We start from the raw sequence: 144,179 nt of genomic DNA on the forward strand, positions 1-144,179 counted from the left end.
GTTCAACTATGTTCAAATCATAATCGCTCAGGTTACTGAGAGATTCTAAATTTCTCCTTAGGAGTGGTAGAACTTGGAGTAAGTTGACGGGGATGTTGGGATAATAAAAAAGTGGGGTGAATGTAAGATTGATGCAATTCAATGGTTGATGTATTTGGTGGGCTGTGTTATTATTGTATTATATTACTATTAGTATTATTATTCAATGATACTTAGAGAAAAGAAGACTTCATCAGAGGCTATATGGAAACAAGACAAAACTGGAGTTCATCATGGGCAGGACTTGTTGTTCAGTTTACTTGAGAAATGCTTTTGTAACTAACAATTTTTTTTAATATTTACTATTTCCGTCATCTGCACTTACATTGCTGGTCTTTCCATTCCCAGATATAGAGTTACATAGGATATATGACATGGAAAGGAGACAATCAGTCCAACTAGTCCATGCCAATGTGTTCGATGTGAGCCTCTTCCCACCTTTCAAATTTCAAAAATTCAATAAAACTCTATATTCCAAGCTCATATATGTTACCAAATACAACCCTGGGATTTGTTTTCTTGTGGGCATACACAATAAATCTATGAAACGTAATAGAATGAATGGAAGACTGCACCCAACAGGACAGACAAAATAACCACTGTGCAAAAGCCCAAAAAAAACAGTGCAAATATAAAAGAGAAAATGAAATAATACTAATAATAAATAAATAAATAAATAAATAAATAGGTAAATAAATAAATAAATAAATAAATGGATGAATAGATAAATAGATAGACAGACAGATAGATAGATAGATAGATAGATAGATAGATAGATAAATAAATAGATGAATGAATGAATAAATAAGCAAGCAAGCAATAAATAGCACGAACATCAGATGAAGAGTCATTGAAAGTGAGACCATAGGTTGTGGGAATAGTTCAGTGATGGGGTAAGTGAAATTGAGTGATGTTCAAAAGCCTGATGGTTGAGGGGTAATAACTGTCCCTGAACCTGGCTGTGTGGGTCCTGAGGCTCCTGTACTTGCTTTCTGATGGCAGCAGCAAGAAGAGATCATGGCCTGGATCCTGGGGGTCCTTGATGATGGATGCTCTTTTCCTGTGACAGTGCTCCATGTAGACATACTCAATGGTGGGGAGGAATTTACCAGTGATGCACTGGGCTGTATCCTCTACTTTCTGTAGGACATTTCTCTTTTCAATCTATTGGTCTAATCTTCTATTTCCTTCTCTTTAAAAGAGTCTCCACAAATCACTTCAACAACCTCTGTGGTAGCATATTCCATATTTCCACCTCTGGCTAAAAATGCTTCTGTTGAATTTCTCAGTGTTATTTATGACGGCTTAGTTAAGTTCTTTCCAGCTGGTGAGAGCATCCCCCTGTCATCTATTGTCAAGATCCTTTATAACTAAAAAAAATAAAGACTCAATGTGTTCATCCTTTCCCAACATATAACTCCTTGCATTTCCGGTGTCACCTTGTAAATATTTGCCACAGTTACTCATTTCCATTTCCATGATAATGACCACAACTATACACAGTATCTTAAATGTGACCTAATGAAGATTTGATTATGGCTAACAAAATCTTACCCCTTTTTGATAATATCCCTGTAGAAATATACTTCAATATTTGGTTAATTTTATCTTAAGACCACACAGACTTAGAACAGAAGCTTTAGAAATTTTATACTAAGATCCCTTTGTTACACCATCACGTCCAAGTAATGTCATATCTACCTTTATTCTTTCTGCTGAATTGTGCTACTTCACATTTATCTGTGTTGAATTTCATTTGTCAATTATGTGCTCATTTAGTGGGCTTATCAATATCCTCCTCTAACTTATTGCTAACTTGTTCAGTACTGACTCAAACAACACACACAAAAATGCTGGTGGAACACAGCAGGCCAGTCAGCATCTATAAGGAGAAGCACTGTCAACGTTTCGGGCTGAGACCCTTCGTCAGGATTAACTGAAAGGAAAGATAGTAAGAGATTTGAAAGTTCTCTTCGACGGGAGTTCAGTGAAACCATCTCTCACTGCTCCCCATCTATAATTCCTTTGGCCCTTCAACTATTCGATCATATTTGCCCCCACTACTTTCAAACACAGCTGCTTGGCCTGCTGTGTTCCACCAGCATTTTGTGTGTGTTGTTTGAATTTCCAGCATCTGCAGATTTCCTCGTGTTTGCAGTATTGACTCAGCCAGTTTTGTACTAACTACAAATTTAGTAACTGTCTTATTGATTACAGAATATAAATCATTAGATTCAAGATTCAAAGTACGTTTATTATCAAAGAATGTATGTAGTATACAATCCTAAGATTCAACTTCCCACAGACAGTCACAAAACACAGTAAGAGAACTACAGAACCCATTCAAAGAAAAACATCAAACCCCAAAGCACAAAAAAAAGAACAAATTGTGCAAATAGCAAAAATAAAATGAGCAGAAAATATAAAACACCGAGCCAGAGATCATCAAACTAATCCAGGTATATTCAGTTCAACCTAGCTGTGTGACATTCATTAACTGCAGGTCACAGAGCCAGTCCGCCCTGATCAAAATTGCAACAAGAAAAGGATCAACTAGAAAGCAGGAACACATCATAACATGAACTAATTAATGTAACTTTGAAGAGCAGAGGCCCCCTGCCTTAAACCTAGTGCAGCTACTTCCTTCTAAATAGAATCCTATCCATTTCACAGCTCTAGGATTGCAACAGTTTGTACTCTATCATACCCTTACTTTTGTATTCTCTTGCACTGAACATCCCAAATTATGATGCATCTTTTCACCTAAACTGCCGAGGAAGAATCAGTATGATTAATATAGACTGCGTTCGTCCAATATTACTTTCACTAAAATCAGATGAGCAAAATGATGCCTTAACAAATTTTGTTACCAACTCATTTTGGTAGATGTCATTCAAAGTCATTTGATCCTGTCCCTTTCCTTTACACCTTAAAATTCCACTCATGCTTCAAGAATGGTAAACCTGTCATGACTAACAGATACAACTCATGTGAATTCCATTCATCAACAGCTTGAAGCTGCTTGTATCTTGACTGTTTTTCCTCAGTCTGTTTCTGGAAACCTCTGCTATTCTCCACTCTTCAAAGAGCTGCGCCTACAATTCTAACAGCACTTTTATAGAAACAGAATACTGGGAACACTCAGGACTCAAGCAGCATCTGTGAGAGGGCAAGGGAAGCAGTGTTTCAGTTTGATCACCAGTCCTGATTAAAGGTCACCAATTGCAGCGCGAGGTCATTGACCTGAAACGTTAAAACTGAATCTATCTTCACCGACACTGCCTGACAAATTCAATGCTTAAAGCATTTTTGCTTTTCATTCACAGTTCCAGAATCTTCAGTATGGCACTCTAGAGTTCCCACTGGCAATGTTTTCCTAAAGCAACCAATCTGCCATTTACAGAAAACAGAATATTCCCCAGTAATTACTTTTAGACACAATGTGATCTAAAGGAGGACTTATGTTGACATGAACATGAAAACTCACCATGTCATCCTTCGTGTTCCTATCAATGAAAAGATTTAGGGAGGTTAAGTTCAATCAAACTCACAACCTCACCATAAGGATCCTCTCAAAGGATGCATGTTGTGGCTGAAGCACCACTGACTGTCACATTTGAAACAAATCTGACTGGAAAATAGTGAGGAGAAACATGACATGAAAGAGAAATGGCTCTGGGGTTCTGGATGGAGGAGGTAGAAAAGAGAACAGAAACCCTGATAGTATTTTACATCTGGGGTCACAGAAGCTACAGAAGCATACAACATAGAACACACAAACAGAACCTCTGGCCCATAATGTTCTGCCAAACTAATTAAGCTAATGGTGCCTAATTACACCAACTTTTCTTCTTGCTCATGGTCTATATAACTTCATATTGAGGAGCCTTTATTGTATCAAGCTCCGCCACCACCCTGTGGCAGAGCGATCGAAGCACAAAACACTGTGTATTCACTACTTTTGGAAGAGGAGAGGGAAATATCTGAGCAAATGTCATGCAACGTACCATGCACCTGCTGTTGAACACCTGTCAGCATCTGCATGCTGTATAATGTGGGCTTTACAGCAATGCTAAGTTGGTGCATGTATGTATGTATGTAGGCCTCTGTTAGTCTTGATAGACCATAGATTTGCACCTTGGAAAGTTTCCTTGGACAAGATTTTTTTTTATGGAAGACCGGCAGTTGCCCAAGCTGCAAGTCTCTCCTCTCCACCAATGTTGTCCAAGTGAAGGGCACTGGTGTCGTCACAGAGCAATGTGTGGTTAAGTGCCTTGTTCAAGGACATACCACACATGCAGCCTCAGCCAAGGCTCGAACTAGCGTCCTTCAGATAACTAGATGGACGCCTTAACCACTTGGCCATGCACCAACACAGTTGGTACATGGCATTCTTAATGTCAAGAATGAGTTCCATTTGCTGATGGGTGAATGATAAACACAAAAGATTCTGCAAATGCTGGAAATCCAGAGTAACACACCCAAAATGCATCTCGGGAAAGGAATAGACAGTCGATGTTTTAGGGCAAATCCCTTCATCAGTCTTCTCCATAGCTTCTCTCTGATCTGTAGAGTTCTTCCAGCATTTGGTGGGTAGAGCTTAGGAGGACAATAGAACCTAACGGGGACTCCTTTGCTTGCATCTTTGGAAACAGCTCTATTTCTATCTTTAGTATCTCTATTTTCCCTTTCAGGGTTCTTTTGAAGACCCTGACCTGGAGTTACACACTGACTTTGGTTCTTTGCAGGAATGCGACCCACTGTCAGGGTCTCACGACTGGCCCCTATTCAATATACTAAAGCCATGGCCTAGAAGACTAGCATGTCTTCAGTGTTCCAGGATCTTGTGGCTCTTGATGCGGGTGGACTCGAGGTCAGTGCCTCTGCTGGAAATTAGTGTGTCATGGGAGAACACAAAAGATCAAAAGCAGCAAGTTGGTTGCTGGCTGTGTGCCTAGAAACCCGAGTTTGTTAGAATTACATACTGACTTCATTTCTTTGCACATCATAAATCAGCGAGTTATTTAGTATGTCTCCCCTCTCGCTGTGATACGTGGACACCTCTTTTTCCCTTATTAAGGAGAGAGCCTGTGGTATGTCAAATTACCAGGTGAATGAGTAGTCTTTGGGGTACTGCAAGTCTGTCTTTATTGATGCTTTGCTGCACACTTGAGTGCTCGGTGGAGGGTGCTGATGCTTTTTCCTGCTGGTGGGGGGGGGCGGGTCGTCACTTTGCTGCTGCTTATGTGTGCGGGGGGGGAGCTTGGGGGGACTTTAGGATTCTGAACTGTCATTCATTCTTTGGGGCACTCCTCCATTTTCATGGTTGCGAAGGAAAAGAATTTCAGGATGTACATTGAAAACATTTCTCTGACATTAAATGTGCCTTTTGGAACCTTTGAAACTTTGAAAGATGTTAGTCTACAGAACCGCCTCCCTCCGAGAGAATATCAAACCTTCAAAGAACCAGGGCACAGTCAGAAGAGACAAGAAGCAAGAAGCCACGAAATGTGGGCCTTGCAGCTGAACTGTAAGTAATAGTGATGCTTTTAAGTGGAGCTGTCATTGAGCTGGAAAGGGAACAGCAATGGCTAGGAGGAACTTAAGGAACTGCAACAATTTCTGCTGTGCACTACAAGAGGGTTTTATCTGGGAAACCTAAAGGAGTATCTAACAAAGTGGCACTGAGTGCCTATGAAAGATCATTTGGGAGACCATTGGAATAAATGATGATGGATCGTCTGGCTGCTGCAGGACAGTAGGCATCTTCTGCCAGGTTACAATGGGATACTTCCATGAGCCTTCCATCTTACCCCAAAGCTACAACATTTGGGGATTGGGTTGACACAAGCAGAGATAAGAGCACTGAAGAGACTCACTCGCTCACCCGAGTCAGTGAGGCCTGCAGTGGCCACTCTTACTTCATGTACTGCTGACCCTTCACAGCTGTTTCTGTGATCCTCTCCCACACAGTATTTTTGTTCATTTCTGCTTTACGAATTATTCTCAAGAATGGAACCTTGTCATAACCTGGAGAATGCCAATTTACATATTTATGTTATTAACAATTTGTTAGTAATTGTGTATCCCGTGACTAACTCAAAATGATCTATTAAACATTATAAATAAATCTGTCAAAATATGGCAACAGCTATCAAAGATGTTAACTTTCCTCAATTAAGTATTGGTAGGTTAGCTGAATGTGATTATAGCATCAATTTAATGTGATACGTGAGATATGCTTTATGGGATGATAGCAGAAGTAAGTGTTGATAAAAAACACTGAAGGTTTGGATAAGCAGAGAACACTATAATACAGAGCAGGTGAGTTTCTGCTTAAATCCTAGTGGGAGATCAAGGTAATGACTTGGCTATAGAACAGATCAATCTACCTCTACCCTGAGAGCTCTGTTCGTTCATTCCAGGCGCATGTGGGACAAGTGAACAAAGACCTTGGAATCAGAACTCTGCTGGGAAAACATGCCAATCTTCAACAGAAAGTACATAGGCAAGACCCCAAAGGTGAGAAGAAATAAAAGTGGTTGTAAAAGATGCATTTGTGCACTAAGGCTTCAAAAGCTGATTAGTGTTAGATCTTTCAGTTAGCTTACAGATGGTTGCACTCATAGTAAAGTAAATGACTACTGGTCTAATGAGCTCTCTTCCACGGATTCTGCAAATTTCAATAGTTTCAACACTGAAGGGCATTTTTGGGAGAGATTCGTGTGTAACTGATGGGATTGCTGTCTGTGGATTTTCATAATTCCCTAAAATTTCCAGTGCAGTTAGGTAAAGCTATAAATCAACAACAATTTCAGTTTTAATTGTAGCAGGCAGAGTAAAAGAAAAAGAGCTAATGATAAATTTACATACAGCAAGTTAGAAAAATTGTCAGTGCCCATTATAAGATGGAAATTAAGGCCATAGAGACTTCCAGCATAAATTTTGCTAGACATAACAAACTTTGCACTGCAAGCCTATGAGCTTAGCCCCCTGCTCTACTTGCCTTATACTTATGACTGTGAGGCTTAGTACAGTTCCAATGCCATATTCAAGTTTGCCAACTGCACCACTATTGTGAGCCAAACCAAAGGGGGTGACAAATCAGCACATAGGAGGGAGATTGATAACCTCATGGAATGGTGCCACAACAACAACCTCTTACTCAATTTCAGCAAGCCCAAAGATTGTATTATTGACTACAGGAGGAGGAAACCAGAGATCCATGAGTTGGGGGATCAGTGGTGTAGAACGCCATCAACTTTAAATCCCTTGGCGTTATCATTTCTGAGGATGTGTCCTGTGTCATATGCGTAACTACCATTATAAAGAAGGTACGGCAATCTCTCTACTTTCTTAGAAGTCAGTGCAGGTTTAACACATCAAACTTCTATAGATGCATGGTGAAGAGTGTACTGATTGATTGCATCATGGTCTGGTATAGAAACACCAATGCCTTTGAACTGAAAAACCTACAAAAAGTTGTGGATGCAGCCCAGTCCATTACAGGTAAAGCCTCCCCTACCCATGAGCACACTTACAAGGAGTGATGTCGCAGGAAAGCACCATTCATCATTAGGGTCCCTCCCATCCATGCCATGCTCTCTTCTCACTTCTGCCATCAAGAAGGAGGTACAGGAGCCTCAAATCCCACACCTCTACTTTCAGGAAGAAATGTTAGGCATAAACCACTGGGCTCTTGAACCACTCACTCTGATTCCACAACCTGTGGACTCACTTTTAAGGATTCTGCAACTTGAATTCTTGATATTCATTGCTTCTTTATTTATTATTTTCTTTACATTTTGCATGTACACAGTTTGTCTTTTGCACATCAGTTGTTCATCCATCTGTCATGTGTGTATTTTTCTTTGATTCTATTGTGTTTCTTAATACTTACTGTGAATGTCCTGAGATTCATTTACTGTGAAAATGAATCTCAGTCTAGTATATGATGTCACCTATGAACTTTGATAATAAATTTAACTCTGCTCATGGTGAGAAACTTGATTTACTGTGGATTTTGTTTTTAAAAATTGGGTTATAAGTTTTATTTATGATGGCCAACTACATTGAACAAGCTATTTACTAATCCTAATGCAAGCTCCAATATTTTGTTTACTCAGTTTTATTATAAATTGCCTCTTTTCTGATCCAGGGCATCGGAAATGTTCTCCATTTTCTGAAACAGAATCAGGTTGATGTGAAATTTGTGTTTCACAGCAGCAACACCCAACAAATGTATAAAAATCTACAAATCTATAAATTACATTAATATACATAAGTGCCAAAGAACATGATAATGCTAATGGGTTCATGTGGCATTAAAAATCTGACAGAAAAGGGAAGGAAGCTGTTCCTAAATCACTGAGTGTGGGTCTTCAGGCTCCTGTAATTTCTCGATGGTAATAATGAGAAGAGAGGGTCATTTATAATGAAGGCCACCTCCTTGAGGCACTGCCTCGTGAAGATTGCAAGGGATATGCCTGTCATCCAGCTGGCTGAGTCTCCAACCCTCTACAATCCTGTGTGCTGGATGCTCCATACCATACCACTTATAATGCTTTCCACCTTAAAGCTATGGAGATCTGTAATCACCTGATACCATACCAAATCTCATCTACTAAGGAACTAGAGCTACTGGTATCACTTCTTCATGAGTGCATCAATAATTAAGGCTCAGGATAGATTCTCTGAGATGTTAACACACAGGAGCTTCAAAGCTGCTCTCCTTTTTCACTAGCACCTCTGACTAATATGTGTTCTTCCCCTTTCTGATGTCCACAGTTAATTCCATGGCTTTGGTGATTTCGCATGTAAGGTTGTTGCTTACCACTCAAGTAGCTGATATACCTCACTTCAGTAAGCTTCCTCTTCGCCATCTGAGATTATATCAACAACAGTGGCATCACTGGTGAATTTATAAATGTTCAAGAAACATGCCTTCCACTCTACCATGAATCACTTACATTTCCCCCCTTTTCCAGATGCCTGCTCTTAATATTCCACCAGACAGAACAAAGATAGAGTTCCTTTGGTCTTTACCTTTGATTTCACAAGGCTTCTCATCCAACATATCACCCTTTGCAATTTCTGCCAGCTGCCACCCAACCTACCCCTAGTCACATTTTTACTCTCCCTCCCTTTCCGCTCTCACCATGACTCCCAGATCTGCTCACCCCCCAATGTTTTCCCTTGCAAACGCAGAAGGTGCAATCCTAACACCTCCTCCTTCACCATCACCCATGAGTCTAAACAGACCTTCAAAGTGAACCAGAGGATCATATGCATCTCCTCTAAACTTTTCAATTCCAAAAATTCAAAGTCTCAATGAATCAAAGTACATTTATTATCAAAGTATGTATGCAGTATACAAACCTGAGATTCATCATCCCACAGGCAGCCAAAAAAACAAAGTAACACCATGGAACCTGTTCAAAACAAACATCAAACACTCAATGCACAAAAAAAGAACAAATCAGGCAAACGACAAAATATAAGCAAATGACACACAGAACATTAAACATCAAATTGTAGTGTCTTTGAACCAGATTAGGAATATTCAGTGCAGTTCAGTTCAGTTCAGTTTTGTTCAGCTCATTAATTGCAGGCCACAGAGCCACTCCACGTCAAAGTGTCCTGATCAAAGTGGCACAGAATAGCAATAGAAAGGTGCAACCAGAAACACACCGTAACATGAACTACATAGTACTTTAAAAACTAACTAATCTTGCCCAAGACCCAGAACCCCTGCACCTTACCCCAGCAGCAGCAGCAAGCACCAGGGAGAAGGAGACTGGTCACATGCAGACAGGCGGCGCTGAAAACCCACTCGACTTCGGGTCTGGTCCTTGTTAATTTCAGTCTTGCTCTACACATTAATCAGGGAGATTGGTGAGCAATGGAGCCGATCATAGGATCACGCTCCAAAAGTAGGCTGCAAACCCCGTACTCAGCCTTGCCCTCAGCCACAATGAATTCCCTTAGTGACAGCAAAAGTGCTAGGTAGCTCAGTTGGCCCAAAGACACATTCTCAAAGTGTACATTATGGGCTCCAATCACACAGATTAGTAATAGAAGTATATTTAAATGAAGAAAGAGATTCCATTCTGGTGTCCTGTATATCAGTGTGACTAAACATAGAGTACGTAACTATTTTACGGAGCCACTGTGCTCAGTCCAGAATGGCCCCCTTGAGCTTTAGGTTGTATGTCATTTCCATCCTCTTTCCCATTCCCACAGCATTCTCTGTATCCTCAGACTTCCATAGTGAGAGCAAATGAAAATTAAAAGAACATTTCATATACTATCTGGGTGGTCTTCAACCAAAAAATATGAATATTGAATTTTCTCGTTTCAGGTAAAGCAATATTCATTTCCCACTTCAGCAGTCCACCTGGGCTCTCATTCCTTTTTGTTCAACTTTTCCATTCCCACTCCTGCCTTTATCTAGATTTAACCTCCCTCAAGTGGTTCCAACACCCGCGCACCTATGCACCTGGATATTTTCTCACTTGATTACTTTCTCTCCACTATCCTCCCCTATCTGGTTCAAGAAAAGAAAAGAAGAGCTTATGAAAGGTTCAAAAAGCTAGGAAATGATAGAGATCTGGAAGATTTAGCAGAAAGGAAAAATGAAATTAGGAGAGCCAGAAGGCACCCTGAGATGGCCTTGGCAGACAGGATTGAGGAAAACCCCAAGGCATTCTACAAGTATGTGAAGAGCAAGAGGGTAAGACATGAGAGAATAGACCAATCAAGTGTAACAGTGGAGAAGTGTGTATGGAACCAGAGGAGATAACAGAGGTACTTAATAAATACTTTGCTTCTGTATTCATTATGGGAAAGGATCTTAGCGATTGCAAAGATGACTTACAGCAGACTGAAAAGCTTGAGCATATAGATATTAAGGAGGAGGATGTGCCAGAGATTTTGGAAAGCATCAAGGTGGATAAGTCACTGGACCCTGATGAGATGTACCCCAGGCTACTCTGGGAGTCGAGGAAGGAGATTGTTGAGCCTCTGGCGATGATCTTTGCATCACCAATGGGAGCAGGAGAGGTTCTGGAGGATTGGGGGGATGCAGATGTCGTTCCCTTATTCAATAAAGGGAGTAGAGATAGCCCAGGAGATTATAGACCAGTGAATTTAGTGGTTGGAAGTTGATGGAGAAGATCCTGAGAAGCAGGATTTATGAACATTTGGAGAGGCATAATATGATTAGGAATATTCAGCATGGTTTTGTCAAAGGCAGGTTGTGCCTTATGACCCTGATTGAATTTGTTGAGGATGTAACTAAACACATTGATGAAGGTAGAGTAGTAGATGTAGTGTATGTGGATTTCAGCAAGGCATTTTATAAGGTACCCCATGCAAGGCTTATTGAGAAAGTAAGGAGGCATGGGATCCAAGGGGTATTGCTTTGTGGATCCAGAACTGGTTTGCCCACAGAAGGCAAAGAGTGGTTGTAGACAGGTCATATTCTGCATGGAGGTCATTCACCAGTGGTGTGCCTCAGGGATCTGTTCTGAGACCCCTACTCTTCATAATTTTTATAAATGACCTGGATGAGGAAGTGGAGGGATGTGTTACTAAATTTGCTAATGACACAAAGGTTGGGGGTGTTGTGGATAGTGTAGAGGGCTGTCAGAGGTTACAATGGGACAGTGATAGGATGCAAAACTGGACTGAGAAGTGGCAGATGAAGTTCAACCCAGATAAGTGTGAGGTGGTTCATTTTGGTAGGTCAAATATGATGGTAGAGTATAATATTAATGGTAAGACTCTTGGTAGTGTGGAGGATCGGAGGTAACTTGGGGTCCAAGTCCATAGGACACTCAAACCTGCCATGTAGGTTGACTCTGTGGTTAAGAAGGTATATGGTGCATTGGCCTTCATTAATCGTGGGATTGCGTTTAAAATCCAAGAGTTAATTTTACAGCTCTATAGGACCCTGGTCAGACCCCACTTGGAGTACTGTACTCAGTTCTGGTCGCCTCACTACAGAAAGGATGTGAAAACCATAGAAAAGGTGCAGAGAAGATTTACAATGATGCTGCCTGGATTGGGGAGCATGCCTTGTGAGAATAGGTTGAGCGAACTCGGCCTTTTCCCCTTGGAGTGACAGTGGATGAGAGGTGTCCTGATAGAGGTGTATAAGATGATGAGAGGCATTCATCGTGTGGATAGTCAGAGCTGAAATGGCTAGCACAAGAGGGCACAGGTTTAAGATGCTAGGGAATAGGTACAGAGGAGATGCCAGGGGTAAGTTTTTTATGCAGAAAGTGGTGAGTGTGTGGAATGGGCTGTCAGCGACAGTAGTGGAGGCAGATATGATAGGGTCTTTTAAGAGACTCCTGGATAGGTACAAGGAACTTAGAAAAATAGAGGGCTATGGGTAACCCTAAGCAATTTCTAAGGTAAGGACATGTTTGGCATGGCTTTGTGGGCTGAAGGGCCTGTATTGTGCTGTAGGTTTTCTATGCTTCTACTCGCCCAACAACCCTCCCTTATTTAATTCCACTTATCATCTACTAACCTTTGTCTGTATGTTCCCCTCTCTTCTCCGCACCTGGCTCCATCTGACTAATTCTGTCCCATCGTATTTTCCTAGTCTCTAAAAGTATTGTTTCACAGAGACACTAAAGATGCAAAATAAAAATAAGACTTACCTGAGTCGATCTCAGTCAACTATTGTACCACAAAACACACATTTGTCCAATTATATGGGTTTTGTTAAATCAAGAAGTGGTCTGCTATGACCATGCTCTACATAAAAGATATTGTATTGATATAATTGTATAATTTCATGTCTGTCTGGTGGAAAAGTGCATCAAGAATTCAAGGATAACTCACACTAGAAAGTGCCTAGTTAATATCTGGAAGGATGCAAAGTGTCCCAGCGATCATTATTATCACATTTCTAGGTTTAGATTTATTAAGCACAACTTCCCATTCTGAAACCTGTGGTAATTTCATTTAATTACTTTCTCTTCATCTGAATATTAAATAATTTCAACTTTAATTAAAGGTTCCAAAATGCCTGCTATCAGAGATGTTGAAATAATTGCTATGTTATTACCTAAGTTAGTTCTATTTCTGTTTTCTTTTGTATTGGGCATTCCACACTGTTGTGTAATACAGTATATTAACTTTCAATGGAATCAGCAGACTTTTTCATGCTGTTGTTTTTTTTTTGCAAATATCCACGGGACCTTTGGCTATTATTGCATTTCCGTACTTTCTCGTTTTAGAAGGAGAAGCTAAATTCCCATTAGTAAACTGAACAATGATGGTGCAGAAAATTAATTTGCTCCGGTTCTTAACCAGAATGCAGAAGAAGAAACACTAAAGATAATAAACAAACAACAGAAAATGCCAGAGCAACGCACATAAAGTGTTGGGGAATTCAGCAAGATGGTCAACGTTTTAAGGACATAAACTGTTGGCAGTTTGGACCAAGACCCTTTGTCAGGACAGGAAAGAAAAAGGCAGAGACCAGAATAGAAGGTGGGGTGAGGGGAATGATTACAAGATATCAAGTGATAGTTGCTACCAGATGAGGGAGAAGGCCCTTAGGTGGAGAAGGGGGATGAAATAAGAAGCTGGAAGAGGATAGGTGGAAGTTGAAAAGATCTGAAGAAGATATCTAATAGGAGAGCAGAGTGGACCATGGAAGAAAGAAAAGGAGGATGGGGATTAGACAGATGTGATGGCCAGGCAAAGAGAAGTGAAGAGAGGTAATGATAACAGGGAATGGAAAATGAGAGAAAGAGGGAGGGGAAGAAATTACCAGTAGTTAGTGAAATCAACATTCATGCCATCAGGTTGGTAGCTACCCAGACAGAATATGAAATGTTGCTCCTCTAACTGAGTTTGGCCTTATTATTGCAGTAGAGGAGGCCATGAACACTCATGTCAGGATGGGAATAGAGGTTAAATTAAAATGGGTGGCCACTAGGAGATCCTGCTTCTTGTGGTGAATGAAGTGAAAGTGCACAATAAAAGCAGTCCCCCAGTCTGCACTGAGTCTTACTGATGTAGAAGGCACACCAGGAGCACCAGATATAATACATCCCATCTGACTTATATTAGACGACTCCAAATGACTAATGAATTCTTTCCTGTTCTGTTGAAGGATCTCAACCCAAAACATCAACTGTTTATTCCCCTCCATTGATGCTGCCTGACTTACTGAGTTCATCCAGAAATTTTGTGTAAGTTGCTTAAGATTTCCAGCATCTGCATAATCTCTTGTGTTCAGAAAATACAAGAAATACTTGTCTTGTCTGTCAGCATCAGAAGAGATAGAGTCAACTTAATCATGCCAGGTCAACAACTTTACACTTTTCCCCTTTTCTTATCATCAACCTCTTATTCTGGCACTGTGATCTCTTTGGTTATGAAATAGGACCTGACTTTTCTCCCATCATAGAATTGCATCCACTGCATCAATTCATCTCTCTCTAACTTATTCCTATTTAAAGATAAATAAATGTCAACTCTGCTTCTTCCTCCAGATACTCGCTGATATGCTAAGTACTTCCACTATATTTGTGGCCTTTTTCACCCAGACTGTTTTTAGAGAATGGAATTATTTGGCCCTAGAAATTTTGTAGCCTAGGCTACTAAAGTCTAATGTGAGAAATCTGACCAACATAATTAGCTGAGAAAATTACTAGGTCATTGGAAAGGATGGTTCAATTGGATCAATTCTCTTTCCTCAACAGTGCCTTACTTTTTGGGTATGACTGGTATTCTTTTTTTAGGAAGGTTTTCAGCAGCAACTCTGATCTGAATTTCACAGCTTTATATGTCCCTTTCTCATTTTTTTTCTTTAGCCCCCTCTGTTAATCTGATTCTGATGCTGATAATCTATTACAAATAGATCTATATACTGAGCACGCTTAACCTCACTGAATTTTCAGGTCATGGTTCCTCCTTTCCCAATTCTAATGACAGAACTTTGACAGGGTTAGTAAAGCATCAAGTTAAGGCACTTCTAATCCCAAGGAGCAAATCTGGCCCCAGGGAATCAATAGAGCCAAGAACTATGTTCTACGCAGATCACAAGGAAACTGATACAAGCATAAGGTACGTACTTTGGAAAAGAGCACAAATACATGATGGTTGATGAATGGAAATACAAGGTCAGGGCAGACACTGTTCAATAACATCTTTAGCTATTGAGTAAGGAATAGTCTGTTGCTGTTCAAATAATACTAAAGGCTTTTCACTCATGTCTCCATCTTACTTTATTGATCATCTGAACTAATGGTGAATTATTCTTTTATCACATATCAATTGACAATTAATTGAGTGAAAGCTCTGCATGAACTCTCAAGACCATATATGCCAGCTGTAAATGCCTTTTTGCAGCTGAAGGGAATTGGAATTAGTTTATTATTGTCACCTGTACTGAGAAACAATGTCTTGTTTACTGTTCATACAGATCAAATCATTACACAATGTACTGAGGTAGAACAAGTAAAACAATAACAATGCAGAATGACATGACAGCCACAGAGAAGGTGCAGTGCAGATAAACAATGAGGTGCAAATCATAATGAGTTAGACTGTGAGGTCAGCAGTCCATCTTATCATACTACAACCAAAACTTAATGACAATTTTATATGCTACCCAGTACAGAACATATTTCCTTTTGTAAAGAAATAAAATGTTCTTACTGTGAAAACAGTCCTAACTTTCCTGGAATCATGAAGTGTGAATTGTCTGGTGTTGCAGATGCCATTTGAGGAGGCTTTGTTTGTTCTGTTACAAAGAATATTTAGTACTTTACAACTTCCATTTCTTGGAACAGGACCATCAATAATCCAGATGTTCTGCAGCACAATAAGTAGCAGATCTTTTCTACCTTTGAAATGAGAGTTGAAACTAAAAGGTCACCATATCCAAATGTAGAGGTTGGTGAGACAACATTGTCAAAGCAGTCACTGCTCTGTTATATTTTCCTTCATAACTCCACTTAATCTTAACACTTGAATACATGATAAATTCCAAAAGTAAGCTTCCAATAGAAAATTATTCTGAAAAACCAAGTAATAATTAGGACAAAATCGGAATCAATTCAAAATCCAAAATCAGTAATCTGATTTCAGAATCAACCCATTGGCTTAATTCACCATTCTGTATCTCCCCATTTCAATAATGTTTACTGATTTTAATTTAAAATATTATCTTCAACTAGTTCAGTGGTAGTATTAGTAATAGTGCGATCACTCGAGTTGAGTATGATGCTCTCCTAAGGAGTTCTTTAATGGGTCTTCAGATAGCTGTTGGACAATCCAGGATCCACTTAACTGGGATGTCAGGATGGATTCCCATAAGGGAGAGTGAATATATGAAACTTTGTTTAACACAGGAAGACTGATGCATGGGGAGCCACCATGCAGTCAGTGATAGATCGGTGTCAGTGTCCTGTGGCATGGAATGCAAGCCACTGGGCACCCTTCACTGCTTCAGCTTTCTTCCATTTCACTGCCATTGTGATGTGTCATCATCTTCTGCCAGCTCCATCATTGAGGTCTTGGATGGATCACGCTTTGTCTGGAACCTCCCTCATGACCTTACCACCATGGGCGACATTACCAAGAGATAAGCACCAGATGGCATTGCTGTCAGGATCTCTGGAACTCACAAGCCTCTCCACCATGACAAAATGATGATTTCCGGAGAGGATTGCCAGATATTGTTTTAGAAGTTGAGATTTAACAACTGAAATATTGCATTTAACTGATTACCGCAAGATTTAATGAGAGACAGACTTAATGCACAGCAGCTTGTGAGGAATGGACTGGTTGAGATAGCGGAAATGATGTGCGGACAAGTGAATTCTGATAAGGAAAATAAATTAAACTAGGTATGCTAACGAAGAAGGCTGCATGACTATTCTTGAATATATTTTCCCATCTGTTAATGCTGGTTCTAGTAATACCAAGCACCATTAACTGCTTCATACTTTTTATCCCCTCCAAGGGGACAAATCTGTCATTTAGTTTGGAGTCTTGTGTGCCTCAATGACCCGCAGAGCTATGTTGCCTGGAGTCAGGGCCTTGTGCTTTGGCTCTCGGTAGGATCACTCATGCCAAACAGGTCAAAGGGTAGAGGCCAGACTAAGAGTGGTCCACCGGTCCTCCAGGTTCAGGGGTTCAGCTCAGGGCCAACAACCCTGACAGGTAAAACAAAACAGCAATGAAGAATACTTCTATACCTGTGTGTGATGGTAAGGACAGACAGAGATGGAGGACTTTCATTGCTGCCCTAAACACTGGTGGCACAAAGGTGCAGCAAGTAAGTACTTTTTTCACTCCAGCTGAGATTTGTCACATTTCACAATGCATCCTGCCCAAATGAAAATACCATACAGTCTTTGTGACTTCACTCATCACTAGTAATCTATTTATCTAATTTCACTATCCTTATGAGGGCCAATGATCTTGCTGTACATTCATTTGCCAGTCTTGCTGTACATGCAAGTGCAAAAATAATTGTATCTGATCCTGGTGAGAAAAGGATAGGGTCGCTGTAGGTTGTAGTTTGATGGAGCTTGTCAAACTTCTGTCCTATTAGAAACATCCAGACTGTAACAAAATCATTTGTAATTGCAGATAGTTAAGCAATGTACCCTGTTTTATCAGCCTCTCAAAATGCAAGTTTCAACAGCAGTGAACCCAAAGGTTTTTCTTTGATTTTATTTCTTCAGTATCATAAATTTGACTGACATGCCCATCTCTGCATAAATCAAAAATCCACCATGACTGAAGGAGATTCTGGTAACTTGCAAATGAAGCACACAGTCAGAAATAGAACAGGTTTATACCTTTATCCTGGCAGCAGCCTTCACCCTTCACCCTGCCAAGTCTCGACTTGGCAAGAAGTGTGAGGATAGAATTTGACTGTCAGGAGAGTGCTTGGTTAAACGTTAGCCCACAAACATCAGAGTCCATTTTGTCAGCATATTCAGTTTCCATTATGCATTCTGTGTAATTAAACTAATCTAGATAATAATCTGAATTAGTGGCCTATGACTAATTAGTCATATTACCACCATGGCCAACACAGGCTTTGTTATTTTGTTAATCTGTAATGCAATGGTATAGGTTGTAAAAGATTGGATCAACATAGACCTTTTGGAGGAGACTAAAGAAGGTTGATATATACCTTCTAGCTTGGTATGTTCTACGGAGTAGAACTTCGATATTAATACCTCTTTGTGTAAAATCAGTTTTAACAAAGAGCTGATCATGCAGACATCCAAGCTGCTACTCTATAAGCAAATCTGGCAGTGAAGGCTATCATTTTAAAGACATATTTTACATCTTCGCATGCTGTGAATTCTGCGATAAAATGATAATATAGATGCAGAGTGTCATTTTGCTTTACCTGCTGGGGGAAGGCAGACTATGCAAGCAAATATGCTATCTTGAGAAAACGAAACTGGGAGCAGAGAAATAAGCTTCATTATATGCTTAAAAATTCAAAAAAACAGTGCATGTGGAACAACATTAAAACCTTAACATAAAAAATCATTGTTAATAATCAATTTCTACATTTATTTACATTTATAAAGGATAATGTTTTAATCATTTTGCTTTGCAATGACTTTCACCAACTGGTGATGCAAATCAGAAGGGGGTGGTGTACAGAATTTCCAGTGGTCAACCTGCATTCCCTAGGATCTTAAACCAGTCAAGAGCCCAAAATCAAGGTTGCAGAATCAGAGTTCTGTTCTGGCAGGAGGCATGAGAGATGGTGACACCCTGGATAGGTGAATCAGTGAGACCAGAGTTTTTGAGGCCTAGTGTTTGGGGTCCCGCTCATCAGAGAGTCCAGAGTTTGAAACTTGGAGGTCAGTGTCCTCGTCCATGGTCTTCATTCATCGTATTGGAAAGTTCTGGGTTTGATACTGAAGACTGAAGCCCAACGGTCAAATCAGAGGTGCAAATAATGAGTCCTGATGGCCAGAGCCCACAGTCTAAGTCCACAGGGGGAGTCGAAGCCCAATGTCAGCAAATCCACAAGTCAACTGGAAGCTGGAAGCTGAAGATGGGTTGGAGGGGTGTGGGTGTATGTGCATGTGCGTGAACAGTTGAGAAGGAGGAATGTTGTTGCTTTGTTGCTTGCTGTGTTCTGTGCTGTTCTGCTGAGCATTGTGGGCATGCTATGCCTACGCTGGAATGTGTGCGAGACTTGCTGGCTTCCTCCAGCACATCCTTAGACTGTGTTGGTGTGGTGAACCACATATACCTGTCTGGACACACCCCCCCCCCCCCCCCACTGACTGCTCCTGTGGCTCCTCACACTAACCGTGGCTCCTCCCACGGACCCCGGTATAAAGGCAATTGGGGACTCCGCCCCAGCCTCAGTCTCCAATTGCTGCTTGTTCTTTCTTCCAGCCAATAAAAGCCTATATGTCTCCAAGAGTTATTGATGGTGCATCAATTTTATTGGCTGGAAGTTTTAAAACATGGAAAGCATTTTACATCTGGAAAAATTAGACCTTGGTCCTCAAAACTCAGAAACAGCTCTTGCCTTTGAACTCTGGCTTGCATGCTTCCAATCATACTTGGAGAAGGTTCGTGCAACTGAGCCCACTATTATGCACAGAATTCCCCTTTCGAGGGTCAGCCCCAAAGTTTACTCACTTATCAGGAACCTGCTGACCTACCAAGGGGCACTCGACGCCCTCAAAAGACAGTATCTGTGGCCAGTGAACACCATCTATGCAAGACATCGCTTAGCGATGCGGCGACAGTGACCCGATGAGTCGAGCGCCGAGTCTCTCCGAGCCCTACAGACACTCGTGTGAACTTGCGACTGCAAGGGACTGACGGCGGAACAACATGCGGAGCTGCTAGTAAGAGACGCCTTCATTACAGGGATCAGGTCAGTATATGTGCACCAACGGCTGCTGGCAAATGCCGATCTTACCTTACGCTCGGCGATCGAGATGGCCGACACGCTGGAGTCTGCTCTGCACCACGCTGACGCTGTCCAGCCAGGCGATCCCCCGCCAGTACCGTGGACACTGCAGACCCCGTCACCTGCAAGCGAATTCACCAATGCCGCTGCCAGTCATGAGTCCACAAACTCCCGGAAACCGACCACAGCTGCTGACAGTCGCAAGTCCGCGCAGTGTTACTTCTGCGGACTCGAAAAGCACTCCCGAAAACGCTGCCCAGCCCGAGAAGTGACCTGCTCCAGCTGCGGAAAGAACGGCCATTTCGCCAAGGTCTGTAAGTCTGAACCACAAGTGGGGTCAGGCAGTGCTGCTTGTGAGGCATGGGGGCCGCCATCTTGGTCGCCACCATCTTGCCTGCCTGCCTCATGCGAGACATGGGGGCGGCCATCTTTGTCGCCCTGCCCCCGACCCACCAGTGCTTACCGGGCACCAAGACAGTGGTTCAACTCTGGCCTCTGTAACCCTCGACCAAAGCGCCCCACACCAGCTTGCAAGGTCAATGATGGACATCCTGGTGGAGGGGCACAGGACTAACTGCCTGTTTGACACGGGCAGCACTGAGAGTTTTATTCACCCGGACATGGTGCAATGCTGTGGACTTGTGACACGGCCGGTAAGCCAGAGGGTCACCATGGCTTCTGGGTCGCATTCCACAGACATCCGGGTGGGTTGTGTAGCGACATTGGCGGTGCAGGGCGCAGAATATCGGAACTTTGCGCAACTGGTCATGCCTCAATGGTGTGCGCCTGTGCTATTGGGGCTGGACTTCCTGAGCCACCTCGAAAGTGTGACTATGGCATATGACGGGCCCCTCCCACCACTCACTGTCAGGAATCCTCAGTTTTGTGGGACTTCGTCATATACCCCGCTACTGTCCACACACACACACCGAACCACACATCCCACCAAGCACCATGCCGACAGCTGCGCTACTGACACCACGTGCAGCCTCTCCAACCTCAAGATCCCTCCCCCATCGCTGTTCGCCAACCTAACCCCCGACTGTAAACCTGTGGCAACTAAAAGCAGGAGGTACAGCGCGGGGGACAGGGCCTTCATTCAGTCAGAGGTACAGCGGCTGCTCAGGGAGGGGATCATTGAGCCAAGCACAAGCCCTTGGAGGGCCCAGGTGGTTGTTGTTCAGACTGGGCAGAAAAATAGGATGGTCGTGGACTATAGTCAGACCATCAATAGGTTCATGCAGCTTGACGCGTACCCCCTACCCCGCATCGCGGATATGGTCAACCAGATAGCTCAGTACAAGGTGTACTCGACAATAGATCTGAAATCCGCTTATCACCAGCTCCCCATCCGCCCAGAGGACTGCCCCTACACCACCTTTGAGGTGGCCGGCAAGCTCTATCACTTCCTGTGCGTCCCCTTCGGTGTCTCAAATGGTGTCGCTGTCTTCCAGAGGGAGATGGACCGGATGGTGGACCAGTGCTGACTGAAGGCCACATTTCCCTATCTGGATAACATCACCATCTGTGGTCACGACTGGCCGGATCACAACGCCAACCTCCAACGATTTTTCCAAGTTTCCAAAGCCCTGAACCTTACTTATAATAGGGACAAGTGTGTGTTTGGAACAACCCGGCTCGCTATTCTTGGGTATGTCATGGAGAACGGGGTCACTGGCCCTGATCCCGACCGTATGCGCCCCCTGTTAGAATTCCCTCTTCCCACCACCCTCAGTGCCCTCAGACGGTGCCTGGACTTCTGTTCCTATTACGCCCAATGGGTCCCCCATTACCAGACAAGGCCCGCCCCTGGTCAAGTCCACCGCATTTCCCCTCTCAGCCGAGGCCTGCGCGACCTTCAGCCGCATTGAAGGGGACATTGCCAATGCAACGATGCATGCGGTGGACGAGACCATTCCCTTCCAAGTAGAGAGTGACGCCTCCAATTTCACGCTGGCTGCTACCCTCAATCAATCAGGCAGGCCGGTAGCATTCTTTTCTCGTACCCTTCAAGGCCCTGAAATTCGGCACTCCGCGGTGGAGAAAGAAGCCCAGGCCATAGTGGAAGCGATTAGGCACTGGAGGCACTATCTCGCCGGCAAAAGGTTCACCTTGCTGACCAACCAGTGCTCAGTTGCGTTCATGTTCAGCAACCAACAGCAGGGCAAAATCAAAAATGATAAAATTTTTTGTTGGAGAATAGAACTCTCCACCTACAACTATGATATCCTGTACTGACCAGGAAGCCTCAATGAGCCCCCTGATGCCCCATCCCCGGGAGCATGTGCCAGCGGGCAGCTCAACCAGCTGTACGCTCTCCATGCACATCTTTGCCACCCAGGGGTCACCCGATTTTACCATTTCATGAAAGCCCGCCCCCTGCTCCCTTGAGGACATCAGGACGATGACCAGGGAGTGCCAAGTCTGTGCTGAGTGCAAACCGCACTTCTACCATCCTGAAAAGGCACAACTTATCAAGGCCACCTGCTCCTTTGAGCGACTAAGTGTTGACTTTAAGGGCCCCCTTCCCTCCACTGACCGCAACGTCTACTTTCTGAACATTATCGACGAGTACTCGCAGTTCCCCTTTGCAATCCCCTGCCCCGACACCACTGCCACGTCCGTCATAAAAGCCCTGCACAAGTTCTTCACTCTGTTTGGATATCCCTGCTATATCCACAGTGATAGAGGGTCCTCCTTTATGAATGACGAGCTGCGCCAATACCTGCTGGCTAGGGGCATTGCTACTAGTAGGACCACGAGATATAATCCCAGGGGAAATGGACAGGTGGAGAGGGAGAATGCCGCAGTTTGGAAGGCCACACTTTTAGCCCTTAAGTCAAAAGGGTTGCCAGTCTCTCACTGGCAGGAAGTCCTCCCTGAGGCACTCCACTCTATCCGCTCCCTGTTATGCACGTCCACCAATGCCACCCCTCTCGAACTCCTATTCTCTTTTCCCAGGAAGTCCGCCACTGGGACCACCCTACCAGTTTGGCTGACATCCCCAGAGCCAGTGCTGCTCCAGAAACATGTGAGGAGCAATAAATACTCCCTGCTGGTCGAGAGGGTTCACCTTCTACATGCGAACCCCCAGTATGCCTACGTGGTCTTACCTGATGGGCGGGAGGACATGGTCTCCGTCCGCGACCTGGCGCCCGCAGGAGCAGCAGGCCACTACCCCGAACACCACTCCACGGTAACTATGAACCCTGTACCCGAGGTGACACCATGCACATCGAGCCCTACACAGACTCCTCACGATACCCCTATACCGGGCGTCTCGCACGCGCATATACCAGGCGCCTCGCACACGCATGAGGGATCACTGACGCCTAGTGGGCTGACACCTCCAGTTAGGCCAGAACCTGCACAACCACCGTCTCCGGTGCAATCACCACCGGCACCTGTGCAATCACAGCCGGTGCTACGTAGATCGCAGCGACAGATTCGACCACCTGATAGACTTAACCTGTAAATATACTTGTAAGAAACTTTGCCCCATGGGGACTCTCTTTTAAAACAAAGGGGGGTGAATGTTGTGAACTACATATACCTGTCTGGACACGACCCCCCCCCCACCCCGCTGACTGCTCCTGTGGCTCCTCCCACGGACCCCGGTATAAAGGCGATTGGTTATTAATGCCAATGACGCTTTTCAATTTGCACGTAATAAACAGATGTATTTGAATCTGAAAATTCTACCTGATTGTGCTTTTCAGATAAATAAAGGTAATAATGCACCTTGGACCAAGGAAGTACTGACACAAAAAGAAGTTAAGGAGAACTGTGACTTTAGATTTGGTACCGTCAAGCCAGTCTGCCATGATATATTATAAAACAGAGTATACACCCTTCCAGACAGTATTATTAGCATCTTTCATTTTCACAAATGGGCCATTTTGAAGGATCTGCAAGGTAAGCGTTCATTCCCAGGCCCCACTTCTGTTCAGCTGGGTAGCAGGAATGAGAGGCCCCATTTAATTCTTCCAGGGTTTAGCACTTGCAAGAAGAAAACAAAGATGAAGTTACGTCAGCATTTAACATACTGCAGATTGCAGCTTGAAGGAACCCAAAGAATATACAATAATTCCATTAATATGAGGGGCTTGCAGTTTCTGAGAATCTCCAACTCTAATACCCTGAATGATTTTCTTTAGGAGTTGGCTTGCTGTCAGAGCACACTGATTACATTTTCCAGGTCATGGGAAAATACATCAGTCATTGGATAAATGCACCTGATGACCTGTGATACAGCACAGGTCCCCTGTGGCTGTTTGTAATGAGCAGTACCATAATGGTTAAGTACAGTCATGACTTCTGCTGGGATTAATGGAAAAGCATATTCTCACTAAATGTCTGGTATTACCAGTCTGCAGATGTACATTCTATTACTGAGCTGTTCCTCATCAGGGATCTATTTTAATTGTATATTCTTTCAAGAGGAATAATTTCTCATGCAGTGTGTCCTTTTTAAATGCTACACTTTTCCCCTTTCACCATCATCTCCTGCTTCTTTTCCTCCATGGTAATCACCCCCACGTATTTTTCCCTGTTAGGAATTCCTATGAAGCCCTTGCTGTACCTCAGTGATCAGTCTACAGGCAGTTCGGAATAAGATCAGCACTGTCAAAGCTCAAACCAAAGCCACCTGATGAAAGGCTGCATTTAGCAGTTTTCAGACTCCAAGCATTAATCTAATTATAAAACTCATTACTCCCATTGCGATCAGATGATCCTGGCAAATAGTTTTTGCCCATTCTATCCTGTTCTTATGCAGCCTCCAGAAATTAGGTGCTCCAGAGTTAATTGTACATAGGAATCATGTGCATGGTTATATGTATAGCTTTTGCATGGTAACATGGAGACCATGGCAACAGAAAAAAAAATTCCATCACTTTTTGCGAGATCAATTTACAAAACTCATCTTTTCCTTGTAATATTAAACTTGTATTATTGATTGATGTAAATTATTTTTTTGTTTTTGTAATCTTGATCACTATGCCAATGAAATGAATTCTGATTCAATGCCAGCTAAGGGAAATAGAACCTCACGTGCATCTTTTCTCTTGTTTTTATATCTGCTTGGTATCATGAAGTCCAAAACTATACATCATTCTTTTGAATAAGAACAATAGCATGTCAGGTAGCATCTGTGGAAAGAAACAGTTAACGGACCCTTCATCAGACTTGGAAAAGAGAGCAATAAGTTAGTCTCAATAAAAAGATAGTGAAGGCTGATGGGTGAAACAAAGACAGTTCCTCTGGTTGGTGAAATAAGAGTGTAGGGTAATGTAATTGGTGGAAATGTACAGAATTCACAACCAATGATATTGAGTTGGGCAACACGAGTGGATCTGCAGATGCTGGAAATAAATAAAAACACAAAATGCTGGCAGAACTCAGCAGGCCAGACAGCATCTATGGGAGGAGGTAGTGTTTCATCCTGATGAAGGGTTTCGGCCAGAAATGTCACCACTACCTCCTCCCGTAGATATTGAGTTGGGCTTCACTTTAAGAGGCAGGTCTGTCATGATTACATAATTAAGTAAAATACTTTTACTGTGCTTTGTGTTCAGTTTTTTGGAATTCAATAAATAAGTTGCTGTGGCGTTTTCGTGAACATAAAACACCCCACATCATTTTATTGGCAAGAAGCTACATTGGAGACCCCAATGCTCTAAGACGATTCCAGGATTATTGAACATGTCAGCTAATGTAGTTATTTTGAAACTGCCAAGGTTTTGGTAGCAAATTACCATTGCTTGGTTTTTACCATTTGCACTGCAAGAAATCACCACTGACAACACCAAATTCTACTATGTGATAGAGTCACTTGGAAACTCTACAACTTTGAGAGTGGTGAGCCCCCTATATCACCCACCTAAACACGATAAATACTGATTGCTAAAAACTCACCTTTTACAAACTGTTGGACCATCAGAGTCTGAGCATGCTAGACGGTTGACCTTCTTGCCTGGCATCGGCAATGGTAAGCCTTCAGAACTAATGGACTACAAGTTGTCTCTCCTGGGAAATCACCATCCTTGTTTTATTTTTAAAGAATTCATGCCTGATCAAGCTCACATAGGTCTCACTAATGCACTCGCGAAGGACTATAGGGAGCTTACTAAAATGGCTGATAGTCTACACTCAGCCAGGCAGCGGTGCATCATTCCTCCACTTTTCCCTGCCTCAATAAGCTCGATCAGTGAGGCCTCCAACATAAGCACATGAACCAGGCTTCTAACGAATGCCGTGAAACAAAGTACCAGGTCTGTGTTTTTACCGTGCTCGCTTTGGTAAAAATGCTAGGAAGTGCCAAATGCTTTGCTACCTCAATAGTGTCAGCGAATTGGGACATCTGAGGTCTGTGAACACCTTGGCTTCTGGCTACCAGAGTCATCCACTGCTCATACAGAGCAATACTTCCTGTGTGACACAGACGCTCAAGTGAGTGTGCTGCCAGCATCGCCTCTTGATGAGAAGGTAAAGAGCGATGAAACCAGCAGCAGGATCCTGACTCACCGGTGATGCTCTGCTTCAGTGGGTGATATAACACATGGAACTTCATCTTGGCTAAAGTGCCTAGACCTCTGCTTGGTGCAGATATCCTGTGTGCACAAGGACTGTTAGTCAATCTTAAAACCTGCCAACTTGTGTATGTCAAAGATTTTGGGTCTCTACCCTGTTCCCTAAGTAGGTTCCCCACGCATGCATCACCGCAAGTGAGTTTACGCAACTGCTGAGTGAATTCCCAGACCTCACTGAGCCCACACTCTCCACTACAGTCACAACACGTGGGGTTGATCGCCATATTCCCACAACTGGCCCGCCAGACCATGCCCGCACATTTAGACTGGACCCAGAAAAGCTGCAACCACAAAGGTTGAGCTTGCCAGCATGGAAGGTCTTGGTATTGTACAATGATCGAATAGCCCCTAGGCTTTGCCACTCCGTATGGTCCCCAAATCCAACGTTGGTTGCTGCCAATGCAGTGATTACTGGTGCCTTAACAAGTCACCACCCCCCAGCCATTACCCGACCCCACACATCCAATACCTTTTGGCATGTTTAGCCAGATAGTTAATTTTTTCAAAGTTGATCTAGTTGATCTACCATCAACTGCCTGTGCATTCGGAGGACATTTCCAGAATGGCTGTGATAACCCCATTTTGCCTCTGAGTTTCTGCACATGCTGTTTGAGCTGAAACATTAAGCACAGACTTTCCAACGGCTGATGGGCTCTATATTAAAAGACATTCATTTTCTTTTTGTTTACCTTTTTGCCAGTGCATCCAAACCCGAACACGTATGTCATCTCTGCACACTGTTCCAGTGCTTAAGCCAACAATGGTTGATTATTAACCCTGCTAAATGAAAATACGGGTTGTCAATTATTGACTTTCTCAGCCATTGCATTTCCACAGAAGGTTCCAAACCCCTCCCATCAAAAGTAGATGCTATAATGGATTTCCCACTGTCTCACGCTATTAAAAAACTACAGGAGTTTCTTGGGGTGGTGAAATTTTATCACCACCTCATTCCATGAGCGGCTGAAATTATGCTTCCCCTCTATAGTGCACTTAAGGGCAATGTCCCTAATCAAGTACTTGACTGGTCAGTGGACATAACCAAAGCATTTGATGGTACCGAACGAGCTCTTTTTAATGTGTCCCTACTGGTGCACCCACTCCCCAAATCACCTAAAGCCATAACTGCTGATGCTTCAGACTACGCTGTGGGTGCTGTGCTCGAACAGTTGGTCAGAGGCATGTGGCAGCCACTCACCTTCTTCAGCTGGCAGCTATGTCCCTGGAAAGGAAGTACAGCACATTTGACTGTGAGCTTCATGGTCTCTGTCTGGCTGTATACCATTTTTGTCTGCTTCTAGAGGGTCGCCATTTCACAGTGTTCACTGACTACAAACCCCTTGTGCCAAATACCGGTTCTTTGGTCTGCACCTACATATCTGAGTTCACAACTGATGTACAACATGTCAAGGGGGAAAGTAATGCTGTGGCCAATTGCCTTTCATGGCCAGCCGTTGAAGCCATGTACATGGGGGTTAGCTATACTGGCATGGCAGCCAACCAGGCTTACTGAACAACAGTAACAGGGCTGTGGTTGGCTGACATTAAGTCAGGGGAGCTGGGGTTTCTCACCTGTGCAATATCTTAACCAGATGCCCTCATCCCATAGTGCCTGCAAGCTGAAGGCAGACTGCTTTCAACTCCATACATAGCCTCTCATGTCCGGGTTAGAAGGCCTCATGGAAACTGGGTGCACTGAAGTATGCATGGCATGGCCTTACGAAGGAGTGCAGCTGGTAACGAATGCCAGCAAGCAAAAATTAACCTTCATGTTCAGGCGCAACTGGCACCTTTTGAGGTCCCTGAGTGGCGGTTTGACCAGACAGTCAATGTGGACCTTGTTGGTCCTCATCACTCCTCCTGTGGTCTCACACCATGGTAGACCGTACCACCAGGAGGCCAGAGGTTATCCCTCTAGCATCAAAGAAAGCCACAGACATAACTCAGGCATTCATCAGCACCTGGAGTGCTAAGTTTGGCAACCAAGCTGATATTTCCTCTGACCTCGTTCCCCAATTCATAACAGATCTCTGAGATGTGATGGCTCAGAACCTTGGCATTAAGCTAAATTACGCCATGGCATATCACCCACAAGAGAAAATCTGCAGATGCTGGAAATCCAAGCAACACACACAGAATGCTGGATGAACTCAGCAGGCCAGGCAGCAGCTATGGAAAAGAGTGCAGTTGACATTTCAGGCAGAGACCCTTCATCAGGATTGGTGCAGCATTCTGTGTGTGTTGCTTAGCATATCACCTGCAGTCCAATAGCCTACATGAGCAGTTTCACCACTCCTTAAAGTCTGCTCTGAGGGCTTCCCTGACGGATGAGTGTTAGCATGATCATCTCCCGTAGGTCCCGCTGGGGCTCAGAACAGATCCAAAAAGGGACCTGCTGTTATCCACGGCTGAGCGGGTATACAGGCAGCTATTAGGAGAACCAGGTGACATTATTCCTGATGCCATGACTGCCTTCAATACGGTTCAACCCTCCTCTGTAAATTCCTCCGCACTTGTTCCTACCTCCCATCATGTCATTGGGTTCCTGTTGACATACGTTCCACCTCATTTGTTTTTGTCTGCCATGAAGCACACCAGTATCCCCTTAGCCCCCTTTACGATGGCTCGCTCCATAATCTGGAATGGAGGGAAAAGACTTTTATCATAGATAATAGGGGTAAATCTTATAGTTTTTCAGTAGATCTCCTTAAAACAGCCCGTCAAGTTATGAAGGATTCTGCTACCATGCCCCTGCCATTATAACACGACTATGAGCGTGTTAACACACCACTGGATTAGCCAAAGGCAACTGCTGTTTCTCCTTCCGTGGAACATAGGACCCAAGCGGTGTAGCTCGTCATGAGCTCCATACAGGCTCACAATGCCAGTTTCAGTAAGATTGGGGGGGGGGGGGAGGGGGCGGAGGCCTGTGTAGGATAATGTAATTGGTGGAAACGTACGTAATTCACAACCACCGACTAATAGGTGGGTTGGAGGTGATGACATAATTACATAATATACTTTTACTGGGCTTTGTGTTCAGTTTTTTTGGAGTTCAATAAGTGAGTTGTTATGTTTTTCTCTTAAACATAAAATGGCTCATGCTGTTTTATTTGCGAAAACCTACTGGAGAAAGTTGAAATCAGATTAAGCTTTTGACATGCCAACAAGATGGACTATCCAATAAAAGAAGAAAAAGAACATTGGCAAACAAAATTAACCATTTCTGATAGAAAGATGAATTTATCTAAAGTTAATTAATTGATGTTTGGTCTTACAGACTGCAAAATATCCACATGGAATATATGATGACTTTTTTATTCTTGAGTTAGTCTTGAGTTAAGAGACCAGGATGCCAAAGACAGAGAGGCCAAATGGGAGTGTGGTGGTGAATAAAAAGGTTGCACAACCTAGGCTCAGTTATGTTTGGGTAATCTACATCTGGGTTCTCCAAAACAGAGGAGGCCACAGTCCAGTCCATCAGTCTGGAAGCCACTGCTTCACCTGGAAAATAAAATCTCTGGATGCTGAGAAGGGAAGAGCTGAAAGAATTTGTGTTAAATATCCTGTAATTGCATGGGAAAGTGCCACAGAACAGAGATGGAAGAGCATTTCAGGAAATTACAAAAGGAATGATGAAGAGGGAAGAGGGGGCTGTATTTTCATGATCAGATCATAAATGGTTGCTATTAAACCCTTCTGATAAGGGTTTAATCCTATTTTTTTCCCTGATATCAGTTGGGTATGAGTTCAGAAAAATCTGTAACATATTATTCAAAAAATTTCTAATTTGTGAGTATCTAAAAATGGGATCTGGGTAAATTATATTTATCAGAGAACTATTCGAAAGACATGAAACAGTTATCCATGAATAAGTCATGGAGACATGCTATACTCTTCGTTTTCCATATCAAAAAGGCTTGATCCATAACAGAGGATTGGAAAACAAAGTTAGATATAATAGGGCTAGATAAAATAAACTATTTCAAACCAAAAAATTTACGAAATTGAAACCATATTTGTAATGTATATTTAATTATTGGATTAACCATTTGGTTATTCAATTTAGAAAGAACAAAGGGAATCGAAGTCCCTAAAATAAGAAACCAATGAGAAGCCTTGTACAGATTTTCTTATCTACGGACAAATAGGAGAAAATTTTTCATTTAGTTAACTCTTCCTCTATATGTGCTAAACACACGTTGATGCAATTTAAGGTGGTGCATAAGGCCCATATATCTAAGGAAAAACTTATTCGTTTTTACTCCCACGTTAATCTTATCTGTGATAGATGCCATTCCGAAGTAACCTCTTTGACTCACATGTTCTGATCTTGCCCTTTTTTGGAGAAATATTGGAAAGATATTTTTGGTATTATTTCAACAGTTTTGAATATTAATTTACATCCTCACCCTATAACTGCAATTTTTGGCTTACCAATGGTGGATAATAGTTATTTATCCCCATCAGCTTGTTGGATGATTACATTTGTTACATTAATGGCTAAAAGATCCATTCTATTGAGCTGGGAAGAGATTAATCCTCCAACTACATTTCAATTGTTTTCCCAAAGTATATCTTGTTTATATTTCGAGAAAATTAGAAGTGTTATTTTTGACCCTTCGATTAAATCTGAAGAAACCTGAAGACCATTTATTCAACACTCCCATATGAACTAAATCGACCTTTCCCGAACCTTTTTTAATACCCTTATATATTTGGATAGAGGAGCGGAGTTATTGACACTACTGTTTATATCCATTATAATATAATAGCCCAGTATTTTTTAGTTTAATTTGCAAGTTAGCTAGTTTTTTTTCAGATTAGGTTTTTTTTTCTACTATGCTAATACAGGACGAGTTTGGGAGGCTTAGCACATTTGTGTTATCAATAGTTTATACTTGTGTATACTGCTTTAGTAACTATGTATTCCCAATCTCTCTCTATTTCTATTGTAACTATGCTTTGTTTGAAAATCAATAAAAAGATTTAAAAAGAAAAAGAAAAGAAAAGGGAAGAGAAGGAAATACAACCTGGAGACTGGTTCTTTTTTGCAACAAAAATCTGAGCAAAGATTTGTCAAAAGTTTAACTTTATACCAACAATCTTGAGACTTTTGAAAAGGTCATGCAACTGTGCTAGAAAGCTGAGCTTAGCAATAAGCCGTCTCAGGCCCTAGAAAGTATGTTGCATGATTCAATTTCAATTAAAAAAAGAAAAAAAGTAATGGAAAAATGATGAATTAACATATGGCTTACAAAGGTTGCAATATCCCCATAGCATCCAGTGACCTTGTGATCTGTGTCTTGGACTCTGAAGTCAGAACATCCTTCACGACTGTGAACCCCTGCAAGACATCAGCAGTGTAGCAGGCAGAGTACTGAAAATCTGTGCAAACCAGCTGGCTGGATTATTCAATGGTATCTTCAGCTTCTCACTGCTGCAGTCTGAGGTTCCTACCTGTCAAAAGGACAACAATATTTCCAGTGCCCAAGAAGAGCAGAGTAACTGTCAACTTGACTATCATCACACAATACCACTCACATTTGTAATAATGAAGTGCTTCTAGAGGTTTGTTATGCCTAGAATTAACACCTGCCTGAGCAAGGACCTGACCCCTTCACAATTCACCTACCACTACAATAGTTCTACACAGATATTATTTCAGTCTCTCCACCCAGCTTTGGTGCATCTAGACAACAGAAAAACATAGGTCAGACTAATGTTTGTCAATTACAGTTTGGTGTTCACCACTAGCATTCCCTCAGTGCCAGTAACCAAGCTTCAAAACTTGGATATCCCTATCGTCCTCTGTAACAAGAGCCTTTATTTCTTTATTGGGAGACTGCAGTCAGTGAAGATAGTAACTAACTCTCCTCACTATCACAGGCACACTTCAATGAGCCATACTTAGCCTACTGTTCTACTCGCTCTTCACTTATGACTGTGCAGATATACACTGCTCGGACACCATCTATAAATACACTTATGTCGCCACTGTTGTTGGCAAAATCTTAGATGCCGATAAGGAGTCTTACAAGAGTGGGATAGGTCAACTGGTTGACCAGTGTCAACAGCCTCACAAGTAATTTCAGCAAATCCAAGGAACTGTCTGTGAACTTCAGGAAGGGCAAGTCAGGAGAACACAGACTAGTTTTCATTAAGCAATGGAAAGGGTGAGCAATTTTACGTTCCTAGGCATCAACATCTCCAAGTACTTAACATGGGCCCAACACACTGATGCAATCACGAAGAAGGCAGGTCGGTGACTATTTAGTTAGAAGTATGTGAAGATTTCGTATGTCACCAAAGACACTAGTAAATTTCTGTAGATGGTTCATGGAGACCCTTCCAACTAGATAAGTTACAGCCTGATGTGAGTCCTTCAATGCACAGGATTGAATAACCCTCCTCACCATCTTGGATATCTTCAGAAGGAAGTGCCTCAAAAAATGGCCTCCCTCATTAAGGTATCTCACCATCCAAGAACTACACTCTTATTGTTACTAACTGTAGGAGGGAGAAGGAGGAGGCTGAAGACCCACACTCAACGATTTAATAGTAGTTTCCTCCCCTCCACCATCTGATTTTTGAATGGTCCATGAACCTATGAACGTGACTTGTGATTCCTTTTTTGACTGGTGCCCAGTCATGTGCAGTGGAACCCAGCAGCATGCAATACATTCCACAATGTATTCCATAATTTTCATTAATACATATGTGAAACACATGATCCATGAGCCACACACATGGAAGCAAATGTTGGGAGGTGTGCTTTAGCATCACAACAGAGAACATGTCTGATCTGCTCATGGTCTGGCAGTGGAAATAACACCTTACTTATCCAGTCTTATTTAGGCCCTGCCTACCACCTGACCCATATCCATTTCACTCTCTATCACAGATGTTCAGACCTAGCCCTGGACTTTCCTGATTTCCCTTCCATGTAATGTGATGGATATTCACTTTCCAGGGCCTAAGAGGCTTATTACTAGCCACTATTTTCTAGCACAGCAGCAAGATCTTGCCAAAGGATCAGAGTTGTTTGTGACAAATGGAATGCCCTGGTCTGGTTCAAATGGTTCATATTTGTTTCTCTGGTATGCTGTTCTGTGTACACTGCTCGTTTGGGATACTGTTGAAGATAAAAGATAGGAGAGTTGTATCCCATCCTATTAGGGTGGCTAGATTTAGGGGAGTTTCTCCACTGAGGGACTCTAAGTTTAGGCTTGGGGCTTGGTTGGGGAAGAAGAGAGAAGACGCCAGAGAGAAGAGGTCATAGGAGTTGAGAGAAGAGGACCTGGATTGGGGCCATGATTCAACAAAGCTCAGGTGAACAAAGAAGGATCAGTGATGTGAAAACCGTGACCTCCAATTTGTGCACATTCGACTGTTTCATTAAACTGGGCCCTTTCCTTTTTTTTGTTTCTCCATTACTAACCCTTTAGTCAAATTAAGAGGTATAAAGCTAAATCTTTTAATTGTATGCAGTGTACTGTCTGTTATTTTGTGGTATTTATTTGTTACAGGATAACAAATCACTCAGCATTCACACAAACAGAGGGATTTAGAGGACTTGCACTTCAATCTCCCATGTTTGGCAGGGCAAGAGATACTTCCTAGACTTACTCAGATGACAGAACCATAGTGTTACACAAAGTTAAACTTATAACCAATAGTTATTGTTCAGTTTGTTGTAAACAAGAACCAGTCTTCAGTTCTTAATGTAACTTGTGAGTAATCATCAGTCTGAAGTTAAAAGAACAGCTTTGCAAACAACAGCATTGTCAACAGAGTACAGGCTGCTGGCCTACAACAGGGAACTGGCTGCTCAAGAGATATGGTTTACAAAGTGAAGTGACCATGAGATGCTCCCATCTGTATCAGCCAAGCATAAAACAATGGGGTTATGTTGATTAGCATGCATCAAACCCAGCAACTAAAGCCAAGTTATTTGCATCATTGTGATAGTGTCTTACGAGGGTGGGGGGGGGGGGGGCGCTGAAGGCGGACCCAAATGCAAGACACAGACCCTGAAGTACTGGGAACTGGACTGGACTAGAGTTAGGGATGGGACAGGACACAAACTAGGAGATGGGACAGGAACACAGACTTGGGCTAGGACTTTGGCTGGGAAAGTGGAACCAGGACAAGGAACTGGGAACTAGAAGCCTGAGCTTGGACTCCGAGCCAGAGACTGGACAAGGACCCAAAACCTCGGTCTTGACTCCAGCTCGGACCCCGAAACTAGGCAAAGGCATGACGTGATTACAGAATTGGATGAGGCTTGAGTTCTTCAAGGCTTGGGTATGGACTCTGAGCCAGAGACTGGACAAGGACCCAGAACCTGGGTCTTGACTCCAGCTCAGACCCCAGAACTGGGCAAAGACATGACATAGCTACAGGACTGGACAAGGCTCTCCTTCTTAGAGCTCAGGGCCAGGACCCTTCCTAGGATGCCAGGCTGAGATGACTGCTGTGGTAAACTGCCGAGGAAACTGTCAGGGATTCAAATGGAGAGGGGAAGATAACAGTCCTGCCTCAGGGTAACAGCAAAGATGGCCTGACTTGCCCACAGAGGCAAGGACAGGAAGGGAGCTCAATCCAGGGCGGCTCCAAGTCCTGGGGCAGCCAGCAACCTTGGATGGTTACAGAAACAGCCGAATCCATATCGAGCTCGGAGTGGCAGACGGCCACTCAGCTGGCTCCCGAAATGGCCAAATCCGTACCCCGATGACTGCTCCGACTAGAGACAACAGGGCTCCATGAAGCAGTGGTCCTCCCACCAGGCCCAGAGATTACAAATGGCTGCTCTAGCCTTCCATCAGCAGGCTGCTCCAAGGGGATACTGACAAGGCAAGCCAGCACCCACACTCGACCCCAGGGTCACATATATTCCCAGTTCCAAGACAAGAATCAGGTGCCTATGATTAAGCCCAACTGAAGACCTAGAATCTGGAGCCCACGGACCAGACCGTGAACCGGAATGGGGATTCACGGACTGGATCATGATAGATAGAGATCTAGGAAAGTTCCAGACAAGATTTATTTGTCATTTACCATGGTCACAGTAATGACAATCAATAGCTGGGAGAATTTTATGTACTCAGAAAGTCAGCCACAATGAATGTAACTTCGATAATCTGGGTGTTTGGTATCTCTATCCCCAGAAGCTTTTAGACCATCTATATGAATTCCTTTGTCCTAGCAAGGGCATCTGAAAAACATTACATGCAAATAATGTCAAATAGTAGCAACTGAAAACATTTGACATTGTTATCAAGTGACAGAAAGACAAGGTTACAGAAAGATGGGTGACAGAAGGTACTAGAATTCATTCCTCAATCTTCAGCTTCTACAATAGAAAACATGTTTGTCTGTAACTCATTGGTAAATTCTTTTAGTTTGTAAGAATTGTACCTGCATTACGAAATCCTTTGTAGTTTATAGATCTTTTGGAATACAGAAACCTTTTATAAATCAGTAATCCTCTATAAGTTTTAAATGTGTGTTAAGAACTATTTGCCTAAATGTAAATGTGTATCATTAAAAATAAAATAAACCACATATAAAGTACTTAATTAGCTGGAAGTATCTCTTCTTTGGTGGGTGGGGGGAGGCAGGGGAGACCAAGTACTCAAGCAGTGGGCATTGGCAGCTAGACTTCCCTATAGTGAGATACCTATGATCAGATAGGGCTTAAAATCCCAATTTACTAACTTTGAGACGTTTCCTGTATTATAAAAGAGAAAAAAATTCTTTTATCTGAGTTTCAATAAACTCAACAGATTCTGAGCTGTGAATATGTTGCAATTGTTATCTCTGATCACGCTCCCTTAAATCTAGTATTTGAACTGAAAGATGTTGCTTCTACAAGACCACCTTGGCGTTTTCCAGAACATTTGTTACAAAGGGCTTAAAATCTCCTTTTGAGTTTCAGGCTTTGCAGACAGGAAATCTATTACCATCACAGTAAATACAAGATGTTTTAGTGTGCAAGATCTACATGATTCAGTGCATGATACATTGAATTTTAAATATACCAAGTTTTCCAGTATCAAGCCCTTGAATAAATAATCTCTGATTTACTATGACCTAACTGCAGCACACCTTTACAGGCATTGACCAAATTATAGACCTTTTATGAAGTGGTGTTGATCTGTTTCAGGGGCCACTCAAAATAAAGTATCCCAGAGGTTGGTGTTATATCCATCTTTTCATACTGTGCATATGAATGATCTATTACAACCACTGATGATAAAGTTGTTGCATTTTTGGATGATATTGCCCTGCTAATTTATGTGGTTTATGGAAGATCATGACAGAACCAAACAGATTATAATTAGATCTGAATGGATTCAGAAAATGGGTGACAAATTGGGAAATATCCTTTAGGGTAGCGAAGTGGTTAAGCAGGAAGGTAACACAGAACTCAGATAAATAAATTTTCCTGGGTCTGCACTTATGTGCACTTGTCAACGCTGCGTTGGCGACACACTCTGAAGAGCAACTGCAGCGACTTATGGACAACCTCTCAAGAGCCTGCCAGGAATTCAGCCTAACCATTAGTCTGAAGAAGACGGACATGATGGGTCAAGGCGTTGAACAACCCCCCGTCATCAACATCAACAATTACGAGCTGGAGGTAGTCCACGAATTCACATACCTTGACTCCACCATCACGGACAGCCTCTCCCTGGACTCCGAGATCAACAGGTGGATCGGACGAGCAGCCACCACATTCGCCAGGCTGACCAAGAGAGTCTGGGAGAACAGAAAGCTAATTACGAGCAACAAAATTGCAGTCTACAGGGCATGTGTCCTCCGCACACTGCTCTACGGCAGCGAGACCTGGAGCATCTACTCCAGACAGGAGACATCTCAACGCCTTCCACCTTCACAGCCTGAGACGCATTCTGGGCATGAAATGGACCGACCGAGTCACCAACACCAAAGTCCTTACCCCGCCTCTTCACCCTTCTCGCTGGCTGGGACACGTACATCGCATGCCGGACTGGAGGATTCCAAAAGACCTACTGTACGGGGAACTGACCATTGGCAAGAAAGCACGAGGACGTCCTCAACGTCGTTTCAAAGACGTCTGCAAAAGGGACATGAAGTCAATGGACCTGGATGACAAATGATGGGAAGACATCGCAAACAATCGCTCACGCTGGAGACGAGAACAAAACAGAGGGCTGGAGCGAGGAGAGGAGAAACTGAGGCTTGCTGCTGAGGAAAAGCGCGCTCACCGAAAAGACAACAACACGGCAACATTGGAGGAGAGCGTCTTCAGATGCAATCGCTGCAACCGAGACTGTCACTCCCGTGTGGGCCTGTACAGCCACAACAGACGCTGCACCACCATCAGCAGCTGAATCAAAACTCTCCAGGTGCAGATCCATGGTCTCTTGAGACCGACAGATGCCACATGAAGTGTCATAAAAGCATGCTTGCTGATGTGCAGCCTGTAAAGGAAATGCTAAAGTTTCCTTTTATCAGTTCAAGTAGAAAAAAATTGGGACTGTTTCTTTACATAATGACCCATACATTTTCCAATTTTCACTGCTTCCAAGTGAAAATCTCACCCACTAGTGTAGCATAAATTGATGCAGATTAAAGGAGGCAGGGAGGGAGAGAAACCATTGATAACACTGGACAACAAAGATTTTACTTCCTGAATACCTTTGGGTGTATCTTACGGATTTTAGGCAGCTGATCATGAAAATCACCATGAAATTGATGTATCACACACCCATGTTTTAAATTTAAATTCATTATTCTAGTCAGAATAATTGATGCCAAGTTTAAGGAAGGCATTTTTGTTGGTCCACAAATCAAATAGGTCATTAATGACAGACAATTCAAAGAACTTCTAGTGGGACCGGAGAAAATTGCACGGAAGGCATTCAAGGATGTTGTTGAAATTTTATTTGTTATCTACAAATTACCAGACAGGAGGTTGACAACATGCTTCAAGCATGAAGTACAATATGTCACTAAAGATTCATTTTCTGCATTCCCATTTAGACTTCTTCCCTGCCAATTTTGTGACGAGCACAGTGAAAGGCATCACCAGGACATAGCAGTCATGGAGAAATGGTATCAGGGCAACTGGAAACCATTAATACTAGGTGATTATTGTAGTTCACTGAAATGAGAAGCCTTGGACATTGAGTGCAAATGAAAATCATCAACGGAACATTGTTAGCTTAGTTGTACTATGGCAATGCAGCAGCACCGTTATGCAATTTAAGTTAAAATATTCAATAAAAGTTACTTTTTTCTCCAAATTCTGAAATAATACAAGTAGTCTGAAATTCTATTTGTGATCACCTTCAAGGAGTCTACCATGAAGAAAAAAAAATTCTGAGGAAGCAACACTTTCAAAAGAAATTGTTGTCCAGTGTAATTGAATGATCCAAATGCATCAGGAAATTGCAGTTAAAACAAAGTGTTTATAGCTTTATCATTAAGACTTCTCATTCTAAGAAGGGTCCCAATAACAGGCACATAAACAGCTTTGTAAAGTTTACACACAATGTCAATCATCCCATCTTATTAAGAAGACTAAGCCAACAGGAGCTGTAAAGGAAAATAATGAAAATGATGCATTGTTGGAATGTATAATGGAGATAACTTGGTCCTTCATGCTTGGACATATTAATATAGATTATGGTGATAAAACAATGAATAAATATTTTTAAATGTGTTATTATACCATTCTTTTTCTGCTGTTGTACAGCCAGTTGTATTGTAGGTTTTCACAAATAAGATGGCGGAGGTGTTTTATGCTAAACATGCCAAGAAGTCTTACATGTGTGGTTCTGGGTAATAATTGGGGGTGGAGGCCTTATTAAGGCATTGGCAATCACCACATAGGTGGTAACCACCATTTAAGAACCACATGGAGGCTGAAGATCAGGGGCTATTCGACTGGCATACAATGCCAACTTTTTCCATGTTGGAAACTCAGCTTTTCCGGGTCCAGTCTACACACACGGACATGGACTGGTGAGCCAGATGGAGATATGCGGTGCTCATCCCCATATTCTGTGACTGTAGTAGAGACTGTGGGCTTAGTGAAGTTTGGGAATTCATTCAGCTGTTGAGTAAACTCACGTGGCAGTACGTGAACTTGTCAGTCACTGTGGGGAACTTACTGGGGGAGCAGGATAACGAGCCAAAGTCCTTGACATTCACAAGCTAGCAGTTGTTAAGATCAACCGATTGTCCTTGGGCTCACGGGAGATCTGCACCGAGCAGAGGTCTAGCCTCTTTAGTCAGGACAAAGTTGCATGCGCAATGTCGCCCAATGAAATAGAGCATTAACTGTCATGTCCCATAAGTCTGGATCCTGCTGCTGTAGGTGGTCGCCAGCGAGGGTTTGTCACCCTTTGCCTTCTCAATAGGCAATGCAGGCAGCACACTCACTTGAGCACTCGTGTCACAAAGGAAGCGCCACCCTGAAAGTGTACCCATAAAGAACAGTAGACGACTCAGGCAGCTGGAACCCAGAGTGTTCACAGACCTCTGGTGTCCTGATGCACTGGCACTGTCGAAGCTGCAATAGTCAGTACTTCCTGGCATTCGTATCAAAGTGAGTGTGGTAAAAACACAGGCTTGGCGTGGTCAAATTCATGACTGGGTTTTTGAGGTAGAGAAAGAGGGAGCAATGATGGCTGAGTGTCGACTATCAGCCATTTCAGCAAGCTCCTCATCGTCCTTCACAGGTGTATTGGCGAGGGCTATGAGAATTTGATCAGGGCATTTTCTGCATGAAGAGTTCTTTAAAAATGAAACAAGGATTGTGATTTCCCAGGAGAGACAGCACGTGGTCCATTAGCTCCGACGGCTGAGTAATGCCGAGGCCAGCAATGAGAGCAACTATTTGGCACGCTCAGACTCTAATAGTCGAAAAGTCTGCAAAGGTGAGTTTTCAGCTAATGATATTTATCACTTTCAGGCAGGTGTCCAACTAGACTCACCATTCTCACAGCCGTAGAGTTACTGGACAATGCTACAACATAGAAATATTTGGCATTGTCGACGGAGATATCTTAAAGTGCGAATTGGGTCTTGGCTTGTACAAACCAAGCGATGGCATTTTGCTCCAAAACTCCAGCAGTTTCAGAGCAACTGCACTGGCCAAGATGTTCAATGACTCTGTCTAGGATGATTCCATTGGGGTCACCAATGTCGATTTTCACAAATAAAATGGCGCAGGTTTTTTATGTTTAAGAAAATCCTTAACAACTCATTTATTGTTCTCCAAACACTGAACTCAAAGCACAGTAAAAGTACTTTATGTAATTAACTCATCACATCAGTCCAGCCTCTTAAAGCGAGACCCAACTCAATGTCAGTGGCTGTGAATTATGTATGTTTCCAACAACTACATTACCCTACAGTATTTCATTGAATGTTATTCAGTAATCTGTCTCTGAAATTAGTCAAAACCAGGTTAACTTAAGAATGCACTATACTGTTCCACCAAATACAACTACTTAACCAAGAACAATAAAATGTTTGCTATAAACTTAATGCATTTACACTATCCATACCACCCAATTCTCTAATAAACCTACAGGGAACTTCAAGTAATGAAACCATTGTATAGAATAGAAAGTTTTTAAAAAATCACCTCTGAGGAGTGGGTCAATAACTGTAGAATTACAGATTAGGATTCAAGATTAAAGAAGTATTTCTCTTCCATTGAGAAATACTGAGATCTGGGATGCTGTAGCTGAAAAGGTTCTGCAACATATTTATGCAAGTAGCTTTTAAAGGGGATTATGTAATAACCTTTGCTATAACAATAAAGAAACTGAGAGAGACATACACTGTTTATCTCTATTTTGGCTCCATTCAGTGGTGCCAAAGTCATACCAAAATTGTAACTGTGTCTCCAATAACCATCTAGACTCTTTTCCTTCGGTGCACATAGTGAGAGACAAAATGGTCAGTGACTTTTTTTTTGTCTTTGTATTTCATATGCTCATGTAACCAAACCATATTTCTAGTCCTATGCTACAGTAAATGGGCTTTAGTCAGTAATGGCCCTTTTTGGATAATAGTGTAGGAGAAGAAGAGTGAAAGCTAATTCACAAGCTCATGGACACAATGCAAGTTAATTATCAGCTCTGTGAATGGTCCAGCTCCTATGCCAACAGCAGCAAGCGGGGCACTAATAACTTCTATCTGCATGGATGGCCAAGAGCCTGAATGAAGTCAACAGTTACCCTTTGCAAGGAACCATGTCATTAAATGATCTCCAGGTACAGTGATGACACAGCTTGAAGTTTACTGGACAATTAATCCAGAGAAGTGGTTTTAAGTAATGACGGCCGTAAATTGTTGCTCTCTCTCTCTCTCTCTCTCTCTCTCTCTCTCTCTCTCTCTCTCTCTCTCTCTCTCTCTATATATATATATATATATATATATATATATACACACACACACACACACGCACAAGTTAGTTCATTATGCTCTTCAAGAGAGGAAACCTGCTATCTTTACTATGGAAAGGAATAAGTAAAAATTAGCAAGATTAATAGTCAGACACGAGGTTTAAGGGTAGAAACAAGCATATTTGCTATTTATCCTTGGGCATAGCTGCACCGTGGAGTATGTTGTGCTGGGAAGGAAAAGGAGGCTCTGTTAATTTAATCCAAAATGTCTCTGAAAACCATTGTAAAACATTTGATGTTGCATAGTAAAATTAATTTGACTAACATAAATCTTTTACCACCAAAGACAGGATGAGATGAGGACACTACCAATTGGTAGGATCATTGGTAGAAGAGCAGAGACATTGATTAACACTTCTGGTGTACAGACTTAGGAAAATTACCAAATAAACAAAAGATATCTGTTTTGCTTGCTCCTATACATTAAATGTATATAAATGGGGAAAACTGTACTTGGGCAGAACAGGCTTAGAGACATTTTAGGCTGTTCTCCTGATTAATCAGGACTGTACTATAAAACTTTACTCTACTACTGCAGATTTTATACTTTTATTTTGACTCTATACTTACTAAATCCAGATATCAGGTCATTTCAAATACAAACATAGAAACATAGGAACATAAAAAGCTGACAGCACAATACAGGCCTTGTGGCCCACAAAGCTGTGCCGAACATGTCCTTACCATAGAACTACCTAGGCTTTACCCATAGCCCTCTGTTTTCCTAAGCTCCATGTAGCCACCCAGGAGTATCTTAAAAGACCCTATTGTTTCTGCCTCCACCACTGCTGCTGGCAGCCCATTCCACACATTTACCACTCTCTGCAAAAAAAAACTTACACCTGACATCCCCTCAGTACCTACTTTCAAGCACCTTAAAACTATGCCCTCTCATACTAGCCATTTCAACCCTGGGAAAAAGCCTCTGACTATCCACACGGTCAATGCCTCTCATTATCTTGAACACCTATATCAGGTCACCTCTCATCCTCCGTCGCTCCAAGGAGAAAAGGCTGAGTTCACTCAACCTATTCTCAAAAAACATGCTCCCCATTCCAGGCAACATCCTTATAAATCTCCTCTGCACCCTTTCCATGGTTTCCACATCCTTCCTGTAGTGAGGTGACCAGAACTGAGCACAGTACTCTAAGTGGGGTGTGACCAGGGTCCTACATAGCTGCAACATTAACTCTTGGTTCTTAAACTCAATCCCATGATTGAGGAAGGCCAATAAACCGTATGCCTTCTTAACCACAGAGTCAACCTGTGTAGCAGCTTTGAGTGTCCTATGGACTTTGACCCCAAGATCCCTTTGATCCTCCACACTGCCAAGAGTCTTACCATTAATGCTATATTCTACCATCATATTTCACCTACCAAAATGAACCACCTCACACTTATCTGAGTTAAACTCCATCTGCCAATTCTCAGCCCAGTTTTACAACCTATCAGTATCTCACTGTAACCTCTGACAGCCCTCCACACTATCCATAACATCACAAACCTTTGTGTCATCAGCAAATTTACTAACCCATCCCTTCTCTTCCTCATCCAGGTCATTTATAAAAATCACAAAGTGAAGGGGTCCCAAAACAGATCCCTGAGGCACACCATTGGTCACTGGCCTCCATGCAGAATATGACCCGTCTACAACCACTCTTTGCCTTCTGTGGGCAAGCCAGTTCTGGATCCACAAAACAAAGTCCCCTTGGATCCCATGCTTTCTCAATAAGCCTTGCATGGCATATCTTATCAATTGCTTTGCTAAAATCCATATACACTACATCTACGGCTCTACCATCATCAATGTGTTTAGTCACATCCTCAAAAAATTCAATCAGGTTCATAAGGCATAACCTGCCTTTGACAAAGCCATGCTGACTATTCCTAATCATATTTTGTCTCTCCAAATGTTCATAAAGCCTGCCTATCAGGATCTTCTCCATCAGCTTACCAACCACTGAAGTAAGACTCACTGGTCTATAATTTCCTGGGCTACCCCTACTCCCTTTCTTGAATAATCCTCCAGAACCTTCTCCTGTCCCCATTGATAGTGCAAAGATCATTGCCAGAGGCTCAGCAATCTCCTCCCTCACTTCCCATAGTAGCCTGGGGTACATCCTGTCTGGTCCTGGTGACTTATCCAACTTGATGCTTTCCAAAAGCTCCAGCACATCCTCCTCCTTAATATCTACATGCTCAAGCTTTTGAGTCCACTGCAAGTCATCCCTATATTCACCAAGATCTTTTTCCATAGTGAATACTGAAGAAAAGTATTCATTAAGTACCTTCGCTATTTCCTCCAGTTCCGTACACACTTTTCCACTGTGACACTTGATTCGTCCTCTTATCCTCTTGCACTTCACATACTTGTAGGATGCCTTAGGGTTTACCTTAATCCTGTCCACCAAGACCTTCTCATGGCCCCTTCTGGCTCTCCTAATTTCATTCTTAAGCTTCTTCCTTCCAGCCTTATAATCTTCTAGATTCCTATCATTACCTAGTTTTTTGAACCATTCGTAAGCTCTTCTTTTCTTCTTGACTAGATTTACAACAGCCTTTGTACACCATGGATCTTGTACCTTACCATCTGTTCCATGTTTCATTGGAATGTACTTACTCAGAACCCCACACAGATATCCCCTGAACATTTGCCACATTTCTTCCATACGTTTCCCTGAGAATATCTGTTTCCAATTTATGCTTCCAAGTTCCTGCCTGATAGCCTCATATTTCCCCTTACTCCAATAAAACATTTCCCTAACTTGTCTGTTCCTATCCCTCTCCAATGCTACGGTAAAGGAGATAGAATTATAATCACTATCTCCAAAATGCTCTCCCACTGAGAGACCTGACACCAGGCCAGGTTCATTTCCCAATACCAGATCAAGTGCAGCCTCTCCTCTTGTAGGCTTATCTACATATTGTGTCAAGAAACCTTCCTGGACACACCTAACAAACTCTACCCCATCTACACCCCTCAATCAAGGGAGATGTCAATCAATATTTGGGAAATTAAAATCTCCCACCACCACAACCCTGTTATTATTACACCTTTCCAGAATCTGTCTCCCTATCTGCTCCTCGATGTCCCTGTTACTATTGAGTGGACTATAAAAAATACCCAGCAGAGTTATTGACCCCTTCCTATTCCTAACTTGCACCTACAGAGACTCCGTAGAAAATCCCTCCATGGCATCCTCCTTTTCTGCAGCCATGACAATATCTCTGATCAACAGTGCCACACCCAAGCTTCTTTTGCCTCCCTCCCTGTCCTTTCTGAAACATCTAAAGCCTGGCATTTCAAGTAGATATTCCTGCCCCTGCACTATCCAGTTCTCTGTAATGGCCACAACATCATAGTTCCAAGTGCTGATCCATGCTCTAAGCTCATCCGCTTTATTCATAATACTCCATGCATTAAAATAGACACATCTCAAACCATCGGTCTGAGCATGTCCTTTCTCTATCACCTGCCTATCCTCCCTCTCTTGTCTCCAAGCTTTCTCTGCTTTTGAGCCAACTCCCTTTCCTCCATCACTTCAGTTCAGTTCCCACCTCCCAGCAATTCTACTTTAAACTCTCTTCAATAACCTTAGCAAGCCTCCCTGCCAGGATATTGGTCCCCCTTGGATTCAAGTGCAACCCGTCCTTTTTGCACAGGTCACACCTGCCCCAAAAGAGGTCCCAATGATCCAGCAATCTGAATCCCTGCCTCTGCTCCAATCCCTCAGCCACGCATTTATCCTCCACCTCATTCTATTCCTATTCTCACTGTCGAGTGGCACAGGCAGTAATCCCGAGATTACTACCTCTGCGGTCTTGCTTCTCAACTTCTTTCTTAACTCCCTCTAGTCTGTTTTCAGTACCTCTTCCCTTTTCCTACCTATGTCATTGGTACCAATATGTCCCACCACCTCTGGTTGTTCTCCTTCCCACTTCAAAATACCATGGCCGTGATCAGAAACATCACGGACCCTGGCACCTGGGAGGCAAACTACCATCCGTGTTTCTTTCCTGCTTCTTCAGAACCACCTATCTGATCCCCTAACCAGAGTCCTCTAACATTACTGCCATCCTCTTCTTTCCCTACCCTTCTGAGCCACAGTGTTAGACTGTATGCCAGAGGCATGACCACTGTTACTTCCCCCAGGTAGGCCCCCCCCAACAGTACTCAAGCTGGATTACTTATTGTTAAGGGGGTCAGCCACTGGGGTACTCTCTAGTAACTGCTTCTTGCCCTTCTCTCTCCTGACTGTACCCACTTCTTAGTCTCCTGTGGTCCCAGGGAGACTACTTGCCTATAGCTCCTGTCTATCACCTCCTGACTCTCCGACCAGATGAAGGTCATCGAGCTGCAGCTGCAGTTCCCTAACACGGTCCCTAAGGAGCTGTAGCTCGACACTCCGGGTGTAGATGTGGTCGTCCTGGAGGCTGGGAGGCTCCAGGACCTCCCACATCTGACAACAAGCACACAAAACCAGCCTCGCACACATACTTTCTGTTGTTATTTTAAACAGATAACCTACCTGGCCTCGACCCTTTATCGTCGAAGCCTTGTTGAGCCAAAGCCTTCCTGCTCTGACTCCCTTTACTCTGTTGCCCACTCTTATGATGACCTCTCTGTAATCTGCCTTCTTTTTAAATTCTTCCCACTGTTCTCTCTGGCCAACATCCACGCACTTGCGCAGTCATGCCCCGTTCAAACCGCTGAAGAAATAATCTGCAACATTATTTATCAAGCCCTTCAATTCATGGACATTCAAGGTTTGGCCAATAAAATGCTGGTCTTCCCATTGCCAACAAGATACTGAAAAATTATTGGATGCAATCATCTGTGACCCTGCTTTTTGAATAAGTTTGCTTGAAAATACAAGAAAACTCACCTGAGAAATATTCATAAATTATTGGGTCTTTGGCTTCTTCCAGAGAGATTATTGGTAGTTACTGGCAGTGAATTAACCTTGTGGCCCTTAAAGTTTCAAATTTAAAGAAAATACACAGTATTTTCCCAAAGTTTTAAATACCCTTGAAGATTTTAATATACAGTAATACACTAAATACTAATAGACAAATCTGAATTCTACTTTCACAACTATGGAATTAATTTATTTTTGAGGATGAAATCAAGTTTGTAAGCAAATTGAGTTTAGTTCTGTCAGAGTTTGGGGAAGTCAACCACAGCCTACTTGTATAATTTCTCCAATGCCAACAGGCCCGGACGTCTCTCGACCATGACGCTTACTACCGACCTCAACTGCTGTAACAATCCAGAGCAGATTCAAAACCTAGACTCTGTCTCCATCAATCTGGATTCCAGCAACCTCAGACCCTTCTAGAGTGCCGATTGTGCAACCTGCAACTCCAGCTCCAGCTTTGACCCCCAGACCGGGTCTTCACTCGATCCAGCTGGACCCCTGTCTCCCCTTCCCCAACCACCATTCTGCAATCTCCTCTCTCTCAGGTCCCACAGCCAGCTCTTGGGTCCTCAGATATTCCAGCTTCCTCTCACCCCAAACTTCACTTCTTCTCAGACCCTACCAACCCCCTTCACCCCTCTGATCCCAGCTCTTACCCGTGCCAGGTTTTCACCATTCCTTCTGATCTTCCCCTCTCTGAGGCAGAACGTTCTGTCCTCAGTCAGGGCCTCATCTTTTTCCCGTGTGCCTATACCTCAGTGAGTGCCGCACCCGCCACAACGCTGAGCTCTTCTTCCGCCGCCTCTGTCTCCGGGCCTTTTTCTTTGGCAAAGGCTCTCCACCCTGTTCTGATGACCACTTCTCCTGTCTTCAACCATCCTCCTCTTCCTGGACACCTCACTCTGGTCTTCTGCCTGCTCTGGACCTTTTCATAGCCAACACCAGACAGGAATTAACCGTCTAGACTTATACACTCCTGTCTCCTATTCCAACCTCACTTCTTCCAAACGCTGTGCTCTCCACTCCCTCTGCACTAATCTTAACCTCACCATCAAACCCGCAGATAAGGGAGGTGCTCTAGTGTGGCGCACTGACCTCTACCACGCTGACGCTCAGCAACTACTCTCAGGCACACCTCATTTAACTTACCGCTGCAGCAGGATCCCACTAAGGAGCACCAGGCCGTTGTCTTCCACACCATCACTGACTTTATTGGCTGTGGGGATCTCCCATCCACCGCCACCAACCTCCTAGTTCTCCACCCCACTCCTCCCATCATTTCTACCTCCTACTCAAGATCCACAAACCCGCTTGTCCAGGCAGACTCATTGTTTCAGCATGTTCCTGCCCCACTGAACTCATATCTGCATACCTCAATTCTGTTTTATCTCCCCCCCCCCCAACCAAGTTCAGTCCCTTCCTACCTACATCCATGACGCTTCACACTCTCTGGATCTTTTCAATAATTTCTTGTTCCGGCCCCCCATCATCTTATTTTCACTATGGATATCCAGTCCCTATACACCTCCATCCCTCACCAGGAAGGACTCAAAGTTCTCCATTTATCTCTGGACTCCAGACCCATTCAGTTCCCCTCCACCACCTCTCTATGTCTAGCAGAACTTGTCTTAATTATTTCTTCTTTAGCTCCTCCCATTTCCTACAAGCAAAATGTGTAGCCATGGGCACTCACATGGGTCCCAGCTATGCCTGCCTTTTTATCGGCTACATGAAACAGTCCATGTTCCAAGCCTACACTATATCCGTCCTCCACTTTTCCTTCGCTACATCGACAACTGCGTTGGTGCTGCTTCCTGCACCCATGCTGAGCTCATCGACTTCATCAACTTTGCCCCCAACTTTCACCCTGCCCTTAAACTTACCTGCTCCATTTCCAGCACCTCCCTCCCTCTTCTCGATCTCACTGTGTCTGTCTCTGAAGACAGTTTAAACACTGATGCCTATAATAAACCCACAAACTCTTACAGCAGCCTGGACTATACCTCCTCCCACCCTGTTACTTGTAAAAACACCATCCCCTTCTCTCAATTTCTCATCTCCACTGCATCTGGTTTCAGGATGAAGCTTTTCATTCTAGACTAAAGAAGATAGCCTCCATTTTCAAAGAAAGGGGTTTCCCTTCCTCCACCATCAACATTGCCCTCAACCACATCTCTTCCATTTCATGCACATCTGCTCTTACCCTATCCTCCCACCACCCTACCAGGGATAAGGTTCCTCTTGTCCTCACTTACCAGCCCATCAGCCTCTGCATCCAGCATATAAATCTCTGGAACTTCCATCATCTCCAGTGGGATCCCAGCACCAAGCACATCTTCCTCCCTCCACCCCCACTTTCTGCTTTCTAAAGGGATTGCTCCCTACACAACTCCTTTGTTTGCCCTTCCCCACTGATCTCCCTCCAGACACTTGGACTTGCAAGTGGAGAAAATGCTACACCTCCTCCCTCAGTACCACTTAGGGCCCCAAACATTCTTTCCAGGTGAGGCTACATGCAACCTGTCATTCTGTTGGGGTCATGTACTGAGTCCGGTGTTCCCGATGTGGCCTCCTGTATGTCATTGAGACCCAACGTAGATTTGGGAGACTGTTCCACTGAGAACTTACTCTCCATCCGCCAGAAGAAGCAGGATCTCCCGGTGGTCACTCATTTTAATTCCACTTCCCATTCCCATTCCAACGTGTCAGTCCATGGCCTCTACTGTCACGACGAGGCCACACTCAAGTTGGGGGAACAACACCTTATATTCCGTCTGGGTAACATCAAACCTGATGGCCTAAACATCGATTTCTTGAGCTTCCCATAATGGTTCCCAGCCTCACATTCACCAGACCCCATTACCTTTTCCCTTTCTCATCTTTTCTCCCTGCTTGCTCATCACCTCCCTCTGGTGCTCCCCCACCACCCCAATTTTCTATTTTCCACAGTCTTCTATCCTCACCCATCAGACTCCCCCTTCTCCAGCCCCGTATCTCTTTCACCATCTTCCCAGCTCTTTACTTCATCCCTCCCCCTCCTAGTTTCACCTATCACCATGTGTTTCCCTCTTCCCTCCCTCACCTTTCGGCCCAAAACATCAACTCTACTTTTTTCCATAGATGCTGTCCCCCTGCTGAGTTTCTCCAGCATTTTGTGTGTGTGTTGCTCGGATTTCCAGCATCTGCAGATTTTCTCTTGCATGTAAAACTTCTTGTGGTATTTGTAAATCACATTGTCATAAAGACCACATCATGTTCAGATCGAATAAGGCTTTCAGATCAAAACCAGCCACTCTCTCTGCTGAGTCATAAAGAAGCTGCTGTTTCTGGAGACTGGTTTCTTCTTAGTCTTTCCTGCAAGTCACTGCATCATTATGACCATCGGATGTGCTGCCTATGCACAAAGATCAGGTGCTGCCTGGAGATCATGCTATTAGTTGGAATTATTAGGCTTTCGTAGATGGAAAACGTAGCTTTTCATCTGATTGATTATTCTATATGTACATGCATTTCTGGACATGTCTGGAAGAGCAATATTGTCTAGCACTGGTAACCATTGAAATTTGCAACCTTCTGTGAGAGCGAAGATACAATGAGGCATCGGGGCATTGGTGATCATAGTGATGAAGGAACAGCAGTTCTACTCTACTACACAGCATAATGCTTAGAATAAGATAAAAGGGATATGAAAATGATTGGAAATCTTGCAGTGCATAGTACAAATAGACCTGAAAAGCATGAAGGCAACAAAAAACGCAACAATCCTGGTCCTTGAAAAATTTAAGCCCCTTCATTCACTGCTCCTGATCAGCTTCTAGCTGCTGTAATGTGATCATTTTCAGATCTTTGAGTTATCTTACTATTGTACAAATAACTTGTTCAAAATCATTGGACTTGGTCATTTGCTTTCAGTATCAGTTTACCTTTATGGTAGCTACCTCTATTTAACAGTGAAGGATAATCTATACCCACTGAAGTTCTGAAGTATACTCTTGCCTCTTGTTCTGCTTCACCTGCCATTGTAAATATTTCAATCACACATCTTGTCCACTTAGGCCTCATGTAGAGCTGATGTCTGAATCTATCAACCATTGCAATATTCATTGATCCGAGGCACAAAATATTTGATTTGTGCCACAGAAAGTAGCCAACATTTGAAAGTTTCCATTGTTACATACCCCGTAACTGGGTCACTTACCAGCAAAGATAGGGAGGTCCATTGAAGACTGATGGTACTATTTTTAACAGTATTTATTGATAAAAATGCACAAAATAATATCAATGCAAACATACAGATAATATACGTCATCAATACTAAAACTAAAAGCGCGGGTATAATAATAATCAATAAGGAATAGCTCTATCGTTGTCTAGGGGATAATGTATTGTCCGGTGGAAATATAAAAGTCATTGTTAGTTCGTTCAAGCTGCAGCGTTTTTGGTTTGAGAGAAAGACGGGTTAAAACTTGCCCAGTCCTTTTATGATGTCAATCCTTCGAGAGTCGTTGGGAGTTGCTTTCCCCGTTGTTAGCTAAAAGCCGTTCTTCCATGGTAAAGGACACCGGTTCTGGGGCAAATGGAACCGAACGCACGTGGCCTCCCCCACCGGCTTCCGCTATTACAAGATTGCTAGTGTTTCTTCTGGTGCGTCTGAAGGGCTGTTCCCACAGACCTTCTTTTATTCTGACTCACAGGGTCTCAGATGTCAATCAGGTTGGGGGTGATGCAATCCCTCCCTCGACCAGCCCACTTTGCCTGAGGGCTTCCACGTAGCACAGTCTTGTAATACACAATTCCGTCTCCAAGAGACAATGGCCGTTTCCCATAGCTTTATATTGCCGGGGGGGGGGGGGGGTCAAGACATTCCAAACGTCTCTCTCTCTCATTTCCTGGGTCTCCTGACCCAAATCAATAGTAATCCTGTGATTCTCAAAAAGGAGGGGGCTGCAGGCGTAACACAATAGGTCTCAATAAGTACGTTGAACATCAGAGAAACGTATACAATGTACATCCTGAAATTCTTTTTCTTCACGAACATCTACAAAAATAGAGGAGTGAATGAATGAATGACAGTTAAATTTTAGAACCCAAAGCACCCCCCAGCTACCCTCCATGCATAAGCAGCAGCAAGCAGTGGCTCCCCCTTTCCCCACCAGCAAAAATGCATTGACATCCCCCACCGAACACTCAAGAGCATCAATAAAGACACAGACTTGTAGTACCCTAAAGACTACTCGTTCACCCGGTACTTGACATACCACAGGCTCTCTCTCACCACAATAAGGGAAAAAGAGGTGTCCCCGTTTTACAGTGAGAAGGGAGACATAACAGAACAACTCACCAACTTATCACAGTAAAAGTCTGTTGCATCACTTTTTTCGAGCTCTGTGCCCAAAGAGCTTGGGTACCGGGGCACACAGCCAGCTCGCTGCTTACGATCTTCCATCTCCCACGACACATCAGACAGTGGCACTGGCCTCAAGTCCACCCGCCTCCAGAGCCACGAAAATCTGGCACACTGAAGGCACACTAGTCTTCCAGGCCACATCGTAAGGCACCCAGAGCAGGTCCCGTTACCACAAAGAACCAAAGTCAGCATGTAACTCCAGGTCAGGGCCTTCAAAAGAACCTTGAAAAGGAAAAGGAGAGATATCAAAGATAGAAATAGAGCTGTTTCCGAAGATGCAAGTAAAGGAATCGCCATTAGGAACCATCATCCTAACCTCTGCCCATCTTGTTATTGCCATCTTTCATCATTCAATTGCTGCTGCAATTCCACTAACCATGCAGTATATTTAAAGTTATGAGAAAGCTCTATTATTGGTGCTTTGCTGTCAAGGTTTCTTTTGGATGTATTTCAAGACAAAGATGGCCCTACTAATAAACCAGAACAAAATACATTAGTGATAGGACTGAAATAAGGCAAAAATAAAGACTACAGGTGTTCTTCATTACTGTCGCTCTAAATGAATAATAATTTGAGTTACTTAAACACAAGATGTTCTGCTGGTGCTAGAATTCCAGAGCACCTGTGGAGGAGAAAAAGCAGTGGACATTTTGAACCAAGACATCGACTACTTATTCCCCTCCAATTACACTGCCTCGTTTGCTGAGTTCCTCCAGTATTTTCTCTGCTCCATTATCTTACTAAAAAAAAATTTCGTTCTCTGATGAATGCATGCAATCTTTTATACAGAACAACTATTTTATTTTACCTTCACTACACCATTCTGCACCCCCTTCAGTATGTGGCCTCTCCATATAAGGCACTACAAGGAAGCTGGGATTTCCAGGGAAAGCCAACTACAACTCAAAGCTGCAGAGTTGTATAACAGGCTGGTGTTCTCCTTCCTTGTCCATTATTGCTTGACTCTTGCTTCAGTTGATCATAATGAAAAAAGGATGTGTTGGAGTGGATTTTACCTCTGACTTTAATTTGCCCTGTTACACTTTGATTGCACAGTTTCAACTACTTAAGATCAAAAATACTCAGAAATTAATTTCTGAGGCCCCAGACAGTTCTTTCAGGTGAGGCACCACATCACCTGCGAGTCACCTGGGGTGATATACTGTATCCGGTGCTCCCGATGTGGCCATTTATACGTTGGGGAGACCCGCCGCAGACTGGGAGACAGTTTCGCCAAACACCGGCGCTCAGTCCTCCAGCAGTGGCGGGATCTCCCTGTGGCCACACACTTCAATTCCACAGACCACTCCCACTCCAACATGTCTGTCCATGGCCTCCTCTACCGTCAAGATGAAGCCACACGCAGGTCGATGGAGCACCTTATCTCCCGCCTAGGTAGCCTCCTACCTGCCGGCATGAACATTCAACTCACAGACCTCAGTTGATACCCCTGCCCCCATCCCTATCTATTATTTTAGTCTGGTTCTCTTTCTCTCTCTTTTCTCCCCCTCACTATAATCTCCCCGCAGCCCTACCTTTCTCTCTCTTTTATTTCCCATAATTCTCCACCTTCCCCCTAGCCCATTTCCCTCCAGCCTATCACTTCCTAGCTCTATCCCTCCCCTCACTTCTTACCCCCCTCGACCATCCCATGTTACTTCACTCCTGACGAAGGGTCTCGGCCCGAAACGTCGTCACTACCTCCTCCCATAGATGCTGCCTGGCCTGCTGAGTTCTGCCAGCACTTCGTGTTTTTATTTTTTTTTCAGAAATTAATTCCTACATTTTGCATTTTTCCCCTTCAGTTAGATAGAGGTTGGTGTCTTTTTTTTCTCTCCCCTGATGACCCTATTGTTCCAGCAGATGACCCACTAAAATCACAGGCAAATTTTGACCATTAATCATTAAGATTTTGGGAATAATGGAAGAGTTAGCAATGGTGAAAAGGACAAGAAGAAGGGTGTGAGGAAAGTGAATGATACGTAAGCCAGGTGTCCAACAGTTACTGTGAACATAAAAACTTAAATGAAAATGTATTAAATTGAAATGTATTAAGACTCTTCTCAATTGTACACACTTTAGATTCAAACAAATAAATTAACTCACATTAATACATAATTTGGACTGTGAAGAAGGGTGAGTTAGGATATTTTAATGTATATTTTGCTGATGTCTAAAATTAAAGCAAATGTTTAGAAAATGAAGTAATTTCTTTCAGTAACAATTTATGCTCAATTCTGCCCTTAAAACAATAACTAGTGTATGTCATTATTGAAAATGGATGCAATTAAAGGATCCCTCATTGTTTTATACTGAATAGACTTGTCAAATTATTATTCTACGTTCTGATTTCATGACAGAAACATATCAGAGAGACACCAAGCTGGACAGAAAGAATCCATTGTGAGGTGGGCATCTATCTTTATCTGCAGTGTAATTGCTTCATTGAAGGATTTGCAAGTATATATTTATCCAGAATGGAAAAGGGAGTGAGAAACTTGAGCAATTAATATTACATTCACTCACTGCAATGCACTTGCATTATTTTACCCATTTGTGCCACCAACACATGATAGGAAAAAAGCATTTTATCAATGTGTGCAATCTAACTCATTAATAATCTTCTGATAAATTAATACACACAACATGCACCTGATTGAGGTTTATATTTCCCAATGTCAGATGTATTGCAGATGTTGTGCAGTGCTCTGAGATCATCATTTTGTGGATATTTATTTATCTTAATATAGAGTAAATTGTGTGCGTGTGTTTGATATTCTTGTAGCAGAAATAATTTTAATCCAAAGCCACTGGTTTAGATACTTCATTATGCACAAGAAAACATGATTGGGGATTTCAAAGTACATTTGTTATTGAAGTATGTATACAGTATACAACCCTGAGGTTTGGTTTGTATTGACATAACAGATACCAAAATTACTAACATATATCATTGCAGGGTTTCAACGTCAACCCAATTCAATATCTAAAACACAAATAGTAGAATATGTATCTCTACAGGGGTTATGATGCATTAAGAAACTTAGCATCAAAGAAATTGTTCATCTATAAAAAATATTATCACCTCTGGTAAGTGGATATATTATCAAATTATGAAAGCAGGAATGTAATTCTGATAACTTTCAGTTTTAAACAGGGGTTATATCTACATCTACCAGGACTCATGCTCTGAATAATTTTCAAAGCAGATTCATGATTCAGTTCAAACAAAATCAGCAATTGTACCATGTTGGAAATAGTCTTTTTCTTGTTCTTGTTCTTGTTTTCTGTTCTTGTTTTCTGAGATAAACGTCTACATTTTGTCCAAAGCTTAAGCACATTGAAAAATAGTATGTAATTTACTTTAGAATTCATGAATGAATGAATTCACAAATTAAACTGGAAAATACTTTACTAAAATCTTTTTTATAGCTGTTTCTGTTGTTCAGAATGTTTTATCCTGGTAAATAAATGGACACTTCAATTACAAATAATATTAATAAAATCACAAAGTCAGGGATTCCCAACCTGAGGTCCATGCTTAATGGCATAAGTCTATGGCATTATAAAGGTTAGGAACCCTGCAGTAGGTTATCACATATGAAATGACATCAAAGGTACTTTTAATTGACAGTAGTGTTCTGTTTTCTCTCCTCAATTGCCCTTTGTCAAGAAAGAGTTTCAGCTAGTAAGTCTCCAATCATATTTTAGGACAAACTTGAATGATTATCTAATCATCACAATATCAAGTAAATGTTGGGTCCAACTTTCTAAATTCATCCAAAGTCTCCTTACTGAATATTGAATTGTAAGTTTAGTAGGACATCACATATTGTTCAATGGGTTACTTCCTGTAATTAAACAGGAAAAATAAAGAATTGCATTTATACATTTTAAGGTGTTCCTTAAATCTGTATTTTCATCTGATAAACGTCTGGTTAGGGCCATTGTCTCTGCCTGCACCTGCCCCACTGAACCCATATCCCCATGCTTTGACTCCTTTCAATCTCACTTGATTCAGTCCCTTCCCAACTACATCCGTGACATTTCTCACACTCTCACAATCCCCTCCACCATCCGATTCCTAGGTGGATGTTGAGTCTTTGGAAACTACCTCACTTTTTTTTAATATACAGCATGTCTGTTTTTGCATGTTTTAAAACAATATATTCAATATACATAATTGATTTACTTGTTTGTTTATTATTATTTTTTCCCTGCTGCAGGGATGAGGTCCAGCACCTGGCTGCGTCATGTGCTAACAGCAATCTGGCCCTTAACACCCAGAAGACCAAGGAGATCATTGTGGACTTCAGGCATGCTAGGAGCCACACTCACGTTCCCATCGACATCAATGGAGCTGTGTGGAGTGAGTATCAAGCTTCAAATTCCTTGATGTCCACATTTCCAAGGATCTCACCTGGTCCCGGAACTCCTCCATCCTGATCAAAAAGGCACAACAGCATCTTTATTTCCTGCGGAGCATCAAGAAGGCTCACCTCTGTCCCAGGATACTGATGGACTTTTACCACTGTACCATTGAGAGCATACTCACTAACTGCATCTCAGTGTGGTACGACAATTATCCCGTATCAGACCACAAAGCATTCCAGAGTGTGGTGGAAACTGCCCAGCGGATTATCGGCACCCAATTGCCTACCATTGAGAACATCTACCATAAACACTGCCTGGGCAGGGTGAAAAGCATTATCAAGGATGCATCTCAGCCTAATCATGGACTTTTTCCTCTCCTCCCATCTGGTAGACACTACAGGAGCCTCCGCTCCCGCACCAGCAGGCACAGGTAGAGCTTCTTCCCTGAGCCTGTGACCCTGCTGAACCTCACATCACAGCGCTAAGCAGTATTGCACCCATATTGTACTCTCAGTACTTTAATATTTGTGTGCTGTAGCACTTACTTTTCATTCGCAGTTATTTTGTAAATAACACTATTCTTTTGCACTTCTGGTTAGATGCTAACTTCATTTCATTTGGCTTTGTATCTGTATTCAGCACAATGACAATAAAGTTGAATCTAATCTAATCTAAAAAAGTTATGTATTGCATTGAACTGCTGCTGCTAAGTTACAAATTTCACATCACATGCCGGTGATAATAAACCTGATTCTGATTCTGATTCTGATTTCAATTCCCTGGCCCTGAAAGCCTCATATACATTATAGATATGAAGTCTCAATTTATATCTATCTCCCATGAAGAAGGCCTTAAAGCTCTCTGCTTCTTTCTTAATAAAAGAACCAAAGAGTTCCCCTCTACCACCACCCTCTCTCTCTGGCAGAAATGATCCTCACCCTCAACTACTTTTCCTTCGGCTCCTCACACTTTCTCTAGACTTAAGGAGTAGCCATGGGCATCCACAAGGTCCCCAGCCTACCTTTTTGTTGGCTATGTAGAACAGTCCATGTACTTCCCAACTCTTCCTCTTCTACATTGATGACTATATTGGTGCTGCTTCATGCACCTATGCTGAGCTCCTCAATGTCATCAACTTTGCCTCCAACTTTCATCCTACTCTTAAATTCATTTGGTCCATTTCTGACTCCTCCCTCCTCTTTCTTAATCATTGTCTCTCCCTCTCAGCAGACAAACTGTCGACAGACATCTTTTATAAACCTACTGATTCCCCAGATTATCTTGACTATACCTCTTCCCACCTCTCTCCTGTAAAAATGCTCTTCATTTTTCTCAGCTCTTTTGACTCTGTTGCATCTGTTCCCAGGATGTGTTCCTTCCTCAATGAAGAGGGTTTCTGTTACTCCACCATCGAAGTTACCCGCACCCGAATCTCCTCCATTTCCCAAACATTCGCACTCACCCCATCTTCTCACCATCTTAACTGTGATAGAGTTCCTCCTGTTTCTTCCTACCACCCCATGATCCTCTGCATCTAAAACATCATTCTCCGCAACTTCCACCATGTCCAAAGGGATCCTACCACCAAACATATCTTTACTTCCCCTCTCTCTCAATTTTCCACAAAATTTCTCCCTCTGTATTTCCTTTGTCCATTCGTCCCTCCTCACCAATCTCCCTCCCAGCACTTATCCCTGTGTAACGCCTTAGGAAGGGTTTCACCTTTATGTAATGGTTGTTCTGTAGCAGCAGTGCTTGGGGTTATGACTAGAGATATGGGGGCATTGGAATGAGCACCATCCAATGAAGGGAGTGTTTTTTTTCTTGTTGTGTGCCTGAGAGTGAGTTGTTCTAGGTCTCCTGTTTGTTGGAAGATGGAGAGAGACGGAGTAGACTTGGAATGGGGTCGGGAGTTGACGACGCCCGGGGTAAATCGAATACAGGACTAAGGGATGAGCAGCCATGAGCTGCAATGTGCACATTAGGCTGTTATATTTAAATGGACCCTTTTCTTTTTGTTTTTCTTTACTAACCCTCTAGTCAAGTTAAGAATTATAAAGCTAAATCACTTAAAAGGCCAAAGTGCTACACCTACCCCTTCACCTCCTTTCTCACCTCTACTCAGGGCCCAGAACAGTCCTTCCAGGTGAGGCAACACTACACCTGTGAATCTGCTGGGGTCGTCTATTTTGTCCCGTCCTCCCAATGTGCCCACCTGAATTTTGGTGAAACCCATCATAAATTGGGGGACCGTTTCATTGAGCACATCCGCCAAAATTTCTCAGTGGCTAAACACTTTAATTCTGATTCCCATGGCCTCCTCTTGTGCCACAGTGAGGCCACCCTCAGGGTGGAAAAGCAACAGCTTATATTCTGCCTGGGTAGACTCTAACCTGATGGCACAAATATCGATTTTTCCTTCCTGCCCTCTTCTTCTAATCCCCACTCTGGCCTCTTATCTCTTCTTACCTGCCTATCAATTCCTCATGGGTCCCTTCCTCCTTCCCTTTCTCCCACGGTCCACTCTCCTCTCCTAACAGATTCTTTTCACTCCAGCCCTTTACCTTTCCCACTGTCCTGATTTGACCTATCACCTTCTAGTTATCCTCCTTCCCCTCCCCGCAACTTTTTATTCCGGCATCCTCCCTCTTTCTTTCCAGTCCTGAAGAATGGTCTTGGCCCAAAACATCTACTGTTTATTCATTTCCATAGCTGCTGCCTGACCTGTTGAGTTCCTCCAACATTTTGTGTGCATTGCTTTGGATTTCTAGTATCTGCAAATTCTTTCATGTTTATATATTTGAAAAATATTTTTCATGTTTTGCAGCAATTGTAGCCTTTGTGGTTGGAATTCAATGGAAAATCCAATTTTTTTCTTCTTGCTGTTGGCTAGATTGCTGTACATTTTTAGTATTTCCAGCACTTCTCTGAGACAAAGATGTAATCTCAACAGTTTCAACCAATGTCTTCTCTAAGATGTTTACATGTGTGCGCACACACGTCAGTTTTAGCACACAAAGGAATTTAAACCATATACAGAAGCTTCTCACCTTCTACCTTTTTGGCATGTTAAGTATATTTCACGATCGTACACAATCACATTTCCTTTTCCAGTTCCTGATGCAGACAGTGTTGACAACATGAAGTTTGCAATGATTTGACTGCAGATTTTAGAACAGGCTTATTTATTCTGTTTTGATTGAAGAAATTATTCAGTATGCACTTGTTGTTGGCACTGGGCAAAAAAATTGCTGTGCACAAGACTTTTGTGTACACTGGTCATTACAAATTAGAGGGAACGTTGGTCATAACAACTGTTAATTATAGAAGTGCTGAAAACCCTTGTACTGCTGTCATATACTCTACAGGGTGGAACTTAAAGAGCTAAGAATGTTGATGGGATAGCAAGTGAATACTTCACTGGCTCATGCATTTTGTGTAGTGCCAGAACCAGTAATTTTCCAACTGCAGGCTTCACGTTCATTAATGTGAATGTGCTCTGATTAGCTTGGTGATCACCCTTCCAGTGGCCCATTCAAGTGCAGCTCTTTTGGCTTCTAAGCATCAGGGCAAAGTGAGAGACTATGCATGATCATTGGTAACCCATTTGTGTAAAGGGCTCTGATCTAGAAATGAAGTCCCCTGATTTATATGTGCAGTGACCCTGTTTTTTTTGTGGACACCTTAATGAACAGAGGGCACACTGTATGTTATGGTAAGATGGTGCTGTTCCCAGTCATCGAAAGCTCTTGCTGTTCTTGGAGTGAGAGGTCATGAGTCTGGGATGTGCTGTCAGTATAGTCTGAGTGGCTAATTGTGGGGCATTTTGTGGATTCGCACACAACTGCCCCTGCACACAAGTAGTAGAGGCTTTGAATATTTACATTGATGATGGAGAGCCATCTGTATTATTTCAACCTTTTTTTCTTTTACAAAAAAGGCTTATACAGTGACTACAGTGTCTCTTTTTTGATTATATTACAATATTCTACTGTTCACACTGTTACAATTTCAAATTATAATACAGTCTTCTCCATCCAGAATGAACTCAAGCCCCTGTGGCACCAACCAGTCCATAAATCCATCATGGCACCTAACCATTTCCCCTTGATACTCATTGGCATCACCCTCTGCCCAAAAAATGCACCACTTCGATTCCCTTTAAAATTTTACCTCAGCTGCTTTGTGCCAGCTGGTCATATGCTTTCCTTGTTATTAAGAACAAAATTCACTCAAAGTGGTGACACATGTTGATGGGATGGTAAAGAATGGATATGGTATAGTAGTTTTTCTACATTGGGGTATACAATGTAATTGTGCTGGAGAGAGTGCAGAGGGGATTCACCAGCTATTGTCTGGATTAGAGTACTTCAGTTATGGGGAGAGATTAATTAGTTTGGGCTTGTTTTCCCTGGACTGAAGAAGGCTGAAGGATGACCTAATAGTATATAAAATTATGAAGAGCAAAGGTAGAGTAGACAATCAAGATCTTTTCCCCTTGATAAGAAAATTAAAAGAAAATGGCATAGGTTTGTGGTGAATTTTAAAGGGAATCGAAGTGGTGCATTTTTTGGGCAGAGGGTGTTTGATATCTGTTAAGTGCTGCCTGAGGAAGAGATGGAATCAGATGGAACCATTATATTTAAGAGGCAATTTGATATGTTCTTAAATAGGCAAGGCATGGAAGGGTATGGGTCTGATGGAGATGTATAGATGGCTAGAAAGACATAGATGTGTGGGTTGAAGGGTCTACCTTTGTCCTGTCTGACTTGATAAATCTACAGCAGTCATGCTTACCTCATCGCTGAAAGTCCATGTTTGCACTAAAGCTGTAATGAGATTGGGGAGACTGGTCACGTCAAAACCTAGACTTAGCTACAGTATGCAAAACAAAATTTTAACGAGTTAGTGTTTCTTGGTTGCCATGTTGACAACGGCTTCTATTACAGCAACAGACAGAGTGGATTGAGCATCCTGATTGGTTCTATTCCATTGGTGCTCTTAGAATAGCAGAGCTGGGCAGTTGTCAATGTTGTAATAGACTGGAATAGCTTCACTAAAGGCACAGCTAGTTCTGGAACACAGATCTTGAGTACCACAGCTGGGATGTCAGTTCGTCTGTAGACTTTGCTCTATCAGCCATTTATTGATATCATAGAAAGTTAATTGAGTTCATTGTAGACTGCACCTTTGGTCGTGGCTGTCTCAAGAGAAAGATAAGTTGGATCATCTATTCCATATTTTTCGCTGAACATAATTGGGAATGCTTCAACCTTGCCTTTGGCATTCAACTGCCAGTCCTCACTGTCAGTGAGACTGGGAGATGTTCCAATAGCCACCTCCTCATGTTACTTATTATAATTATCTACCACCATTCATGACCAAATGAGGTTTGACCATGGAGTTCTACTGATATATTGATTTCACTTAGCTTTTGTATATTTTGTGCTGTTTACAATGAAATGGTCCCCTAATGTAACTTCACCAGACTGGTGACACTTTGTTAGATATGGCTGGTGTATAGTCCCATCATGCCTCCCATTGACCAGAGTTGGTCACATGACTTTATTGTAATGATAGAGAAAGGGATATGCTATGCATGAGGTCACAGATGGGCCAGAGGTACACATTTTGGTTCTGACAAAAATTCACAGCTGACAGACCTACTCTGATAAAACCCCATTTGGTATGGTTACAATGGCTAATAACGTGAATAGTGTTCTCAATGCAAAGAATGTTTCATTTCCATTCAATAATGACCAGATGGTTCCTTCTTCTGTGAGGTTGGGTGGAGATGTTTGCTAATCATTACACCATGTTCAATTCTATTTGCAGTTCCTCAGCAACTAAAGCAATAAGCACGCAGCAAGACCCTAGGGACCATCTAGGTGCTCCAAAGCAGAGTGGGGACAGTGGATATTGTGTCTGCAGTAGACCATTTGCAGTTTAGGTGAATTGCAGGGGGTCTAGGTCCTTGCTCAGACAGGAGTTAATTCTATGAGCTAGTCACTTTCACCAATGTTATCATGGACACATCCATCAGGTAGATTGACCTGGATGAGGTAAAGTAGGCTTCATGTAAGCTGAATCACTGCCTATTGTGGAGCCAAATTGACGGGTGTGTCCTTCAGGATTCAGACTGTTGGGACAGTGGTGGTGCTGCACTTGGTGGTGAATACTTAAACTTCTCACCTACAATACATTTTGTGCTATACTAAATTCTGTACTACACTATTATACTCTCAATATACACAATACTACTCTCAGTAAATTTACAAATCAAAGAATTAGTTTATTCATGGAATCATGAAAATATAGCTTTGCGTCTTCAGTTTTCAAATGAAGAAAATAAGTCACTGAATTGTTTTTAAATGAGATTAGCAAGTTAGTTTCAAAATTCATTGAACTAGTTTTTATTTGTCCCTGTGATTCATACAAAGATTCAAGATAAAGAGCTGGTGGGGTATGATTTATTCATGAGTGGGTGAGCTAATAATTCGTGAACAATGAAATTTCAAGTGAGATGCAGTCAGATGCACAAGTGAGATATAATTCATATCCCACAGATCATAATTATGTGGCCTGTTTATACCTCGTTAGGCAAATAATAGAAGTTTACAGTCAGTAGAAATGTTAAATAATATCTATATTTGCTCTGTGAATTGTATAAAGGGTCCAGTGATATCAATAGGAAGCATTATTTTGACCTATATGCACTTCACTTAATTTTATTCTTGAGAAATAGAGAGACTGATCATTGAAATTTCTAAAACACTGAACATTATGGAATGAAATGGAACATCCCATGCTGATCAGCAGTTAACCGTGCACACAAGCAAGGAAATGTTAGAAATGCTAAACATGTGAATTAACATTTTAAAGAGAAACAAACATTGAGGAGAAGGTTGATAATTAGGTGGTATTATTCCAACAAATGGATGCAGTGCCTTTCTATTTCTGATTCTCTCTGACCTTTCGTACATTTCTGGCATTTCTAATTTTGACTGGGATCCTGGACCTGTAATGTTAATCAGAGACACAGGAGAATGCAGATGCTGGAATCTGGAACAACAAACAGTCTTTTGGAGGAATGCTGTTTTGATGAAGAGTTTTGGATTGGGACCTGAAATATATCTTTGGTTCCTCAGCTGCTGCTCAATCCGTTAAGTTCCTCTAGTTTATTGATTTTGCTCCAGATTCCACCATCTGTAGCCTCTTGAGTCTCCATTGTGAAGTCTCTTCACGTTATGCTGACTCTGTAGAAGTTTGCTTCCAGAGTCTGAAAGCAAAATTTCAACCTGAGCATCGACAAAGGAGAGAGGCAGATGAAAGGAAATTATAAGACAGTTAGCCTGACCTCAGTGGTTTGGAAGATGTTGGAATCAATTGTTAGGGATGAAGTTTTGGGGAGCTTGGGGGAACATGATAAAATAGGTAGAAGTCAGCATGGTTTCCTTAAGGGAAAACTTGTCTGATAAATCTGTTGGAATCCTTTCAAGAAATAAGAAGCAGGATTGACAAAGGAGAATCAGTAAATGTTGCATACTAGGATTTTTAGAAGGCTTTTGATAAGGTGCCACACATAAGGCTGTTTAACAGGAGCCCATGGCATTACAGGAAAGATGTTAGCATGGATCAAACATTGGCAGAATTGGCAGGAGGCAAAGAGCAGAAATCAAAGGGGTCTTTTCTGGTTGGCTGCTGGTGACTAGTGTTGTTCCACGAGGGTCTGTGTTGAGTCTGCTTCTTTTTATGTATATGTCAGTGATTTGGATGATGGAATGGAAGGCTTTGTGGCCAAGTTTGTGGATGATATAAACATAGGTGGAAGGGCATAGAGTAATGAGAAAGCAGGGAGGCTGCAGAAGGACTTGGACAGATTTGGAGAATGATTAAAGAAGAGGCGGATGGAATATGGCATAGGGAAGTGCATGATTATGCACTTCGGTAGAAGAAAGAAAAGCATAGACTATTCGCTAATTGGAGAGAAAATTCAAAAATCTGAGACGCAATGGGACTTGAAAAGTTTGCAGAGATTGGACACGTCATCTATAACTTTGACAAACTTCTGCTCAGAGTATCCTGACTGGTCATATTACAGCCTGGTATGGAAGTACCTCTACCTAAGAATGAAAAAGCCCACAAAAGTACTGGATACACCCCAGTCCATCACAGGAAAAGCCTACCCCACCATTGATTTGTGGGGTAATTAGTAGACAGGTAATGGTGAATTTGTTAATGGGAACTGGTCCACCAGTGCTGTGTGAAACACTTCCGCTGGGTCGCAGTATGAAGACTTTCTTCTTCAGCTGCAAATAGTGGAAGACGTGACAGGCTGTCAGCATTGCTGTGTTGTTTGGTGCCCTTGAACTCTAGGTCATAAGAATGAGATCTTCAGAAAAGTGCACAACGTTGGAACCGGGCAGCAGACATCATTGTCATTCCCTTCCTGGGATTGAAAATGGACACAAGATCTCCTATGTACTCCCATGAATCTGTGGAATTCGTTGTCAAAGAGGAAGACTTGGAGGTCAAATCATTGCATATATTGAAGGTAGGGATTAACAGGATCTTGATTGGTGGGAGCCTCAAAGGTTACTGGGAAATGCAGGAGAATGGATTTGAGAGGGAAAGTAAATCAGCCATGATTGAGTGGTGGAGCAGACTTGATGGGCCAAATGGCCTAATTCTGCTCCTATGTCTTATGGTCTTATAGATTACATCTACAAGGAATGCTGCCACAGTAAAGCAGCATATATCATCAAGAACCTCCACCATTCAGGCTATGCTCTCTTTTTACTGCTACCATCAGGAAGAAGTTACAGGAGATGTGGGTCCCACACCACAAATTTCAGGAACAATTATTGCCATACAACCATCCACTTCCTGAACCAGCACAGATAACTTCACTCACCTCAACACTGAACCGATCCACAACCTATGGACTAACTTCCAGGCTCTACAACTTATATTCTCCATATTATTTACTTATGTATTTAATATTAATATGATTATTATTTTATTTTTTGTATTTGCACAGTTTGTCTTCTTTGTTTGTTTGTCAGTCTTTGCTTGTGTGTAGTTCTTAATTGGTTCTATTGTAATTTTTTGTTCCACTGTGAATGCCCACAAGAAAATTAAACTTAGGATAAAATATATCATACGGTAACATATACATACTGCAATTATAAATTTAATTTGAACGTTGAACTTTGACCACTCAACCAGCAGATCTATTTCACTCTTCTATGCGTCTTCAATGCTATCTGAGATTTTACCAACAATAGTGCTGTCACCAGCAAATTTTTAGATGACGTATGAGCTGTACGTAGAAACATAGAAACATAGAAAATAGGTGCAGGAGTAGGCCATTCGGCCCATACATAGCCACACAGTCATGAGAGAGTAAAGTAGAGAGCTAAGCACAAATCCCTGATGTACATTTATTTTATCACCAATCCATGTTGACTATGGTCTCATGATGAGGAAGCTGAGGAACTAGTTGCAGAGAGAGGTATAGAGGTCCAAGTTCAGAAGCTATGTGATTAATTCTGAGGGGATTATGCTATTAAACATTGAGCTTTAATCAATGAACAGCAGCCTGATATACAAATTGCTATTATCTAGGTGCTCCAAAACACAGTGGAGAATGAAGGGTATTGTCTTTGCTGTAAACCAGTTGTGGTTGTAAGCTAATTGCAGCAGGTCCAGGTCCTTACTCAGAGAGGATTTAATTGTGTCCATAAACAGCTTCACAAAGAATTGCATTATATGTGTGCTGCTGGTCAATATCATTGAAACAGCTTTCCCTGCTCTTCTTGGGGGATTGGTATGGTTGATGTCCTTTTGAAGAAGATGGGAACTTCTGACTGCCTCAGTGAGAGCTTGAAGATGTTCTTGAGCATTCTAGCCGGTTGGTCAGAACAGGTTTTCAGTGCCCAGCTAGATACGCTGCTGGGACCTGACACATTGCAGATGTTCACCCTCCTGATAGATGCTCTGACATTGCCTCCAAACGATATATCGCAGAGTCACTAGATGTTGCAGGGATTTGTACAGGTGTTGCATTAATCTCCCTTTTCAAGTATGCATCAAAGGTCTACCAGGACAGACTCTTTGTGAATCCTGGGTAAGAGATAGAAGTGAGAATTGCCAGGTATTGGCACTATCTGGTTGGAGGCTGTGGAAGGGACATCTGATGTGACGAGATCTGTGACAATATAGGAGATAATGGCCTTGGTGTTCATTGGGTCAGTCATAGTCCGGGGTAGGTATGAAGAAGTATTTGAGAGCTGCCATCTGGCATCTGCAAGGCTGAAGTCATTCCAGTGAACTACAATGACACTGACATTGCAGGTTTGATGACTAAACTGGAAGGTAGAGAAGAGAGAATTTCCAGGGTAGGAACGGCCTTTGATTGTGTTGGCTGCTGAAATCTGTGGAGGGGAGGCTGATTTTTGTAATGGACTGAACAGTGTTCACAAATCTCTGCAACTTCTTGCGGTCTCAGGCAGAGAAGTTGTCATACCAAGCTGTGATGTGTCAAGCTAAGATGGTTTCTATAAACATTAGTTTACATCCACAGTGATGTGCTGCAGTTCCTTAGCGTTCTGCCGAAATAGAGGAGGTAATGAGCATTCTTGTTCATAGCATCCAATGCTTTGTTCATAAGACCATGCTGTCTCAGCTGTGGTCAAGGACTGTGTCCCCAGGACAATGTGCTTCCAGGCACAGTGCTACAGAGGAATTAACATCCACTGTCCATAACTATTATTGCTTAACCGTCATCCCAGTTGACTGACTAGATTTGCTTTATTCATTGTAACGAATGGCACAAATAGTTTAAGGCAGAAAACAGTGCCACTCATATGAAACAATGCCAATTCTCATAGTTACATTTTGTGTTTGTATTTCTATAGTCCCAAAACAATAAAGTATGTGAGAATTCCAGTGGAGAATTCAATTGAGCTCTGACATAATAACAACCTTTCATCATTGTGTCTGTTTCAATGCACCTCAAACTATCAAAATCCAGACATTTGTTGGCAACCCATCACAGAAACTGTGCTTTGTGTTTCTCATAATCTCTCATAGGGCCCATTCTTATATTTTATACATACATCAACCTGTTCATTTAGTCAGTCTTTGTCTCTTTGTATGCTCATAATTTCCTTTAAAAGACGATCACAAATGGAGTGAAACTAATTCTTTTCTTACTGGATGCATCTTGCAACTTCTGTCATTTCTTCAAATTCCCAAGAGTGTGATGTGCCATATAGAACACAAGCTTGTTCAGAGGCAATGTACCAGAATCACAAAGTCTAATAGCTGCTGAACACGTACACTGATGCCAATATGAGTAAGCTAGGTTTGTGTGCAGAATCCTTGAAATGAGTTTTTTGGGCAGTAAATCCAAAGGTGTATTTTAGTTTTGCTATGGAGCAAGAGGGACTCGTTTCCTTGGACATGGATTCATCTATAACATCCTGCAGACAGCATTAGCCAACTGTTTAGAAGGTGAAGGTTTTCACATTCATAATTTCAATATGCTATAAACTTGGCTTTAACCAACCATGCTGTTTTCCTGCTGTAGGTTTAGCACTCAATAAAATGAAAGGCTGAAAGTAAGTGGCTGAATTATAGCTCTTTTAGCAAAATGTTATGCTGATTTTTCCTTTGTTGTTTCAATGTGATAGCTGACTTGACCTTCTGAAGGACTCCTGGAGAAACAGTGTTTTATATGTTGATTTCATTACAGCAGCACAGCTCAGAAGTGGATCAACTAATTATGCTCAGGGAAATGTGTGTCACAGATTAGAGGCTACAATATGATTACCCATTTCCAGTCGTAGTCCCTTATAACACAGCTTTCCCACTGTGGGTTGGGATTTGAGAATTAATCCTGAACCACCATGGAAGGCATATCTGAGGAAATCCTCAGGCTCTTCTCAATGAAATATTTACAGATGATTAATAGTTTTAAAAAGTCATTTTAATCATTATCATGTTAAAACATTAACACTCTACTCTTTATGAAGAACAAATTAAATGGCCCAAACCACAGTATATAAGTGAGTAAATAATGTGCAAATATTTTGTGATCCTTGGACAGGAAGGAAAGAAATATTGTTTTCATTATTTTCTACCTACTAATGCTAACACATCAACGCATTTGTTTTGTAATCTATACCTTTACAGAGCTACAAACAAGAGAAAATCTGCAGATTCTGGAAACCCAAGCAACACACACAAAATGGTGGAGGAACTCAACAGGCCAGGCAGCATCTGGGGAAAAAAGTACAGTCGATGTTTCGGGCAATATCAACTGTACTTTTTTCCATCGATATTCCTGGCCTGCTGAGTTCCTCCAGCATTTTGTGTGTGTTCCTTTACAGAGCTAGTTTTTTTTTATATGGACTGGAAGAATTGATCAGTTAATCTTAATGATCCAAAGGCAATAGTCATTAGCATTTAATACTTTTCAAGTAGCTATAAGCTATTTAACCTTTATAAATGTGCGAATATTTGGTAATCCTGTTGTTGAGAGCACGATCTTTGTTCAAAGCGATTAAACCTGAGTTGACAAAATCATGATTTACTGAAGAACCATGAGATTTTCAGCCACATGTTATAGGTTCTTATAGAAAAGTTGAGGTCTCATGTTGGTATGCTGTCCTGATAAACCTCATTAACATCTACAGCAAGAATTTGGATTTTAATTTTTAGTCATGGAATATGGAGTAATAAACTGTACTACAGATACATCAACAATGAAGTTTAATTAAGACAATTGGAACTCATTTAGCTCAACGTCACTAACTGTTCTTTCATATTAGGATTTATTATTTATAGTTAGTGTTCATCCTGACTTTAAAAATAAATAGACAATATTTTAAAGTTTCTTTCACTTTTCAGATCACTTCAAAGCATGAGTACTTTTGAGGTGCAGTCTTTATTGATATGAAAGGAATTAAAGAGTGGAACCGTCAGGATAATTACCTCTCGCTGCCATCTCACCCACAAAACTTTGAAGGGTGCAATGTGACCTTTGTCCTCTGGGCAATTATGGGAAGTAGCTCCCCTTTTACAAAGGGTTCATACATCTTTGCTCATGGAAATTGGACAATGAACTGATGGCTGTGTTTGTTCAGCATGCACCTAGACAGATTGGTACATTGCTGCTATTCTGAATGGGAAAGGCCAGCACTTTGTATGAGCTGCTGCCCTTGGAAATGGCAGCTTGAGCTAGGCTTTGTACCTTTGTCTCTAACCAACTTTATTGCAGAAATTCCTTCTACTGGATTCTGAATCCTCTGAAGTTCGCCTACATCCAAACTGGTCCCAGCAATGTGAAAGATGTGAGACAAATGATGTCTAGCATTCCCAGTTGCCACTCAGACAGTACCGTGTAGATTCATGAAGGAGAAGATACTCAGTGACCCCAATCGGCCTGTGAAAATGAGGGCTATAAAAGACTATAATAGATTCTAATGAAACTGTCAGATGCTCCATTGATGTTTGTAATGGAAAAAATAGCTTCTATGATGTTGCTATAATGAAGACTGCAGATAGTGGAGTCACTTTGTCTGGAAATGATCACAGTGTCGGTACACAGAAATGTGGTTCTCTGAGTACCCTCCTTTTCAGTCTAGTATCCACAAGATCTGAGTCCCTTAACTTTCCAGCTACAGCTGAGTAGCAGGAATACCTGAACTCATTTTCCCAGCACCTTGTCGCTCATCTTGATTTAAACCATCTGGTTTATTTGATTTGAGAAAGAAAAGAAGGGGAGATGAGCAATAGTTTTAGGAGAGATTCAGGTTCAGATACACATTCAAATTCATTTATTTACCATATGCACATCGAAACAAATTGTCAACTGCGTCATTTGCATTAACATCTAACACAACCTAAGGATGTGCTGACAGCAGCACACAAGTGTGGCCACACATTTTGACATCAACACAGCATATTTACAATGTTCACAGAACAATACAAGCAACAGCAACAACAGAATATCTGAAACAAAACAATAACAGAAAAACAAGCCATATTCCTACCACACACACACTCACGCACACAGGCAAACTCACAGAGAGTCCTCCAATCCCAGGACAGACTGTCTCTCGCCTTCTGTCTCCAGCCTCCAGTGAACTTGGAGATTCACAGACATTGGGCCTTACTGGACTCACAAGCTCGCCGATCCAGGCTTTGGCCAACAGGCCTACACTTTCAGACATCCGATCAACCTTTGGGTTTCGATCTTTGGTATCGACCCAGGACTCGTTGATGATAAGAAGGAGTTTCCTGTATGACAACCCCACACTTCAGTCCTTAAACTCCAGACTCGCCAATGATGGGACCCCAAACAGTAGGCTTCAAACTCTGGCCTGTGCCAACTTGCATACCTTGGGAGTCACCAGCCTTCGTTCCTCTTGCCTGCATGGAAAGCATTTTTTAAACTGGAAATAGAATAAAAATGCCTTTAAGTGCTGCTTTTGCAAATGTTTAAAGAATGTATTTACTGAGATACAATGAGGAATAACTCCATCTGGCCTTTCAAGTCATGCAGCCCAGCAATCTCCTGATTTAATCCAATCCTGATCACAGGACAATTTCAATGACCAACTAACCTATCAAATGGTACATCTTAGGACTGTAGGAGGAAACTAGAGCTCCTGAAAGAAACCCACATGGTTATGGGAAGAATATACAAATTCATTATAGGCTGTGGCAGGAATTGAACCCAGGTCGCTAGTACTGTAAAGCATCGTGCTAACCATTGTGCTACCATGCTGCCCATTTTCTAGCTAGATTTAGATAAATGAGGTTACAAATCTGTTGTATTAATCTTTTTAAGGTGAATGAATGGACTATGAATCATCTTCGATTGGTGGAATTAACAGGGTCTTTTGTGAGGTTTGACTTTGTGAAGACCTGAACCACAGTGAAAAGAACGACAGGTAGTTATTTTATAAATTGCCCTCTATGTCTAAAGAGGAAGCTTTGTTTATTGTTTCTTTCTTTGTACACCCAATGATCTTCATTTATTTGTTGCATTTCATTTGGGAGTTTGATTTAAACTCAATTTGAGTGTTAAGTGCCTTCTTCCAGCCAGAGGCTAATATGAATGACCTCAAGTATTGGAATCACCCAGGAGCACCTCTCTCATCCCAGGAATCTGATTGTCATGCTCACTATTCTTGAATTTTCACTTTGGTGATGTTGCATCCTGTGCAAGTGCAGGGAAACTCTTTGGACGTAAACTGAATAGACCAATGGAAATATACATTTCTGACTTTATTCCCCTGAATATACAAGATAGTACTCTTGTCAGTGAATCATCTAAATCAGGGATTCCCAACTTGGAGACCACAGACTCCACGGTTAACGATGGGGTCCTTGGCATAAAAAAGGTTGGGAACCCCTGATCTATTATAACTCAATGTAAAAGTCAAGGTTGAGTTTATTGTCATATTGACAACTACACAGATTCGCAGGTTAAATGAAAAACTTACTGGCAGCAGCATCACTAGCACATAACATAAAGATACAGCATTCACAAAAAACATACATTTATCATAAATTATACAAAGTTATACAAGAATACGCGCAGCACAGTACCGTAGTGGTTAGCATAACGCTTTACGGTGCCAGCTACCCAGGTTCAATTTCCACTGCTGCCTGTAAGGAGTTTGTACATTCTCCCGGTGACCACATGGGTTTCCTCTGGTTGCTTCAGTTTCCTCCCACAGTTCAAAAACGTACCAGTTGGTAGATTGGCTAGGGGTAAATTGGGGTTTTCTGGGCAGTGCAACTCGAAGGACATGAAGGGCCTACTCCATGCAGTATCCCAATGAATAAACAAACAAACATCATTAGAACAAACAAAATAAAATCATTGAAGTGAAAAGTGATCGTACTGTTGTTAAACTAAGGTTGTTATTAGGTTGTGCAGGTTGGTTCAAGAACCAAATGGTTAAAAGCAAGTTCTTGTACTTGATGGTGTGTAACTTGAGGCTATTGATCCTCCTACTCAATGGTGGCTGCAAGAAGATGAGAGAGCCTGGATTTTGGGGATCTCTAATTAATTTTGCCAATGACACCACTATTGTTGGTAGAATTTCAGATGGTGATGAGGAATGGGATAGACCAGCTGATTGAGTGCTGTTGCAACAACAACCTTACACTCATCGTCTGTAAGAACAAGGAATTGATTATGGACTTCAAGAAGGGGAAGTCATCTAGGGAACACACACCAGTCCTCATTGAGGGATCAGCAGTGGAAAGGGTGAAGTTTCAAGTTCTTGCACGTCAACATCCTTAAAGAGATATCGTGGACTCAACATATTGATGCATTTACAAAAAAGGCATGACAGCATCCATATTTCATTAGGAGTTTGAGCTGACTTGGTATGTCAACTAATCTACTGACAAATTTCTAAATATGTACCATGGAGATCATTCTAACTAGTTGCATCACCACCTGGTATGGAGGGGTCTCGACACGAGATTGGAAAAACAAAACTCATCCTTCATCAGCACCAGCCTCCCCAGCATCCAGGACATCTCCAAAAAGTGATGCCTCAAAACAGTGGCATCCATCATCGAATTCCCCCACTACCCAGGACATGCTATCTTCTCATTGCTATCATCAAGGAGGAGTATAGGAGCCTGAAGATACACACTCAGTGTTTCAGGAACACCTCTTCCCCTCCGCCATCAGATTTCTGAAAGGATAATGAACCCACGCATACTATCTCACTGTTTTTGTTCTCTTTTTCATGCTCTCTTATTGCACTACTTATTTAATTATTTTTAATATATATTTCTTATTGTAAGTAATAAGTTTTTAAAATTATTATTATGTAACGCAAAGTACTGCTCCTGCAAAACAACAAATTTCATGACATATGCCAGTAATATTAAACTGGATTCTGATTATATTTGTAATGGAAGTTGCTTTCTTGTGGCAGCACCTCATGTAGACACATTCAAAGGTGGGGGGAGAGTGGTTGCGCCTGTAATTATTAGACTGAGTCCACTACTCCCTGTAGATTCAATGGCTTTGCAGACCAGAATGCAATCAGTTACAATACTTTCAACTGTAAGTTGGGAGAAGTTCGTTAGTGTGTTCGGCAACATGTTAAAACCCTTTAACTTTCTAAGAAAATAGTCTGAGGGTCAATATCGAAGATGGATCGTAAGTCCAGAAGTCATATACTGAAGCCTGAAGGCTAAAGAATTGAGGCTTGGAGGCCTTGGGTTGGACGAATGTCCATGTGTGTGGGTGAGAGGAAAGGAGTTCGTTTTGCTGTTGTTTTGTTGTTTGTTTCTGTTTTTGTTGTGTTGAGCATTGTGTGCATGTTATGTTGGCACTGGAATGTGTGGTGATACTTGAAGGCTGCCCCCAATGCATCCTCAGCTGTGTTGGTTGTTAATGCAAATACCACATGTCACTGATGTACATGTGATAAATAAATCTGAATCTGCATCTGAAATAAATGTGCTGGCATGCCTTCCTTGTAATTACATTTATGTGCTGTGACCAGGACTGGTCATCTAGTAAGTTAATGCCCAGGAATTTAAAGCCACTGGCCCTCTTTACCATTGATGCACATATCTCATGGCATATGTATGTGTTCCTATTGTCCAGAGCAGAGTGAAGAACCAGGGAAATCGCATCTGTTGTAGTGGCAGGAAAACTGAAATGGATCCCGGGCATCACAGAGGCAGGAGTTTCTTTGTGCTAAGGCCAACATACCACAGCACCCAATTACGGTTGAGGTAAGCACTACAGGACAGGAATCTTTGAAGTAGGTCACCACTCTTTTCTTGGCATCATTGTAATAGTTAACTTTCTGAGGCATCTTGCCAATGCTCCTGAGTATTAATTCTGGGAGACCAACATGAGTAAACCTATCCACCCTGTCTTCTAAACTGAGAGTGATGTCAATTTCTAAGTCAGTGTTTGCTGGGATAAGTTAGAGAGATAAAGAATCTTTATGGGTGCTACCTTCTTCCAAATCATCTTCTTCTAGTGTCCCTCCTCCCCTCCTTTCTCCCATGGTTGCTGTCCTTTCCAATCAGGTTCTTTCTTCTTCGACCCTTTACCTTTTCCATCTATCACCTCCCAGCTTCATCCTCACGTCATCCCCCTTCCCCTCACACCTACTTGCCCCCTCACCTTATAGCTTGTACCCCTTCCCCCCCACTTTGAAATTCTGGCTTCTTCCCCTTTCTTTTCCAGACCTGATGAAGGGTCTAGACCCAAAGCATCGACTTGTTCTCTCTCCGAAGATGCTGCCTGATCTGCTGAGCTTCTCCAACACTGAGTGTGTTTATGCTGAAGATAATGTGGGATCTTGGCTTGAACACTGACTTTAACAAATCTACTCAAGTCATTAAACACTTTGTGGAAAGCAGCTAGTTCAACCTTCATTGCTGCCATAATACCTCTGTCTTACTGCACACCATCCTCACTCGCAATGTACTTCATTTTAATACTGGAGCGGGCAGTGGATATGTTTCTGCAGCCTCGCCCTCTATCAACCACTTTGGCAAGGTAAATGAAATCGGAGCTGCCTACAGCTACCTGTATTTCCATTCGTGCCCTTCAGTTTTCCTCAGTTAGCATAACTGGCCAGCAAGGTAATGATAACCACTCAAAACATTTATATCTTAGTTTCTCTCTTGTGATTGGGTGCCTTCTGGAAAAAAACATCAAGAATTCTAGACCATCAAAAAACGTAGAAAATTTCTTTATTTCCCTCCAGTGACTCTAATTCCAAAGAATAATATGGACTGGAAATCAATAGCAGAGATGACCTACCAAAGTCTCCTAAATAAGTTGTACAACTCTTTTTTTGATTGAAGTGTGGCTATTTTCATTGATCAAATTATTTCAGCTCTGTGTTAGAGATACAAAGCAGTATAAAGCAGTAATAAAACAGTCTTCCTTCCCTCCAACAAGAAATAAGACTCAGTACTGGAAAACGTGGCAGCTGCAGAGTGAAGAGACAGTGCAGAAGAAAGTGAGAGTATAAAAGTAAATAAACATCAGGCTGCTGGAGGAACTTACCAGGTCAAGTAGTATCCATGAAGGCAAAGGGATGCTCACTGTTTGGGGTTAGGATTAATGCAAGGTAATGACCTGAAATATTGTCCATTCATTTACTACTGGAGCTGTTGCTTCATCCTCTGAGTTTCTCAGACAGTTTGCTTTTTGCATTGTCTAGCAACATTTGGAATCTCTTATGTTTCTATGAGCAGAAGAAATGATGGGAGCAAACTGAGGTATGGAAGCATAATAAAAGAGAAACATTAGAACAAAGAACAGAAAGGTGGGAAGCAAGGAAGAAATAAAAGGAGAGGCAATGGGCATTTGGAAAGAAAAAAAATGAGAAAAAAATAAAAAGAAGAAAGGTATGCGAGGACAGCAAAGAAAGAAGAAAGCCAAGGTCAAAAGTCAAATTTATTTTCATATTCAAAGTTTAAAAACATTTTTTATCAAAGTATGTATAGTATATACAACCTTTCGATTTATCTCCCTACAGACAGCTACAAATTAAAGAAACATTTGAGTATCCATTAAGGAAAGGACAGTCAAACATCCAATGTGCAGAAAAAAAAACAAATCATGCAATCAATAGAAATAAGCAAGTATGGGTGCAATAAAAAATTTACTTGCAGATAACATTGTATGCTAGTGCGATCACTTGACTTGAGTATGATGTTCTCTCAAGGGGCTATCCCCTTACTGGAAAATACCAGAGTGTGACTTTATTTAATATGGAGAGGCAGATGCATGGGCAGCAACCACACAGCCCTCGACAGATCAGGGTCAGGATCCAAGACAACTTCACTGCTGCAGCCTTCCTCTGCCTTCATTGTCAGTGTGATGTGTCATCATCTTCCACCAGCTCCACTGCTGAGGTCTTGGTTGGATCACTCTTTGTCCAGAAACTCCCCCTTCACCTTACCATCATTGGTGATCCTACCAGGAACGAAGCTCCAGACAGCCTCACTTTTGAGATCTCAGCCTCTCCACCATGACAAGGTGATATTCATCAGATCCCAGCAATGCATAAGCAGCATTCACAAGAAGTACATTAATTGAGCATAATTTGTACATTTTTACAAAAAGGAACACAATTGGTATAAAGAAAGTCTGTTTTAGTACAAAGTGATCCAAGTGGTCATATTGTTCCTAAACTGCAGTGATGAGGGTTCTACTGGTTGAAGGGAAGTAGCTGAATAGTTGAAGGAAAAGAAAGGGAAACAAAAGAAATAAGAGTCAGAAAGAGGGAAAGAGATAAAATAATAAGAAAACAATTCATATTGCTGGGAAATATTTTAAAATTTATTTTTAATGTGTCCTTGTTGCAAAATTCCCTGCCATAAGAGGAAATGATTTTGCAAGTGCAAAGAATAAATTAAGTGACATTCTGGATGGTGCTTGAATCTGGCAAGCAGTTTACAGAAGGTACACTGCATGCATCAAGAAAGATTATCAAACTAATTATCCTTTGCAGCAAACAGAGCTTTGCAGTCAAGAGGAAGACTCCCCTACACTGGGGATTCCAGTTTTCAACTGTAAAATATTGCCAACATGGAACCTTTGCAGAAAGAGCAGATTGTCTCAACACAACACAATTCACAAAACACATTACCAGTGTTCCAAAACTGGCTAATTAAGTTAGTACAGCAGTAAATCCAACAGAAAAGAAAACTTACACAAGTGAGTGATGGAAAATATTTAGTTCATTATGTACTGACATTGATACTCTCCACCACAACTTGACCTCTTGTCTTGAAGGACTCTTCTTGAACAACTGATGGCATGGACAATGGAAAATAGTTTAATGAAGAGGGAGATTCATCACAGAATGCAGGACAAAGAGAAGAATGGTTGCCGTTTACTGAACAGTTCAGCAATATCAGTATCTGACAACAGCAGAAAAGAAAATGCAGAGAAAATCTAACTAATGTTTTTTTTTTCCTGAGGAAAAATTCAAAGGACTTTCCTGTTAATTATGATTTCATGGAAAATGCATGGTGAACACTACCTTATTTTTTGCCAGAAACTATATTGGACAAATTTTAATTTATAATTCTCTACCTATTCTGTGTCAGCTGGGCAGTAAGCATATGAAATGCAAGTCTAGTTGAGAGGATGGAACATCCTTCAGTAAAACTGTAGGATTTCTCTTCCATCCATTTAAATGGAATGGAAAGAGTATGGGTCATTTCATACTGGAATATGATCCTGGCTCCAGATTTTCCCTTGTTTTTTTGTTGTACCTGCCAGATGGTAAATGTCAAAGTGTATTCCATGTCATATACAAAAGAATTACAAAGCATTTGATGAAGCAGTTCTTGGCTGGTGCTTATTCTTCATGTTTCATCATAATTCACTTACTTTCTTCCATTAAACTGACTTTGGATATTGAAGTCAGTAGCCATCAAAGCAGCCAACCCTGGCAATGGAAATCCAAAGGTATGCACCATTCAGAGAAAAGAAATCTCTTCTACTCTCCATTTGAAAGCTCTTATATTTAATCTTGCATTCATGATTCCTTAAACTGGAAACAGTTGGTTCCTGTCTATCCTTTCCAAAAGCCAAGGTGTCTCATTACAGGTACAGAAGCAAAACAGAGCAAGTCTAAAATAATGGTTGACCACGGCTTTGGAGGCACATGTTAAGTTTGGCAGCTAACGATGAATAGAGAGACTAGGATAGGATGAATTATCAATAAGGAAGTTGATAGGGTCAGTGAGAAATTTTGGGTGAACCTGAGGATGTTAGCAATGAGCTAGGGTGGCATACTTGAAGTGGGGTGTGAGAGCACAAATGGCAACTATCTTGAAGAAGAGATTTGAAGAGCTGGAAGGTAATGATTTCCTCAAAATCCCTGCCAGTGGTCCAGGTGTTTTTGAGCCTCTTTAACAAACATTAATGCAAGGATCTAACTTCTGGTTAAAATCTGATGCCATCTGCAGTTGCTGGATAATTCCATTTATAGGCCTCATCTGGGTATACAATTCTGTGCAAGTGAGGTCAAAATAAGCATTACATTTAGTTTGATCTCACAACACATACCCAAAGGCCTCTTGGTATATGTGTAACAAACATTAGATGGATACAGCTTGGTAAACAGGCACTTCAACTTTACAAGCCCAATTACATCCATATGACCAATTAGCCTTCAAACCGGCATGTCTTTGGAATTTGGGAGGAAACTGAAACACCTGGATGATACCCATAGAGTCACGGGGAGAGTACACAAACTCCTTATTCAAGGGGTTAGAATTACACTTGGGTGGCTGACCCTTTAATACTGTAATGCTATCCACTATGCTCGCATTCTGATCCTGATCTAGAAAAAATGCCCAGAAGAGCACCATGAATGGACTTCATTCTGGTCAGTTTTTCAATAAAATTCTATTGCAGTCCACAGAAAAGTATAGATCAAAACAGTGTCTTTCTATACCTTTATTTCATTGATAATTTTCATACCTCAGTTCTTCTACCAATGTAATGGAAATGGAAGAATAAAACCTCTTCGAAAGTAAAAATGTATAGTTTTGAAATGTACTGTATATTTAACAAACAAAATAATCTAGATTAAATACTAAAACCTATTATCATATAGGTTGGTCTTGTACATGTTTATAGTGTCAGCGATAATTTTTTTTTGTAATTTACCATTGATTGTCCTCTATTCATTATGGAAGAACGACTTTGCAAAGCAGATTGAGATACAATGTCTATAAAAAGTATTCATCCCCCCCTTGGAAGTTTACATGTTTTATTGTCTTACAACATTGAATCACAGTGGTTTTGACACTGATTTGACAGAAAAAGACTCTTTTGTGTCAAAGTGAAAACAAAATTAATTACAAATATAAAACACAAAATAATTGATTGCATAAGTATTCACCCCCTTTACCACGACACCCCAAATTGTCACTGATGCAGCCAATTGGTTTTAGAAGTCACATAATTAGATAAACAGAGATCTATTTTGGAGACCTGTGTGCAGTCAAGGTGTTTCAATTGATTGGAGCAATAATACATCCATATCTGGAAGGTTTAACTGCTGATGAGTAAGTATCCTGGCGAAAAATACACCATGAAGACAAAAGAACACTCCAAGCAATTCCACGCAAAAGTTATTGAAAAGCACCAAGTCAGGAGATGGATACAAAAAAAATTTCCGAGTCACTGAATATCCCTTGGAGTCCAATTAAGTCAATCATCAAAAAATGGAAAGAATATGGCACAGCTGTAAATCTGCCTAGAGCAGACTGTCCTCAAAAACTGAATGACCATGCAAGTAAGGGACTACTGATGGAGACCACCAAGAAACCTATGACAACTCTGGAGGAGTAACAAGTTTCAGTGGCTGAGATGGGAGAGACTGCAAATACAACAACTGTTGCCCTGGTGCTTTTCCAGTCGCTGCTTTTTGTGAGAATGGCAAAGAGAAAGCCACTGTCAGAAAAAAACTCACATGGAATCTCAGCTAGAGTTTGCCAGAAGGCATGTGGGAGACTCTGAAGTCAGCTGGAAGAAGGTTCTATTGTCCGATGAAACCAAAATTGAGCTTTTTGACCATCAGACTAAACGCTATACATGATGAAAAACACACCATCCTTAACATGAAGCATGGTGGTGGCTGCATCATGCTGTGGCAATGCTTCACTGCAGCAGGCCCTGGAAGGCTTGTGAAGGTAGAGGGTAAAAATATTGCAACAAAATACAGGGAAATTCTGGAGGAAAACTTAATGCAGTCTACAAGAGAACTGCGACTTAGGAGAAGATTTATTTTCCAGCAAGGCAATAACCCCAAGCATAAAGACAAAGCTCACAGGAATGGTTTAAACACAACAAAGTTAATGTCCTGGAGTGGCCAAGCCTGAGTCCAGGCCTTAATCCAATTGAGAATTTATGGCTGGACTTGAAAAGGGCTGTTCACTCATGATCCCCATGCAATCTGGCAGAACTTGAGCAGTATTTTTAAAGAAGAATTGGGGATAATTGCAGTGTCCAGATGTGCAAAGCTGATAGAGGCTTATCCTCACAGACTCAAGGCTGTAATTGCTGCCAAAGGTGCTCCTACCAAATAGTGACTTGAAGTGGGTGGATACTTACGCAATCAATTATTTTGTGATTTATATTTGTAACTAATTTAGATCACTTTGTAGAGATCTGTTTTCACTTTGACACAAAGGTCTTCTTTCTGTTGATCAGTGTCAAAAAAGCCAAATTAAATCCACTGTGATTCAATGTTGTAGAACAATAAAACATGAGAACTTCCAAGGGGGGGTGGGGTCGAATACTTTATAGGCACTGTATATAAACCAAGTTCATTGATGTGAATTGAGTTACCTCAACCAGCTGTTGTGTTTTAATAGTAATACCTCAGACAGGAGACTGTGAAAGATGCCTTTGGCATTCTTATTTGTCTATAAATACAGTCAAAACCACTGGAAAACTTAACTACAGAACTACATACAAAAGAGTGTCCTTGTCAGCTTGAATGCATGCATACAACTTTGTTCAGTAGGTGCAACTCACAGAGCAGCACATTTGGGCAATGGACAGGCAGGGTAGAGGGAGTTGTATTGCAGCAAAGAGTATTATGATGCATCAAATGTTTAAGTGGAGGGATAGAGATAATCATAATGTGACCAGTTGATTAGAATAAGGAAGGAGAAACATACAAGGATCCTGTAAAACTTAACATGAAGTGTTTTAAGCTAACTTGCTTATAATTGTTTTTGACTGAGGCTTTATAGAACATTACACTGAGTGACTCACCTTGACCTCTCCAGATCATGGCTCTGGCAGTGCAAAGCAGGGAACACATAACCATCTGGCACTCTGCAATTACTTCAGTTATTCCTTCTTTGACAAGCCCTCTAATAATCTATTTTTATTGAAATGAATGCAAGAACTTGTGTAGTTCTTACATTTTCCCTTGAGTCTTCTGAACCATTTATGAGATTGACTCATCCCAGCATAATACTGTTTGTAGCAATTTATAGTCTGTGTAACAACAATTTGCATTCGTGAACACATCTCACACAATAAAATATCCCCAAACAGTTTATGTGAAGATATTTAAACAAAAATGATAATATTTGATACTAAATTTTGTGTTGAATTCTGGGTCTCAACTCTCTTTGCGGACTTTAATTCAAAGCACTATTTGCTTTGGGTTATTGGCAGGATATGATTTGTTTTTTTCTGCGCATTGGATGGTTGACAGTCATTTTTTATGGGTTCTTTTGGGTTTCTTTGTTCACTGGCTGCCTGTTTGGAGATGAATCTCAAGGTTGCATACAGTATACATACTTTGATAATAAATGTACTTTGAACTAACAATCTAGAGGAGGTACCTGGACAGATGCCCAACTGAGGCAGGTGTTATGGGGCATCTTGAAGGAAAGGAGTGAGTCAAGTGATTGTAAGCAGAGAGCTCCAGGTCTCAGGCAATTTATTGCTGTAATGTACAGTACTTACTATATGCTTGCATATGTTTCCAAACAGCTCAATGCATTCCAAGGCCAAAAGACCCTGACCAGGATTCTAGATTTCCAAACTAATTGTTACTCAAATAAACAATAATCTATTTTCACCTTAAATAAATTGTTTGTATTCAGGCTCAGCAGACCATTCAATTTGGGTGCATCTTATGCATTTCTATGGTCAATCTGCATTTTGAATTTAGGCTCAGAGAAGTCATCTTGCTTTTCCATTCTGATTGATATTGAAAGTACACATCAGGAAGATAACAAACAGTTCACCATTTATGTTTGCCCAAGTTGTCTGCCTTGGAGTCAATGGGAGATGACAGATTCTCATTTCCACCTGCCCGTTATCACAAAGCATTTGAAATTCATAAGCTGTCATCTCCCAATAGTCCAGGAGTGGTAGTACCCATCTATACTAATCCCATTTTCTAAACCTTGGTCCATAGCCTTCTCTGAAAAGACGATTTTTATTGCAGTCCAGGATCTTCAGGATCAATACCATTTGGAAACTTTATCACAAACCCTATTAAATCACACTCGAACTCAAGAGTCTACAAGAGTCTCCCACCATTCTTTTGTAATTATTGTTCAGTTTTCTACCTCATAACTGCTTCGTAGATCTGTGGGTAATTGGTTGGTGATACCCAGGGAGATGTATATATTGTTGGTGATGTCGCCATCAGAAAATTAAGAAGTGACAGCTAAAAGTCTAAACAAATAATTTTTTTTAAATTCTGTTTTTAAGTAGAAGAATGTAGAAGAAGGGTTGGAATGTAGTAAAATCAAGCTGGGAGAAACAGTTATTTCTGAACAATGCCCAGCATGAAAGGGACTTGACAATTAGGATTTGCTCTTAGTAGTGTATTTTCACTTGTCGGAAAGTCCCAAAGAAGCAAACATAGTTACAAAATAAAGGGAAGTTCTTTAACAAAATAGAAGGTACATAGAAACTTCTTTTTGCTGAGTGCTGCGACTTTGTGGACTTCTCTTCCCCAGAGGACTGTGGTGGCTAAATCATTAGAAGTACTTAACATTTAAGTAGATATACTTTTGAAGCTTTGGACTATGAGAAACGGGCACAGAAAAGGGGTTGTGGCCAGCATAGATTAGCCATAACCATATTGAATGGTAGGGTGGTTACAGAGATTGGGTGGCCTACTCCTTCTTTGGTTTCTTTATTTAATCAGATGTGGATAAAATGATGCCACAGCACTGCACCTTGGCATTCCAATTCCAATGTCAATGTCTTCATTTTGGCTTTGGTGCTTTGATCTAAATATGCAATGACCACAATAGTTTTAACATTTTTTTGTTGTTCCATGATTTCTTGCAAACCTTTTAATTCTATTTGTTGTTCTCCATCTGTCACAGATCATTCCTACCTTATAAGTCCTTAAAATAAGTTCAAGATTAGCTTTATTTGTCACATGTACACTGAAACATTGAAAAATACAGCGAAGTGCATCGTTTGCTTTAATGACCAACAGTCTGAGGATGTGCTGGGAGTAGCCCACAGGTGTCCCCATGCTTCCTGTGCCACCATACAAAGCCCACAACTTATTAATCCTAACCCATCCAATTTTGGAATGTGGGAGGAAACTCAAACGATCATCTGGAGAACATACAATCTCTTCACAGAGAGCAGCAGGAATTGAACCTGAGTTGCTGGTGTTGTAAAGTATTTTGCTAAGTGTCATGTTACCATGCTGCCCCATCCTTGGACTGAGCAGGAAGGGGGTGTGGGATGGTTAATGTGGCTTCACACATTGAAAATTGTACTGCACACACATCCTTTCACTCGTCTCCGTTCCATTAATTATATAACTGCTCTATTGCGAGCATAAAGAGACGTCTTTTAAGGCCCGATAATCCTCCCTGTACAGAGCTTTGCAAATTTATACAGATCATTCTCATTCACTGTGGTTCCCACCAGGAAATACTTAAGTTCTGCTTTAGGACCTACTGGTAGGTTACTACAGTGCTGTTTCAAGCATCTGTTTGCCAATTTCATGTCATTTTGTGGGTGACTCTTTTTGGGGTCACTACTAAACTTAATAACAGATTATCACACCAGAAATAAATGTATCCCCCCTCACCAGGCTCGTACGGAAACTTGACTCATTAGCCAGCTCTGCTAACAGCCGTGGGACTCCGCAGTGAAAAGGTCATCTTTCATAAACATGCGTCTTTGGTCGGAATGATTTGGAGCTCAAACAGACAGGAACATTGGAATGTTCTGATTAAAGAAACCTCAATTTGAGTAAATGCTGGGTAAATACTGCCCATGCATAATTGTCACTTGGCAAGAAATAATAGATTGCACACTGCATAGAATTATGAAGGAAGTATATTTACATATTTCAGTTTTATTAAACAGTTACTAGGAAAAAGAAAAGAAAAAAGGTCCCATTACAGTTAGCCTAGTCCAAATTTACACATAAAGTCGGAGCTCATCTTGAAGTTGTTATTGTACTTACGTGCTGGACCACAGTTGCATGAAGCACATACCGCCTTCTCAACGTTGCTCAAAATCCATCTCAAGTAAACTGCCACTCTCTTGGGTGTATTGGCCCTTCCTCCTTGGAAACATTCACCTGCACAAAACACCTCGCGCAAGGTGGAACCTCCTTCCTACAGCACCCTCGGCCATCTTCCCTCCTGTCCTCTCTGAAGCTCCTGCCAAAAAAAATGTGAACCACACTGTCCATCACAAATCTCACTCCATCCAATTCTCTCTAGAACTTTCTCCCAATTTCACCATCCTGACTGGCTTTCACAATATTCTTAAGTTGAACATCAAAGCCCCTTATCTTATAGCCAAAATCCAAACAGTCTACCAGCAGAACACACTGCTTTTACAAAACTGCTAAAATGAAATACCTACAGCATAACAGTAGAAAACTTAACCAGGGAAATACATAAGTGAAACTTAATTTATGAGTCTGTTTTTGATTTCCAGCTATTTGTGACATTAAGGAATCCAAATTACTGGTGCTGGTACAATCAGTTCAGGGAGTTAGGTGCTAAGTGAAAGGTCAGTACCACCAGAGTTGTGATCTTAAAATTACTACCCATGCCACATATAGTGAAGCCCAAAATAGGAAGATAATAGAGTTTAACAGGTGGCTAAGATGGTGTAGAAAATGGCTTCAGATTTTTGGATCATTAGGCTCTCTTCCAGGGAAGATTGCACTTGTAGAGACAGGATAGTTTGCACATGAACTGGAGGGGGACCAATATCATTGCAGGAAGGTTTTCTAGTACTGTATCAAGTCATTTAAACTAGAGTTGTGGCAGATAGAAACCAGTTTTCCATGGGAATGATTATGTTAATCCTACATACAAAGACACAAATAGAAAAATTGAATATGGTGATAATATGTACTGAGTAGTGTCTTTGTCAATTCGAGGAGAATTGTAGGTAAGGCAGATGAGCTGAGAGCATGCAATTATGACATTGCAATCATTGTAGCCTCATCAAAAAGGCTGGATCCGTCCTTGACTACAACCCAGACTCTTTTGAGTTAGTGGTGGAGAGAAAGTCACTAAACAAATTGTTAGCCATTATGGACAATCTGGCACATCCTCTCCATGACCTACTGAGTAAGCAGCAGAGCACCCTTTCGAAAAGACTCATTCAGCTCTGCTGCCACAAGGGTCGTTACAGAAAATGTTTCCTAACAAATGCAGTAGGCATATACAACAGTTCATCTCTATGCAACAGGAGAACACACATCATAGTACAATAGTCTCTGTTATATTATTTTGTTCATTATTATTGCACGTTGGTAAATTATTATTGTGTATATTATTATGTACTTTATTATTAGTTAAGGCTGCACACAAGTAAGTGTGTTTTAAATGTTGTTGCTGTAACAAAAGGATTTCCTACTTGGGATCAATAAAGTATTTTTATTATTATTATTACTATTATTATTATTATTAGTAGTAGTAGTAGTAGTAAGACTTGGCTGCAGGAGGGGGAGGACTGGTAGCTCAATGTCCAGGGTCCCATTGCTTTAGACACAATAGAGTGGGAGGTATTGCATTACTAACCAGAGAAAATGTCTCAGCAGTGCTCAGACAGGTAAGACTGGAGGACTCATCAATTGAGGCTATATGGATGACACTGAGGAATTAGTAAAGGATGACCACATTAATGGGATTGTATTATAGATCACTCAAAAGTGCGTGGGATTTAGAGGAGCAAATTTGTTACAGAGATAGCAGAGAGTTGAAGGAAAAATAAGATTGTGATAGTAGTTGATTCTAACTTTCCACATATTGACTGAGACTCCCATAGGACTGGATGAGATAGAATTTATCCAATGTGTCAGGAAAGTTTCCTTAATCAATATATAGAAATCCCAAATAGAGAGAGCATGATATTGGAGGTCCTATTGGAGAATGAGTCAGGGCAAGTGACAGAAGTGTATGTAGGGGAACACTTTGGATTTAGTGATCATAATTCCATTAGTTTCAAGATAATTATGCAGAAGGATAAGGTTGGTCCTTGGGTTGAGATTCTAAGTTGGAGAAAGGCCAGTTATGATGGTATCAGAAAGGATCTGGCAAGTGTGGACTGGGATAGGCTGTTTTCTGGCAAATGTGTACTTAGTAAGTGGGAATCCTTCAAAAGAGAAATTTTGAGAGTTTGGTGTTTGGTGTCAGAGTAAAAGTCAAGGGTTACACATTTACGGAAACTTGGTTTTTGAGGGATTTTGAGGCCTTGGTTAAGAAAAAATAGGAGGTGCATATCAGGTATAGGCAGATAGGAACAACTGAGATGCTTATGGAGTATAAGGAATGAAAGAGAGAACTTAAGAAAGAAATCAGGACTGCTAAAAGGAGGCATGAGGTTGCTCAGCAGACAAAATGAACAAGAATCCAAGGAATCTTATAAGGATGATTGATGGCTCTGGGCCTGTACATGCTAGAATTTAGAAAAATGAGGAGATATTTCATTGAAACCTATTGAATGTTGAAATGCCCAGATATAGTGGATATGGAGAAGATGCTTCCTACTGTGGGGGAGTCTAGGACCAGAGGGCACATCCTCAGAATAGAGGAGTGTCCATGTAGAATGGAGATGAGGAGGGATTTCTTTAGCCAGAAGATAGTGAATTGTTTCCACAGGAAGCTGTGGAAGTCAGGTCATTAGCGAAGGTTGATAGGTTCTTGATAAGTCAGGGCATGAAAGGTTATGGGGAGAAGGCAGAAGAATGAGGTTGAGAGGGTAATGGATCAGCCGTGATCAAATGCCTGAGTTGACATAACACGATGAATGGCTTACAGACGTCTAGCTTCTACAGATATATTGAGAGCAAAAGAATCACAAGGGACAAAATTGGTCCTTTTGAATATCAGTGTGGTCATCTATGTGTGGAGCCAAAAGGGTTGGGGGAGATCTTAACTGGATTTTTTTGCATCTGGATTTACTTGGGTAATGGACACAGAGTTTATAGAAATTGGGTAAAACAACAGTGAGGCCATCGACCATATAGGGATTACAGAAGAAAAGGTACTAGATGTCTTCAGTCAAATAACGAAGGATAAGTCTCCAGGTCCTAATAAAGTGTCCCCTCTGACTTTGTGGGAGGCTAGTTCAGAGGTATTTAAAACATCCTTTGCCGCAGGTGAGGTGCCAGAGGACTGGAGGATAGCTAATGTTGTTCCATTGTGCAAGAAAGGCTCTAAGAATTATCTGAAATATAATAAACCAGTGAGCCTGATATCAGCAGCGGGTAAATTATTGGAAGATATTCTAAGGAACCTGATCTACAAGTATTTGGATAAACAAGGTCTGATTAGAGGTAGCCAACTTGGCGTTGTTCATGGTAGAGTGAGTCTAACTGATTTTATAGAATTTTTTGAAGCGGTTCCCATTGAGGTTTATGAAGGAAAGGCAGTGGACATTGTCTACATCAGTGGTCCACAACCACTGGGCTGCAGACTGGTACCGGGCTGTGAGGAAACGATATGATTTGGCGGTATGAAGTGATATGAGTCAGCTACAGTGCAGTGGAGTCCGGTGGCTGGGGACCACTGGTCTACATGGACTCTAGTAAGGTCTTTGACAAGTTCTCAATGGGAGGCTGGTCAGTCACTTGACATTCAGGATGAGGTGGTAAATTAGATTCAACATTGGTTTCATGGGAGAAGCCAGAGTGTCTCTGACAGCAGATTTGATAGAAATGTAGAAACTATGAGAGGTACAGATAGAATCAATGCACGCCTTTTCCACTGAGGCAAGGTGAGATAAGAACTAGGGGTCATAGATTAAAGATGAATGGTGAAGTATTTACCTCATTGAGTCTTGACACCTCTATCTAAAATTGGATCTTGTGGATATGTTGGCAGAAAAACCACAGTCAATCTGGGTTAGCAGCATCATCTCCAGCTCCATCACACTGAGCAGCAGCAGCTCCCAGGGCTGCATCTCAGCCCACCTCTGTTCAAGCTCCTGACATACGACTGTACTGCTTGATACAGTCCCAACCGAATCATCAAGTTTGTGGTTGAGCTCATCAACAACAATATCAAGACGGCGTACAGAGAGGAGGAAGAGCGACTGGAGCACAACAACTTGAGGATCAGCAGGAGGTACTGTAGTATTAGGAATTAGCAGAAGATACTATAGTATTAGGAATCAGCAGGAGGTACTGTAGGATTAGGAATCAACGGGAGGTACTGTAGTATTGGGAATCAGCAGGAGGTACTGTAGGATTAGGAATCAACGGGAGGTACTGTAGTATTAGGGATCAGCAGGAGGTACTGTAGGATTAGGAATCAGCAGGAGGTACTGTAGGATTAGGAATTAGCAGAAGATACCATAGTATTAGGAATCAGCAGGAGGTACTGTAGTATTAGGAATCAGCAGGAGGTACTGTAGTATTAGGAATCAATGGGAGTTACTGTAGTATTGGGAATCAGTAGGAGGTACGGTAGTATTAGGAATCAACGGGAATTACTGTAGTATTGGGAATCAGCAGGAGGTACTGTAGCATTAGGAATCAGCGGGAGATACCATAGTATTAGGACAAGGACTGTCCTATGGCTGCAGATGGGAAACAGTTTCTAACCACAGGCTCTGAGACTACTGAACTTCCTTTCCCCTCCCACGTCTCACTGCCCATGAAGTCCCAGTAACTTTATACTGTTTACTTTTTAGCTTGCAATGTAAATGCACTTCATTATGTGCTAATTTATTTGTGGTAATATTACATGATGTGTTATGCATGATAAATAGGTGTGTACTGTATTGTACACTTTGGTCTGGAGGAATGAAAACAAGCATACAGTTGTAATTATGATGAAGTTGAACTTGAACTTGGTTTAAGGGGAACATGAGGAGAACTTCACACAGACGGTGGAAGTGTGGAATGAGCTGTCAGTGAAACGGGTGGATACAAGTTTGATTGGAATTTTGAGGAGAGTTTTGGATAAATACATGGATGTATTGTACTTTGGTATGAAGGGTTATGATACAGGAATGTTTTGGCATAGACTAAATGGGCTGACAGTCTTGTTTCTGTGCTGTAGTGCTCTATGAGTCTGTGAATCTAAGACTTATACCATATAACCATATAACCATTACAGCACGAAAACAGGCCATCTCGACCCTTCTAGTACGTGCTGAACTCTTACTCTCACCTAGTACCACTGGCCCGCACTCAACCCATAACCCTCATTCCTTTCCTGTCCATATACCTATCCAATTTTATTTTAAATGACAATACCAAATCTGCCTCTACCACTTCTACTGGAAGCTCGTTCCACACAGCTACCACTCTCTGAGTAAAGAAATTCCCCCTCATGTTACCCTTAAATTTTTGCCCCCTAACTCTCAACTCATGCCCTCTTGTTTGAATCTCCCCTACTCTCAATACCAACAAAATTAACATTTTTCCCTCACTAATAGAAATATCTGTTCCAAAGGACTGAAGTAATTAGTATTGATATTATTTAGAGAAAGTCAAATCTGGATTAAAATACTAATTTTGGTCCTTAATATAAAGTGTGAAGTTATATAGGATGATCTTCCTAAGTATGCCCCAAAAATGGTCTTATCCATTGCATTCAACAGTCAGAAAAAGGGCGCTAAGTAATTAGAATTAGATATTATTTTATGAAGTGGATGGATGAAATGAACTTCCATTTAAGGCCTTCAGGCAGACATTATTTTAACAACACACACAAAATGCTGGAGGAACTCAGCAGACCAAGCAGCATCTAAGGAAAAGAGTACAGTCGACATTTTGAGCTGAGACTCTTTGGCAGAACTGTAATCTTTTCCATAGATGCTGCCGGCCTGATGAGTTCCTCCAGCATTTTCTGTGTGTGTTGCTTGGCTTTCCAACATCTGCAGCTTTTCTCTTGTTTATAAGACATTATTTTAAGTCTCTAACATAAAAAACATTAAGTATGATTTAGATTTGATAACTATAAGCAGATGAAGATATATTTTCATGCCAAGTAAATCAGTCCATAGGTGCTCACCATGTTTGCATTGGTGTAAGATTGCTGCTAGCAGATCCATTAGAAAACACTTCACTTAAATATAATATTTACTAATATATTTCTTAAATACAGTATAATATAGTCATCACAGGGGATTTAGAATATAGTTGTGCTAAGTGATACACTTACCATTCCCAGAAAACAAAGAAATTAAGCTTGAAACATTACACAACTCTGCAAGGATGAATTTTCTCCTTGTGGGTGTTATTTACACTTCAAGTTTTCTCAAGAGTTTTCAAGAGGATTTTTAAAATGTTGATGTTTTTGGGTATTCTTTCAATGAATACTTTTAGCTCATTTATATTTGACTCATTTTCAAATTATTTTTGATTCCAGTACATCGACCAAATATTTAAACTTAAACACACCTTATTTAAAATAAATCAAAAGTTAACTCAGCTGAAGCTTTCACTGAAGTGTACTATAAAGCAAAGAACATAAAGAAATAGATTCTTATAGTCAAGCTGGAGCTTAATAAACAGCACAGTTTCAAACTGTAGGCTACAACATCCTGTTTTGGTCATCATGCCAAATTAAAATTAATGATGGAAGTTGCCTTTAACAAGAGCCAAGTACAACTTCCATGGTTGAATCGATGTGACATGAAAGAATGCATTTCAGAAAAATGACCAAAGCATCAGAGTTTGTCTACTTGCACCTGCCATCATGCCAATCATAGCAGCTAGCTCAGACATACTTATCTGGTTTTGAAAGGAGACAAACATTTCCAAAATGTTTGAATTATTGTGGTGCCAGCTGCAGTGTTATTCCATCTGCTGTGAGAATACCTGCAGCCAACTTAAGCCATAAGGATAACAATACCAGTTCAGCTCATCACAGTCCTTAGTCTTTTGTCTCAGCATTCTTCTAGGCAAAGGCAAATACTATCCAAGGTGTTGCAAAGTCATTTATCAGATAGATTCTAGTTGGATTTTACAGCTGAGGTGCAATTTCATCTCTTTATCATTGAACTGGGTGACAGGTAAGGAGTTTAGTGCACAACGGTTGAAGTTTCTCACTGTCAATACTGCTATCACCATACCAATACTATTGTACCTGCCAATGCTTTTGATAGGCCTTCTTTGGGAATTGGAATTGGAAGTTGTTTATTACTGGCACATGTAGAGAGATACAGTGAAAAGCTTGTCTTGCACGCTGTTCATACAGATCAGACCATTACACAGGGCATTGAGGAGGAACAAAGGAAGACAAGAACAATGCAGAATAAAGTTGATCTGACAGAGGAAGAGTGGTGCAGATGAACAACACAGTACACAATCATAAAAACAAGTAGAATGTGAAGTTGAGAGTCCAATTTATCACATTAGGGAACAATAGTCTTATAACAGTGACCTTGAGTCTGGTGGTACGTGCTTTCAGGCTTTTTTATCTTCTGCCTGATGGAACGGAGAGAAGAGAAAATGTTCAGCGTGAGTGGGGTCTTTGATTAGGCTGGCTGCTTTACTGAGGAAATGACGGGTATAGAGAGAATCCATACTTCTGGTTTCCAAGATGTGCTAGATTATGCCCACAACTCTCTACAGATCCTTTTAGTAACATGCAGAGCAGTTGTCACACTTTATGCAAGCAGACTGAATGCTTTCTATGGTGCATCTATTAAAATCGGTAAGGGCCAACAGGGACATGCCAAAACACCTTAGCCTCCTGAGGAAGTAGAAGCGTTGGTGTGATTTCTTGGCCATGGTTCCCATTGTTGAACTAGAAAAGGCTATTAATGAAGTTCACTTGAAACTTGAACATGTTCTTCAGCTGGAGTGTTCAGTTGTTCAGATCAACTTGAAGCTTCCAACCCCCTCAGGTAAGAGGCAGGATAGACAAAGGAAAGTCAGTGGATCTTGTTTATTTGAGTTTTCCAAAGGCCTTTGACAAGGTGCCACACAGGAGGCCACTTAACAAGATAAGAACCCATGGTATTACAGGAAAGATACTAGCATGGGTAGAAGATTGGCTGAATGGCAGGGTGCAAAGAGTGAGAGAAAAGGAGGTATTTTATGGCCAGCTACCAGTGATAAGTGATGTCCCATGGGAGACAGCATTGCAAATGTTTCTCTTAATGTCATATGTCAATAATTTGGAGGATGGAATTGCTAGCTTTGTGTGCAAGTTTGTGGACGTAATGAAGATAGGTGGAGGGGCAGGTAGTGCCGAGGAAGAAGCAGGGAGTTTGGAGAAGGACTGAGACAGATTAGGAGGATGGGCAAAGAAATGGCGGATGAAATATAGTGTAGGGAAATGCGCGGCCATGCACAAACAAAAGAAAATCTGCAAATGCTGGAAATCCAAGCAAACCACACAAAATGCTGGAGGAGCTCAGCAGGATAAGCAGCATCTATGGTAAAGAGTACAGTCGACATTTCAGGCTGAAAACCTTCGGCAGGACTGAAGAAAAAATAGCTGGGGAGTAGATTTGAAAGGTGGGGGGAGGGGAGAATGAAATGCCAGGCGATAGGTGAAACTTGGACAGGAGAGATGAAGCAAAGAGCTAGAAAGTTGATTGGTGAAAAAGTCAGAAGGCCAAGAAAGAAAGAAAAAAAAGGGGGAGCAGAGCACCTCAGGGAGGTGATGGGTGATTTTACTTTTATCCATAGATGTTGCCTGGCCTCCCGAGTTCCTCCAGCACATTGTGTGTGTTGCATGGCCATACACTTTGGTGGAAGGAATAATGGTGTAGACAATTTTTTTAAATGGAGAGAGAACTCAAAAACCAGAAAGCCAAGGGACTTGGGAATCCTCTTGCAGGATTCCCCGAATTTTAACTTGCAGGTTGAATCGGTGGTAAGGAAGTTAAATGCGATGTTAGCATTCAGTTCGAGGGGACCAGAATATATATGCAAGGATGTATGTAATGCAGTGGCTTCATAAGGCTTTGGTCAGACTCTACTTGGGATATTAGTTTTGGGTCCCTTATCAAAGAAAAGATGTGCTGGCATTGGGGAAGGTCCAGAAGTGGTTCACAAGAATGATTACAGGAATGAAATGGTTAATATATGAGGAGCATTTAAAGGCTCTGGGCCTGTATTCACTGGAGTTTAGAAGAATGAGAGGGGATCTTATTGAACCCTATCAAATATTGAAAGGCCTAGAAAGAGTGATGTTGAGAGGATGCTTCCTATAGTGAGGGAGTTTAGTACCAGAGGGAATGGGCTCAGAACAGAGGGACATCCATTTTGAGCAGAGATGAGGAGAAATTTCTTGAGCCAGAGGTGGTGAATCTGCAGAATTCATTGCCACAGATGGCTGTGGAGGCCACGTCATTGTGTTTATTTAAAACAGTGGTTGATAGTCTCTTGACTAATCTGCATGTCACAGGTTACAGGGAGAAAGCAGGAAAATGAGGTTGAGAGGGATAATAAATCAGCCTTGGAATGGTGGAACAGAATCAATGGTCCAAATGGCCTAATTCTGCTCCAAGGTCTTACAGTCTTATGGTCTTATGACCAACCTCTACACCATTGATGTAGACAGGAGTATGTGCATTACCTCTCTTCCTAAAGTCAATAACCAGCTCCCTTGCTCTGTTGACATTGAGGGAAAGATTGTAGTCTTGACACTATGCTACTAAGTTATATGCCCTAGGTATATGGAGGAATTTAAGGTGGAGGGTTATATGGGAGGCAGGGTTTAAGGGTCAACACAACATTCTGGGCCGAAGGGTCTATACTGAGCTGTATTGTCCTATGTTCTATGTTCTAAGATCTCTTTCTTCTTCCTAATCTTATTTCCATATCTACTATGAACTGACAGAAAAACAAGACCCATCAAATGACAAAAGCAGCACCATTGAAATGCACATTTTTCAAGATAGCTGATAGCATCCATGGGACCAAATGAACATAAATCTCAGTGTTTGGAATGGAACAGCATCATTGAAAGTGACATTATATGATCCTGGTTAACCATCTACTAGATAGAACTGATGGCCATCATTATTTTGATGGTTTTCCTAAGTCCTGCTAGTCTTCTGCATCTTCTTCCAGGCTGTGAGACCACTTAGCAGCATTGACCGTTGTGGCCAACTCACACCAAGCATTTATTTGGGAATGAAAAAAAAATCTTATTCATAGAAAATCTGCAGAACATTCAGTTTGCTGGGTATCAAGCAAAAATATAATTCATATTTCTGCTGTAATGTTTAATCACAGGTTGTAATTCATTGGTCCCATGTTGAATCCTTGATGTTGTATTCTTAATCACTCTCCATTGCACTTTGCAATGAAATTCCGACTCCTTTAACCCAGACTTCCCATAGTTCAAATATTTGTTCTGCATGAAGCAGCACGTTTATTCTACTATCATTTCAGTCAGCTCCATGCTGGCATTCTATGTTCACTGTGCACAGTGCACTCTCATTTAACCCAAAGAGATCAGATGCAGATTGGAGAAACACTTACTTTTCAGAATGATCTTTAATAGATCTTCCATTTTCTGATGAAGCCATTAACCTGAAACATTAATTACCTTTCTCTCTCAACAAATTCTGCCTGATCTGATAAGTATTTCTATATTTACTATTTCTATTTCCTTTTACCCCTTTCTACATTTCCCCTGTCTCTATGACCTTTTAAAACCTATGACAATTCTGATTGTTGAAAGCTCTGTTTTTAAAAAAAAGATCTTTAGCATAAGCTTTGGTGGAGAGCGTTCTAACCAGCTGCATCACCATCTGGTATGGGGGGGTGTGGGGGGGGAAGCCACTGCACAGGATTGGAATAAGTTGCAGAAAGTTGTAAACACAGTCAGCTTCATTATGGACGCTAGCTTTCACAGTATTCAGGACATCTTCAAGGTGTGATGACACAAAAATGCGACATCCGCCACTGAAGACTCCCATCACCCAGGATGTGCCCTCTTCTCATTGCTACCATCAGCAAGGAGATACAGGAGCCTGGAGGCACACACTCAATGATTCAGGAACAGCTTCTTCCCCTCTGCTGTCAGATTTCTGAATGGATTTTGAACCCATGAACACTACCTCACTACTTCTCCTTTTTCAATGGGAAATGCTGGCATTCAACTGCTACTGAGTGAGCAAATCCAGGAGTTACAATATCCCACTTTAAGATCTAGTTGGATTGGTTCAACTGATAGGTTTCACCAGATCTGTTTTCTGCTTGATTGCTACAAACAACATGGAGTCCAATGGCAGTGCCCAATCCCACAGCATTATATTGAGGAATTCATCAGTCATAAGAGCAGCAACCTTTTACGTGACATCAGCAGCAATTACTCGAGCTTAGCAGTGAAGACCTGCTCGTTAAAACCAGCTGGATTCCTTGCTAAGCTGTTCCAATGCAATTCCAACAGTTGTATATTCTATTCAAAGAATAAGCAGGGAAATGCAAATCCACTGACTTAGCATCCATTCAGTCTAATCTCAATTACCAACAGAGTGATGGAAGGTCATTTTGGTTGTGCTTTCAAGCAACACTTGATCTCCAAAACTTGGTACTAATGTTCAGTGCAAACCTCACTCGGGTCATCCTGTCCCAGACTTGGTCATAGACCAAAAAGATGAATTCCAGAGATAAAGTGAGAGTGTCTGCCCTCGACATCAATGAAGAATTTGGATGACTATAACTTCAGGGAGCCCATGTGACTCCAAAGCCAGTGGGGAAATGTTCAGGTGGTTGAGATTGTACCACACACAAAGGCAGACAGTTGTTGGTGGTCAACCATACCTGCTCCAGGACATCCTTTAGGAAATCTCCTGGGCCCTGCCATTATCATCTTTTCAACTTTTCAGTAAGTGTAGTGGCACAAGCCTGTATAATCAAGACCTAAACAATATTCAGACTTGGTTGAGTATAATGGCACATTACATTTTGTACCATTACGCTGACAGGCAATGATCATGTCTTACAAAGGTTAGCTAATAATCTATACTTTATATCCAGTGGTATGATTTTTATGATTCATCCATCATTAACATCCTGGAAACACCTTTAACAAAAAGTTTAAGTGAACGAACCATTGTGAATATACACACTAAGACCTTTTACATCTGTGAGGCACAAGTCAAGAGTGTAGTGAAATACGTTCAACTTGTCTGGATAATTTCATCTCCAAAAGCTCTCAACAAATTTGACACGATTCAGAGCAAAGTAGTCAACTTAATTCTAGACCATAAAACAAATGTTTATGGTTTCCCCACAATGAAAGTTCATTCCCTCAAAGACCAGCACATAAAATAGCTGCAGTGTGCACTTTCTACAAAATACACCACAGTTATATCCAAGGATACTCCCAACATACAACCTTACCAGTAAAAAGTTCTAGGTAGCAGATACATGGGAACATCACCACTCAAGTTTCTCTACAAATCATAGAACAGCCTAACTTTGAAATATATTTCTAGTTCTTCATAATCACTGAGCCTAAATCCTGGAGATGTCCACACAACAGTACCTTGGGATTACCCTCACCAAAGGACTGGAGTAGTTCTGGACAGCTCAAATCAAGTCAAGTCAAGTCACTTTTATTGTCATTTTGACCATAACTGCTATGTACAGTACATAGTAAAAATGAGACGTTTTTCAGGACCATGGTGTTACATGATACAGTGCAAAAACTAGACAGAACTACGTAAAAAACAACACAGAGAAAAAAAAACACACAACTACACTAGACTACAGACCTACCTAGGACAGCATAAAGTGCACAAAACAGTGCAGGCATAACAATAAATAATAAACAGGACAAAAGGGCAGTAAGGTGTCAGTCCAGGATCTGGGTATTGAGGAGTCTGATAGCTTGGGGGAAGAAACCGTTACATAGTCTGGTCGTGACAGCCCAAATGCTTTGGTGCCTTTTCCCAGACGGCAGGAGGGAGAAGAAATTGTATGAGGGGTATGTGGGGTCCTTCAAAATGCTGTTTGCTTTGCAGATGCAGCGTGTAGTGTAAATGTCTGTGATGCTACTTCCTAGCATCTTCACAAAGGCATGTAGGATAGGCAATACATGTTAGCCTTGCCAGTTATGATGAGCTGGCTAAAAGTAAATTAAGTAAAGAAGTCTTTTGAAAACAGCTTTTTGGCCTTGCAAGTTAAATGGAGAAAAGTTATAACTGGTCATTTTAGATTATTATTTCTTAGTCCTTTATTTTTTTCTATGGAGCTTTCTTAAAAATTATGACTGTCTTTTCATTTAAAAGCTATTTCAAAGATTCAACATATATTTATTAGCAAAGTATGTATAAATTATACAACCTTGAGGTTTGTCTGCTCTCAGGCAGCCACAAAGTAAGAAACCTGAAAGAAACAACTAAAAAGAAAGTAAAGACCAACTCCCAATGTGCAGAGAAAGAGGAGAAAGTACAAATCATGTACACAATAGAAGTGAGCACAGCATTTCAGACCAATTGAGTCCTTAGATCCAAATCCCCGGAGCAGCCCAGATTAGGCCCCAAGCCTTGGTCTCAGTTCATCAATTAGTGGGGCAAATCCCCGTGAAGCTCACAGACATGAAGCACAGCAGCTGGGGAAGTCTATCAGCCTCAGCATGAAGTTGACCCAACTCTCGCATCTGGTCTTGACACCCTGCTTTCCAGTCTATCTGGGTCAGTGTTTAAATTGTCCAAACAATGGATCATGCCTTACATTAAGACCAATGCCAAACACAGCGATATGCTCTGGGCCTGGAACTCATTTCCCAGCTCAAAGCCATTCTCGAGCTCTCCAAATTGGCTCGGTGCTTAGCGTGATCCAAAACTCGTACCCGATGAGTTGGATGGCAATCAAAACTTCTCCACCTTGACTCCTCCTCTCCAAACTGCTGACTCCAACTCCATCTGTGACCCCCATCTCAAGCACATTCTGCTTTGGCTTCACAACAAACCAATACAGCTCATCCCTCCAATCAGCTTTGCTTGACTTTTCTTTGTGGGCAGTGATAGCTTACTGTAATTTACTTCAGAAAAGGTGTTATTAATAATGTTTTAGTTGAAGTTCTTGCCTTTGGAACTACCAGTAAGCTGTTGCTCTCCTTCAGTAGCACCAACTTAAACTAGATGTTAATGTCAAGAATTTGACATTTTGTTTTCCAGATGTTGAGCATTGCTTCCTGTAACAGGATGTCAGTTCACTGCAGGAGTGGAACTCCTGGTACCTGAGACCTGCTTGCCATAGAAATCTTACCTTGCCTTAGCAATCTCCTCAGCCTGACTGGCTTCCTATACAGGTGTCCCTCGCTTTACGAATGTTCAGTTGAAACAGTCTTTGTCCTCGGATATGGGAGTCTGAAACTAAAGAGAAAAGTTCAATCAGAGAGGAGAAAGATTTAATGGGGGGTGGGTTCCACACAGAGGGTGGCCAATATATTGAACAAGCTACTAGAGCAGTCGTAGAGGCAGGTAGAATTACAAAGTTTCAGGGACATTTGGACAGGTTCATGGACAGAAAAAGGGTAGTGGTATAAGGGCCCAATGTAAACAAATGGAAGAAAATTAAGTTCAATGTTATTGTCATTGAACCATACACATGTATACAGCTAAATCAAACACCATTATTCTGGCACCAAAGTGCAAAACACAGTGCATATATCAGATAAAGCACTTAAAATAATATCAACATGATGACATTAAAAGATAATAAAAATCTGCAGATATACAAGTAGACATATAGGTAAATATACAACAATAACACTGCTACTGGCACTGTGATAAATAATGTGTGGTAGGTAGTATCAGGGTGTTCAGGGTCTCACAGCCCGGGGAAGAAGCTGTTACCCAGCCTAACAGTCCTTCTTATTCTACTGTGGAACCTTCTGCCTGACAGTAGGAGGTCAGAGAGATTGTGGGATGGATGGAATTGGTCCTTGACAATGCTGAGAGTTTTGCAAATGCATTGCTTTTGGTATCTGTCCTGGAAGGTGTGGGCAGGTGGGGCAAGAGAGACCACAATGATTCTCTCATAATCCATGCAGGGTCTTGCGATCAGATGCCTTGCACTCTCCGAGGCCAATATCTCCCACAATGGGACCATCATCACTCTTAGACAGCTCTGTTAGTCAAACCACGTCACTCACATGCCCAGCACAGGCCTCCCAATACAAACACTCCATGCTCTCTCACAGTAAAAGTTCACCAGGATGGAGAGTGGAAAAGATTCAAGGATATGTTCAAAACCTCCTTGACAAAATCCGTCACCCTACTAACGCCTGGCAATTTCTGGCACATTACCACTGAACGAGAAGAAAGAATATTTGGGACGGCACTGAGAGCCCAGAGTTCTTGCATCAAGAACACACAAAGCCCAGAATAAAAGGCAGCACCGACACATCACCTCACCAACTACCCAGAAGGCACCTCTTCCCCAAGTTGTGCTTCAGCTTGGTTCCATAATGGGCTCATCAATCACCTCAAAGACAGAGGAAGCTGGAGTAGAAAGACATCATTCTCAGTTCCAAGAGAATGCCAAGAAAGAAGGCACAATAATGAAAGTACCATTGTACTCTTATTGTTTATATTCACCTGGATGTGTCTTTGGTTATTACTGTTGTAGTGGAAACTTAAAAAGTCAATAAAGTTTTCAGTTCCTTCAGTTGATTGAACTGCCTTATTCAATAAGAAGTCACGCCATAGAACAATTTACATTAGTGGGCACAAGTACAATTATAATAGATTTCCATTTGCTATCCCATTGAAAAACCTTACACTGTTTTCACCAGATTATTAAAACGGACTGAAGTCATTCTTTTTAGATTCTTTGACTTTGTTTGTAGTTTTATCTTTTAATATGTTTAAAACAAAATCTAAATGAACATCTACTGTATATCTTCATCTATAACTCGTGGATAACTAGCTTTTAATTTAGAGGCTATGTTTTTCTAGGAGATCCTTAAACATCCTAGAGTTAAAATTAACATTGCCCATACAAAAAAAATGGTCAGTGAAGATTGCATAAGGCCTGTGAAGGTGAACTTATTCTGTAAATTCTGGCAGAGTACAGCAATTTTCATCGCTGTCTTTTGCAAGTATGTTCACACATATTTATGCATTAACAAAATGTCATTTCTTCATCGTTTTATTTGCTTAAGCTTGATTTTAATAATCAGTGCAAGGTAGTAAACATTCAAAAAACAATTTACCCAAAGACCAGTTCTTTTTCACGTTAGTTTTGCTGGGGAAAATATCATTACCACTTTGTATGCTCCATTTGTTGAAAAGTGTTTGAAATGTCTGGAAGATAGAGTGGCAAGCAGGATAAACTGCCTATGCATTCTGTCCAAATTAATGGAGCACAAACCATCCCTCTTTGCCTGCTGTAATTATGCCAAGTGAATGAGTTTATGCAGTCCCAATCTAGTTTGTCAGAGTTCAGAAGTCCACAGCATAAAACTTGCCATATTTTGACACTAATGTGAAAAATATATAGTCTCATTTAGAGATGCCAGAAAAATAACTGGTGCAACAAACAGTAATATTGAGGGCAGTGATAGGTTTACATTGTATTCTATTCAGGCTAATGATGGGAATCATGTGTTTTCTCTGCGCTGCAAGATCTCTGCTGTACATTGTCCATGACAGTATCTGTACACTTTTAAAATAATTTACCTCCTGCCTAAGAGTAAATTATTTTAAAAGTGTATTGATACTGTGACCTAGCATTTGCAATATCTGTTCTCAGAGGGATTATGCTCAGCAGTGATGTTTTGCATGGAGTTTGTAATACACACAAAATGCTACAGAAACTCAGCAGGTTGCGAGGCATCTATGGAGAGGAGTAAACAGATGAAGTTTTGGGGTCAAACTCTTCATCTCGACTGGAAAGAAAGGGGGAAGAAGCTGGAATAAGATTGTGGGGAGGGCAATGAATACAAGCCAGCAGGTGATAGGTGAGACCAGGTGAGAGGGAATGTTGGTGGGTGGGGGAGGGGGATTGCAGTGAGGGGTGAAACCAGAATTTGTATGCGGAATCTGAGGAGGGTACACGCGGTACTGAAGACATATTCTAGACACACTCAGACAATCAGGCACATGTTTTTCCTGAGGGATTAACAGGTCTGAATCCAGGAACACAAATTAGTCCGGGCTTCCTCTCAAGCTTCACTATATTCCCACTGCATATATGGACAGGTCTCATCTCATCCTATTCCCTCCAGGACAGTACAGTTATATGGCATAGCTAAGGACTTGTAGCAAGAGGGAAGGCTCTAAGAACAAGGCAAGTGGGACCAGTACCAGCAGAATGGGTTGTATCTAAACTGCAAGTTCTTGGCAGGGAGGTTTGCTAGTGTTACTTGAGAGAGGATTTAAACAGGAGTGGTGGAGGATGGGAACCAGAGCTGTATTCAGAAAGAGGAGGAGTTGAGGGAATGGTGGATGTTAGGTTAAGTAAGGCTGAATGGAATGACAGGCAGGACCAGATAACTGAAACTTGTGAATCGGATAGGCTGAAGCACATTTATTTCAGCGCGAAGATGGATTATGGAAAATGCAGATCTCTTGAGGCCTGGATTAGTACATGGAACTACCACTGTAGCCATTGCAGGGACTTTGCTGGGTGAAGGGCCAGACTGGCAGCTCAACTTTCAAAGGTTCAGATGTTTCAGGCGCAATAGAATGGGGTGGAAAAGAGTTCTGGGAGTTGTGTATGGATCAGGGTGAGTGTCACTGTGGCACATATAAAGGACATCATGAAGGGCTCATTCAGTGAGCCCATATGGAAATAGCTCAAGCATGTAAAAGATGCAATTCCTATGGGGCTGATTATACTACAGGCCTTCTGAAAACCGGTGAGAGACAGACCATCAAAGCATGCAAATGCAGCAGAATAGTTGTAGTGGGTGACATTGATTGCCTCAGTATGACTGAGTGCAAGAGGCTAAGTTGGAAAAAAAATGGTTTGGTGCATCTTGGAAGATCTCTTAAAACATTTTGTAGAAGAGGCCAACTAGAATTGTTATCGGCAAAAGAGCCTGGCCAGATGATCTGAGTTAGGGTGTGAGGAGAGGTTAGACAAACTTGGACTGTTTTCACTGGAGCTTTGGAGGCTGAGGAGTGATCTGACAGAAGTACACAAAATTATGAGTAGCATAGATAGGGTAGATAGAGTTTTTTACCCTGCGTGGAAATTTGAAATACTAAGGAGCATAGCGTTAAGGTGAGAGAGAGAAAAATTGTGTAAGAGATTTTATACAGGTGCCTGGAATGTGTTGTCAAAAGAACCGGTGAAATTACAATAATAGTTAAGAGACATTAAGACAGATAATAGAGGGATATTGATCATGGAGATGATTAAAATTGGCATGGTCATCAAAGATATCACAAGTCATTGGGCCTGTTCCTGTGCAATTTTTACACCATAGAAACCATCCTATCTGGATGTATAATGGATTGGTATAATAATTGCTTTGTATGTAACTGCAAGAAACTGCAGAGAGCTGTGGACTTACCTCAGTGCATCACAGGAGCCAACCTCACCTCTATAGACTCAATCTATGCTTCTTGCTGCCCCGGTAAAGCAGCCACTCATCATGGATGTTCTCCCTTCTCTCCTCTGCCTTTGGACAGAAGGTACAAAAGCCTGAAAACAGATACCACCAAACTCAGGAACCCCATTGTTACAAGATTTTGAATTGTTCGCTAGTACAATAAGATGGACTTTTTGACCTCACTATCTACCTTGTTATAATAGTACACCTTATTGCTTGCTTGCACTGCTGATACACTTTATTCTGCATCCTGTCGTTGTTTAACCTTGTACTACCTGAATGTATTGTGTAATAATTTGATCTGTATGAACAGTATAGAAAACAAGCTCTTCACTGCACCTTGGTCTCTGTGATGATAAAATAAATTCCAAACAAATACAATCCCCATACACTGTTACTAGTATTATGCACTCTAAAGATAATCTTTGTTAAAAGGTGGTGAACAAAATAGTTTTTTTTAAATGTTCTTGCTTTATATTAATCAAACAGATGTTCCCAGTATAGTCAATGCAAAGGGAAAAATTAACATTGATATAGCCCTGTATTTTCTGGGGAAATTTATTTATTTTTTTTATTTTATTTAGAGATGCATCACATAACCGGCCCTTCTGGCCAAATGAAGGGCACCGCCCAATAACCCATCTTTTTTACCCAAACCCATGAGATCACGGAGAGAGCATACAAGATCCTTACAGATGGCACTGGACTTGAAATCTGAACTCCGGAACACCACGAGCTGCAGCAATGTTGGGTTAACCGCTCAGCTGCTGTGGCGCCATATCTCAAACTCACACTTTGATTGTGTAGAGCACTTTATATTTCTGACAGGTTGATTTACAAGTACTTTAGATATTTTAAAATATATCAACATGTCTGCTATAGACAGTTAGATCTAATCTACTGTTAATCTAGATTCAAATCCCAACAGAGCATTTGAGGAATTTCAATCCAGCTGACCAGACAAATCAGGAAACAATAATAAACCAGAGCAAGTATTTGTAATGGTGACCAAAATCATCTGTATTTTTGTAAAAACTCATTCGGTTTATGACTGTTCTTTAGGGAAAGAAAACTTCCATCCATCCCCAGACAGGCCTAATATGACTTCAGATCCAGGCAAATGAGTTTACTCTTAATTATCCTCTGAAATCACTTGGCAGAACAACAATTCATTTTCAAGAAAATGCTTCATCATTAATGAGGAATGGCAATAAATGAAGATCTCCCCATTGAATCCCACATTCTACAAACTAACAGAGATGGTGTACCTGACTGTGCACTGAAGAACTGTGCTAATTATCCTGTACTATTATCCTGTAGCACTTAAATCCACAGTGATGACATGCTTTGAGGGGCCGATCAACTCTTGCCTGATGAGTTACTTGGATCAGCTTCAACTTGCTTACCATCACAGCAGGTCAACAGCGGATGCCATTTCATTGGCTCTTCACTCGGCTCTGGAACATCTGGACAATGAAAAAAGATTCATTGGGATGCTCCTCATTGATTACAGCTCAGCATCTAACACTATCATCCTCTGGAAATTAATGCACTGTGAAGAGTATCCTGACTGGTTGCACCATGGCCTGGTATAGAAATACCAATGCCCAGGAACAGAAAAGCTGACAAAAAATGTGGTGGATGCAGGCCAGTCTATCACAAGTAAAGCCCTCTGCACCATTGAATATATCCAGAAGGACTGCTGCCATAAAAAGCAGCATCCATCATCAAAGACTCCCACCAACTGGGCCATATTCTCCTCTCACGGTCAGAAAGGAGGTACAGGAGCCTTATGTCCAACACCCCAGGTTCAGGAGCATACTTCAACTATCAGGGTTCTGAACAAGTGTGGATAACTTCACTCATCTCAAACCTGAACTGATCCCACAACTTATGGATACACATTCAAGGTCTCTAGTACTCATATTCTTAGTATTATTTATTTAACAATTTAATTATTATCATTTTTATTTTCACAATTTGTCTTACTTTGCCATTAGTTGTTTGTCAGTCTTTGCTTGTGTGTAGCTTTTCATGGATTCCATTGTATTTCTTTGCTCTAGTGTGAATGCCTGCAAGAAAATGAATCTGAAGGTCATATTTGTTGACATAAGTACTTTGATAATAAATTTATTTTGAAAATTGGACTTTGAAATTTTGAAATATAAAATGAATTGCCACTAATAATACTACCCAGTTTTCCTAGCCTAAAAGAATATTTTTTTCAATCTTTTTATTGATTTTAGAAAGAAATGTGTATACAAACAGAAGGAGAATATCTCTGGGATATAAGTCAATAGCAGTGCACACAGAAGGTAAAATAAACAATATCAGAATCACACATAGTGTTGATCCACAAAGTATAAATTTGATATGGAATGTATAATTCTCCTCTTATCAACTTATGAAGAAAGGAAGGACTATTAGAAATTTTTAAATAAAAGAAAAAAGATAAAAAACACTATTCTAAACAGATAAAAAGGACTGGGCAGTCCATTCTGAGAGAAAAACCAAGAGAAGAGAGACTCTCTGATCAAATCCAGGGTTCTGAAAAAATAGCTGGAAGAAAAATCAGATCATATGAAAATATTGAATAAAAGGTCACCAAACTTCTTCAAATTTAAAGGATTTATACAATGTCCAACTTATTTTCTCTAGACTTAATCAGGACATGATAGAGGAAAGCCTAAAAAAGGCGGTAGGAGGGTTAGGGTCCCTCCATTTAAGTAAAATGGCTTTCCTAGCCAATAAGATTGAAAAGGCTATCATTCGCTGCGCGGAAGCAGGAATATATCCTGCTTCCGATGGAATAATCCCAAAAATAGCTGTAAATAAGTTTGGTTGTAAATCCAGATCCAGCACTTTTGATAAGGTTTTAAAAACATCTTTCCAAAAATTCTCCAACTTTATGCAAGACCAAAACATGTGAGTTAAAGTGACCACCTGAGTATTACATCTATCACAAATAGCATTAATATTGGGAAAAATTCAGGCTAATGTATCCTTTGACATATGTGCCTGATGCACTACCCTGAACTGTATCAAGGAATGATGGGCACAAATAGATGAAGTATTTACCAGATGAAAAATTTTACTCCAGAAAGATTAATAGTCCCAAGTTGCAAATACGTAGTAGCATTGATATCATATTGCCATTGTAATCAATGCATTCTTCTGAAAGTTCATAATAAATTAGAATAAAATTATAATACTGTAGGTGTATAATTGTGAGATAAAAGTTAAATGTGCTGTTGGCATTCCCACTCTGGCCTTATCTGCAAATCGTATTGGTAATAGTTCTGGTAATAGAGAGACCTACTGGTCCTATCATCATCCTTTCTGTCTTTGGCACCATCTCTTTGTCATCAAAAACCATAATTTTCCATGTTAGAAATTTGTTTCCTTCAGTTTTTCCCTCTCCTATCCATTTTTTCCTGTCTTTCGGTGTATTTGGTCAATAGCACTACATTGCCTTTGCATAAAAAGAAATAAACTGGAAATAAATAGCATTTTGCTTAGTTACTGGAATTTGCTCAATACAGAATTTACAGTCAAATTAACAATAATCCATGGATTTATTCTCATCAGCTTGTATGTTTTTAAGCTTTCTCCTGATGTTTCTCTTACATTTAACTTCATGAATCAACATTAAAAATTGCACATTCAGTAACAGAAATGGTAAATTTGTGCAGCATTATTGCTTAATATTTTGCTAGGATTCAATTACCTTAATGGTTAACTTTGAATGAACTCTCTTCCTTCATGATAGAATTGGATTTGTCATCATGATTTGTGTCATGTATGACAAGCTTCTCATCATTATAAACAAGAGAAAATCTGCAGATGCTTGAAATCCAAGCAGCACACACAAAATTCTGGAGGAACTCAGCAGGCCAGCCAACATCTATGAAAAAGAGTACAGTCGACGTTTTGGGCTGAAACCTTTTGGCAAGACCGAACAACACACACAAAATGCTGGAGGAACTCAGCAGGCCAGGCAGCATCTATGAAAATAAGTACAGTCCACATTTCGGGTCAAAACTTTTCGGTAAAACTGAGCAACACACACAAAATGCTGGAGGAACTCAGCAGGAGAGGCAGCATCTATGGAAAAGAGTACAGTCGATGTTTCAGGCTGAAACCTTTTGACAGGACTGAGTAACACACACAAAATGCTGGAGGAACTCAGCAGGCCAGGCAGCATTTTGTGTATGTTGTTCTCATCAATATATGTGTGATTATTCATTATAATATTACAAGTTTTGTCCCAATCTAAATAAAAACTACTAGGTTTTAATACAGTTCAAGGGCATGAAATGCAGTCTCTAACACCAGTCTCCAAGTCCATTATTTTAATCTATAGCATGTTACTTGGAATATAGAAAGAATACTCAGAAATTCACCTAAAAGATAAAGACAAAGAAATAGACAATAAGGAACAGAATTGTTAAACCATTCACACATATTAAGCATAAAACCTCCGGTCCAGATCAATTGCATTCACATACACTAAAAGAAGCAAAAGCTGACTTGGCAGAGCCTTCTTTAGAAAAGGTTTCATCAGATAAAGGAGTAGAAGACAATGAATATAATTCCTTTCACTAAAAAGGGAGATGGAACAGGTTTAGGAAGCTATAGAACAAATTACTTAATGTCAATGGTAGAAAATAGAGTAGAATCTTTACTCAAAGACATAATAGAAAATATGGAGAAAGAATTATCAAAGAATAGTCAGCAAAAATTTCAAGAAGGGCATACTTGACCAATATGAATTAAAGCTTTGAAACAGTCTTAAGAGTTGTATAGCAGATGTATTATACTTGTATTTTAAAAAGTCTTTGATGTTGCACTGCATAAAGCAGAAGGAAGCAGGTCAAGTTGTAGAAGTGAGATCCAATTGGTTCAGAAACAGAGGGGAACCATTAAACATGACAGTGTACTTAAATTGGAGCGTGCTGATCAAAGTTGTTCCATAGGAATCACTGATGGGGCCACAGTTGCTCATTATCTATGTAAATAATTTGGACAATAGAATCAGGAGTATAGATTTAGTATTCCTAAATGGTAATAACATACTTAGCCTGGGCACCATCGTGTGCCTTATTAGTGACTATCCTTTCATAACAAGGTTAGAGCTAATGAAAATCACAAAATATACCAAATAATTTCTTCAAAACAAAAATTGCAGGAAACACACGTACAGATAGCATTTGTGGAAAGAGAATTAAATGTTTCAGTTCAAAGACCCTTTATCAAAAGTGGGTGACAAGAAAAATATTAAGTTCAAAATTAAAGAGAGAGTGGGGACATATGGATAGGACAAAAGGGATATCTTTGACAGGGTGAAGCCAAAAGTGCCATGGGGATGTTGTTAAAAAGCAACTGCTTATGGATTAATTAAAGAGAAACAGAGGAAAAGAAAATAGAATGTAAAAGATATGAAATGCAAGACAAAGTTATTGAAAATGTTCAGCAGGTCTTGTAGTCTTATAGGTATCATTGGCAGGTCTTATAGTGAGAAACAAATGCTGGTTTAATATACTTACAATAGAATTGGCTGATTCTCTCCCAAGCTAGGAAAGTGAGTCTGCAGAAATTGTTGAGTCTGGAAGGCGGCTGGATGCCCAGACAGCCAATTCTCAAGCTTTTAATGGGTAGGATTAGAATAGTGTAGGTATCCATGGTCAGATTGATTAGAATGGGAGTAGGAAAGAGTATTAAACTAACTGGTAACTCAAACCTCAGGGTCACCTCTATGGACCGAATAAAGATGATCTGCAAAGCAGTCATTCAATTTAATTCATTTCCCCAGTGTAGAGTTAATCACATTCTGAGTTGCATGCCAGATCGGAGGGTGGCTAAGTGAACAGGGAATACCTAATAAAGTGGCCACTGAGTGTATGTTTGTGGTCTTCTGCTGCTGTAGCCCAGTCACTTCGAGGCTCAATGTGTTGTACATTCAGAGATGCTCTTCTACTGTTGTAGCACCTGGCTATTTGAGTCGCCTTCTTGTCATCTTAGAACCAATTTGACCATTCTTCACTGACCTCTCATTACCAAGGCACATTTACCTCCAGAATTGCTGCTCACTGGATTTTTGTTTGTTTTTTTGCACCATTCTCTGTAACTTCTAGAGACTGCTGTGCATGAAATTCCGAAGAGAGCAGCAGTTTCTGAGATACTCTAACCACCACGTCTGGCACCAACAATCATTCTGCAGTCAAAGTCACTTAAATCACATTTCTTCCCCAATCTGATGTTTGATCTGAACAACAATGAAACCTCTTGATCATGTCTGCATGCTTTTAAGGATTAAGTTGCTGCCTCAGGATTTGTTAAAACAAGCAGGTGTGCAGGTGTACATAATAAAATGGCCACTGAGTGTAGATGAAAGGCCTGCTGTGTCCTGGATGGGAAGGGAAGTGATAAAAGACAGGGGCCACATCACCTTGTATGGAAAAGAACCATGAGAAGGGGAACAATTGGTAGAAATGAACTCTTTGACTAGAGTTTTATAAAAGGAAACTGAATGGCAGTGCAGGCTCGAGGGGCTGAATGGCCTACTCCTGCACCTATTTTCTATGTTTCTATACTATCCTGACAGAAATGTAACTGTAATTGTACAACCATGGATACATTGCATTTTATCCAGAAGATGCAATGCAATGAGCAGCAAAGATGTTTTCATCAGCCTATGATCTTCAAGTCCTGAAACAACACATATTATACTAACACCATCACCTATGCGGTCAATTACCAAATTGCATGACAGAGGCATGACCAGTTATTCCTGACATTCAGTTGGCAAGTTATCTTTAACAAATACCCCACATTCAATGGTCACCATTGATTTGAAATTCATTTAGACCACCTAGATAAATACCTGGTTATAAATTCGATTCACAGTGTGAATATGCTGCAAAAAGTGGCTCACCTCCTGACATCCCAAAGTAACGCCGCAATCAACAATCATGATGGAATATTCTCCACTTGCTTAGTTGGTGGTACTAGCAACTCTCAAAGAGCTGAGAACCTTCTAAAACAAAGCTGCCTACTTGTTTGGCAACCTATTAATCATCCTAAGCTTTCTTTCCCTGTGCCACAAACAAACAGTGACTACACTAGTAACATCTGCAAAATGCACTGCAATAACTTATTCAGCTGGTCCCACAGAACTTCCCAAAACCACAACTGCTACCATGAAGAAAGACAGGGATGGTACGTGCATAGCAGATCCAGAGTGGGTGCAATTCCACCATCTGCAGTTCATAAGTCACATAACTCTTCTGATCCAGAAATATTTTGCTTCATTTTCACTGGGTCTATTTCCTGGAACCTCTCCCCACCACTTCCCTAGCAGCAGTGGAGAGCATCTTCACCAAGAAGACTAGTGGTTCAAGAAGGTGGATCACCACAACCTTCTCAAGAGCAACAATGGATTGGCAATGAATGCTGGTATTGCCAACATTAGCCAGATCCTGAAAATTGATTAAAAATTATCCACATGAAATTCTGCCATAGACTGCTTACCATCCTAATTGTTATTAAAAATGGACAACCAATGTGAACTTTTCTAGTGACGCACATATTCCATATGCAATTCAAAATAGTTGCAATAATTGCAACTTCCTGCAGAGCAGCCTTTTAGACAAAACATAATTCATCTATGATATGTTGATGGCACAGGGGTAAATAGTTATACTATGCACAGTTATTTATCAAGTCAACTGACTTGTCCATAATGACACTGAGCTGTTTGAATGCAGTTGGAGCTTCAACCCTTCAGCTGGATTGATAGGACTCTATCACACCCTATCTTGTGATTTGTATGCCATTGTGAGGTGTTGGAAGGTAGGAAGTAAGATATTTTCTGCAGAAGTCTGTAGTTCAGCATTTCAGTGAAACATCCAAACTTATCACAGCATTGTAGCTGAAACAAAAGTAGCATTTGAAACATCAGTTCTATTGATATATTGTCTATTTAAAACATGACTTCTTCAGCTAACTACAAAATCAACCTTTATTCTTTCATGATAAAGCTGCCACCAGTGCTTCAAAGTCAATTGCAAATCACTTAATGTCAACACTGAGATGTCACAAGTGGTAGAATTTGAGCAAGGGTTCAAAATTTAAATTTGGAGTCAAAATTAAGAGATTTTTTTTGAAATTTTGATTCTTTTTGTCACAAATTCTGCCATCCTTGTTGATATGGATCCAAGCATGTTGCTCGGACACTCAGTGGTTTAACAGAAGTGCACTGGATCCAATAAATCAGTCTCAGCACAAGACAGGTGTTCAAGAAGATGTGAGGTTCAGGATAAGCACATTCCCAGAAAGAAAATTGGCAGGTCTGCTGAATCCAGAGATCCCAACTTAAAAGAGGGTAATATAGACAAAATAGAGCTTATTTTGCAGATTGAATAAATTCTGTGTGGGGAAAAAGGCATAGTGGTAAAACAAAACAAACGGAAAATAGGAAAGAAAAGATAGGGCATGAGAAAATACTGACAAAACATAAATATCAAAACAATAACTCTAGAAAGATTATGGCCTGACATGTGGTATATGGAGCTATAGGATATTGTAGATAGAGGACAGATTCTTGATAGTAATGCAGCTGTCTTTCGGGACACCACCCCACTTTTTTTAATAAACGGTATTTCTGTTTTTGCGCATTTTTAAAATCTATTCAATATATGTAATTGATTTACTTGTTTATTTATTATAATGTTTTATTTATTATTTTTTTCTCTCTCTGCTAGATTATGTATTACATTGAACTGCTGCTGCTAAGTCAACAAATTTCACATCGCATGCCAGTGATAATAAACCTGATTCTGATTCTGATTCTAATTCATGAAGGTAGGTTGGCTCTGATGTTATAGGTAAGAAAATGTGTGGAATAGTATGTGTGAGAAGTATAGAAGTGAGAAAGTACTTAAGGGTTTAGTTATTTTGAAAATGAATACATTTCCAAGATCAGATTAAATATACTGTGATGAGATGGTTTGGACCCAAGTGCTGGAGTATCCGAGGCAAGGATCGAGACATGGTTTCAATCTGGACTGAGAACGGAGCACAATACAAACATTAGACAAAGGCAGTAGTAGGGCTTATGTTTGAGCATCAAACCTCAGTTCAGGTGGTCAATTCCTGACATCCAGAACATGATTGTCAATTAGTGGGACAGCTCTGAATCTTCAAAGGGGTAGTGCCAGCTATCCATATTCTGGAGAGTTAGAGTTTCTAAACCCTGGAAGTTGGTGCAGTTGGGTAAGTGTTATAATAGGAACCCCCCTGCCCCACTCCCTCCCCTAAGGTTGACTCCTGATGTCCTGGCTGCTCGGACTAATGATGGAAGGGAGCCGGACTGAAGATGTCTCTTTCAGGAATCCAGTATCATTCCTCGGGTCTGAATCCTTCCCAGTCGATGAAGAACTGCTGAACATCCCGAACAGTTTGGGGATCCAAAATTCTTCTCACAGTGAAGACTTGTTCCCCATCAACAAACCTGGAGAGCAGGAGGACTAATAGTGGTGGGGTAAAGAGCTAGTGTTCACAGGTTTTAATTTGGAAATGTGGAAAGTGGGATTGATCTTGATGGTCTTAGGGAGCAACAAGGTGTAAGCCATCGGGTTTGCTTTGCTGAGGATCTTGAAGGGTCCAATGAACTTGAGATCCAATTTCCTGGATTCCACTTTGAGAGGCAAATCCTGAGTCACCAGTCAGACCTGTTGCCCAGGCTGTTTTCTTTTGCGGTTAGCCTTTATTTCAGCTTTCTGGGTGGAAGCTAACAAAATCTCCCTGGCCCTAGTCCACTTCTCCTTCCAGTGTCAGACTGGATCTTCAGCTGCAGGAACCCCAACCAAGGCCTCCTGCTCAGGGAAGAGTGGCGGAGAATACCCAAACTGGCATTCAAAAGGGTACATCCCTTGCAGCAAATGCAGTAAAGTGTTCTGGGTGATCTCTGCCCACATTAAATGAACACAACACTTGCCCAGTCTTTTAGAGGTCAGGCACCTTAGGTTTTGTTCCAAATTTTGGTTCACCCACTCCAACTGGCCATTGGACTGCAGTTGAAACCCAGAAGAAGGACTCACTGTTGTCCCAATCAGCTTGCAGAATGCCCTGCAAAAATGTGTTATGAATTACAGACCATAATCTGACACAATGTTCACCAGAAAACCATGGATCCTGAAAGCATGGTGCAGGAAAAGTTCATCTGGAAATAAGAAGACCCATGACAAAGTCCATGGAGATGTGGGCCCATGGTCTTTCTGGAACAGGTAGAGGGTGAAGGAGCCTTGAGGATGGGTGTGAGGGCTCCTTGTTTCGGGTGCACACTCTGCATGCCTGCATGTACCTCCCTCGCCATTCCAGGCCACCAATATCTTCTCTTAATGAACTTGAGGGTCCTGGCAACCCCTTGATGAGTGGCCATTCTTGATAACATGTCCCCATAGAAGAACCTGAGACCAGATGGGACTAGGAACGAACAGCCAACCTGAACAGCTATTCTGAGGATTCCCCCCTTGTGCCTGAGCCTTGTGAACAAGTATGCTGATTCCCCAATAAATGTGTGTTATCACATTGGCTTGGGGCAAATTGGTGGAATATTGCTCTTCTCATTCAGACTCATCAAACTGTTGGGACAAGACATCTGGCTTCTGGTTCTTTAACCCTGGTTGATAGGTCAGGACAAATTTAAACATTTAAAGAAGAAGAAACCACCTGGAATTCGGTCTCTTGGCCTCCTGAATATAATCCAGGTTCTTGTGGTCTGTCCGTGCAATAAAAAGGTTCTTGGTCCCCTCAAGCTAATGATGTCATTCCTCCAACCCAACTTGACCATGAGAAGCTCTCTATTTCCAATGTCATATTTCATCTTTGCTGGGGATAGCTGACTGGAAAAAATGCATACAGATGCAGTTTATTGTCCAAAGATATCCGTCCGCTGAGACAACACTGCATCGACTCTAACATCTGAGGCATCCACGTTCACAGTGAAGGGAAGGTCTGGGCTAGGTTCAACCAAAATGGAAGCTGTTATGAACTGTTAAGCTCTGTGAAAACAGCCTCTGCTTCAGTAATCTAAACAAAAGGACCCATGGATTTTTTGGTTAGTGCTATTGGTTGGTGCAGAGCCACCACTGAGATGAAGTATCTGATGGATTTTTGATAAAAGTTAGCAAATCCTGGAATTGGTAGTCTTGTTTCACACTGGTTGGTTGTGCCACTCTCTGACAGTCTCTAGTTTTACAAGGGTTTATCTTGAGATTGACATTAAAGATAATAAACCCAAAAACAAAATGGTGATTATGTGAAATTTGGTCTTCTCCAGCTTGATGCAAAGTCCATGATCAAGAAGCCTCTCTAGAATATCTCCGACATGAGCAACGTGCTCCTCCATGGACTTCGAGAAGATTAGGGCATCATCCAAGAAAATGAAGATGAACTTATGGACAGCATCATGGAGCATGCTATTATAAAGGCCTGGAAAACTGCTGTCACGTCCACAAGGCTGAAGGGCAAGAGCAGGTACTCGCAGTGCCCTATCTTTGTGTTCCACTCATCACCCTCCCTTATATGAACCAGACTGCACACACATCCCAAGTCTAGCTTTGAGAGTTCTCTTGCTCCTTGGAGAATCTTGAAGGCAGTGTTCATGAGTGGAAGAGAGCAATAATTCTTGACCATTATGCGATTCCACCCTCTATAGTTAATAAATGGATGGAGGTTCCCTCCCTTTTTTTGTACAAAGAAGAAGCAAGCTGGAGAGGTGGAGGCCTGAATGAACTCCAGGGCAAGAGCCTCCTTAGTATTCTTCTCCATAGCGCTAATCTCTGAGCCTGAGAGTGTGCATAATTAAGTCCGGGGAGGGCACCAGGTAGTAGATCTATTGCACAGTCATAGGGTCAGTGCAGTGGAATGAGTTGTGGCCTTTCCCTTCCAAATCCTTATAGACAGAAGGGATTTCTACCAGCTTGGGTGCTTCAATTACCCCAGAACTTCACTCTGATGATGACTCCTGAGGCTCCTAACGTAGCATATGTGATTCAGCAGATCTCAGAGTCTCCTCCATACTTCACAGGAGTCATTACTGAAAACTGAGGCCAAATCTCAGTCAGAATCCTCATCCATCTCCTCAGACACTGGCAGTGAGGCACAATGAACGGACATTGTGCTCCTGGGACTAGGCTCCAAAGGTCTCCATTTTGGAGCCTTCCCCTTAGACAGTACCTGGCAGCTGGAGAACCTTGGCTTAGCTGCTGGATTTCCAGACTGGGTACCTGACTAGACACCTGGTTCCATTGCAACCCTGACCGGGCAGGATCGAGACTTTCGACTGGAGCTAGCTCTGCCCTTGAAGGCAGGGATAGGTTTCCTGAAGGCTCCAGGTACCCCAAATAAAAATCTGCCCCCTTGTTGGCTGTTGGTCTCGGGACAGTCTGGGGGTTGGTACACCTAGCCAAAAGCATACCTTCTTGCAGTGACTGAACCATATAGTGATCCTCCCTTCCTTCCAGTTCATGGAAGGGCTATGCTGGGACAGGCATGGGTACCCAAGGATAGGATCAGGGGTATGTAAGGAGACTCAATGATAGAGAAACTAATGTCCTCTGCATTATCTACATCCGCATGACCAATATCTGTAGCCAGGTCGGCCCGTAACCAAGTGGAGCGCAGTCCAAGACTGTAGTGGGCATGGGCTGGCTCAACTCCGACAGTGATTTGTTGAGTCAATGGGTGAAGCGCAAGTCCAGGAAATTTCCAGCTGCCCCAGAGTCCAAAAATGCTTTCAGCTCTCATGGGTTCATCCGCAGGGAGATCTCTGCCCTTAACAGCTGCAGCTTCAGACATTTGGCTTGTATGTGACCTGCTTCCACACAGTAATAGTCAGAAGGCTGAACCCCTCATTGGAGAGATACTTACGCAGCCAGTTTGCATGGACCTGACAGGATCCTGAGCAGGAGACTGGCTGGTCAAGGCTTGAGATCAGGGAATGACACTATGATGTGTTAAGGCTGGGCTCAGGTTAGTCCTCTTCAACCTCTTGATATAGTCCCACTTATGCTCTCTGCTGGCTCTCCCAAATCATAGGCATCCTTCAGTTTGTCACGGAGTCCATGGTGGTATAGGGTGGCCAAGGCCTCCCCGTTCTGGCCATTCTCTTGGGCTAAGTTTAAATCTTCATCACACTGTCGAAGCCTCGTCTGGAACATCTTCCTCATGGCATCCATGAATTTCTCTGAATCTGAGCAAATCTGACCTTCATTCCCAATGCGTGGTGGCCCAGGCCAGGGCTCTTCCGGTCAGAAGAAAGATAATGAAGGCCACCTTTCTGTGCTCTGAAGGCTGGAGTTCGAACCCTAACAAGCTTTGAGCCTGGGTCACCATCAAATTTTTCCAGGGTTAGAAGATGTATTGGCTCTGTAGCAGGACTGACTGGCTCTCCCTTCCAAAAATTGACCAATGGCTACCTGGAGATGTGTATCTCCAGGCTATCTGGAAATATTTTTCACTATGGCCAGTCACAGTGGATGAAAGACTCTGATACCCCACTGTGTCCGTACCAGTTCAATCATACAGTGACAAGAGTCCTTGATGAGGATGTTTTAGACCCGAATGCTGGTGTATCCGAGGCTGGGATCAAGATACAGTATCAAACTGGATCGAGAACTGAGCACAAAAGAAATGCTAGACTGTATCTCTAGTAGGGCTTTTGATCGAGTGCTGAAACTCATTTCAGGGGCTCTTTAACTACTCAATTCTTGGCACTCAAAAAATGATTGGCAATTAGCAGTACAGCTCTGAATCTTTAAAGGGGCTACCAGTTATCCATATTCCGGGGAGTTAGAGCTTCTAAACCCCGGAAGCGGGCACAGTTGGATAAGTGTTGTAACATATACAGCCGGTTCAAATAAGGGAAAAAATTACAGAGACTCCAACTTTCTTTTTCCAGTCACCTCTGGCTACACAAATCCAGTAAAACTTGACTAATTTTGTAGTGCTAATCAAAAAGAAAGGAATAAACTGAGAAATTACAGCCAGTTGGTTTACTTTTGGATGTGGGCAAATTGTTAGAATGAATTCACATGGCCAGTATAAAAATTCATTCAGAAACGGATGAATTAATCAAAGACAGTCAGTACGGATTTAAAGGAAAGTACAGGCTTGTTAACTTCATTGAGTACGTTGAGGCAGTAACAAGGAGTGTTACAGTAATAAGCAGTGTCTTTGATATGGTCTACATAGACTTCAGTTAGGATCTTGACAAGATCACAGCGGGAGCCAATGTATCTGTTCTCCATTTGTCATGTATTTTGTGTTGTGCATTTATTATGTTTATTATGGTAACTAGCCTCATTAATGGGGGCGTGGTAAAAACAAAGCAATTAAGTTATGTACTCTTAATATTTTGTGGCAGCTTGTGGCTTGGGACCAGCAGAAGTCATAGCTTTGCTGACCACTTAATATTGTTTCAGGATTGTGTGCTTGTTAATTGCTAATAAAGGACCAAAGTAAGAAATTTAACTCTTAGGAACAGTCATTTCATTGGAGCTGAGGGTGCATCATGCAAGTACAACAACCCTGTGGTAGCCACATGGTAGCAGCAGTGGATTTCTTTGGATTTTGTATTAGTTTTAGCCATTACATCTTGTCAGCAAGGATTTTGACAGTTATACATCAGCAGCTGGATGTGTCTGAGAAACTGGAAGCACCATCCTGGAGCAGCTTGTGGCAAGTGACATCCTTTTTTATTCTTTCCCGCTGTATGTTTGGATTTGAAACACAGTTCTGAAGTGGTCAATACTGCTGTGCCTAACTGGAAAGCTCTATCGTGGTGTTTGCCTGAAGTGTTCAACCCTTGACTCTGTTAAAATGCTGAAGAATTGAAATAACTGGTTCCATTGTTGAAAAGTTGAACTGTTTTGTCTCGTTTGCGCACTTGGAAGACAAATGAGTTCAGCTGGAAGCAGTGACCTTGAACCCAAGACTAAGTGAGAAATTAAATAATCATTTAATGTTGAAGGTAAGTTCCCTGGGAGAAACTGAATGGTTACAAAGACAAAGAACAAGCTGTGACTACTTATAAAGTTGAAGACAGTATGCCTAATGTGTATGAAGTACTTTCTGCAAGACATCCCATGCATCTGATACCACATCAGAATGGAGGCTGCCCTTCGGCAGGATTGATGAAGTGTCTCGGCCCGAAACGCCGGCAGTGCTTCTCCTTATAGATGCTGCCTGGCCTGCTGTGTTCCACCAGCATTTTGGGTGTGTTGCTTGAATTTCCAGTACCTGCAGATTTCCTTATGTTTGCTCTTTAATTTACAGAATGTGGGCAGAGCCAGCTAAGTCAGCTTTTGTAGCCCACCCTAGTTGCCTTGAGAAGGTGGTGATGAGCAACCTTCTTGAACTGCTGCAACCCCTGAGGTGTAAGTACACCAACAATGCTGTTTGGGAGGGAATTCCATGATTTTGACCCAGTGACAATGAAAGAACAGTGATATATTTCCAAGTCAGAATGTTGAGTGACTTGGAGAGGGATTTCCGAGTGGTGGTGTTCCCAGGTACCTTTGTTCTTGTCCTTCTAGATGGTAGTGGTCCTGGATCTGGAAGGGCCTGTGTTAGGAACTTCGGTGTGTTGTTGTAGTGATAGTACACACATACTGCAACTGTTCATCAATGATACAGGGATTGGATGCTTGTGGAAGGGAAACCAATCAAGTGGGCTGTTTTGTACTGGATGGTGTCAAGCTTCTTGAGTGTTGATGGAGCTGCACTCATCCAGGCAAGTGGTGAGTATTCCATTACACTCCTGACCTGATACTTGTAGATGGTGGACAGGCTCCAGGGAGTCAGGTAGTGAGTTTTTCACTGCAGGTTTCCTAGCCTTTGACCTGCTCTGTTAGCCACAGTGTTTATATGGTTAGACCAGATGTTTCCTGTCAATGGTTACCCCCAGGATGTTGACAGTAGGAGATTCAATGATGGTGATGCCACTAAGTGTCAAGGGATAATGATTAGAGCCTCTCTTTTTGGAGATGGTCATTGCATGGCACTTATGTGGCTCGAATATTACTTGTCACTTGTCAGCCCCAGCCTGGATATTTTCCAGATCCTGCTGCATTTGGTTATGAACTGCTGCACTATCTGAGGAGTCATGAATGGTGCAGAACATTGTGCAGTCATCTGCAAACATCCCCACTTCTGACCTTATGATAGAAGGAAGGTCATTGATGAAGATGGATGGTCCTAGGACACTTCTCTGAGGAACTCAGGCAGTGATGGCCTGATGATGAGATAATTGACCTCCAACCATCAGAGCCATCTTTCTTTGTGTCTGGTATGATTCTAACCGGTGGAGGGTTTCTCCTCTGAATCCTATTGAATTCACTGTAGCTGGGGCACCTTGATTCCATACTCCGTCAAATAGTGGCTTGATGTTGAAGGCTATCACTCTCACCTCACTTCTGGTATTTAACTCCTTGGTTTATGTTTGGACTGAGGATGTGATGAGGGCAGGAGCTGAGTGGTCTTGATGGAACCCAAACTGGACATCTGTAAGCAGGTTATTGCTGAGTAGATGCTGCATGATAGCATTGTTGATGACCCCTTCCATTACTTTGCTGATGACTGAGAATAGGCTGATAGGGCAGTAATTGGTTGTGTTGAACTTGTCCTGTTTCTTGTGTACAGGTCATACCTGGTTAATTTTCCACATTGCAGGGTAGATGCGGGTGTTGTAGCTGTACTGGAGTAGCTGGGCAAGTGGCATGGCAAGTTCTGGAGCAAAAGTCTTCAGGACTATTGCCGAGATTTTGTCTGGGCCCATAGCCTTCGCAGCGTCCAGCTGTTTCTTGATATCACGTGGAGTGAATCAGATTGGCTGCATACTGACATCTGGGATGCTGGGGACTTCTGGAGGAAGCCAAGCTGGACCAACTACTCGACAGTTCTGACTGAAGGTTGTTGCAAATGCCTCAGCTTTATCTTTTACACAGGTGTGCTGGGCTCCTTTATCATTGAAGATGGGAATATTTGTGGAGCCGCCTCCTTCAATGAGTTGTTTGATTGTCCACCACCATTACAGCTGGATGTGGCAGGACTACAGAGCATAGGCCTGATCTGTTGGTTGTGGAAGCATTGAGCTCTATTACTTGCTGCTTAGGGCGCTTGTCATGCAAGTAGTCCTGTACTGTGGCTTCAACAGGGTAATGCCTCATACTGAGATATGCCTGGTGTTGTTCTTGGCATGTCCCCATGGACTCTTCATTGAATCAGGGTTGATCCCCTGGCCTGGTGGTAATGTTAGAGTGGGGTATGTGCAGGGCCATGAGGTTACAGATTGTAGTTGAGTACAATTCTGCTGCTGCTAATGACCCACAGTGCCTCGATGATGCCCAGTCTTGGGCTGCTAGATCTATTTGAAGTCTATCCCATTTAGCACGGTAGTAGTGCCACACAACATTGCAGAGGGTTTCTTCAATGTGGAGACAGGATATAGTCTCCACAAATACAGTGCGGTGGTCACTTCTACCAGTGCTGTCATGGACAGACGCTTCTGCAGCAGGTAGGATGGTGAGAGTGAGGTCAAGTGTGTTTTTCCCTCATGTTGGTTCCCTCACCACCTGCTGTAGTCCCAGTCTAATAGCTATGTCCAGTAGGACCTGACCAGCTCGGTCCAGCCCTTGCCACCCTCCATGCCTCCTCCAAGTTCTGCTCAACATGGAGAAGTACTGATTCATCAGCTGAGGGAGGACAGTATGTGGTAATCAGCACGATGTTTCCTTGCCCATGTTTAGCCTGGTGCCATGAGACTTCATGGGGTCCAGAGTTGATGTTGAGTTGCCAGGACAACTCTCTCTCTACTGTACACCACTGTGCCGCCACTACCACGAGGTCTGTCCTGTTGGATGGAGCAGCTTAAGCTGCAAGAAGAAATTGAAACCAGAGTTAAAGTGCTAAGAGCTTTATGCACAGTAGATGCTAAAGGTGCTCCAGCAAAGCAGTCCCATGGTGAAAGTTCCAACACTGACATGGAACAGAGAAAATCCAGCATACTCAATGTCAATGTAGATAGATTTGAGAAACAAAAGTTGATGAGCCATGAGTTTGAACAACAAGGGGTAGTTCAGAGGGCATACCCTCAACCTATACCAAGGAGGTATTCTAAACCTATGCCATATCCAAAAGCAGAAGTTGCTTATGGGAAAATCAATTTACAGTATGGTGACACTTGTGTTTCAGATTAGAAAGGTCAAAGTGCCATGATGGAGACCATAGGGACAAAAAAGGAAATAACAAGCATAGTGATGCAAAAACGCATTGCTATCTGCTTAAAAGAGAGATTCAAATCTTCGACGGCAATCCTTTTCAGTATCATTCATTTCTGAGGGCTTTCAAGAATAAGATGGAAGGCAAGATCATGGTGACCATCTCTATTTTCTCAAACAGTACCCTGGAAGTTATCGTAGAGAGCTTGTCAAAAGTTGCCAGTGTGTCAGTCTGGAGGAAGGATAGCTAAAGGCCAAAGCTTTACTACAGGAACATCTTGGTGATGAGCACAAAGTTGCTGCGGTCTGCATGGCCACTTATCAAATTAAAAGATGGGAAAGTTCTTCAAGATTACATGTTTTTTCTTAAAAGTCTTTACAATGCTATGGATGACATTTAGGCCATGCATGAGTTGGACATGCCTGCTGATATGAAGATTGTTGTAAAGAATTTGCCTGATAAACTTTGGAAAAAATGGTGATCGTTGCTGTATAAACTGCAAGGAAAGCGCAACCATAAGGTTACTTTCAGTGATATTGCTGATTTTATTGAACGGCAGGTAAAGATTGCTACACATCCAGTGTTTGGAAAGAAATATGATGCTACATCACCAACAAAACTGGATTACAAATTCGTTCTTAAATTAGTGGCTTTGCCACTGTTGTGGCTACTGTAGAAAATGAAGCTGAAACTGATCCCAGAGCTAATGAAAAGTGTGCAGATTCGAAACAAGCCATGAATGAAGCGAACACAGCAATGAGACCAGCCATGGTACCTAATGGCCTGAAAGGGGCTGGTGATCTTGATTGTAAACTTCCTATAATTCCAATTAAGGTGAAGTCTAAGAGTAATGAGACAGTGGTTACTTACGCTTTCCTAAATCAAGAAAGTACAACAATGTCTACACAGTGGGCCTCATGAACAAGCTCAACCTGACAGGAAAAGGAATACACACTCTCTTACACACCATGGGTCAAGAGAAGGTCATGTGTAGCTATGCCTTTTCAGGATTGGAGGTGGCTGGCATAGGTAGTGAAAACTATTGTGAACTGCTGAACTATTTGCCTGAAATCGAGCTATTGATAGGTATAAATATACCCCAGGCATTGGGGCCGTTGCAAGTGATTCACAGTGTTAATGATGGACCTTATGCAATCAGAACAACACTCAGTTAGACTGTTCATTAACTATTGAAAGGAGACTGCAGTGGTGGAAGAGACTGCACTCTTCCAGCTGACAATTAATGGGACTTCAGTTTTGTGCTTGGATGAACTTCGGCAGCGGCAATTCAAAACAGATTTTTCTGAATGCAGTCAAGAGGGAGAACCTGGTTTAGCAGGAGAAAATCAAAATCCAGGTAAGACTGCTGATCAAAAGAGGACACTTGCGTAAATGTTGAAATTTCATGTCTCCTGTGTCTTAGTAGCATGTAGTGGTAATTATTGTAATATAATAAGTAAGCGTCTGGAATATGGGAGCCATGTATCTGTTCTCCATCTGTTTTATATTCTGTGTTGTTCGTTATAGTAACTAGTCACATTAGTGGGGGCAAGGTAAAAGCAAAGCAAGTAAGTTACATATTCTTGCTTATTTCACGATAGTCTGTGGCCTGGGACTGGTGGAGGTCATATCTTTGCTGACCAGTTGATATCGCTTAAAGATTGTATGTTTGCTAATTGCTAATAAAAGACCAAAATAAGGAATTTGACTGTTTGGAACAATTATATCATTGGAGCTGAGGAAGTATCATGAATGTGTAACAAACCCATGGCTGTCGCAGGCTAGCAGCAATAGCTTTGCTTTGATTTTGGATTAGTCACTCATAACAGCCTGATCAAAAATGTAATGGTGAGTGAGGTGTAAGATAGTGTTACCATTTTTTTGAGTTTATCAGTAACAGAAGGCTGTAACCAGTGGAATTCCACAAAATCCACTCAGCTTTTCAATATATAAACCAAATATTTACAGTTAAGCTTACAGTTGATAGGGAAATTAGGATGTGGTTGACAGATGGGACAAAAGCTTTTGGCTTCAGAAAGATGTTGAGGGTCTCAGCAGATGACCAGAAAAATGGCCAATAGAAATTATTCCAGAGAAGTGTGAGGTAATGTAATTTGCAAAAGGCAACAGGTAATAAATGGGATGTTATTAACAAGTGTGGAGAAACAATATGACTTGGGAGCAGTGAAGGTAGATAAAGTGCTTATAACATTATATAGCGTGCTTTCCCTTTATCATATTATAACATAAGATATACAAGCAAGGAGGTTATGCTTGAATTGTACACAACGCTTGTTAGGTCACAACTTGAGTACAGTATTGTGTATATTGCTGGCTACTACATTTCAACAAAATTATTCCTTCTGTTTAATAATTGATGACCTCTGCTGGCCTTTGGTGTTTATTGTGTATTTGCTTTGCCATTGCAAAGATTAGAGGTTGAGATAGTCTGGAAATGACTTCAAAATTTGATTTTGCTTTTGTGTGTGAAGGCTCCATTCTGATCACTCTTTCATGTGCAGGTAATGATGCAAACTCTTTACATGACAGGAAGTTTCTTGCAGGAAAATGGCAATGGTTTGAAAGGGGTTGGTTGCTGTGAGATGTCTTGGCTTGCAGATACAACCATGATTTATAATTGACAATGATACTTCAATATGATTCTGGAACCTCTAACTACCTGGCCACCTCAGAGCATATCATAAAACAATACTTTGTCTGATTCTGTAAAATGTAAAGCCATAAGAATTGCATTTTTTATGTTTATTTAATACCTAATTTTTGAAAAAGTCTTGTCATACACTTAAAAGCAACTCTCACTTTATGTTTTTATTTAAGAGGATCAATACCCCAATGTGACTTCCTATATTGTTTTTAAATGTTGGAAATTCCACAGGATCAATGACAGGAATAAAATAATACATTCATACCAAGGCAACTTCTCAAGGCAACAGTGGTATCGTGCACTAAATTCACATAAACAACAGTCCGCTTCTCACAGGGGAAAGTAAATTAATATCAAATTTATAAGGAGAATTTTAATAGTTTAATTAAAGTTTCATTCAATAGATTGGAACCAACCTGCTTCTCTGTGCTCCGTGGGGGTGAATAGTGATCTGTGGTAATATTATGATATAAGATGGAAGCGACATGAAGAAGTAGTATAGTGGAAAGATAATAGTTGCTTCTGCAGCAATCAGATGACCAAGACATTCGGAGGGTCCAACAATGAAAAATCATTCGTGCTTTTCACAGATGTGAAATGCTGCTACAATGGAATTTCTGATCATGCATCCCTGCATCATTTCACTAACTGCTGTAATTGATAAATTTATATCTTAAGTGCTTTGTATTGCCTAGCAATAGGTATATGCAAACAGCCATTAACCCTTGAGCTAGTTCCTAAATTCAATTAAGTACATAGTGGTCTATACTTGAGCTTAATTTATCCATGTTCTAGGTCCTTTGGTAACTTGTCATTTTTTTCTTAAATTGTGATATGTTGATTTATTTAAATCTCAATTGTTCACATTCTCTTTTGTAAAGGCCATCATATTTTGCCATGTACTTTTAAAACTTTGGTCCAAAACAGCCTACCCTTAATTTTAAGCTTTTCTAAATTGTTCAACTGAGGGAAGAAATGTTCTGTTTCCAAATTAGAGAAAATATTCAAGCTTAAAGCTTTCATTTACAATTAGCCCCCAAATGCTGGATCTATCCAAAACATTGCACTTGATCAAGTGGCTCACACCCTTGTTAAAGCAATCATCATGACAATTGATTGCATTGGATTACTTGGTTCAAGATTACAACAACAGTTCTCCCAATTAACTTAATCTGTGCAATCTGAAAACAATTGTCAGCAGAGTTTTCTTCACTCTAAATAAATATGCTGCAGGTGTGATCAGTGTTTTAGACACTAAGTGAGAATATATTGACTGTATCTTGCAGTTCCTAATTTTATGCTTTGCCATGGTGATTTATTAATAAGCAGATGAAATAACCTCAGGTTGATAGCAGCTGTATTTTGTTCTCTTACAGAAGTGTGTGGATCACCAAATGAACCTGTGAAAGGGAAGTTGTGAAGCCAAGCATTTTATTGGAGTTGCTTAATGAATGCCCCCCACCCACTCAGTCCAACTTCTTCTGTTTCCCACCTTCTGGATACTAAATTTGAATAGTCAAAGGTTTGTATAGGAAGTCTATGACTACTCTTGTGGAATGTTACCTCAATCTGATTTACCAACACTTTCAATCTGGGCAAGATACATTGGAGTCTATATCTAAAACTCCATCATCAAAACATTAGAATTATTCCCATCTAATATATCTCAGCAAAGATAAGTTCTGTTGCTAACATATTGAATATATGGACCCATATACCCAGTACCTTTTGTTTCACAGGAAAAAATATTTTTTAATACTATGAAACAGTATAACACTATGATCAAAAATGTGTATCATTACAATGAAGGAAATTATGGGACAAAATCTGAAGGGACAAGCTCTTTCTGGTGGTTAATAGGTGTAGAATAAACTAACAGAAAATAATTGTAATATTGAAGATGGGAGCAGGGGAATCTATTTTACCAAAGATTATGCTATACAGTATAATTGTTTGACTTAATGTCCATTTGATGGTTAATCAGCATATCTAATCCAAGGACTGTGAAAGAATATAGAATTTTAGGTCAATAAGATTAGGTTTGTGGTTTACACAGAACCTTATCTTTAATGCAGACTGAATCAAAAGGACCGTTTTGATTGTATAAATCAATTAACAAAGCTAAACCCATGAACAGAAAGTGCAATATATGAATGTTTCCGGAAAAGTTAAAGTCACATATGCAAGTAAGTAATCATACCCAGATGCAGAAGTTCAAAAGATGAAATTGAAAACAATGATAAGAATACATTTTACTTTAAGAACAATAAGAATTTGTTTTATCTGCATTTTAGGTTAGAAGTAATATTGCGTATTTGTCAAAAACCGAATGTATGCTATTTATACACACACAATAGGAATGCCTGTTCAATGTTGATTATCCATTTACAAAGGTTGTTTATAATTTTGAGAATATGCAACATTTGAAAATGTTCTGGGTCATGGAAATTCTTGATGTGGGAAGATACACATGGGGGAGTAAAGTTGAACATGGACTGATTTTTTTCAGACTAGAATGAAGATAAAACTAACTAGTTTATCATTTGTTCTCAATACAGCTACAGCATTATTCTGTGCAATATTTACTTGGCCTGGTCCAAAAGGCCAGTAGATTGCTGTAACAGAATGACAGAAAAGTCTTTGTTGAAAGATCAGCATTCATCTTGCATCTGTCGTATTACTTGCTTTGTTGTTGCAGACTTTACTTGGGACAGAATACTTCGGAGAGAATCTGTGGAAAACCAAGGGAAAAAGGTTTGGGTTCTTCCCATTTTTTGGATGTGTACTTGAGATTTAGTGCATAAACTACATAAGTTTGAGACTTATGATCTGTTTCCCTCACCTGAAATTGAATATCTCTTCTAACATGTCTGAATTTGTATCGATTTATGAAGAGATGGATGAAGACTACCCATCTGTTAATACTTTAGATCATATTCCATTAATGGCTTTCAAATAGCATTTACTGGAAAAGCTAAAATATTGATACAGATAATGGAGAAGCCCACATGTACTTTTAAACAGGTGCACTTTTGCTTTGCAGTGTTATATTGTGAAAATCCCAGTGTTTTGAAGATGACTCAGACTTTGAATTGGAGCCCACTAAATGAAGTTTGGGAAACATTGCTTACTTAGCACTTGTGAAAATTTGGAATGTATTAGAAATGTTTCATCTATCCTTGAATATGCTAATCTTTAAGAAATATTTTCTTAACATTTATTTCAGAGGTTGACTATGTTGTTTCCTTCCCATTTCCTACAGGAAGTTGGTCTTTGTAACCATTTTCATATCCCAAGGATTGACAAAACCTTCTACTTTGCTTTCTTTATTGAAACTGAATTCACACAAATTTCAAAACCACGAAGTTTTCCCATACCATTAATTCTAAATTTGGAGGCTGAGATGAAGTAACAACATCTCATATAGCAAAGTTCTTTCTTTTATTATCACATAATGAAACATCTCTAATAACTTTTATACAGGTTTTAAAAATATAAAGTTAAAGCAACTTTAAGTCTTTCCTTGGGCTAGAGCCAGATGGGATGAGTAGGCTTTATTATTCTGGCATGGCGATTGGAAATACCCAAATAGATATGTAAGAATTTGAGTTTGTATTTTGGATGCATAATATCTGTTCTCTTCTGGTAAAGTTTCTGCCATATAGTTAATAGGAAAGTTATCCCTCAGCTAATATCATTTGAAGTGACCACTGAAATATCAGTCTTTAAATGCCCAGATTTTATGAGTGAAACAACATGCAGGCTGAATGCTGCAAACATTTATTGTCACTGGCACTGTCGACCCATGGTGTGAATCGATATCAGGTGAATTTGCATCAGAGCTGATTAAAGAATGATGTTCTCACATCAACCAATAGTCTAAGGGACTTCACTATGGCTAATATCCTCATGGTACAGTTTTGTTGACTGAAACACTTATCCAAATTCAATTTAATCCTGGCTGGTCTCCTGCACTTGCCAAATTTTGTAAACTTTATTATCCGAAAGTCTCATCTCAATTCAAACTCCCTCTGAGTCCCTCTTTAAACTATTGTTGATTGTTGCCCTACATTGCAACTCCTGGTTGAATACACCTTAAAATAAACAACACTTATTTACAAGTCTCTCCATTATTTTGCACTTCCCTATTTTTTAAAAAAAAATTCATCCAGTTCAGCAATCTTCAAGGATAGGGGCTTCTGTAAATCTAACCTCATGAGCATGGTAGCATAGCAGTTAGCATAATACTTTACAATGTTGGTGACATAAGTTTAAAACCTTCTCACTTGCTAATGAGGAGTTTGTATTTACTCCCTGGGACAGTGTGGGTTTCCTTTCACTGCTCCAGTTTCCTCCACGTTCCAAAGGCATATGGGTTAGTAGGTTAATTGAACAGATGGGTATATTGGATGATATGGGCTCATTGCGTCAGAGGGTCCTGTTACTGTGCTATATCTCTAAATAAGTTTTTTTAAATAAAAATTTGATTGTTCCACTGTTGCTCAGCTGCTCATGCCCTGAGTTCTAAAATATAATCTTTCAATCTCACTCTCTGCCTCATCTAAAACCTTCTTTGACCAAGCTATTTTGATATCTACTGCAACCTTATTTGATAACATTTGAATGGAATACCTGTTGGAATGTTTTTCCTGTTAAAGGTGCTCTGTAAATTTGTTTTTATCCCTCAACATACACAAAGCATCATGATCATAAAGAAATCCAGTTTAATAGTCAATCAGCTCCTCAAACTTTGTATCATTAGGGCTATTATCAGAATATCTGAGGATCTGTAGGCCCTGATGCACTCATCATTTGTCAGAATGAGTTCTGATTACATCTATGTAATGAGGCAGTAACAAATCTACCAGTGAATAGACAAAGTACATGACATGGGTTCAATCAAGAGAACTCATTTCTGCCTTGTATTTTAAAGAATCAAAATTCTACTTCATATTAAATGAGCAGTAGAGAAATATTTTGGATATAATTCTGTAACAGAAAAATAAAACAATTTGTGTTAAATTGGGGAAAACGGAAGAAACTGAGAATGGACTTAAGTTGCTGAAAGTTGTATGTTGACATCAAATTGATTCACATGGCCTGTTTGCCATCCAATAATTGCAATGCTGATTAACTTTAATGACTCAAGAGCAACTGAAATGACAAATATAGTAAACAAATTAACAATGCCCCACCCCACCCTCAGCAGTTAACGATAAAAAGAGAAATCCTACCAGATTTCTTGCATCTGTGTTTAGCCTGCTAGAAATACATCAGCTATGTATAAGATGCAACTTTTCCATTCTCCGATCCAGGAAATAGGGTGCACACGAGACAGTAGCTGGAAAGAAAAATAATCCATAAATGATAGAATTGTGATTAAATCATGGAATTGTAGAAACATAAGAACACAGCAACGTACTATTCACTCCATTATGCATATATGGCTAAAAAAGACTTTTGTCCAATTCTTCATCCCAGCACTTCATCTGAAGCCCTACATACCCAAGGGAATATACATATCTTCCGCTTCTAAAACCCTATCAGACAGTAGGCTCCACAACCTTAGTAAGTGGGGGTGGGTGGGGATCTGTTTTCTAATTCAACAATTACTTCAAATCCAAGCCTATTGTTTTTAACCTCTTGAGCAAAAGAAATCTCCCCACTGTTTGCATCCTCATCATTTTTTTTTCATTAGGTCTGAAGTTCCTCCACAAACTCTTCTATTCTGATCCATTTTTTCTCTCATTGCTATATTTTTTTAGTACTTCTGCACCCTTTCTGGAGGAATCATGTCTTTCTTGCAAAGTGATCAGTATTCCCTACAATATTTGTATGCATCAGCAAATGTTAACATGAGCTTACTGTAGTATCTGGGATAACTCTGTTTACATGGACTATTCCCTCCAGTTCTTCCATCACTTAAAAATGTAAGTAGGGGTTTTGAACAGAACAGTACCTACTCAAGGAGCAGCTAAATCTGTAAAGGCTATTGATCCTATTAGAAACTAATCATCAAGGATATGAGACAAGTAGAGAAAATGTAATCTAATTTAATGGCTATGTACTAACAATAACAATGGTTCTCACATCTCAAAGGCAACCAATCCTGATCAGTAAAACAATATATTGTATTGCTATGTACAAGGACAATGGTAATTGATTATTGACTTGCAGGTTAAACAATTGGAAGAATCATCCCCCTTTGTTATGTTGTATCTTGGCAAATAACTAGGATACCAGAGTAAATGATTGCTTTCTTTAAGGTATACCACCTCATATTCTTACAATGATTCCAATCAGAGTTGTCTAGGATTGTGTTTTAATCTGACACACTTTTAGTTTATATGTAATGCTTTCATTCCATTGACTTCCGTAGAGCGTGTTTCTTCAGGCAATCTGTAACAACAGATGAAACATTTTGGATAGTAAGGTGAGAAACTTTTTCATTTGAATCAAAAAATAACTTCTGGCGTCTTGCCATGTATGTCGAATTTCCTGGTTCAGCATCCTGATATCCAGAAGGAGACAGAGGTCAAACAAATTGCTCGCGCTCAGCTTTATTTACAAATTAATTCAGCGTGATTTGACTTCACTTTGCCTTTAACCAATCAAATGAAAGAATGTTGTAACATTGGTGGCACGTTTAATTATTCACAAGAATATTGACTGATTTCTAAATAGAATTTTACACAACTTTTAAAATTTAATATCATACATTCGTGTTTATAATGCTGCTAGATTCTAATTTGAAACTATTAAGTGCAGTATATCCGTGCCAGTTAACGCGGCTTTTACACCGTTGGATTGAGATTTCGTACATTTTGTACAACATTGCAATTGATCATGTTAACGATTTCGACTCTTTGCTGCAGGACTGTGTAGAATTTCCTTGAACTAATTTTTGATGCTGCTCTGAAATTGCAAATTCTGGTATATCATGAGCCTTTGGCAATGAATGTAAAAAGCGCAACTTCCGTGCCTTCGGTCATTTGTATTCACAAGCATATTTGCTTAAAAAGGCCATTGGAGAACTAACATTCTTACTGCGTAATTGTATTACAATCTAGGCTTTGTTAGCTAGGTGTCAAAACAAACAGCAAAAGCTATGGAATAAATCACTTTTATTGTATTTTAACTGAGAAACAGGTAAGCCAGTCTACAATTCAACTGTGCCCTTTTATGTTGTCAAGAAAGTCTCCTTCTAATCTTCTGCTGCTGTGAAGAGGTGCCAAGAAGGATGTGTAAATCCTTGATTTCTTATTTTATCTGCGCACAGCTAAATCGATCCACCGCGCTTCTGCACCTGCTCCCTCGCTTTTTCCACAAATAATGGTGCCATCCAACTCCCCTCTAATCAGACCATTTAAACCAAGCTATTACAAAGGAAAATGAAATTCCTGCTGTAGAGTGATGTTCGCCCTCTGGAAAGAAAAGCTAATAAATTTCCCAAACATGGCATGGTTAACGGAGAGTCTGTGCCCTTTTTTGCTTTGTAACTAACTGCTTTACCCACTGAACTGCTGGATCTAGACTTCACGATGGACTCACTGGCCAGGTCATTGGCTCCATCCGATTACCACGCACATTCAGAGTATTCGAAGGTAGTCACTTTTATTTGAGGTAAATAGTGGCTTGCTGTTGCTAGAGTTTAGAAAAATTTAAAGTTTTTAATTGCTAGTGGAAATTAAAATAATACCGTTAATTACTTCCAAAAGATCTTCAGTTCCACAGAGTATACTAAACTACCTTGCAGAAAGTCGCAGGTAGAGATATTCGGTCTGTACACAGCGCCTACATCATAGACTAGTTTAGAAGTTGACTCAGTTGGTTTAAATTCTACTCAAAATCTAACATCTGTCTAAGTTGATAAGAAATTGTACTGAGAATTCAAAGCAAGGCTTGATTAAATGCATTTCAATAACGCTAACTAATTTTTAGGACACGAGAGCTTTCCTAGCGAAAACAAAAAAAAATGTGAAATGAACCGGACCAAGACTCGAAACGCAATTTTCTGTAATAGCATTGACGTTCTTGGTGTAGCAGTAATGAAAGTCCATTGTATCGCCGCATAAACTTAAAGGGTCATTAGGAAAATGACATTTGTCAGCTGTATCCCGGAGATTGCAAATTATTAGCTATAATCCGCTCGTTTTGCCAGTTTCCATTGATTGACTCCACTAGCGAGGTGAAAATGGGGCAAAATAAGTTATTTTAGCACATTTACAAGTTAAACAAGGTTTCCACTTGTCTCTGCCAAACAGTTCAGAGGCAAAAAAGGGACAGTATGTTTTCAGGGCCTTTTATGACATTAAGGATCGATGTTCTGTTTTAATCAGTAATGCAGCTCAACATCGTTAGTTTTTACTCCAGAACTTTTGATGGTACTCTTTAAAAAGTGAACTATTGGCATAAGATTTTGTGAAATATTAATTGTGTAATGGGGATTCATCTTAGATTTAACGTTAAATTATTTCTGCATTCTAGTAGTATAAACTGATTAAATTGAACCATAAAGATAAATGGCCGCCTTTTTTCTAGTCGCAGTATCATTTTACAATTCAAACGGGAAAATTAACTTTACAGAAAACGTGAATTGTGCATCTTCTGGTTAAACTAACTAGTTGCTAATTATTTCACCCAGCTAGTTTGTACTTAAGGACATGTTAACCATTTGCAGTTAAGCATGATTCTCCAACTTGGTACAATTCTCGTTTTGTTTCGAACATCTCAATGTCTAATGTTCGTTAAAACGATCATCTAAAATCGTTGTCTCGATCTTGGTACTACTCTATTTACAAAAAAGAAATGGAAGCATTGTGGGAGTTGAAGCTTCTGCTTTGTGGTTTTAGGTACAGTGGATGAATAGAAGAATCGGCGCGAGTAGGAAAGTAAATATCCTATCATTTTCGGAACTTCCAAAATAAATTGATTACAAATTGTTTTACATTTAGGCAGGCGAACTTAGATTCTGTAAAACGTTACTTTGTGATTCCATTTTGCGAACGTTAGAACACTATAAACAGAGGGAAATGCGCCAGCAAAATCCTAAACGTGAGCGTACCGAAAACCGTTATATTTCAGTACTATGGACAGCTCCGGCTGAAAGAAGTGACGACTGGTCCTAACAAAACAACCCCTTAAAATTATTTCAAAATTTAAAACTGCCATCTATTCTATAGAAGAAAATGTACGTATGTTAGAGGTAGTGGGAAACTATGTTAAAAGTTCTGCCACCATCAATCATTATAAACTAAAGCTAACATCTCTTTCCAACTATTAAATGCATTTCTCTTCCCTGTGAGGTGACCCCAAAATTGACTACTTGACTAAGTGAAATGGTTATAATAGCTAAGTCACATCCTATCCGTCAGATGTTCAAGAAAATATTTTGTTGGCTTAATGTCTAAAGCTGCGTTAGCCAAGTGAATGAATACGTTGAGTACTTGGGGCTTTCGAGAGGCAGTTTACAATAATTATTCCCATTATCTCCCATCCGCCAGTCTTCAATCACAGTCTCTTTGGGAAATATTTCAGAACGAGGCTACACATTGCTCAGTGACAGTACTTCAATTGCCAAAATGCAATTTAGATGTGATTGAAATGTGAAAACTTAAACAAAAACAAGAACATGCTAATATCTGAAAACAACTATACTTGACTTTTTGAACTCAATTTCTGTGACACTGTTCTTTAATGGATTTTCTCAATTGTGCCCAGCAAACCCGTACCTTGTAAGCAGAGAATTATCGGAGATGAAATTTCATGGGGGAGCTTGCAATTTTTCCACCTTCTCCCAGTAGTTTTGACAGAGGCTGGTGTAACAGTTTCTAATAAGAGTCCCGTTTTAGCAGAGGCTCTGGAAGAGCTGCGGTAATCAACGTTGACTACAAATTCATCCAAGCTGAATGTAGTGTCACCATTTTAACACAACAGGTGCTCGAATGATTGTAATTATTGAGGCTTAAGGGCTCCATATAAACGTTGATTGCTGCTTTGTGGAAAACACCCGAACAACATTAAACGAAGCAGAGTATCTGCTTCATTATTTCCATATTCATTAGACTAACATACAACTCGTGCGTCCGCTATATGCAGAGTAATTTGTAGTAAATTGCTGAAGTACTTTTAGCCAAGCTCGAAAAGTTAGCAAGCGATATAGGTGTGTCCTTTATTTTCCATATCCATGTACAAAATATCGCTTAGAAGAAAATCATATGGCATACATTTTGGTTTTATCTAATGTTAATATATTTGAAAATAAGCAATTTGCCTATAAATTATGAAATATGTATTGCAAGTTGAAATGTACAGAAATAATTTTCATTAAACTATTTAACTCCGGCAATGATGACAAAGTTCAAATCTAATTTCGAATGACAACGAGAGGTGTTTTGAGGTGGCAATGTACACTTGAAAACCGTGATGATAATATCGAATTGTCGGGAAAAAAGATGCGGTAGCAACGAAATAGGACTAGTCCAAGCCCTTGATCACAAAGTGTTCTGCAGCCAGTAGGGCGGTAGTTATAGCCGACCTTGAAAATCTGTGTTATCTAAAGCAAACACGATGGTTGGTTTGTTTTCGTAGACCGCCTGAACAGTTTGCTAGTGCTTCGCGCCCCCTACATCAAATGTCATCGTACAGGTAAAGTAAAATCCATTCTAATTTCTTGAGGAATATGCTGTAACTGGCGACACAAATAAATTCTGCAGGTGTTCTTCCAAAGAGAGAGGCAAAGTTTTCAATTCTAACTATTGAAAAGCCGTACATATGTAAAAGTAAACTGCCGTTGCATCAGCGAACAGTGCGTTTCCAAGCATAATATTGAAAGAAACCACGTTAGATAAACTGAAACAGAGTAAAAATACCAGTTATATGCCGACCTAACCATGGTTCCACAACTGTAACACGCGTGTATGAAAACACATATAAACGTATTGACGAATTGGTGGGGTCATATGACAAACAACATCTCCCCAACAGTAAGAGACAGTGAATTCTACATAGAGAATTTGTAATGGTACAGGTGAAAAAGAAATTAGTGGCTTTTTGGGGGGGATAAAATGTAAAACTGGCGCTGGTATCTCGATTAAAGCCATCAATTATGAAAGCAATTGTTTCTGTATGTCGTTCCTTCCCACTAGAATATCAGTTATATGAACCTAATTCGTTTGTTTCAATACGTTTTTGCGTGTAATTTATTTGGAAATCCTATCCTATTGCCACATGAATTTCAATTCTTTATTTACAGTGGTGATAAAGTAGAAAAGAGCTGGATTGGTGCTGTTGTTACCATGGGCAGGTCTTATCAAGCGTGAAGTTGGGTGCATTGCAAACCTATTTAAGTGATTATCTGTGGAGCACCTCTTGAGTCATCTCCATCGCTGCAGTCTGGTGATAAGACAGCTGCTCCTATGGCTGCTGCCTCTCGCTGGACCCTAGTCGGCTTTTGATATAGTGTAGCTTTGTTATTGCACCCCAGCGCTATCACTTGCTCTCTTCTGAAAGCATTTGATCTAAAGACAAAAAGAATGATTGATTGATTGATGGATGCTAAACACTGCACTACAACGAGAGCACATATCTTGCGCGAAAATGTGTTAATCTAAATGCAAAATCGGAAAATTAATTAAATCTGTCGATACCAATCTCTGGGAAGTCAGAAAGACCAGGGCGTTCTACAAAGGTGTAATCAGTCTACAATTGTAAAAGCTTAAAATAGAAATACTAATTTTAGTTATTAAAGTATGTCTCTGAACTGCCATGATCGAGTTTATTTTCCTTATCAACAGGCACGGGAGGAGGGGGGAGGGCGTGGAAAAAATCTTAGACAATTACTTCGTGTATAAAATACACATAACGCTTCCCTTCCTCGGCATGCTGGAACTTTCCACAAAACGTGCATACGTCTCGTCAGACAGTGAAATGTCAAAAAGTCTGTGGTCAGGCTGAATCTCCTGACTAATGACCCTAAACTGGGAGCAGGTTGAAATGCTTGCAGTATTTATGTAACACACTACAATATTTAACATTTTCTGAACTAATGTGTTGCGTGCATCTCTCTAAGCAATACATATTCATCACGTCTATAAGCAGAACCTACGAACACCGAGACTGCATTTCTCATTGATTCGACGTAGGGCGCGTTTCCACAAACGAAACGCTGGTATTATTACTTAAAGTAAGCATTTAACAGTCGGGCGAAATGTCACAATTGGTAATCAATACATCTTAAATATCTATACGGGTAACAAACAAAGTCAAGTGACAGCCTAAATGCAATTCCTCGGGGTTGCAATTTGTCACGAAGACAAAACTGTAAACATATCATATTCTTTACAAGATCCCTTATTTTTGTGGCGAGCTGTTAGTGCAGGGAATTACAGCTGGATGTTATGGCCAGGGTTAAACAGCAGAGGCATAAAATCCCACTGATCCCCAAGTACAAGTGGTAAAGTGCATAAACTAAATGTCCAATGCAAGGCTTCTTAGCCGTTGATCGTGGCCTTGAATACTAATCACGTTCGAATCCTACAAATTCTTCGCTGTGCCACATCCTGTATGTATGATTTACGTCTCGAGGCTTGTACGTTCTTTTAGAAAACTGATTCGGAGTAAGGTGTTGGCTTGATGCACCATAAATACGTGCTACGCCATTTACATTAATACAAAATTCTGTTAATATTTTGGTTCAGATATCGGAATAGCTTGCTTCAACCAGGAAGCGCTATGAAGAGTTGTGAATAACTGCTAGAACGTTCGAATAGTCTGTTCTTTTTTTTTACATTCTCTGTCTGTGGGTCGTATTTACTGTTCCTAGAGCTTTGACGGCTGCTGATTTAGTTTCGATAACAATTATTTATTAGGACTGGAAGTCACAGGAACAGACCGGTGGTTCTATCCTAAATGAAATAGCCTGTCTTTCTAAGCTGCCGCCATTTTACACCAGCTCTAAGCAGATCACAAAAGCTACACAGAGCCAACGAATTGAAAGTTGTTAACCTTGATAATTCGTTATGCATTTATTTGTTTCATCGATTAGCTTGTACTAAATGGAGGTAGATTTTTTTCATACTTTACTGCGTATGTAGTTCCACGATATGACTTTGAAATATGTACCAGCTGTTTAAGCACGTCCTCTCATCCGAGTGTCCTAGGACACATGAATTCACCAGAAGCTACAAAAGTTTATTTAATACTCCTTGAATACTTGAAACTTTAATACAATCCTTTCAGGACCGGATCCATTCTCCAAGTAGTAAAAACCAAGTGATAAATCCATTCAGTTACTGAAAATCCGGTAATGCTTTTAGGAAATGCTTATGGAATTCAATGTGACTTTAAGGCGAGTTACATATATTGTCAGTATTCCAGCAAAGTAAAATGAAATTAATTGGCATTGGTCACTGAACAGGAGACTCACCTGACAGTAGATTTGATTTCGAAATGGATAATATTCTGGTTATACTAATACACTTGTTGGGACATCCGTGACCGTACAATCACAAATTCTTCAATAAAAGTTCCGAGTACAATGATTAATATAGTAAGTTGTTCATGGCTTTTAGCTATCCGAGTCAATGTTACTGTTTTCATGTTTTCAACAGTGGAAAAGAAATCCGTTACAAATTGGTAAATTGAGCTATATTGAAGAGTTATCGAAATTTGAAAGTTATCTTGGAGAGTTAGAATTGCACTAATCATATGCGGGGGGCGGGGGAGTAATTTCATGTGGACTCGCATCTTGGAGGGATAGAGTTACGTTCATGCATTATCATGTCTTTAAAGTTTGTGTCTTATTTATTGTTCCCACTGGAAATGGGAAAAAATGCATTTTGATGAAGTTTTCGTTTCCGTTTCTCATCTCTAGTGATTGGAATCTTTTCGCACAGGCGACAGTTTAAAAAGTTGTAAGTTTTCTCTCTCACAACAGAATGACATCTTAAATTGAGATATCATTTGTGTATCAGCTCGTAAGTAGTAGGACGTGGGAAAGGATTCATCCGTCAAATAACTGCTTGAAGCGCACCTACCTTGTCCGATGTTATTAATAGCAATGACTTACCGTTTGAGTGTCATTTTTATGCAGATCATTTTGCTTTGATGAGAGTAAAAGTAGTTCCATTATGGACTGCAAGATAAGAAAACTGTTATAAGTATATCACATTATTATATATTTTTGTTTTGATTACTTCGCAGTCGTGTTCCCACCAATCTGATACAAAGTCTATTCTTTGTCGCTAAAGGCGTTTCTTCTATTTTACCTGGATAACTAACCGCTCAATACTAAAATCGGAATATCATTCAAACTCTAGTTGTTAATAATTTCTACTTGAAACAAAGTCAAGCAGGGGCTGCTAATCATGAGGTGATAGCGATAGTGGAAAAGTACAGGATAACAGAATCGCGGTGCTCAGTTGAGGATTTGTGTTTTGTTTAAAGCGCAATTGACGGTGCAATACATATTTTAATTTGACTGGTACTCTCGATCAATTGTAACATATTCAAGGGTTGGTTTTACTCAAGTTCCTCTGCGCTATGGAAGTGAACGTCCGGTTGACAAGCTGTTGTGATTTGGTACCTATGATCAAATGTACTCCTTCAAGCTTGTCCATCTCCTTCTACCTCCATTGTTTCGTACAAGATCAAGCAAATTACTCGTGTTAGCAAGACGTGATTTCCTGCCCCCTCCCCATTTGTTTCGTTATTAATCTAGAACTCCAAATTCGAGAACGCAAACGATCCAGGTCTGTTTAAAACAGCTCGGCGTGTAACGACTGTTTTCTCTGAGCAAATGTAGTATACCATAGTATTACCCAACAGTATTGTTCATTTCCTCTTTATGGCAAGAGCTTATTTCGTCCCAACGTTAGAGGAATAGGCATACCCCACTGATATCAACAGCAGTTAACCAGAAGTCTTTTTCATATCCATCATGATTTAATGGGATTTCTTTGAGATGATCTAACGTACCATAAAAGCAGCGGGAGGACGTTGCTGTGCACCATCAATTAAGAAATAGAAATGTACATGGGCGCGGGGCTGCTTCAATGACCCTGTTAGCATGAGTGCACACAGGAAATGTTGCTTTGTTTGAGGATTTGGGTTCAATTAAATATATATATATTTTTTAAAAATTCCAGTTACCTGAACACATCTGTCTGCAGTTACATCAATAAAGCCTGAAACTTTTAGTATTTTGTAAAATTACTACCGTGAGGTTATTGGCATCAGTCAAATATGCTTTATCAAATTTACTTAACATTGTTGGCATGAATCTTTTGAAAACGTGCTTTGTCTCCGTCAAAGTATAACCGAGATCGATGCTACTCGCTGGAATGGATTTCAATATTGGTAAGATTACTTCGAGGAAAGAAATTTGTAGTGACAAATTAAGGGAAGCAATTCTCTATAGTATTCTATTGTTTTCGGGCGCTGTCCTCAGGATAGTGCTAATCTTTTTAGATAAATGTAATTACATATTTACCAATAAAACGCATTGCACTTTTTGTTGGTTTCTACATTAACTTAAGCGACAGAAATTATAGATGACCCAGGAAAGGAATCGGAATCAAAAACAACAGTAACTTACCAACAGTAAATACAGTAAGGCATTTTCCTTTTACAAAACAAAGCTTTAGCTGGAGGAAGGGTGGAAGCTAATTCTGATGCATTAAATTTAGGTGGTTTAACTGGATATTTAAAACAATAAATCTGTTTTGGCTTTTTAAGTGCGACGTTAATCCAAAATCATTTTTTTCGCTCTTTGTATGCAGTGAGATTGAGGGAAAACGTCGCTTCTTCGGTCGTCTGCCTGGTTATGTTACTCAGTGAAAAACCCCAGCTTTCCGCTCAAGCCAACCTGCCTGCGAACAACAGGCTGGGCGGATTCCCCGATGTTCGACCACCACCCCCCACCCCTTTCCCTTTGCATCCCCTCGGCTGTGATTGACAGGCCCGCAGGAACACAGGCACGCGCCCGGAACCCACCCCCCTCCCCACTTCCCCTTTGATGGACGGGGACGCTGGCCAAACAGCCCATCGAAAATCGATGGATCGATGGGGCAGCAGCGCCTCGGCCAATCAAGTGAGCGCTCTTCCTCTCCCCCCCCCCCCCCCGGACGGGCTGCGCGCGTGCTGGTGGAGTATACGTCCGCCGCCGCCTGCGTGTCTTTGCAGTGAATGCTGGTGGCGTGCGGGCCCGGCCCTGTGGCGAGTGCGGATGTGGAAAGGTGTACGGATGCGGTGCTATCCGGCTCTATAAAGCTGTGCGCGAACACACCTCCCAGTGACAGAAAAAGCGCCTTCTTATTTCTCATCTGCGTCAGACCTCCTTACAGCGGGATGCAGCTGGTGTTTCTGCTGTAGGGGAAGATTTGAAAGCCGCTTTGATGGTCCTGAATTCTTTTGTTCATTTAAGTTCTTTCTTCTAGGTTTACATTAGCATTATATGCTAATTGAATTAATTAGACTTCCCATCTGGGTTGTTTTAAAATTTATTTTGGGCATTTTTTTTCCTTTCCTTATTGGACGTGTTTTGGCACACTTTTTCTACCCCAAATTACTTCTATAATCTGCTTTCACGTCAGGGTTTACAGTACTTGAACTATTAATACCTTTTGCGTCACATTTTTCGTAGAAGGACTGCACTCAACTTTTCTACATCCCAAAAAAAAACTAAAAGGTAAGTGACAGCACCATTGGTATTTTTGCTTTTTTTTCCATTTAGCTGGTTTTAACACTTTGAATAACTGGTTTGAGTGAAAGTATCCAGTCCCGTGGAAAAGTGGATTTTCGGCAATTTTAAATAAAGATTAAGCTCATTTTAGAACAGATATGCAATTAAGATATCTATATACACATATCCATAGATCCGCACAAACTGTTGGTTTAACGTTTCCTCAGTGACACGTTCCCTTAAATCCATTAGGTGCAGTAGAGTGGTGGGGTTGCGGGAGATAGGTTTTACATTCCTTGTCATTTGATAAACTATCTTCTGATATAACTGCACACACAATTATAAATGCTTGCTAAACCTCTACACTCAACATTCGTGTTGATTTGACTTTCTTTTGATATTTGTTATCTCCCACATCGGAGGTTGTGAAATGTCGATCGCAAAGCTGTGATCCTGGTATCTAGGTGAGATATTGTTGCCTCCGTTTGCACCAGATTGCTGCAATCGAGTGCAGGTTCTTGTATCCCTACCTCAGACTTTTGTTTTAATCGCTCCTGGTTTGTGCAGGTGGGTGGGGAAATTCTCCATTTAGTTGGCTTTGTAAATGATCGCGCGTGATTTTAATATTCGACCGTTTCTTCAATTAAATGAGCTGGTTATTCGGAACACAATTGAATCAGATTGGTAAATTTAGCTGGAGTAACTACGGTAGGAACTTGTCTGGAATGGTTCACCCGGTTAACTTTGCATCCACAAATAGATATTTATGTCGAATTTGTCAATTGAATCCTTGGGCACGTGGAGCTTGCTTGGGCTGGCTTTTTGGTCGGAAGATCGGCACGTGTCTGGAAAAGGCCCTTCCCCCCACCCCCCACCCACCCCCAACGCTTTCTCGGTGTTAAATGATTGAATTAAGAATTTTATTCACAATAATTGAGCACTTCCTATACTTGATAAATTTAGTGTCGTTTAGAAACGCCTCTTCTCCCGGACCTGTAAAAAAAAAAGCCCCCCCCCCACCATCCGTATTTGCGGTTTAGAATAACACTAATAAATTTACCCCCCGACTCCTAAATCTTGGGTATGAACAACTATGGTTTGAAGGAGTACTTGCTGAAATCTTCAACCGAGTAATCAAGGTAGTTCCCAGAAATGGGGTGGATGTAGCGGGAGATCTGGAAATTGCTATTTAACTACTGTAGAATATGACACTAGTTTTGGGCATTTGCAACGTTCGCCAGTTCCAGAATATTTATGCATTAAATTTGGGACCAGGCTCGAGCGTTGGAAATCGAACGATGGAGAGAGAGCAAGGAAAAGGTGGAGATAGATTGCACCTGGTGGACTGTTTACCTTGCCTAGACTTCGCGTTGATGATACGCGACGTTTGTGCATTTATAGAACTGTAATACCGAATTGGCCTGTCTTTTATTTGTATTTTCAACACGCATTGTGGTGCTTCGTTTGCTAGAGCCAAGCGAAGAGCCAGCTTTCACGTTTTCGGTGGTGGTCGGGCGCCAATCTCCATGTGCAGAGCAACCATTGTAACGAGTGGATGTCGAGATCGTTTTTTTCCCGCCAAATTTCTGGGTCGGGTGGTAGCAAAGGAATGGAGGGAAACACGTTTTACTTTGTAGGATGTATGTGGTGTTGGGTGGGCACCTGGAGTATCTCTGTTGTCCCGGCGTTGTTTGTAACTCCCGCCCGGCTTGGAATGACAGGAGCTCCCCGGGGAGAGACAGCCTGGCCGACGCTCAGGAGCTCGTGTCTCTCACATCCTGAAGCGGCAGCTCTGGCGACAGGGGGAGTCTTTGGCTTCTGCATTAGTGTGGGTGATAGATTTTATGTGGTGCACAGATTTTGGTTCAGGCGCGACTTTTACTCTTCCAGCATCTGAAGCGAAGTTTGCATCAATTTCAGCGGGGCTAGGGATGAGAGGAGCGTCTTGTGCTTTTTTTTTTAATAAAACAACCAAATGACTTTTCCGCTTACTGGGATAAGTAAAATATGAATTATAGGAAGGGAGCAACTTGCGCTATCCCGGACTAAAATGTTAGAAATGTAATATTTACGTTGTTCAGGAGTGTAGGTTTGCTATTTGCCGGACTAACCATGCAGGCCAGTAGTTTCTGAATGTTTCGGGAATGTCAAGATAGCCAGCATCAATACTGCAATACAGTAGCTAAAACTGAGAACGTTTTTCAGTATATTGTCTTGTATCGTAGAATATAAAGCCTCATTTGGCAGTGTAGCCATTCTGTTTGGGGGTTGGTGTTGCAATACATGGAGCAGATTTTCACTATTGGAAGAAAAATGTTGCCTATGCTGCCTAGAAATAACGTTTTGCATATATAATCGTAAATAGATTATGGACATTCATAAATGCTTCATAATATGTCACCATTGGCTGAAATGACCATTATCATGTTCTGCACATTGGAGATTTGACCTTTAAAATGCACTACATCTTTAAATGCTGTTGGTCAAATCCATAGAATTAACTGTTTCTATAAAATTTCAAGAGGGTAGGGGTTAATCATTGGCAATTTTTATTAGTTGTATTCTAATATTTGAATATTTTTGTACCATTGCTTAATGGCAGGCTTGGATGGTAGCGTTTCAATATCGGTATTGCTGTTATTTTATTAAATATGTTCTTGATGATTACTGAAGGCTTCACTAAGGACTTTCCGGTTGCCATCTAATTTGGGTTCTGTGGGGAGTGGCTGTAGAGCAATTATGGTTGAGATGTTATGGTAATAAGATTTTGCTATTGTTAAACTCAGTAACATTATTTTATCTAGAGATGTGCTGAGACTTTGTATGAAGTATAAACATTTCCGTTGAGCTTTGTGCTGGGTGCAGAGAGGGCTTGTTATCCATCATTTTAAGATATTGATGTCCCACTCCAAATAAAGGATTGTTGACATGGTTGTTATAAACTTTAGACTTGATGAAATGTCAAATTATGGAATGGGAACCTTGTTGGGTTGACACTCAAATGTTTAAGTTAGTGGATTTCTACCTTGGAGTTGAAGGTCAAGGAAATCATGGAACCCATATCAAATTTAAAAAGCAGTTTATTGAATTATGGGTTTGGGGGGAGATGTGGGGTAAAGTGAATGGTAAAATACTTGGTGCAATCCATTATAAAACAACAAATGTGAACTAATTCTTTTAATACTGTAACAGATGTCAATTTTCAGTGTTAGTGCAAATGTATTTGACTTGTATAATTGTCAAAACTTGTAATTTTGTAAATTGATCGCTGGAATATATTTACACTAAGTTTTAAGTC

This window comes from Hypanus sabinus, chromosome 5, assembly GCF_030144855.1.
Source record: "Hypanus sabinus isolate sHypSab1 chromosome 5, sHypSab1.hap1, whole genome shotgun sequence".
In the NCBI taxonomy this organism is placed as follows: domain Eukaryota; kingdom Metazoa; phylum Chordata; class Chondrichthyes; order Myliobatiformes; family Dasyatidae; genus Hypanus; species Hypanus sabinus.